The sequence below is a fragment of the Camelina sativa genome, chromosome 16 (genome assembly GCF_030686135.1).
Source record: "Camelina sativa cultivar CO46 ecotype springtype chromosome 16, ASM3068613v1".
NCBI lineage: Eukaryota > Viridiplantae > Streptophyta > Magnoliopsida > Brassicales > Brassicaceae > Camelina > Camelina sativa.
Genome location: NC_141895.1, coordinates 4,413,461 through 4,553,047, shown reverse-complemented (window position 1 = coordinate 4,553,047; position 139,587 = coordinate 4,413,461). Strand labels below are relative to the sequence as shown.

The window sequence follows — 139,587 nt, the reverse complement described above, 5'->3', positions numbered from 1 at the left end:
GCTTACCAACCCCACAAATGAATAAAACGTGTTTCTTTTTGGCCGACATGTTTATGATTCACCTCATTAGTCGGCTAGTAGTCGCCAAATGGCCGACTAAGAGTTGTAGTCGTATGTTAGTAGGTAAATTAACGACTGGCCTCAGTAGTCCCTATGTAGTCGCCAAATTAGCTACTATTAGCTGACGAATTTACTTTCTTGTCTTTCAGTCGTAAAGTTGTCGCTAATTAACGACTATTGAACCAACTACTCATTTCAGTCGGTAAAAACCGACTAATTTACGATTAATAGTCAGCAGTTGTAAAATAGTGGTTAAGTGGTCGTTATATAGTCACTAAATTTGGCGACTACGGGTTTAGTCGCCAATCGTAGTTGTAAATGTCCTGTTTTATTGTAGTGATGGAAATAATGAATAAAGAATCCATGTATACCGACGCCACTCGATCTCATCGATTATATTAGGTTATCTTGTTGTATGATTATGAAATGATTACGATTTAAATTGTAATATGTTCAACACATCTATGTACTACACATTGTAAAACACATAATAATAATAGCTCATTATATATTAGTGGTTATGTGCTCATTATATATCTAAGTTATGTGCAAATGATATATCTTAACTCAAAAAACTTATTGGTATAAATATATCATCTATGAATTATCAACATGGTTAAACTATAAAGGAACACTCAAATGATCGTTTCAAAAAAAAAAAGACTCAAACGAAAGTTGACAAATAGAAAAGTGGAAAATCGTGTACCATGCCGAAGGTTCCGTGTATGAAGATGCAACATGGTCTTTTCAACTTTGTGCAACTCTCTTTCTTTATAATTTCATATCAATAAAAATATTTCACAGTTTGGTGTTTCTTAAAAATAGTTATTCCTTCCTTTGTTTTTCTTGATAATTAAAGCTTTAGTGAACTATAATGGTAGTGTCAACGTGCAATTGATGCTAGAGTAGGAATGTGTAAGACATGCCTAACAACCTTCGTCATGATATATTGGTAAATTTTCCCTTGTCTTCTAAAACATATAGTTTTTTATTGTCTTAGTTTCTAGAATCTCACGAAGTAGAACACAAAGATCAAAAGAAAGAACTCTTTTTATTATTAAGGAAAATAACTCAATTTATTTTTTTGATCAAACAAGGGCTTTCATTCAAATCAAAGCCTCATAAAGAGGTGGGTTCTTACAACATACATCACAATGAGTAAAGGAAAGAAGGATAAAGGTTCCATGAGTTCTGCAAAGAGATTCGTAAAACTTAAAAGTTTTATAATATTTGAAGAATCTATTGGTACCAAAGTGGATTCGACCATGAAGGCATGCTTCGTGAAGTCCTTGGCCAACAAGTGATCATAAGTGGCTCTAGCGGTTGACGCCATCGAGCTTTGAAGCGAGTGCTCCATAGTGGAAACACTAGACGGGTATCTCGCCTACATGAGAGGTAAGGTGGTTGGAGCGAAGTCCTTTGGCATTTTCAGACCGAAACCCATGTCTCTAGTAGGAGCTTTCACCGGGGATTGCAAGAGGTGGATACCAAACCGTAGCAAAACAGGTGAGTCCTCCCTCACATGAAGCTCATGGCCATGGAGGTTAAGGAAATTTACACAAAGCTGGCAGCCAATTTGGTCCTGAGTTAAGATAACAACCCGAGCTTCTTATCAGTTGGCGATGTGTGGCAATTGGGGACAAAGGGTGTAAGCTTCAGAATCAAACAGATTGATGGATCATATTCCAACTTAGAACTCAGCAAAGAAAACATCCGAACACTGCTTATCGGCTGGCCTTGACATGGATATAGCTCAGACCATTCTAAAGAACACAATATACTACTACCAAGGAGCCCTCGACTTGACCAAGTAGATATGATTGGAACTAGAGAACGTGAGATTGATATCAAAATATCATTCACGGGTTTAGCTACTATACTCCAAACCCCTACCAGTACAAACAAATCACAGCACAAGAAGCTTTGACACCCACCTTGACTAGGGTCAGAACAACAATGCTCAACCCTACATAAATTTAGCAATACTCTTGTCAATAAGACCGCTCTATCCTTGATATAACTGATTAACACAGAGATAGACTTGAAGTTCCGGGATACAATAATGGCTGGTTGATAAAGCAGCGGTAACCAACACTCCGTGGAGGTGTGGTCATAATGCTGTAGCCTTTCAACACATTTAGCCTAAACCAACGCAAGAACCCAACAACCCAACCTAGGGGAACCAAGACTCTTCTAGCATATTAATCAATACCAGCTAATCTAGAGTTAATAGGTATTAGGATTGAGGATGATAGAGGGATACAATGAGCGAACCTGGGCAGATGAGATCGATGCCCATCGTCACAACGTCGAAGACGGTTTAATGAGAGTAAGTCTTGACAAAGCTTGAGTAGAGGATAATATGGTACCAAGGTATCAGAGATACACAACCAATGCTCGAACCATGGGTTCAAGCCAAACCTCCGATGGAAACTGTAGCCATCTAACAGAGAGGGTCGGAACACCATGTCGAGTTGGTTCGGCAAAGACAGCACACTGGACCTGAACCATATGTTTCTTGGATTTGGACACAAGTTTCTGTTAATGGGCCAAGGCCTGGGAATAAGGCCCAAATTTGAAAGGAGATCCAACAACCACAAAAACCCTAGAACCGCCTTAGTTGGACATGGGAGGAGGCGCTTTCGACGGCTACGGCGAGACGGTTTAGAGATCGGAGATGAGGCACCCGACGCCGGATAAGACCAGCACCACGTCCCCCTGTCGCTTGCGAAGATTATATATAATAGATCTGCTCTGGCTGCCAATGGTGATTCTGAGGTTGGGGCTTGCTTTATATGTGTTGTGGGCGGAAGAAAAGTAAGAATAGTCGTCGAACGCTTCCTCCCTCTGCTGCCACTAAGTGTTATCCGTCCAAAGCAGGTTGCTAGTTTGGTGGAGGGTTGAAAGGATCGGGCAGTTCCCGGTGATTGAGCAAGAAGCCAAAACGAGAGTGCAAAATCGGGCCTGAGAGCTTCTTCGATTTTTAATTCTCAAATTAATTACCTTCAGTCAGAACTTACTCTAAACCTTAATATCTTAATTCTCATAAGTTGTGTGCTACACTTTAGCACCTCCTTATATGTAAATTATATTTCCAAAACAATTTTGGAAAACTAACTTTACTTAACTCCTAAAGAAAATACAACTAACAATTTTGATATGTATATTTAGATCCTCCCAAATATACTTAGCTTGATCTCCAAGCTACTTCAAGCTTATAACAACATTTTTCCCTTTAACCTTGAAGTCACACTTACTTACATCTTGAACTCCAATATATTTTCTCCTTTCCTTGAACGTGATTCTCCCAAGTGTTTAGTCAATATATCAGCCTTTTGTTCATCTTCTGGAATAAACTCAACCTTCACTTATTCATTACCAACACACTCTCGTATAAAGTGGTATCTCTTGTGTATGTGTTTGCTTCGATCATGGAACATCGGATTTTTGCTTTACTCGATTGCTGAATTGTTATCGATCTGAATAGTGACCTTCTCACTCTCCTTTCCTGTTATCTCGGCAAACAATTCTTGAAGCCAAATAGCTTGTTTTGCTGCTTTAGTGGATGCCATGAACTCAGCCTCACAAGATGACAAAGCGACAAATTCTTGTTTTGTGTACACCAAGTGATTGGACAATCATCAAAATAGAAGATATGTCCTGTTGTACTCCTACCATCATTCGCATCAACATTGTGTGAGCTGTCACTGTATCCCACTAGTTTTGCATCATTCGATCGTGCAAAGACAAGACCATACGAAGATGTTCCTCTCAAATACCTCAGGACCTGTTTTTTAGCGCTACTTCATGTGATTCTTTAGGCTCATGCATATATCTACTCAAGACTCCAACACTATAGGACAAATCTGGTCGTGTGTGAAGCAAATATCGCAGATAACCAATAGTTTTCTGTAGTTTTGTGCATCGATATTTTTTTCTTTTGGAGACTTCAACAGTTGCAGGTTTTGTTCCATCGGGTCATGACAAGGATTACAGTCTTTCATTCCGGTTTCCAGTAATATCTTCTCTGCATATCTCTCTTGCTTTAGAGCAATACCTCCTCCAAACTGATGTACTTCAAGGCCAAGATAAAAGGTCAACTTACCCAAGTCACTCATCCCAAACGTTGCTGCCATCTCCCTTTTGAACTCAAATATCAATTTCATAGACGAACCGGTGATAAGTAGATCATCTACATATATGGCCACGACGAGAAAGTGATCTGCTTCTTCCTTTTGATACAGCGATGACTCCTTAAGGCATCTATGGAACTGTAATTCCGTTAGGATCTTGTGAAGCTTATTCCATGCTCTAGGTGCCTGTTTTAACCCGTAAAGAGCTTTGTTTAACTTGTAGACCTTGTCTTCACTTCCCACACTTACAAATCCTTCGGGTTGGGTGACATAAACTTCTTCTTTCAATTCGCCATGGAGAAATGCGGTTTTTACATCCAGATGATGTATTTCCCAACCCCTCGAAGCTGCTAGAGCAATGATAAAACGGATCGTCTCAAGACGCGCTACAAGGGCAAAAGACTTCATCATAGTCAATATCGTGCCTTTGAACGTATCCCCTTGCCACCAAGCGCGCCTTGTACTTGTTGACGCTTCCATCGGAGTTGTGCTTTATTTTGAAGACCCATTTGAGTCTGATAGGCTTAACTCCAACAGAAAGATCCACCAAGTTCCATGTCTTATTTTTCTTGATAGAATAAAGCTCATCTTCACACGCTTCTATCCAAACTTTTAGCTCTCTAGCTTCATCGAAATTCCATGGTTCCTCATTCATCGTCAAAAGGAGACGTTCACCTTCATATTCCGCAATGTGAACATAATCGTTTAAGTAAGCTGGCTTTATACTGGCTCGTGTGGATCTCCTTAGCTGGGGTTGCGGTTCCTGTTCTGTTTCAGCACCAGTGGTATCTTCATTATCTCGATTTTTGTATCCGAGTTCTCTTCATCCTCCTCATTTTCTTCATCAATCACCACATTCTCACTCATATCTCGAGTGTAAGGATCAGTTTCCTCTGTTTCTCCGATTTCTCTGATTCCTTTATAACCAATTTCTCCCAAATGAATAACAAACATTCCAGAATCTTAACCTGTGTCTTTATGAACCTGGTTCCATCTCCAGCTTCTTCATCAAAAACTACATTGCGACTCACGATTATCCTTTTGGTTGAAGGATCATATAAGCAATATGCCTTGGAACCAGGCTCTGTTCCCATATGTATTAATGCTCTCGACTTGTCATCAAGTTTTCTTCTTCCAACAGCCTTTGTCTTGTATATCCAACACAACCAAACACTCTCAAATGATCGAGGTTTGGTTTCTTCTCTTTAAGCATCTCATAAGGTGTGGACTTGGGCAATGATCTTGTTGATATCTTGTTGATCAAGTAAGTAGTGTGTCGTCCTCTCCCCACAGGTAGTTTGGTACATCCATGTGCTTCAAGATACTCCTGGTCATTTCTAAGAGTGTTATGTTACATCTCTCAACAACTTCGTTTTGTTGAGGAGTGTATGGTGCCGTTAGATGTCTCTTGATTCCGTACTTATCACGATATGCTTGAAACTCATGAGATACAAACTCTCCACCTCTGTCCGTTCGAAACATTTTTATCACAGATCTTGTTTCTTGTTCAACAAGTGTCTTAAAACTTCGAAATATCTCAAAGGCTTCACTTTTCTCTTTTAGTAAAATCGTCCACATATATCTTGAGTAATCATTAATGATTACAAAGACATACCTCTTATTAGCAGGAGTGGCTGGAGTGATTGGACCGCCAAGATCACCATGAACAAGTTCAAGACATTGAGTGGCTCGGTAAGTAGTTACTTGAAGAAAACTTTTCCTTGTTTGTTTCGCAGCTAGACATGACGCACAAATCTCCTTATCCACTGTGATTTTGGAATACCTCTCACTAGCTCATGGTTTATTATCATCTTCATAGTTGATATATCATGGTTTTTGTGGTTTTCAATCATGATATAAGGAGTCTTTTAGAGTCTTTTGATTTGTTTTCTAGGACGTTTTTGAGTCTTTACACGTTTTCTAGGATTTTGGCATGAAAGAAGCAAAATGGAGCAATTAGAAGGGATTTTGGAGCAATTCAGCTATGGAAGAGAACTTGCAGCCGATCAGAAGTGACAGTGTCGGTCGACACCCCTTCTAGCGACAGAAGAGCCCAATTTTGGAAGTTTTACAAATCTGCCCCGAAGTTTTCCATAGATCATTAGTCCCTGGATGTGTTTCAGGAATATAGATATGATTTCTAGGTTATTGTTTAAACCTAAGTTTTGTTTTTCCCTGCAACTTTTGAGAGAGAACCCTGAGATATTTTTAGAGTGCTTTTGGAGAGAAGATTCAAGACCCCTTCAAAGTAGATTCAGAACTCCTTTTTCCTCTTCTTTAATCTCTTAATGCTAACTATTTTATTCATGATTTGTGTTCTTACAATTATGTCTGAGTAGATCTTCTTGTTAGGTTTAGGGTTTCTCATTAGGGATTTCATGGATTATTAGATTAATTGATTATTGGATTCATTATCTTTCTTGTTCTTCACCATAGGTTGTTCTTAATGTTAGATATTTGATTAGTCATCTGAATTTAGATCTTAGGATTATTCATTGATATGAGAATATAATTGATTTCCCTGACAAAAACCTTTGGTGAGCAAAATTCTTTTTGCAAAGAGATTTGAATTAGTGATTTTGTGAACTTATCTAAACTTGATTTTATTGCTGATTTTTAACCTAGAATTTTACAAAGAGATTTGGATATTCTGGTTTTAAATATAGATAATATTTGCAGTGAGAACTGATTTATTTTACAATTGTGTTTATAGTTCAAGAACAATGCTTAATTGTTGAATCCTGCTTGATTAATTAATTGATATGATTTTCCATGATTTTCTGAGAATTTCCCTAGGCCTAGCGTTTAATCCCTCTGAGTTTACAACACTTTTATTTAATATTTTGCATTGTTTTTCTTTATTTAAATCAACTTGTTTAGCGTAATCGTAAAACTTTATAATTTACTGAGTAATCTAGAGTCCTTGTGGAATTCGACCCCTAAGTACTACAGTGACCTCTTAATTTGAGAGAGTAGCTCTAGGGTAAATTTGAGCATATCAAATTTTGGCGCCGTTGTCAGGGACTCTCTGATCTACCATTCGATTTGAGTTTTTCAATTTCGTGTAAATTTTTATTTTTATTTTTTACTTACACGTTTTTGTTTTTTTTCTCTTTGGTGTTTCAGGTGCATGCCTCCTAGACCTCACACAAGGAGCAACAAGACTGATCCTACTGTGAAGCTTTCAAACCAAGAGCTAGGGAAACTTGAGCGTGAGAACCGAAAAGCAGCTAAATCAGCAAAGATGGTCAATCCGGTCATTCTGAGAGTTGCTGAAGATGGTGCTTTGAGAGATCAAGAGGGCCACTTGCGCAATGAGCAGGGTCAAAAGCTTGATGCAGAGGGCAATGTGATTGTTGAACCAATTGTCAATGAACAAGTTGTCGTCAACCAGCAAGTTGTTGCCGATGAGGAGGTTAACCTTGGTGTCAATCGACGCCAACAAGAGGGTGTCGATCGACACCCACCTCCAGCAGACGTACATGGAGCTACCAACCACGTCCATAACCCGGTTCGAAGACAGGATCAAAACCGGGATCTGATCAAGACTACTGCAGAATTCAACAGAGCTGATTTGATTTATGAAAACCGCTCTGAAATTGTTCCACCTCCATTCCCAAGGAATGACTTTGGGCTGAAGCCTTCATACTTCCAGCTAGTTGGACAAATAACCTTCTCTAACCTGCCAAATGAGAAAGCTTTGGACCATATTGAGCACTTTGAAGACTTGGTGACTAGTATCAAGGCCAATGGAGTGACTGAAGACTACATCTACTGCAAGCTCTTCCCATATTCACTTGCAGGAGAAGCATCTCAATGGTTGAAACAGTTGCCAGCCCGATCTTTGACCTCTTCGCAACAAGTAAAGGTGGCTTTCCTCAATTACTTATATGACGATGCATTTTCAGATAAGCTGAGAGTCAAGCTGTCCTCCTTCAAGCAAAGACCAGATGAAGCTTTGAAGGCAGCTTGAGTGAGATTCAAGGCCTATCAGAGGGACTGTCCACAACATGGATTTTCAAGAGTGCAATTGTTGAGTATCTTTTTTAGAGGAATTGACTGGGAATATCAGCTAGCTTTGGATGTTGTAAGCCATGGTAACTTTAAGACAAGATTTTCAGAAGATGCTGAAGCTTTGATTGAGAATTTGGCTTCCAACAATAGCACTAAGAGAGCAGATACTGAAAGGAAGAGATTGCATGGAGGATTTGATTCAAACCAGCTAGCTTCTGTTAATGCTAAGCTGGATTCGGTGCACAATCTTCTAGTGGGTAAGAAGTCAGTCCAATTTGCTGCTGAGGTTGAGACATTTGAGCCAGAGCCAGAGAATACAGAGGAGAATATCAACTATGTGTATGGAGCTGGGTATCAAGGTCAGAGATTCAGTAATATGCATAGCAACAAGCCTTACAGTGGGAACTCTTCAGGCTACACTCCTAAGCCTGAGTTTCAGAAGAAGCAACATGGGAGAAACTTCACAAGAAGCTATGGAAACTCATCTTATCAGTCTCCTCCTCCACAGACTTCTTCTGAGAGTAGAATGGAAGCTATGCTAGAGCAACTTTTGCAAGGTCAGGAATAGTTAACAGTGAAATTCAATGGGAAGATTAATAATGTCTACAATGAGCTTACTGGGAGGATTGATGCATTGAATATTCATGTTAAGAAGCTGGAGAATCAGGTCGCGCAGACTGCTGGGTCTGTTAAAAGGCAAGAGGGTTTTCTTCCTGGAAGAACTAAATCAAACCCCAAGCATGCTTGCAATGCCATATCAGTAAGAGATCAAGATGCTGGTGAAATTGTTTCCGTAGAAAAGAGAGAGAAATCGACAAATCTGTCGGCTTCAGATGATGGTGTCGGTCGACACTCATCTCAGACTGATGCAGAAGTTACAAAATCTCAGGTTCCAGCAGGTGTTGAGAGGGTGTACAAGCCTAAGGTCCCTTTTCCTAAGCCAAGAAGGTCCAAGCAGGAGATTGAAGATGCTATATGCAAAGCTATGATGGATAAGTTGATGATTGAGATGTCTTTGATTGATGCAGTAAAGCTTTCACCACCACTTAAGCGGTATGTAAAGAGAATGGTATCCAATGGTTTGAGCCCTGAGGAAGGAGCACTACTTACAAAAGATGGGAGTGCAATTCTGTTGAACCAGCCTGTTCAAAGGAAGAAATAGAAGAAGCAAGAGGTGGTTGTCTCTGAGAAAGTGAGCGCAATGATCCATTGTAAGACTGCAGAGAAATTACCAGATCCTGGAAGCTTTGTGCTTGATTGCTCTATCTCTACAGAACGGTTTGCTTATTCACTTTGCAATATTGGCTATAGTATCAATCTGATGCCGCATTCTATTGTTGTGAGACTTGGGATGACAGAATTCAAGCCAACTCAGATTTCTCTTATCTTAGCTGATAGATCCAGAAGAATTCCTGAAGGCGTTTTAGAGGATCTTCCAATCAAGGTTGGGAACTTCATGATTCCCACAGACTTTGTGGTGTTAAAGTATGACAAAGAGCCTAGTGATCCTCTCATCTTAGGACGATCTTTCTTGACTACATCTGGTGTCATCATAGATGTGAAGAAGGGTTACATACCACTGAATGTGGAAGATTTGAGTTTGAAATTTGAGATGGATAAATTGAGAAGGGCTCCTACTATTGATGGACAGACTTTTTCTATTGAGGAAGCTTCTGCTACTCGAGTTGCAGGCTTAGCATCAATCGATGCTCCATTAGCATCGGTCGACACTCCCCCACATCCGAGACCGAACTTGTCCAAAACAGTTGCTCCAAGTCAGAAACTTGTTTCCAAACAGAAAGTCCCCCACTCCACACTCCAGAGTCCTTAGTTAACCAAGCCACAAGATTATCGTAGAGCGCTTGTTTCTTCTATTGATGATTTTTCAGGACATAAAAGAAGCAAACCCATCCCAAAGTCCCGTCCTGGTCATGTTCCTCATGTCCTTGGTAGACCTCACTCTTCTACTGCTTATACACCACCATGGATGAAGAGGACATTTTCTTGGAGGCATTCACTACCATGTTCCAATCCACCGGATGCCTGAACTCTGCTGCCAAGTCAAGCTAATGACTGAAAACAAGCGCTTAGTGGGAGGCAACCCACTTCTAGGTTTTTCTTTTCCTTTTGAGTCATTTTTCTTTTTGCATTGAGTCAGTTTTTCTTTGAATTTTGTTTGACATTTTGAACTATCTCTCTATCATGTTGCTTTTAACTTGTGTTTGAGTGTTTCTTAACAGAAAAATTATCCAAGGATTGGCTAAACAACTCAACAACACATCTAACTGCAACTAACAAGGAGTTTCAGCCAACAAAACACCATTCGTGATGAGTGTCGATCGACACTGAAATGGTGTCGGTCGTCACCAGCTGGTAACCCGAAAACAGTTCATCTTTTCATTACAATTTTTGTACTTGAAAACACTGGGGACATTGTCGTTTAAGTCTGAGGGAGGTTAGTACTAACTACTAACAAAGTTTTTGGTTTTTAGTGTGTCAAAACCGATTTTTGTTTTTATTGAGTCAAAATTTTCAAAATTTTGTTGGGTACTATAATTTTTCTTTTTAGGTGTATTGCCTTGGTTGATTAATGCTGCAGATTGAATCCACTAATCTGACTAATGAAAAATCCCAAGGCTGACCAGTAAACCAGAGACATCCAAATTTCCAACATAATCCATAAAAGCCTGAGGTAACTTATGCATTTTTCTTTTTACCTCATCAAGGAGATTAATGTTCATAGGGCTTGACTCCTTCTTTATACCTGACAAGCAAGATTTTCAAAAGAAAATGGTACTCCTGTCCCTTATTTAAGTTGAAAAGATTACTCTTGAGAGCTTTGTTTTTTTTAAAAGAGAGAGAATAAAATATGAGATGATTTTGATCAGTTTAGAGAGGGATGTAAATTACCCGTGACCTCATTATTCTACTCTTGAGTCAAATGATAACACAAAGCTTGGAAGCGAGGGGTAGGTAAATTACCAATGACACCACTATTCGCCTACACCTTTGGTTAAAAAAAAAGAAGTCAGTAAAAAAAAACAGCAAAGCAAAGCTTAAAGGAGGACAAGAATAGAATAAATCTGGGGGAGAGGAAGAATACCACATGTTGTAAAAAGATATATCTTGCTTGTTATGGTATAGTACGAGAATGAATCTAGAAGGTTCTTGACATTGATCAAATTGATGAGATCCACTGATGAAAACTTAATGGAGGAAGTAGTGAAATTTGGTTTGAATTTGGGATGATACGAATGTCAACAGAGAAGTAGATGGTGGTTTGATTTTGATTTGTCTGCTAAGCATATGGATTATGGTTTGAATGATCATGGCATTACCTTAGAGAGAAAATGAGTTTCTGTGTTTTCAAACCTCTTTCACATGTCTAAGTTTCTGTTTTGCTTGAGGGAAAGCAAATGCTAAGTCTGGGGTAGTTGATATATCATGGTTTTTGTGGTTTTTAATCATGATATAAGGAGTCTTTTAGAGTCTTTTGATTTTTTTTCTATAATGTTTTTGAGTCTTTACAGGTTTTATAGGATTTTTGCATGAAAGGAGTAAAATGGAGCAATTAGAAGGGATTTTGGAGTAAATCAGCTAAGGAAGAGAACTTGGAGCCGATCAGAAGTGATGGTGTCGGTCGTTACCACCCTTGGTGTCGGTCGACACCCCTTCTAGCGACAGAAGAGTCAAATTTTGGAAGTTTTACAAATCTGCCCCGAAGTTTTTCATATTTGAATCATTAGTCTTTGGATGTGTTTTAGGAATATAAATAGGAATTCTTTGTCATTGTTTAGACGTAACCTTTATTTTTCCCTGAAACTTTTGATAGAGAACCCTGCGAGATTTTTAGAGAGCTTTTGGAGAGAAGAATCAAGACTCATTCAGAGAAGATTCATAACTCCTTTTTCCTCTTCTTTAATATCTTAATGCTATCTATTTTATTCATGATTTGTGTTCTTACAATTATGTTTGTGTAGATCTGCATGTTAGGTTTAGAGTTTCTCATTAGGGATTTCATGGATTATTAGATTTATTGATTGTTGGATTCATTATCTTTCTTGTTATTCACCATATGTTGTTCTTAATGCTAGATCTTTGATTAGTCATCTGGATTTAGATCTTAAGATTATTGATTGATATGAGAATAAAATTGATTTCCCTGACAAAAACCTTTGGTGAGCAAAATTACTTTTTGCAAAGAGATTTGAATTAATGATTTTGTGAACTTATCTAAACTTGATTTTATTGCTAATTTTTAACCTAGAATTTTACAAAGAAATTTAGATTTTCTGGTTTTAAATTTAGATAATGTTTGCAGTGAGAACTGATTTATTTTACAATTGTGTTTATAGTTCAAGAACGGTGATTATGTCACATTTGTCAGCTGCAACAAACACTTAGTAACATCGACCTCCAAAACAACCTTGTACATGCGGTTTCTAGATCTTGTCATCTTCACCATCGGTTGTCCAAGGTGATCATATAGCATTAATAAGTCATCTTTCATTCTGACACACACTCTACTTCAGTGGCTTGACCGAGGCTTATTATGTTGCTTTTAACTCTATTATATAATATCTTTTTGTGTAAGATCTTTTTGACACCATTATTGAACACGAACCGAATTGAACCTTTTCCTTTAATGTTTGTACGAGAATCATCTCCAAATCTCACCAATCATGTTACACTTTCATCAAGCTCCACAAAAAACATTCGATTTCCACTCATATGGTTGCTCGCACCATTATCAAGATACCACACATTCTCGGTGTCTAAACTTACTTCAAAACCTTTAGGCTTCACCTTTTGCTCGTTTAGATATACCATCTCATGTACCATTAATTTATCAGCTTCGTGTGTGTCTTCTTCCGCTTTTTCAACTACTTCTTGAAGCTTGAGCAGCCTGTCAGGATAATTTGAGGCATAGTGGCCCTGTTTATCACATCGATAACATGTTATCGTTGCTTACCTCTCTTTATCTTGTTCCTGTTGAATGATCCGTTCTGGTTGTAACCGAAGCGGCTACAATCTCTTCCTCGCCAATACGATCGTCCTCCTCTTCCTCTGTTATTCCCAAAGAACTCTTGTCGAGGATTCATCTTTGCATACATGAGCTTGCCATGATCTTCTTGCTGTTCTTCCTCTTCTTCATTGATTCTTTCTTCGTATGCCTTTAATCTTCCAACAATATCTTCAAAAGTTGTTGTATTCAGGTCGAGAACTTTTTCAAGAGATGCAACGATGTGTATAAACTTCTTTCTTGGCAAAGTTTTAAGAAATTTATTGACTAGTTTTGATTCATCAATCGTTTCTCCAAGAGCTGCAGATTTTGAAGAAATTTCAGAGAGTTTACCAGAGAAAGTATCAATCGTCTCTCCTTCCTTCATCTTAAGCTTATCAAACTCAGTCATAAGTGTTTGTAATCTAGCTTCCTTTACTCTTTCATCACCAACATTTCTCGCCTGTATTGCATCCCAAACGCCTTTTGAAGTATCATGCTCCCCAACTTGTAGTATCAATGATTCTGGTATGGATTGAAATAACAGAGCAATTGCCATATTATTTTTCTCCTCATCTTTGTTCCCAGATCTATTGTTTCCTATACCTTGTTAACTTTAAGAGCTATCCTCATTCGCATAGCCCAAACTGTGTATTTTGAAGAGTTTAGCATAGGAAACTTAACAGAGGAAGGTCCGACATCCTTGGTCTTGATCGTCTCGTCTTCCTCGTCGTCACTCATCTCCTTCTTAACGGTTATTGACTCCAACGATGGTGATCAAGCACAAACCTTGCTCTGATACCAAATCTAAAATCTCACGAAGTAGAACACAAAGATCAAAAGAAAGAACTCTTCTTATTATTAAGGAAAATAACTCAAAACCTTAATCTCTCAATTCTTATAAGTTGTGCTACACCTTAGCACCTCCTTATATATATATTATATTTCCAAAACACTTTTGGAAAACTAACTTTAAATAACTCCTAAAGAAAGTAAAACTAACAATATTGATATGTATATTTAGATCCTCCCAAATATACTTAGCTTGATCTCTAAGCTATTTCAAGCTTATAACACCATCGATTACTTAGAAATATGTCTTGTCAAACAAACAAAAAATTACGTCATGAAATGATTTCTTTCCCCCCACAATCATCTCCCTTATTTGTGATTGATGCGTAACACCGAACACTTCAAACGTGGCTTTGCTATCATGGTCCAATCAGTCATATACTCATATTAATAGCACTAATTTCGAGAGAAACAATTCATCTAAGAATATTGGACGTTGTTAACGTATACAAATACTTCTGGAAGACTAGCTCATACGTTTCGAACAATAAACAATCAAAATCCAATATACGAAACAGGAAAATTTAATGGAGGCTTATTACTGGCCAATGCGAACACCTCATAACTAGGAAGACTTTAATTGAATCATGAGATATTGTGCTCCTAGAAAGAAAGGAGGAAATAACGCACGTTTTGCTACAACATAAAAAAACAAAAGGAGTTCAAACACCTAATCTTGGTATTTCGGGTTTTGGTCTTTTCGCTTGGTTTGGTCAATGGTTAATGTCTCATCACACACCATTTCTTCTTCACAGCTTTGCTGCGATTGATGAAGCACGCAAGTTGTTCCTTGGCGGAAACTTTAGATCCTCCAATCCCTCCAATCTCTCAAAGTATTGATCTACCATTCTATCATTGATGTCCTCCAGTCGCCTTGGCTCCCACTATATATTTCAGCAATACATCAACAATATTTTGTACATATAAATATTTAAAAAAAAAAAAAAAATAAAGAAATTTATTAAACCTTTGGGTTCTTATCTTTGTCCACCAGTATGGCTCTACACCCCTATATAAGTAAGACACCTTATAATTACGTCTACAGAAGACAATATGACAATATATATACAGCAGGTCGCGCAGACTGCTGGGTCTGTTAAAAGGCAAGAGGGTTTTCTTCCTGGAAGAACTAAATCAAACTCCAAGCATGCTTGCAACGCCATATCAGTAAGAGATCAAGATGCTGGTGAAATTGTTTCCGTAGAAAAGAGAGAGAAATCGACAAATCTGTCGGCTTCAGATGATGGTGTCGGTCGACACTCATCTCAGACTGATGCAGAAGTTACAAAATCTCAGGTTCCAGCAGGTGTTGAGAGGGTGTACAAGCCTAAGGTCCCTTTTCCTAAGCCAAGAAGGTCCAAGCAGGAGATTGAAGATGCTATATGCAAAGCTATGATGGATAAGTTGATGATTGAGATGTCTTTGATTGATGCAGTAAAGTTTTCACCACCACTTAAGCGGTATGTAAAGAGAATGGTATCCAATGGTTTGAGCCCTGAGGAAGGAGCACTACTTACAAAAGATGGGAGTGCAATTCTGTTGAACCAGCCTGTTCAAAGGAAGAAATAGAAGAAGCAAGAGGTGGTTGTCTCTGAGAAAGTGAGCGCAATGATCCATTGTAAGACTGCAGAGAAATTACCAGATCCTGGAAGCTTTGTGCTTGATTGCTCTATCTCTACAGAACGGTTTGCTTATTCACTTTGCAATATTGGCTATAGTATCAATCTGATGCCGCATTCTATTGTTGTGAGACTTGGGATGACAGAATTCAAGCCAACTCAGATTTCTCTTATCTTAGCTGATAGATCCAGAAGAATTCCTGAAGGCGTTTTAGAGGATCTTCCAATCAAGGTTGGGAACTTCATGATTCCCACAGACTTTGTGGTGTTAAAGTATGACAAAGAGCCTAGTGATCCTCTCATCTTAGGACGATCTTTCTTGACTACATCTGGTGTCATCATAGATGTGAAGAAGGGTTACATACCACTGAATGTGGAAGATTTGAGTTTGAAATTTGAGATGGATAAATTGAGAAGGGCTCCTACTATTGACGGACAGACTTTTTCTATTGAGGAAGCTTCTGCTACTCGAGTTGCAGGCTTAGCATCAATCGATGCTCCATTAGCATCGGTCGACACTCCCCCACATCCGAGACCGAACTTGTCCAAAACAGTTGCTCCAAGTCAGAAACTTGTTTCCAAACAGAAAGTCCCCCACTCCACACTCCAGAGTCCTTAGTTAACCAAGCCACAAGATTATCGTAGAGCGCTTGTTTCTTCTATTGATGATTTTTCAGGACATAAAAGAAGCAAACCCATCCCAAAGTCCCGTCCTGGTCATGTTCCTCATGTCCTTGGTAGACCTCACTCTTCTACTGCTTATACACCACCATGGATGAAGAGGACATTTTCTTGGAGGCATTCACTACCATGTTCCAATCCACCGGATGCCTGAACTCTGCTGCCAAGTCAAGCTAATGACTGAAAACAAGCGCTTAGTGGGAGGCAACCCACTTCTAGGTTTTTCTTTTCCTTTTGAGTCATTTTTCTTTTTGCATTGAGTCAGTTTTTCTTTGAATTTTGTTTGACATTTTGAACTATCTCTCTATCATGTTGCTTTTAACTTGTGTTTGAGTGTTTCTTAACAGAAAAATTATCCAAGGATTGGCTAAACAACTCAACAACACATCTAACTGCAACTAACAAGGAGTTTCAGCCAACAAAACACCATTCGTGATGAGTGTCGATCGACACTGAAATGGTGTCGGTCGTCACCAGCTGGTAACCCGAAAACAGTTCATCTTTTCATTACAATTTTTGTACTTGAAAACACTGGGGACATTGTCGTTTAAGTCTGAGGGAGGTTAGTACTAACTACTAACAAAGTTTTTGGTTTTTAGTGTGTCAAAACCGATTTTTGTTTTTATTGAGTCAAAATTTTCAAAATTGTGTTGGGTACTATAATTTTTCTTTTTAGGTGTATTGCCTTGGTTGATTAATGCTGCAGATTGAATCCACTAATCTGACTAATGAAAAATCCCAAGGCTGACCAGTAAACCAGAGACATCCAAATTTCCAACATAATCCATAAAAGCCTGAGGTAACTTATGCATTTTTCTTTTTACCTCATCAAGGAGATTAATGTTCATAGGGCTTGACTCCTTCTTTATACCTGACAAGCAAGATTTTCAAAAGAAAATGGTACTCCTGTCCCTTATTTAAGTTGAAAAGATTACTCTTGAGAGCTTTGTTTTTTTAAAAAGAGAGAGAATAAAATATGAGATGATTTTGATCAGTTTAGAGAGGGATGTAAATTACCCGTGACCTCATTATTCTACTCTTGAGTCAAATGATAACACAAAGCTTGGAAGCGAGGGGTAGGTAAATTACCAATGACACCACTATTCGCCTACACCTTTGGTTAAAAAAAAAGAAGTCAGTAAAAAAAAACAGCAAAGCAAAGCTTAAAGGAGGACAAGAATAGAATAAATCTGGGGGAGAGGAAGAATACCACATGTTGTAAAAAGATATATCTTGCTTGTTATGGTATAGTACGAGAATGAATCTAGAAGGTTCTTGACATTGATCAAATTGATGAGATCCACTGATGAAAACTTAATGGAGGAAGTAGTGAAATTTGGTTTGAATTTGGGATGATACGAATGTCAACAGAGAAGTAGATGGTGGTTTGATTTTGATTTGTCTGCTAAGCATATGGATTATGGTTTGAATGATCATGGCATTACCTTAGAGAGAAAATGAGTTTCTGTGTTTTCAAACCTCTTTCACATGTCTAAGTTTCTGTTTTGCTTGAGGGAAAGCAAATGCTAAGTCTGGGGTAGTTGATATATCATGGTTTTTGTGGTTTTTAATCATGATATAAGGAGTCTTTTAGAGTCTTTTGATTTTTTTTCTATAATGTTTTTGAGTCTTTACAGGTTTTATAGGATTTTTGCATGAAAGGAGTAAAATGGAGCAATTAGAAGGGATTTTGGAGTAAATCAGCTAAGGAAGAGAACTTGGAGCCGATCAGAAGTGATGGTGTCGGTCGTTACCACCCTTGGTGTCGGTCGACACCCCTTCTAGCGACAGAAGAGTCAAATTTTGGAAGTTTTACAAATCTGCCCCGAAGTTTTTCATATTTGAATCATTAGTCTTTGGATGTGTTTTAGGAATATAAATAGGAATTCTTTGTCATTGTTTAGACGTAACCTTTATTTTTCCCTGAAACTTTTGATAGAGAACCCTGCGAGATTTTTAGAGAGCTTTTGGAGAGAAGAATCAAGACTCATTCAGAGAAGATTCATAACTCCTTTTTCCTCTTCTTTAATATCTTAATGCTATCTATTTTATTCATGATTTGTGTTCTTACAATTATGTTTGTGTAGATCTGCATGTTAGGTTTAGAGTTTCTCATTAGGGATTTCATGGATTATTAGATTTATTGATTGTTGGATTCATTATCTTTCTTGTTATTCACCATATGTTGTTCTTAATGCTAGATCTTTGATTAGTCATCTGGATTTAGATCTTAAGATTATTGATTGATATGAGAATAAAATTGATTTCCCTGACAAAAACCTTTGGTGAGCAAAATTACTTTTTGCAAAGAGATTTGAATTAATGATTTTGTGAACTTATCTAAACTTGATTTTATTGCTAATTTTTAACCTAGAATTTTACAAAGAAATTTAGATTTTCTGGTTTTAAATTTAGATAATGTTTGCAGTGAGAACTGATTTATTTTACAATTGTGTTTATAGTTCAAGAACGGTGATTATGTCACATTTGTCAGCTGCAACAAACACTTAGTAACATCGACCTCCAAAACAACCTTGTACATGCGGTTTCTAGATCTTGTCATCTTCACCATCGGTTGTCCAAGGTGATCATATAGCATTAATAAGTCATCTTTCATTCTGACACACACTCTACTTCAGTGGCTTGACCGAGGCTTATTATGTTGCTTTTAACTCTATTATATAATATCTTTTTGTGTAAGATCTTTTTGACACCATTATTGAACACGAACCGAATTGAACCTTTTCCTTTAATGTTTGTACGAGAATCATCTCCAAATCTCACCAATCATGTTACACTTTCATCAAGCTCCACAAAAAACATTCGATTTCCACTCATATGGTTGCTCGCACCATTATCAAGATACCACACATTCTCGGTGTCTAAACTTACTTCAAAACCTTTAGGCTTCACCTTTTGCTCGTTTAGATATACCACCTCATGTACCATTAATTTATCAGCTTCGTGTGTGTCTTCTTCCGCTTTTTCAACTACTTCTTGAAGCTTGAGCAGCCTGTCAGGATAATTTGAGGCATAGTGGCCCTGTTTATCACATCGATAACATGTTATCGTTGCTTACCTCTCTTTATCTTGTTCCTGTTGAATGATCCGTTCTGGTTGTAACCGAAGCGGCTACAATCTCTTCCTCGCCAATACGATCGTCCTCCTCTTCCTCTGTTATTCCCAAAGAACTCTTGTCGAGGATTCATCTTTGCATACATGAGCTTGCCATGATCTTCTTGCTGTTCTTCCTCTTCTTCATTGATTCTTTCTTCGTATGCCTTTAATCTTCCAACAATATCTTCAAAAGTTGTTGTATTCAGGTCGAGAACTTTTTCAAGAGATGCAACGATGTGTATAAACTTCTTTCTTGGCAAAGTTTTAAGAAATTTATTGACTAGTTTTGATTCATCAATCGTTTCTCCAAGAGCTGCAGATTTTGAAGAAATTTCAGAGAGTTTACCAGAGAAAGTATCAATCGTCTCTCCTTCCTTCATCTTAAGTTTATCAAACTCAGTCATAAGTGTTTGTAATCTAGCTTCCTTTACTCTTTCATCACCAACATTTCTCGCCTGTATTGCATCCCAAACGCCTTTTGAAGTATCATGCTCCCCAACTTGTAGTATCAATGATTCTGGTATGGATTGAAATAACAGAGCAATTGCCATATTATTTTTCTCCTCATCTTTGTTCCCAGATCTATTGTTTCCTATACCTTGTTAACTTTAAGAGCTATCCTCATTCGCATAGCCCAAACTGTGTATTTTGAAGAGTTTAGCATAGGAAACTTAACAGAGGAAGGTCCGACATCCTTGGTCTTGATCGTCTCGTCTTCCTCGTCGTCACTCATCTCCTTCTTAACGGTTATTGACTCCAACGATGGTGATCAAGCACAAACCTTGCTCTGATACCAAATCTAAAATCTCACGAAGTAGAACACAAAGATCAAAAGAAAGAACTCTTCTTATTATTAAGGAAAATAACTCAAAACCTTAATCTCTCAATTCTTATAAGTTGTGCTACACCTTAGCACCTCCTTATATATATATTATATTTCCAAAACACTTTTGGAAAACTAACTTTAAATAACTCCTAAAGAAAGTAAAACTAACAATATTGATATGTATATTTAGATCCTCCCAAATATACTTAGCTTGATCTCTAAGCTATTTCAAGCTTATAACACCATCGATTACTTAGAAATATGTCTTGTCAAACAAACAAAAAATTACGTCATGAAATGATTTCTTTCCCCCCACAATCATCTCCCTTATTTGTGATTGATGCGTAACACCGAACACTTCAAACGTGGCTTTGCTATCATGGTCCAATCAGTCATATACTCATATTAATAGCACTAATTTCGAGAGAAACAATTCATCTAAGAATATTGGACGTTGTTAACGTATACAAATACTTCTGGAAGACTAGCTCATACGTTTCGAACAATAAACAATCAAAATCCAATATACGAAACAGGAAAATTTAATGGAGGCTTATTACTGGCCAATGCGAACACCTCATAACTAGGAAGACTTTAATTGAATCATGAGATATTGTGCTCCTAGAAAGAAAGGAGGAAATAACGCACGTTTTGCTACAACATAAAAAAACAAAAGGAGTTCAAACACCTAATCTTGGTATTTCGGGTTTTGGTCTTTTCGCTTGGTTTGGTCAATGGTTAATGTCTCATCACACAGCTTTGCTGCGATTGATGAAGCACGCAAGTTGTTCCTTGGCGGAAACTTTAGATCCTCCAATCCCTCCAATCTCTCAAAGTATTGATCTACCATTCTATCATTGATGTCCTCCAGTCGCCTTGGCTCCCACTATATATTTCAGCAATACATCAACAATATTTTGTACATATAAATATTTAAAAAAAAAAATAAATAAAGAAATTTATTAAACCTTTGGGTTCTTATCTTTGTCCACCAGTATGGCTCTACACCCCTATATAAGTAAGACACCTTATAATTACGTCTACAGAAGACAATATGACAATATATATACAATCGGAAAAGCCAACAAAACCTCCACTATGTCTTTGCTTAAATCTCCCTTCATCACATGACACACCATTCTATACTCACGAATAAGGCAGTGCCCCACCCCCTGTAGTCTTCCTTCTCTTATCTGAAATATATAAATACACTCAGCTTTTTCTCATTATATTGTATATAGCACATTTTGGGAACTAACCGATCTAAGAGATATTTTAAGGCTTGATGGTGAAGCCTTCTTCAATGCTTGAGTGGTAGAGGAGATCCAGTCATCTGGTATCTGAGTAAACTCTCTCTCCTAACCAATTCATATATGAGGGTAGAGTGCAAATGTGCAATGTTAAAGGTAACTCAGTGAACTCATGATCATCGCAAGCAATCATTTCCTATACCATAATGAAAAACTTACAAGTGCAGATATGATATCCTCCACTGTTCTTCTCGAGAAGCACCTATCAATGATATCTAACCTGCGTAAAGAAACAACTTTTGTATTAAAGATCTATCACATGGATGCTATAAAGGGAGACTGAAAGCTGATACCAATACATGGTTGAAATTAACAAAACATGTAACGTACTCATAACCAATAATCTAGAATATATTTTTGCACATTACTTAGAATTCTTGTGATGATGGCATGAAAAAAGTTCTTAGGAAAAAAAAGATACACTTGCCTGTGGTAAGCACTGTTCTGTTTAACGTTCGGACGCTCAGTATATGCATCAAGAATTTTTGAGGCAAAGCTTGGATCACTTGAACCAACTGTACAAAGATCTGCCTCTAGTGCAGTTAACCTCTGTGGAAAGTAGTACCTTACTAAGTAACGATCCTTGGCAAAGCAAATAGTGTAAAGAAAATATTTTTGACTTTCCATCCATTACACTTATATAAGTGAAAACAGTCAACACAAACCATTAACCTGAACAGATTGTTCCAAAGTGCAAGATACGTTTGAAATACCTCAAATAGTCCTTGGCAAAAAAAATGGCAGTCAAATTATACGATAGATTCGTTACAAAATATTAATTTGTTCAACTAAAACCCCACAAATGTTTTTGCATCACCAGCTGTCATAGTATCCAATAACTAGTTCTAAAAAAAATAAAAATTCTAGAGACCAGATTACAAAAAAAATTATGGTTATTTTTGATTGTTTGGAACAAGTTTCTTAATACTACATATATAATAATATCATGTAGTAATCAAGTCTATAATAATATAAAATAAAAATAAATTATTACATAATGAAAAGGAAGAACTACTAAGAAACTTTGGTTACGTTGAGGCAGAGCCGTGGTTCATTTGTAAAGGCATATTAATCTGCCCTAGCCCCCCCCCCCCCCCCAAAAGTTATCAAATTAAAGGCCACATTAATTAGTTTTGCTCCGTGTTTACTTTAAACTAAATTAAAACCCGCAAATTATTTATAACTGAAACATATAAATTATATAAGTTGTATTTATTGGTTAAATATATTATAATTATATAATAATTGTTAATTTTATTGTTTAAAGCTTAAATCATATAATACTGTAATCTAATTTATTTTTTATATAATATTTATTTGATCAATTTAATTAAATATGTATATTCTCAGATACTAATAGTGTTAACAAAATAATAAAATATTTTTTTATCAGTGTAACAATAAATTAATGATATTGTAAATTTATATAAATATCGACAAAACCCATACTGCTATATTAATCCGTCCCGAGATATTTTAACTCACACTATATCATTTTAATTTTTAATATTTATGTTTTGTAATATAAATATTAGATTGAGTTGATATGTTTTTTATTAAGATTGTAATTATTTACATTTTATAAGATTGACGCTTCTTATAAAGTTTAAATAATTATAATACGTAAAATTATTAAAACGGTTGAGTATTTCTCATATTTGAAGTTTCTTAAAAGTTTAAATATATTATTAATATTTTAAAGGTCTTCTAACTTTTTAAAAATTCAAAATATTTATAATATTTAAACTTGTTATAAAGTTTAAATATTTATAATATTTGAAATTTTATAAACTTTAAATATTATTAAATTTTTTAACATTTTATAAATTTTCACTTTCTAAAAAATATAAATATTTTTATAAAGTATAATTATTTATAATACTTTTACTTATTATGAAATATAAATATTTCTAATATTTAATGTTTAAAAAGTTTTAAATATTTATAATATTTAACTTTTGAAAAATCTTTTAAATAAAGAACCAGAATAAAATAAATAAAAGATTTTTAATTTTGAATGCCTGATAAATCAATCTTTCTTCTCATTTTTATTATAAATTATTTTGGTCTCTTTTGTAGTATGCCTCTGAATCATTGCCCAATTTTTTTAGGCGATGTAGGATATTGTACTTGTATTTTTTTATTCATCTATTGAGTAATATATGTCCGTTTAAAAAAATTTGTATCATATACAAGAAAAAATCACAATTTTTATTAACTAAATGTATTATAGAATAATTCAAAATAATTTAAATATAAATTCAAATAAAAATGAAAGGAAATCATATATTTATGTTTGAATGAGGTTGAAAGATTTACTTTTTTTAAAAAAATCTTACCTATAATTAATTTTGAAATATTTGCTAACTAATATTAAAGTGATACATTGAATGCTAATTGTTTCCATAATATTTTTTTGTCAAAAATTGATGCAAAAATACTAGTATAAATTTTAGCCTAAACATACCTCTACTTTTAGGCTTTTAGCCTTAACATGGGAAATTAAATACTAATGATGTAAGAAAGGGATTTCATACCGTTGAGGGCACAAAATGAGTTGCAAGGCCACAGGCAAGCATTTCGGCTCCATCTAACCTAGCTCCTGTGAGGCCAACATACTCTCCTGGTATAAATTCAAGAACAAGACATGAAAGATGAGAGGGCTAGATATAGGCTCGAGTTTTGTCGACATGCAAAACATATTAATGACTTTCGTTACCAAAAAAGCCAGGGAGCCTGGACAAGAAATAGGAGGCTCCTACATCTGGAAAGATCCCAATAGCTGTCTCAGGCATGGCAAAAACCTAGGAGAATCTCATAAAATATGGAAGTGACATGAGAATATTTGAGAATTGAGATCGATATCTATCTGTCATCCATGCCTGGACATGTTTAAGAAAACTATAACTAAAAGAATACCGTGTTCTCAGTTGCAATCCGAAATCGACCATGGATGGAGACACCAGCTCCAGCTCCCATGACAATACCATTCAAAATTGAAACCTATAAATTAAGGTCGAAACGGTATGGAAAATGAATGAATGAGCTTACACACTCTTGAGTAATTATATTCACAAAAAGGACAGTATGTCTGCTGAGACCTGAGCTTTGCTATACGTGGCCAGAACATAGTTGAGCGTGTATTGGTCTGCAAAAAAAGCGGCACCAAGTCTCCATTTGCCTAGTCCACGTAGCATCGAGAAAGAGTGTGTAGAAATAAGCACAAGAAAACTGGAAACATAAAAATGGTTATGGGATGGTGATATTGACATATACCTTGTATGACGTAACTAAGAAGGGGTCGAAGGTCGCCACCAGCACAAAAGGCTCTTCCCTGACCCTTTAGGATGACAAGTGTCACACTAGGATCCTCCTCATATGCACGGAATAGTTGCAGCAAACGGGAGATCTAGAAAAGATTGGTTCAAACCAATTATGTATATATATATATATATATATATATATAAACTAGCTAGTATACACAAATAATAAACAACAAAAAAAGGATTCAATACCATGTTAGAGGACAGAGCATTCAGCTGCCTGGGTCTGTTTAATGTCAAGATTCTAACACTTGATTTCTCTTCCACCAAAATCTGTGATCAATATTGATTGAGAAAGAGAGAAGAGCTGATCATGGAGCGTAGTTAAGAGGAGAAAACAGACCTGAGAGTGAGAGGCCATCTCGGTGGACATTGTCATTTTCTTGCCTTCTTTCTTGCGGGGAAAATCTATACCAGAACAGCTAGGAGATTCAAGATATATGAAGTTCTTTCTTACTTATGGTTAAGTCAATTTTAAATGTTTTTTTTGTTGATTAATGAAAACTGATTGTTAGCAGGATCGTGAAGTGTACAAATAAGCATATGACCACACATTTAAACTAAATAAATGCATCAGTACCGACACGAATTATTAAATTTGTATTGTGACACATATATAAACACATATATAATGTGACCAACACAATAACCACTAGTTATTATTTTTCGATTTAACCCGATATATCCAATAGATGTTGTGTCATTTGTGAGAGGGATGTGATTTTAACTTAAAGCGCTCTTTTTTCAAGTTCGTTTTCCATTTCCGAAACGTTTCCGAAACGGAAACTCATAGAAACTCGGAAATAAGGCACATAAACACGATTCCTAGAAATTTACGTTTGGAAACACGATGGAAACTTCATTTCCATTTTGGAAACACGACGGAAACCTTTTTTTAGTTTAAAAATTAATAAATAAATAATTTGGAAATATAAAACTTTATAATAGATATAAATATATAATATTATTAGTGTTTTAGTCCAACTATTTAAAATTTATATTTTGAAGCTTTGTTGTTTGAATCTTTTTGATATGATTTTTATGTTTAGTGTTTTATTATATATATATATATCTATATATATATATATATATATATATATATATACATGTATATATCCATACGTTTCCAAAACATTTCCATTTCCTAATTTTAGAAAAAAAATTGTTTCCCATTTCCGAAACGTTTCGCTTCCCCGTATCCGTTTCCGTTTCCATGCAACCTAGCTAATTCCTTTATTTTTAATGTATATTTAAGCTACAAAAATTCATGTGATATATAAGCAATTAGATTCATTGTCTTTTACAATTTTCTCATCGTTTTCGTCTTCTGTATTGATTTTCTCTAACTTAAATTATATATGTGACTATATGTGACCATGTGCTGTGTTATATCACTACAATTTTGGGATGATATAGCTTCAAAATTTGTTACGCAAATAATCTGTAGCAAATATTTGTGATGGTTAATTACTAATTAGTGACAAAAATTAAAATAAACTATCTCGTAGCAAATTTGTAGTTTGTAGGATATAATGACAATTTAGCTACAATATATTTTGTGGTAACAATATTTTTGTAACAAATATAGTCACAAACAATATCACCTAACAAAATTTATAGTAATTAGTTACAAATTATTTTCACAAATTCTAACGTAGAAATACTTTTAATTTAAAATTCTTTTAAGTTTATTACTATTTATTATTGTAACAAATAATACAAATTGTTACATAATAATTGTGATAATTAGATATGTTTAGCATCATTTTATTAAATGATGTGATTATTAAATTTTAGCATCGTTAATTTTTGGATAGTATCATTTGTATTCTCCTAAACATAAAAAGAGTTTCTGATTAAAATCAAAGTGGCAGTACTCTCCAAGGAATATAAAGTAAGTGAGAAACTATTACGCAAGTTGTTTTAAAGATTTTAACAAAAAAACAAAAGTTGTTTTAAAGATGATTGACGAAACTAACAAAAAACAAAGACTTACATGCACAAGTTGATGTCACTTACAACAACTTGTGTATAGGTTAATCTTGCTACTATTAGTTTAAAATACGGCATTTTTTTTTATTTGTTAAACGATCAAGAAGAAGAAGACATATTCAAACAAATGATGTACTTGATGTAAAATGTTTTTTTTTTTTTTTAATTTGGAATAACTTTTACATTTTATTTAAAAAAATAAGAAGAAGATTTATTAGATTGAAGAAGTAAGAAAGATGAAACAAGAAAGTATCATCTTTTAAAATACGACATGATTCTTGTACAAAACGAGTTGATATATATTAATTTTTTTGTTTTGTTACATTTTTATTTAACTGCAAACCAAACGAGTATAATATATTATCGTTTCCTTTAGGTTGACTGTGAATGGTAATTGGCATGCAGAGGGAAGCGGGAGGATGGTATATTTTATTTGACCCAACATTTTTATTCTTATTTGACTGAAGCTTTTCATTAGCTTTTATAATTAATTAGGATGCGAAAATCTTAATCTGCTGCGTATAACCAATAAAAACTAATATTTTAGAGCAAAAGAACGAGTCAATATCAAACAAATTTGGGATGGTATGAGAGGGCTGCGTATAAGGGCTTACGACACATAATTATATCAAAACAAACATTTATGGGGGATGTTTGAAATTGATGACTTTAATTAAGACGACAAGGGAATATGATATGTATAGATATTTGACATAAGGGTTCATGCATGAATACAAGATATATATACTAATAATTAAAATTATTAAACTGATCATGGTATGGGGACCAAGTTTTATAATGAATTCAAAACTCTAAAACTTGTTATGCATCAGCATCATGAAAATAATTCCCGAGATCATAAAGATGATTAATACATTACTGAATATTCATAAAGAAAAAAAACTTTGTATGGCTTTAATAATGGATTGTGGAGTAGATCCATCTATCGCAGCAATGTGCCTGGGAGAGAATTACCAAAGCAAGAAACTTAAAAGATTACGTTAATTTTTATCTTAAGTAAAAGTATATATTTGTGTTGTAAAACTTGACGACTCATTATCATATTATGTCGTTTCGAGTGAGTATTATTGACAATTAGTGGATTGGCCCTAACCATTTATATATTAACGATAGTTTTATCAAACTTCAGATGTGTGAATTGGATTGTATCATAACAATCTCCCTTTCAAACCAAGGACAATATATGAGATATTAACACGTCTCCTTGATAACTGCATCTCAAACCGATCCCACTTGTACCGATAATAAACCCTTTCTTGGGCTCCCATTACTTGAGTTAACAGAATGCATTGTCTTTATCCACTTTTCTAGGTCTGCAAGAACTTGAACTTTAAACTCTGATGCCATGTTAAATTTAGGTTTATCTTGGGCTTCCAACTAAAAACCAATTGCAATTAATGGACTAGCTCTAACCCTTTATATATTAATAATAGTTTTATCAAACTTCAGAATTATATTGATTTAACACGACACACGGTACATGCCGACCATGGAGATTACTAAGTTAAGACGCAAAGGAAGCTCATACCCATTGAAGGCACAAAATGAGTTGCAAGACTACAGCATACTTAGCTCCGGTGAGGCCAACATTCTCTCCTGAATAAGAAGACATGAAGCATGAGAAAAACGTGATGGGCTTGAACTTCTGTGGACACGGAAAAAAAAAGAATATTGTTAAAAAATAAGACTTTTGTTAAAAAATAAGACTTTTGTGGAACTTTGACAAGAAGTAGGAGGCGGCTATATCTCATGCATGAGAAAAACGAGTTAGGCTCGAACTTTTGTGGACCCAGAAAAAAAATTGTTAAAAATTAAGACTTTTGTTACACAAAAAAAAAAATTGACTTTTGTGGAACTTACCCCTTTGATAAGAAGAAGTAGGAGGCGGCTATATCTCATGCATGAAAAACGTATGGAGAAACTCAAAAGATGGAGACACCATAAATTGGATCAGCAACAAGAATTATGTATTTTCTGAACATATCTTCAGTCGAAACAAATGAATACTTATCAATGTGAGAGTAGTAACACCCAAGCAACATGATAAACGAAGAACCAACTTGGTTACGATACCAAGTAATAGAGAAGAGTGACCAATATCGCGTGAATAATTAACATTGAGTCTTACCAATTATTTCAACTAAGCTCTCGTAAATATGTTGAATTTTCAAAAAATGCCAAAGTTATGGGAAACTAAAATTCCTGGGTTTTTTTATTTTTTTGTAAAATGGTATTTTATTGAATTGCAAAGTTTACATCAAGGAACAGACTACAGTAGAACAACAATAATATGAACCAAATCAAGAGTTTCCTCTTTTTGGTTTTTATTAACAATAAAAAAGTAAAGGTGGAAAAAAAAAACATACTAATGACTAAACACCCAAGCTAAACCAAAGTAGGAATCTACTTAGGGATAATCATACAAACATAAAACAAAACCCAACACATAGAGTAAATAGACTCGTACGCTGCATCACCGACATATAGAAGTCTCGACTCAAGCATCTGGCTTGTAGGAGAAACCATTGACAGTGAGACCTCCATCAACACAAATGGTCTGTCCAGTTATATACGACGCTGCAGGTAGACACAGAAAAGCCACAAGTGATGCAACCTCTTTAGGCTCACCAGCGCGACCAAGTGGAGTTCTACTAACTAAACTCTTCTCGTAACCGGCGTCTTCAAAAAACTGTTTTTTTTTCACAAGATTGTAAGTCATAAGAATGAAAAGTGTATGATGTTAATAGGAAATTAAAAAAAAAAAAAAAAAAAAAAAACAGGAGAGTTTTATTACTGATTCAGCCATAGCAGTGTGGATAAAATTAGGAGCAACAGAATTAGTTCTTATCCCATCTCTTGCCCATTCACATGCCAAAGTTTTTGCTAGTTGATTCAAAGCTCCTGTACATACCCACAACGGAAACGAGACATCCATTAGGAATCCCAAAGAAAATTATACCTTAATAGGTATAAGTGTAAGACTTTGATCTATCAAAGAAAAAGCTTAATTAGTTTTGTTTGTGTACGTACGAATCGATACCTCTTTCTAAATTTGACACTGTATGTCTGTATATGAATGAAAACCCTTACATTTGACATGCTAAGATCATATATGTTTGAACTAAAAGTATTTGCGTTTGCTAAGTTATGAACCTCATACACATACCACACTAGTTAAAACTAATTATTAAGATAACAACATTAAATTCATTTTCTACACAACAGCATATTAAAACTATACATATAAAGAACAGGAAATTCCCTTAATCAATTATAAAATCTGTATTAAGTTTCGCGTATATATCAATACTATTGCATCTAGTATAATTGAAAATCTCTCTATTGATTAATAGCCAGTGTATGTACCTTTCGTTAAACTATATATGGATCCACATTCCATTGATACAACCCCTCCAACAGAGGAAATAAAGATGATGCTTCCAAATTTAGAAGCTTTAAGGAGAGGATGTGAAAGTTGGCTAAGATGAAAAGCAGACTCCAAGTTTGTTGACATATGGAAGGAGAAATCGTCTGCCACATATTCGATTGTTGGCTTTGTAAGAACTACGCCAACGTTGTTTACCTATGTTGAACAAAACTGAGTTACAAATATCCTACTAAATATGTCACTATTTAATTAGTAGGTATTTTTCCTATATTAGACTATGCTTAGTTTGAATGTTTCCCAAAAAAAATAGATTAACTCACAAGAATGTTCAGCTTGCCATCAAACAATTTTGTGACGGTTTGCATAAGTGTTTCCCTCTTGGAATGAGAGGATACATCACAGATTGAACAGCTCACTTGAAACCCTTTCTTTTCCCATTCTCTTAAACTTTGTTTGAGGGGTTTTTCAGATATATCACATACATAGATTCTAGCTCCAAGTGCAGCTAGCTCCTCTACTATAGCATGCCTACATCAGTCCAAAAAAAAAAATGCTATACATATAAAAACGTCTTAAAATAAATGCATAAAACAATGGGTCAAAATTATGATATATATAGCTAGAGAGTAGACAGACGAACCCAATTCCGCTGCCTCCACCAGTTACAAGAGCGTTCATACCTTGAAGACTCCATCTTTGATCCATTTTTGTTTGCTGTGAGTATCAATGACTAGAGATACCACATAATATATATAGAGACAAATTAGCTAAAAATACTAGTAGCAAATGACCTTTCGGAGAGTGAAGACATGATGCAGCAACTAAAGAAAAATACAAGTGACTTAATTAAATTGAAAGTAGTTAAAACACAATTTGCTACGAAAAAATATCAAGCAAATAGAATTTTTTAAATAGTTATTTCAATATTCTAATTTTTCTTTTCAATTAAATGTTTCAGAATAGATGAATTTATTTCCTGTGTTGTATTATTAGTTAGTAAATGTCAAATTTTATTTCTATTTCCACTTTCTCGACTTTGAACTCACAAACTCTAATTTCCATTCAGCTAGTTAATCAGATGTCTATATAACAATTCTATGTGAAGATGAGAGGAGATAAAATATTTAATGACGACTTAAACATAGATAAGTAACAACCATGCATGCATGGTCAAGAAAAGAATAAAGGAGATTCAAATAATCGAAAAAAGAAAAGAAAAAAAAGACTTAAATGGAAGTTGACAAATAGAAACGTGTAACATCTTGAAACGTGTAACATTAAAGAGGGTGTCGATACCACTGGTGGTTGTTCGGTTATTTCAAAATTGTCGGTTTGATTTAGTTTGGTTTGAGAAACCCTAAGATTCGAGTATATAAGTTATAATTGGTTTTCGAAACCCTTGTGAAAGGGGGTCTATTATGGTCTAGTATAGACGGTTTTGTGGTAATGTTAGGGTATTAAGTGACATCAAGGTGGTGTCCGTCGATACCAACATATTGTTGTGTGTTTGGTCCTAGGAGGACAGCTGATTCTTAGTGACTTTTTTTTTCTTTGGTAGAACTGAGGGGAGTGTTTACTATTAAATAGTAAATTTAAATACAAACATTATGTGGTATTGCATAACCAGATTTAGTGTTTGGGTGATTAAATTTCTTTTCTTTTTTTGAAATACATAAATCTAATCCATAAATATTGAATCTGAAAAAACTCATAAACCACAAAGCCTATACAAGTAGAGCTTCAAATTGATATTTTCATACTAGAATCTCAAAAGAAAAAGAGCGAAATGAAAGCTAAAAGGATTATGCACTTTTTTAAAAAAGGGATATTTTTGAAAAAATGTATCCCCAAAAATTTATTTTAACAAATTATTTTATTTTTAATTAATAATTAATTGATTTTTTCTAGGCATTTTTTGATTTAATTTAATTTTTGGAGCAAAAAAGACAAACTAGGTTCAGACCCGCATGTACGTGTGGAGTTATTTTTGCATATTTTTTTTAAACATATTTTTCTAATATGTTTGATAGCAACGTTTATTTTTTTGACCCGAAAAAACCTCATTCCTCATAATTCATATGAGTAAATAGTATGTGCGCATATGTTCTGCTTGAATTCTTCTTCAATTCTATTCCCCAATTAATAGTATAGAAAGACGAACCCAATACCGCTGCCTCCACCAGTTACAAGAGCGTTCATACCTTGAAGACTCCATCTTTGATCCATTTTTGTTTGTTGTGAGTATCAATGGCTAGAGATACCACATAATATATATAGAGACAAATTACCTAAAATACTAGTAGCAAATGACCTTTGGGAGAGTGAAGACATGATGCAGCAACTAAACAAAAAATGCAAGTGACTTAATTAAATTGAAAGTAGTTAAAACACAATTTACTACCAAAATATCAAGCAAATATTTTTTTAAAAAATAGATATTTTAATATTCTGCTTTTTCTTTTCAATTAAATGTTTCAGAATAGATGAATTTCTTTTCTATGTTGTATTATTAGTTAGTAAATGTCAAATTTTATTTCTATTTCCACTTTCTCGACTTTGAAATCACAAACTCTAATTTCCATTCAGCTAGTTAATCAGATGTCTATATAACAGTTCTATGTGAAGATGAGAGGAGATAAAATATTTAATGACGACTTAAACATAGATAAGTAACAACCATGCATGGATGGTCAAGAAAAGTATAAAGGAGACTCAAATGATCGAAAAAATAAAAGAAAAAAAAGACTTAAATGGAAGTTGACAAATAGAAACGTGTAACATCCCGAAACCAACTTTTAGTGGGTGTCGATTGACACCAATGAGTGTATTGATCGACACCATTAAACTGGTGTTTGTTCGGTTATTTCAAAATCTTTGGTTTGATTTGGTTTAATTTGAGAAACTTTAGAGCTCGAATATATAAGTTATATTTCGATGCCCTTGTGAAAGGGGGCCGACGGTGGTTATAGAGGAGAAAAGGAGAGAGAGAGTTGTGGTGCTATCACTTGGAAGGGAGGAGAAATGTATAAAACAGAACAACCTTTGGAAAATAAAATGGAGTCCGATTTAGATGACATTTGGTTGGGACCTTTGTGGTGCTATAGGCGTCGTATAACGGTTGGTTTGTGTTTTAGTCAAGTGTCTGTATTATGGTTTGGTATAAACGGTTTTGTGGTAAGGTTAGGATGTCGAGCGACACCAAAGTGGTATCCATCTACACCAGCATGTTGTTGTGTGTTTGGGTCCTAGAAGGACAGCTGGATTTTAGTGACCTTTTTTTTTTCTTTGGTAGAGCTGAGGGAGTAAACACTCCCCTGATTTATTAATAAATAGTGAATTTATATACAAACATTCTGTGGTATTGCATAACCAGCTTTAGTGTTTGGGTGATTGAATTTCTTTTTTTTTTTAAATACATAAATCTAATCCATAAATATTGAACCTGAAAAACCTCATAAACCACAAAGCCTATACAGTCAGAGCTTCAAATTGATATTTTCATACTAGAATCTCAAAAGAAAAAGAGCGAATTGAAAGCTAAAAAGAGCGATTTTTTAAGGTTTTTTGATTTAATTTAAATTTTGGAGCAGTAAAACAAACTAGGTTTGGACCCGCACGTACGTGCGGAGTTATTTTTGCATAATGTTTTGGAAAATATAATTGTCCAGCGATCTAACCCGTCTAATATGTTTGATTGCAACGTTTAAATTTTTTTGACCCGAAAAAACCCCATTCCTCGTAATTCATATGAGTAAATAGTATGTCCGCATATGTTCTGCTTGGATTTTTCTTCAATTGAATTTCCAAACTAATAGTATAGATTTCCTTCAATTATTGAATGAAATATTTCTTAGTTATGCTAATTACAATTTAATGTAAATAATATAGTAAGAGAAGGGCAAATAATAAAATGGGATACAAAGCGTGAATATTTTATATAGGAGTTACGAGAAAGTATTTTATTAAGGAGAATTCTATTAATTTGGATACTATTAGTTTTTTTTAAGTAATATATGTGTTCGTAACTGATGGAGAAATAAAATTACAAAATTGTTTCGTGAGGGGGAAGACTATAATTGGTCATTAGATCCCTTATTTAATTGGTCTTGGTTATGGTATTATATCACTGGATTTTATAAATTTTAATTCATTAGATCCCTATATATCTCAGCTATTGGTATAATATTATTACTTTTTCATTTTTATTGGACTAGATTTTCAAGATCTTAAGATTTCTGTAAAAACACTATAACTACATATTTATATAATGTATAATGTTTAACTATATAGTTATCAAAATTAAAGTATATATTCATGTCATTGTAATTGGTGATCATATGTTTTTTTGGGTTAATATAGTTATTGCGAGTTTCAAATGATCTTTGATTCTTTCACCCATATAATTTTATAAAATTATTAGAAAGGTAACATTATTTATATTTCTGAAGATATAATTTTAAATATATATTTTCTTACATCTCATAATGTAGTTATATTATTATATTATAATACATAGTGAAATTAATTTAATTTTAAAAATATGTAGGGGATAATATTTATCAATTTTTGAGTAATATTTACCAATTTTAGAATCTATACGACCAAATATTGTGTATATAAATAAATTAAACAGCAGTGGCAGTTGACAAAAAAAAATATATAAATATATAAATGACAATTTTATGGAATATTAAGGGTGAACAATAAATTAGGTATGAAGCTCTCCGCCGAAGACATGTGAGCTTTTTTTCGAGAATGGTTCTTATATAGGCAATTAAGTTTCAGTTTTATAATTTTACTCACACCAACTTGGAATTCTCGATGTTCCATCCACTACGATAGGGATAGTTTGATATTCTGGTTATTACCGAAATATATGATGAACGATTGGCGCTTTTGATCAAAAGCAATGAATATAATTGATTAGAACAAGGGCCTCCATTCAAAACGTATAAGAACAAGAGCACAAATTATTTCCTTTATTTCTGTTTTCTTTTCATTAAATAGAAAATTTAGAAGTACAAGTCCCTACATACATGAAAGAAAGTTGCATATAACAAAGGAAGAAACAACACACGTCTATTTTTTCTTTGCTAACCTAAGCCATCAAGAACTAAAAAGAACAACAATTGTTCAGACACATAATCTTAATATTTCGGTTGGTCATTGAAGTGGAAAAGAACATCAATCTGCTTTTCCACTTCACAGCTTTGCTGCAATTGCTGACGCAGGTAAGTTGTTCCTTGGTGGAAACTTAAGATCCTTCCATTCCTCCTCTTCATCCATTCTCTCAAAATACTGATCTACCATGCTATCCTTCATGTCCTCTAGTCGCCTTGGCTCCCACTATAATTTCAGCAATACGACCTTATATTAACTGTCATTAGTATGATATGATAGATATATACTTATGTATATATATAGAAGAAAACAAAAATGAAGAGATTTGTTATACCTTTGGTTTCCTATCTTTGTCTATCAATATGGCTCTACACCCCTGCATAAGTAAGAAATGCTGTTGTAGTAATGTCGACAACAAGGACAATTTATGAGGAATATACAATCGAAAGAAAGCTAAATAAACCTCCAAAAAGTCTTTACTGATTCTCCCTTGAACACATGACATGCCATTCTATACTCACGGATAAGACACTGCCCCACCCCTTGCAATCTTCCTTCTCTTATCTGAAATAATTTATACACACAGTCAGCACTTTCCCATCATTGCATGTGACGCATTCTAGAACTAACCAATCTAAGAGATATTTTAAGGCTTGATGGTGAAGCCTCTTTCAATGCTCGAATGGTGGTTGAGATCCAATCATTTGGTTCGTGAGTAGCCTCTCTTTCCTAACCAACACATACGATAGTAGAGTGCATTGTCAGTTGTTACTTAGGTTCGTATAAACTCGTAGGTCCAATCTATTAATGTAAAAAATTTATACAAGTGCAGATATATAACGTCTTCGACTGTTCTTCTCGAGAAGCACTTATTGATAACATCTAACCTGTTAAAAAAAACGAACGGAAAGATAAGCAACAGCGGACACAAAGGTACAAGAAAGAGTAAAAGAGATTAAATCATATACACTTAACATGTGGTAAGCACTGCACTCTGCTGTTTCAGGTGGGGATGCTGAGTGTATGAATCAATAATTGTTGAGACGACGTTTGGATCACTTGAACCAACTTTGCAAAGATCTGCTTCTAATGCACTCAACCTCTGTGAAAAGGACTAACCTTACTCAGTAACAATCCTTGGCGATGAAAACATTGGGGTTAATATTAGTAGCTAGCTATATGAAAAATTTATAGTAAATAGTAAAAGACACGCAGAGAAACCATAAACCAAACGTTTTGCATTACCAGTTGTAGAGGTGATCAGTGTACGGTTTCATTTTTTTTTCGCTCTGGTTTCGGTTTCAATTTTACAAAAATTGAAACCATATGAATATCATATGTATCTCGGTTTTATATGGTTTCGGTTTGGTTCAAGTTTTTAAAAATTATTTTATATTTATTTATTTATATATATGTATATGTATATTTGCTGCGTAAATAAAAGTAGACTTAAAATAGAAATAATAGATCAATCAATATGTTTAACATATATAATTCAAAGAATATAATCTAAATCTACTTTTATGAACCCAAGTAATATAAACCCAAAAAAAACTAAAAGAATAGAATCCACAAGATATATTCAAATCTATATTAATAGAAAGTATAAGCTATTAGCTCATAAAAGCGTCCACCTAGGATTTTAAACCACCAATAGGGATTAGACACTTCACTAATTAACTTTTTAAAATTTTCCAGAATTTTCTATATTAAGAATTATTTAAAACAACCTATCAGGATTTGACATGTCATTCGTTAACATTTTCTAAATTTCCAGAATTTTTTAGAAAAAGGAAAATTTTAAATTTATGGAAATAAAAGAACTATGTACAATATATCCCACATCGGCTAGAAAAATTTTAAACAATGATTCAGAACTAGTATAAATAAGATTAATATGCTTTCAACAATGAATAAGCAGGAAAGCTTGATTTATCAAGCGTCCAAGTTTAAAGGTATATTCGGTTTGATCCAGTTTTTTATTTAATCAAATTAAAACTTTAAAAAGTTTCAAAAAAATATATTCTAATATTTAAAAATTTTAAAAGTTATAATATTATAAATATTGAAACTTTTAAAAGTTCTTAGCTTTTAAAAAGTTTTTAAATATTATAATTTTTAAATTTTAAAAGTTTAAAATATTATAAATATTGAAACTTTTTAAAAGGTTCAAAATTTATATTTCGAAACCTTTTTAAAAGTTTAAAATATTATAAGTATTTATGTAAAACATAAATTATCTTATTTATCTACGTTTGTGCTTTTTATTTCTTATGAGTTGTAAAATATATTTTTGTGTATGATTTTATAGATGAGTTGGTATTCTTTCATTTATTTTTTTAGTTTTTATCTTATTTTTTTTTATAAGAAATGAAATAATTTTGTTCTTGGAGTTTGATGGATTAACAAGTTGTGTGGTAGTCTAAAAAAGGTTTTTTAGTGGAAGAAAGTGAAGAAATTGATGAGGATGAAGAAGAAAAAGAGTATAGCGAAGAACCAGACGGTAAAAGTAATGATGACGATTACCACAAAATTTGACAATAGAAATGACAAGAAAGAATATGAAGAATAAGAAAACATTGAATAAAAAAACACGAAAACATAGATGGTAACGATCAATTAAATATGAAAACGAGTTAAATTCATGATGATAAAATTGTTTTATTTTTCTGGTGGTCAAAGAAATGGTTTAGGATATGTGAGGTCATCAGTTTAATTCGTCTCGCCTAGATGTCGAGTTAAATTCATGATTTTTTTATCAGATTTGATTTTATAACACAACTGATTTTTATATTTCAAAATATTGTGTATCTGAAATTTAACTTTTTCCTTAATACTAATTTAAAATTTTTATAAGATAATATTTTTACTACCGTCATCAATCATATATAGTTTTCATCAAAATATATCAAATATACTCATGCGTAGCGTGGGTTCAAAACCTAGTATTTGTAAGACAAGAAAGAAAAATTTGAAGAACATTATTAAACACAATATAAACTAAACAAATATAATTATTCCAAATTTTTAGAAAACACAAAAAAAACTTTTTAATACCTAAACCAAAAAACTAATGAAATGACAACTAAATGGGGGTTTAGGCTAATTAAACAAACCATAACCAAACTAACTTATTTCTTATTGAGTTTGTTTGCATATTAGTACATTTTATAAACTTAATTGGCAAACTAATACATTTACTATTCAAAATTGCACAAATAGGTGAGTTGTGTAATATAGAATGTGTGAGATAGGAGAGATTGTGGGACATAGGCTTGGGTAAGAAAATTACCAAAAGGGGTCTGTGTGTGTGGGTGAGAAATAGAGTTTTTTTTGTTCTTCAATCATAATTATTCAAATAATTGTTAATATATCTTTTAAAGAAATTTTCTTGAATACAAAAAAATATATATATCTGTTCTTTAAAATTTGATATAAATTTTATTTAATAATTTTTAAATATATTATATACATTTTTTGTATCCGTACACCTTATTTAGTGTACAAATGTCTATACACCTTATTAAGTATACATACACACATTATTAAGTGTACAGATGTAATTTGTACAAAACCATTGCGATACAGATATCTAAAATCCTAAGAATTAAAAAAATTACACAAATTACATATGTACACTTAATAATGTGTACAGACATCTGTATACTAAATAATGTGTACAGACATCTGTACACTAAATAATGTGTATGAATACAAAATTTATAAAGCATATTTAACATTATTGAATAAAATCATGAAACAAAATGCATATCAAATTATAAATAAAAAAAATAGATTTTTATACATGTGTTGTAAATATAATATATTGATGAGGGTTAGAAGGTCTTGTGAACAGTAGAAAACAGTAAAAAATGTAGAATTTGCTAATTGTAAATAGAGATTGTGCTACTTTTACAATTATGTTTTAAAATCTGTCTATTTTGCCAATTATCTCTTAAATGTTTAGTTTGGTTCGGTTTTTGGGTTATGGTTTTTTACTTTTTTTTTTCACCCCTAACCAGCTCTCACAGACCACTAGTTCCAAAAATAAAATAAAAAAGTCATTTTTGTTTTAGCATCTTGTTAAGTTGGGGAGTGGGGACACTTAATACGTAAGCCAACGAATTTCTTACCATTGAAGGCACAAAATGAGTAGCATGCCCACAAGTAAACATTTCCGCGCCATCTAACCTAGCTCCTGTGAGGCCAACATACTCTCCTAAACAAGAAGACCAAGACGACAAGAACGATGAGTGAGAGGGAGATAGGAACTTTTGTGGACATGCTAAAACTAGGGCTAGCCCTGAAGATAAAGATTCCTAGCTAATGCATTAAAAAAAAAAAAAAAAAAAAAAAAAAAAAAAAAAAAAAAACTTCAGAAACTCAGTAAGAAACAAAGTCAAACAAAAAAACATTTTATAAAAATCTATGACATAATATTAGTTTATGTTTTAAGAAGTACTAAAAATTTGACAAGTGTTACACTTAAATTGAGGAATGCATTAAAAAAACTGTAAAACAATGTATCCAAACATGGTTTTTGCGAGCTGCCGGCAACGGCCAGCCTTTTCCCAGCTTTAGGCAACCGCCAGCCCTACAAATTATATAAAGACAAATGGTTTAATATTGTTACCAAAAAATCCAGGAAGTCTTGACAAAAAGTAGGAGGCGCCTACATCTGGAAAGAGCCCCAAAGCTGTCTCAGGCATTGCAAAAACCATGGGGAAACTCAAAAGATATATAAGCATATATATTTAAAAGCTATCTCTATTTTTCACCATGGACATGTATAAGAAAAGAAAACCGTGTTCTCAGTTGCAATACGAAATCTACCATGGATGGAGACACCAGCTCCACCTCCCATGACAATACCATTCAAAACTGATACCTATAATTTCAAAACGAATTAATTAACAAACTAACTAACAAAATTGATACACTTTGAGTATATATAATGAGACCTGAGCTTTGCTATACATTGCCATAACAAAGTTGAGAGTGTACTGATATAACATGAAATCAGCAGCGAGTATCCATTTGCCTAATACACGCAAAGATACAAAGTTGAGAGTGTACTGATATTGATATACCTTGGACGATATCACGAACAAGAGGTAGAACGTCGCCACCAGCACAAAAGGCTCTTCCCTGGCCCTTGAGGATGACAAGTTTCACACTAGGGTCTTCCTCATATGCAAGGAACAGTTGCAGCAACCGAGAGATCTAAAGATGGTTGGTTCAAGCCAATTATGTAATTACTAGCTAGTACACAAAATGGATGAATAAACAAACAAGGGGAAGGATCGGATTCAATACCATGTTACAGGAGAGAGCATTCAGCTGCTTGGGTCTGTTTAATGTTAAGATTCTAACACTTGCTTTTTCTTCCACCAAAACCTGTAATAAAATCCATTGAGAGAGAGAGAGAGAGAGAGAGAGAGAGAGAGATAAGTGATGGTGGCAAGAAAGAAGACAAAACAGACCTGTGGGTGAGAGGCCATCTCAACTGCTCTCGTCTCCTTCTTCTCTTTTTCTTCGCCTTTTAATCCTCCCGGGCATACATATAGACCTTAGACTGTGAGAGCATCGACAAGATTTAAAAAAATTTCTCTTCTCCTTAGTAAATTATTTTTTAGAATCAAAATAAATACATAAGAATAGTATAAGATAAGCACATATGTAAGCATTAAACAATGGAAAAATGTCATTAAAATCTTCAAATCTATGTTTTCGTTGATTTTAATCACGAAGTCTGTGTTTGAAGGAATAAAACACTAACTATCTGTTGACTTCAAAATAAATCCCAAACTTTCGTTGACTCAGCCATTTGAGATACCACGTTAAGTGGTCAAACGGGGCAATAAAACGGGGTTAATTATCCGTTAACGGTTTCCGTTTACAACAAAAACGACGCCGGTTTATTTATCTCTAAAATCCGACAAACCCTAATCGATTTCTCATTTCCCCCAATTGACAAACCCTAATCGATTTCAATTATCTCAAATCAGAAACCCTAATCGATTCATCAATGATTCCGAGAAAGAAGATTGCTACTCGTCGTTCTAAACGGAAGAAGCCTGATAATGCTGGCGAATCCTCTGCTCACAAGTCTACTGCTCACGGTTCAATTGCTCTCGAGTCGACTGCTTCTAGTTTGAACGCTCCCGATTCGACTGTTCCCGAATTGGCCGGCGGGGTAAGTACTGCAATTATTCCGTATAATTCTATTCCCTTAAGTGAGTCTATTCCTTTAGAAGAGTATGATTGTTGTCCCTTTGAAGAATTTGATGCCGTTAGTGGAGATGATTGTGAGGTTGGTGGCGACGAAGATGGTGATGATATTGGGTACGAAGCTGGTGTCGAAGAAGACTTCAACGGAGAGGAAGATGCTAATCAGGGGAATGGAAATGGAAATCAAGTAGTTGTAGAGGAAGATGGTAACCGTGTTGGTGTAGAAGAAGAATTCTGCGAGGACTTCGAAGCAGAGTTTGGAGAGGCTGCGAGAGAAGAGAAATATGAGACTGATAACGACAGTGGAGATGATATCTTCGATGACGAGAAGATTCCAGATCCTTTGTCAGAAAGTGAAGACGAAGATAATGGCCAAAATGATAAACATGTGGAATCTGAAGATCCAGAAGTGTTACTCGAATTGGGGAAAACTTTTAGCTCACCAGAGGAATTCAAGATAGCTGTTTTGAGGTATTCTCTGAAGACTAGATACGACATTAAGTTGTATAGATCGCAGGCTTTGAAGATTGGTGCAAAATGTGCTAATACCGATCCTAAGGTGAAGTGTTTGTGGAGATGTTACTCCTCATACAATAAGAAGAAACACAAGATACAAATCAACGTATATGAGAATAAGCATGTATGTGTGAGATCAGGTTTTAGTCATATGTTAAAGCGAGGAACGATAGCTTGGTTATTTGCGGATAAGTTGAGACAGAATCCAAAGATCCGACCGAGAGAGATGACTGCAGAGATTAAGAGATAATTCAATCTAGAAGTTAGTGAAGAACAATGTTCTAAGGCTAAGTCAAGAGTGAGGTAAGAAGCAAAGGTTGGTCATCAAGAGCATTTCTCACGGATATGGGATTACCAAGCAGAGATTTTGCGATCAAATCCAGGATCAATTTTTGAGATAGAGACTATTCCTGGTCCTACAGTTGGGAGCTTACAAAGGTTCTATAGGTTATTTGTGTGTTTTCAATCACAAAGGAGTTCTTGGAAGCGGACATGTAGACCCATCATAGGAGTAGATGGTGCATTTCTGAAATGGGACATCAAGGGACATCTATTGGCTGCTATTGGAAGAGATGGAGACAATAGGATAGTTCCAGTTGCTTGGGAAGTGGTTGAGATAGAGAATGATGACAATTGGGATTGGTTTATGAAGTTACTCTCTACTTCATTGGGTCCTGAGGAGGGAAGACAAATAGCTATCATTTCTGACAAACAATCGGTTAGTTAAATGCATACTTTAATTTATTATGTTATCATCACATCAATCATATTAATTTATTGTGTTTCATTGATTTGCAGGGTCTTGTTAAAGCCATCAAGAAAGTTCTCCCACAAGCTGAGCATCGTCTTTGTGCTAAACATATTATGGAGAATTTGGAAGAGAGACAGTCATGATTTAGAACTACAACGTCTGTTCTGGAAGATTGCTCGAAGCTACACCACAGGACAGTATCGTAAACATATGGAGGCATTAGAGAACTATAACCCAAGTGCATTTAATTCTCTACTACAAACCAATCCGATGACATGGTCTAGAGCCTTCTTCAGGTTAGGTTCCCATTGCAATGATAACTTGAACAACCTTAGTGGGTCTTTTAATAGAACCATACGCCAAGCTAGGAGGAAGTCGTTACTAGAGATGCTTGAGGATATTAGGAGGCAATGTATGGTGCGGAATGAGAAGAGGTACATAATTGTTCGAAGGTTGCAGACAAGGTTCACAAAGAGAGCTCATTTAGAGATAGAGAATATGATAGCAGGGTCTCAGTTTTGCCTCAGAAGCATGGCTAGGCACAATCAACATGAGGTCCAGTTGGGAGATGAAACTTATTCTGTGGACATGAATGCGCTTACATGTGGATGCGTAAAGTGGCAGATGACAGGTATTCCTTGTGTCCATGCTGCTTCTATGATCATAGGTAGGAGACAGAAAGTTGAAGATTATGTTGTTGACTGGTACACAACAAGATTGTGGCGTGAAACATATAGAGATGGTATTCACCCTGTCCAAGGTCAGAACGAATGGCCTAAAATGAATAGATTAGGAGTCTTGCCACCACCTTGGAGAAAAGGAAATCCGGGTAGACCAAATAACCATGCGAGGAGGAAAGGTAGGTATGAAACTGCCTCTTCATCAAGCAACACAAGACTGCCATGCAATGGAAGAGTCATGACTTGTAGTAACTGCAAACAAGAAGGACACAATAGGCTATCTTGTACAAATCCGACAGTTGAAGCTCCAGCTGCAAGACCAAGAGGTTGACCAAGGAAGAATCAGGTTTGATGCTTTTGTTTATCTTTATTATGAGACTTAACACCATGGAAGAAACCGTTAAACATAAACATAGTTTTGAAACTGGAACCAAGGAACACATTGTTTGGCCAAGGGGGATCACAACCATCTACACACGGTTCATCACAGCCAGTTTCTCAAGGAGTCTCCATGCCACCTACACACGGTTCATCACAGCCAGCTACACAAGGAGGATCACTACCAGCTTCACAAGGAGGATCACTACCAGCTTCCAAAAGAGGACCACAACCATCCTCACAAAGGAAAAGGAGACAAAGGAAGCAATCAACACAGGAGAGGAGGGCATCAACATCAACACAGTGGGAACCTCCTCAAGCTCCACAGCGTGAACATGGACTAGGAGGCTTGAGATCATGGTTTGAATGCTCAAGCTAGAATGTATGACATGACATGGTGTAGTTTTTTTTGTTGTTGTGTTTGGTCAATGACCTTTCATGTTTGTTGCGGTCTAACATGGATTTGTACTCTTTTGTTGTCAAAACGATTAGTTCTCTTTTGTTCTATGCCTACTTTAATATTTAAGACTTAAGACTTCCATTCACAAATCAACACCAACATACGCACAAGAGCATTTGTCATCAACACCAACAAGAGCATTTGTCATTAACGAACAAGAGGAAGATGCATTACACACACTAATAACCAAGAGCAAACGAACCAAAGTTTGTTTGCTTTGCTTTAACAACCACTAGGTAAGCAATGCCAACTGATACAAAACAAAGATAAACGAAACACACTTTCAACCACTTTGTAAACTTGCGGATTTCCATTTTGCTCCATAATGCTTCTTCCTTCAAGTCTTGTAAAGCACCAATCAAATCATTAACCTCCGTTTTTGTTTTCACAATCTCATTGGCCATAATTCCTAGTTTTGGTAATGCATCTTGAACTTCCTCATACACAGCATCCTCCACCCACTTAAACAAGTGACGCTGTTGCAAAAACAAACACCATTACTTACCATTGCATAGATAATCAACATTGAATTTTTTAGTGACTGCTTACATCTCTTTTATTTGTCCACGAGCTAGGATCCCTTTTTGTTATACACCTGAAGAACGGTCGACCAGGATTCTCTTCAGTTCTTGATGTAAAGATCATTACACCGGCTCCACAAACACTCTTCGATGGCACTCCACGGTCGAACCCAGCTACCACCGATGTCTCTGAGCTAGATTTCATCTCTTCAACTCGAAGAAGAAGAGAGAAATCGAAGAAAAGAGATAAATCGAATAAGAGAGATAAATTGAACAATCGGGATAATTGAAGTTGGGGGAAATGAGAAATTAGGGTTTGTCAATTGGGGGAAATGAGAAATCGATTCTCAATTTAGGGGTTTTAAAGATAAATAAACCGGCGTCGTTTTGTTGTAAACGGAAACCGTTAACGGATAATTAACCCCGTTTAATTGCTCTGTTTGACCACTTAACGTGGTGCCTCGAATGGCTGAGTCAATGAAAGTTTGAGATTTATTTTGAAGTCAACAGCTAGTTAGTGTTTTATTCCTCTAAACATAGACTTCGTGATTAAAATCAACGAAAACATAGACTTGAAGATTTTAATGTCAGTTTTCCCATTAAACAATTACTTTAATCCTCTAGAAAATATTTATTTTTTACTTTTTCTTGACATCATTCAGTGTTTTTTTGGTTTGTCTCTTTTAAATAAATAAGTTAACTCTTGTACTAGTAAACAATGAACTAACTGTTTTGCTCTTGACTATTAATTTAATTCTTGGGAAAAGATAACAGTAAAGTTAAATGTCTTTTAGTAGACCGACAAGTCAACCTTCATTTCTCCTCCACCTCCGTCGCTAACAGTGGTAAAATCAATGAAGGCACCGTTGGCGTTGGATACATCTCTCCTTAAAGAGTGAACAATACTATTTCTAATAAATGAATTCAGGTAAATAATGTTATCTAATCATATTGTTGCACGTTATCTCCATGTAGAAAATAAATTCTTTGAATATTTCTAGTTTAATCCTATTTTTGTTATGAATATAGAGTTTAGGGATAAAGCTCTTGTATATTCTTATTGATTAAACTCGAGGTTACATGCTTATATAGTAGAGTACAAAGGCCTAAGCTAAACCGACATAGGATTAGGGCGTTGTCGAGAAGGCTTCGGCCGATGGGCTGATGGGCCGATGGTACATGGGCCGAAGGACCAAGGACATAAGGACTGTATATGGGCCGGTCTGTACGAAGTCCACTAAGTGTTTTACAACACTCCCCCTTGGACGAGATGACCGTGCCTAGATTGGATGGGATCGACGCAATGTGCTTAGGGGATGCTGCCTCATTAAAACCTTACCAGGAAAACCCAGTGGGACAAAACCTTGGTGAAGGAAAAAGAGTACATCACACATTGCTCCCCCTGTTCCAAACATCACACCAAATCCCTAAGCCTCCGCATTCCAATCTGATGCGTGAGCTTCTTGAACGTTGTAGTCGGTAGCGATTTGGTGAAGAGATCGGCGGAGTTGTCGCATGACTGAACTTGCACTACTTGAACTTCTCCGGCCTTTTGCAGTTCATGTGTGAAGGAGAACTTCGGCAGTATGTGCTTCGTCCGATCTCCCTTGATGTAACCTTCCTTGAGCTGTGCAATGCAGGCCGTATTGTCCTCATAGATTATGGTTGCTTCCTTGTTGGCTTCCAATCCACTATCTGTCCGAATATGCTGAGTCATGGACCGCAACCAAACACACTCACGGCTGGCTTCATGTATGGCTAGGATCTCCGCGTGATTTGACGATGTGGCCACAAGAGTTTGTTTCATGGAACGCCAAGAGATCGCAGTACCACCGTGCGTGAACACATAACCTGTTTGTGACTTGCCATTGTGTGGATCGGATAGATAACCTGCATCAGCAAAACCAACTAAACCATCTTTGTTATGGTTAGTATAAAATAAACCAAAATCTGTCGTTCCTTGTAGGTAACGCAGAACATGTTTAATACCATTCCAGTGCCTTATAGTCGGACAAGAACTATATCTTGCTAGGAGGTTCATGGGAAAACATATGTCTGGTCTAGTGTGGCTAGCCAAGAACATTAACGCTCCTATAGCACTGAGGAAAGGCATTTCAGGTCCAAGAACTTCTTCATTGGCCTTCTTTGGACCAAATGGATCTTTATCCAAGTCTAAGCTTCTAACAACCATTGGGCTAGTCAATGGGTGAGCTTGGTCCATTTTAAACCTCTTGAGTACTTTTTCTGTATATGCCTTTTGATGCACAAGGATACCATTGTTTCTGTACTCAAGCTGCAATCCCAAACAGAATCTTGTCTTGCCTAGGTCTTTCATCTCAAATTCTTTCTTGAGGTATTCTACAGTTTGGGTGATTTCCCCAGAGGTCCCAAGGATGTTTAAATCATCCACATAGACTGCTATTATCACAAATCCTTTGTTTGCAAACTTCTGTATAAATATACATGGACTGATTGGGTCGTTCTTATAGCCTCTCTTAGCTAAATAATCACTTAGGCGGTTATACCACATTCGAGTACTCTGTTTCAGTCCATAAAGTGATTTGTCTAGCCTTATGTAGTACTATTCTCGAGAACCACTCCTATCTTTGAGTTCAATACCCTCTGGTAATCTCATATAGATTTCATTATCCAGTGGACCGTATAAGTATGCAGTTACAACATCCATTAACCGCAAATCAAGTTTTTCTCTGATGGCCAAACTTATTAAGTACCGAAATGTTGTTGCATCCATCACAGGGGAGTATGTCTCCTCATAATCTATGCCAGGTCTTTGAGAGAATCCTTGTGCTACAATCCGTGCTTTATATCTCACAATTTCATTCTTCTCATTTCTCTTTTTTACAAAGACCCACTTATGTCCAACTGGTTTAATTTCAGGTGTTGTCCTTAAGATCGGACCAAACACACTTCTCTTCTTCAAAGAGTTTAACTCCACATCAATAGCTTCTTTCCATTTAAGCCAATCTTTGCTTTGAGTGCACTCTAATATAGATGTGGGTTCTAGATCCTCATTTATCTCAAGTGCTACCTTGTATGCAAATATATCATCGATGTCGACATCTTTACGGTTCCATTTAATTCCAGACATTATATAATTGATTGATATCTCATTATTATCAACACCTATAGGACCTTGAGGTTCAGCGTCCTGAACCCCATTCGGCTCCTTAGGATTTGCCGCGGCAATGTCTGCATTTTCTGTAATTCCCTGAACCTCGGTCTGTTTTGCACCTTTAGACTTCCGAGGGTTCTTATCTTTGGAACCTAATGGTCTACCTCGTTTCAAACGGGCTTTAGACTCTGTAGCAACTTGATTATTGTGTTCCTTCTGAACATCAATACGTACTGGTGCATTGCAAGCTGGTATGTACGATTTTGTTACTCTATTTGGGTCAGCAAAGGAATCTGGCAATTGATTAGCTAGCTTTTGTAGATGTATAATCTTTTGAACCTCTGCATCACATGCTAGAGTTCGAGGCTCTTGCCAATTTAAGGATGTTTGATTCCATGTTAATTCCTTGACCAGCTTGCTAGTCTCACCACCCAATACAGGGAATTCGGACTCAACGAATTGACAGTCCGCGTATCTGGCCTTAAATAAATCTCCTGTGGTTGGCTCAAGATACTTTATGATGGTGGGAGACTCATATCCAACATATATTCCCATCCTCCTTTGAGGTCCCATCTTAGTTCTCTGTGGTGGAGCAATCAGTACATAAACGGCACAACCGAATGTTTTGAGATGGGATATGTTTGGCTCATGACCCGTTAATAGTTGGGATGGTGAATATTTGTGTTCACTAGATGGCCTGATGCGTATGAGTTCTGCCGCATATAATACTGCTTGTCCCCAAGCCGACACAGGAAGCTTCGATCTCATTAACAATGGTCGAGCTATCAATTGTATTCGTTTAATGAAGGATTCAGCTAATCCATTTTGTGTATGGACATATGCCACATGATGTTCCACACTCACCCCCATGGACATACAGAAATCATTAAACGCTTGGGATGTGTAATTCACCAGCATTATCTGGATGTATAGTCTTAAGTGGAAAATCTGGAAAATGTGCTCTTAGCCTTATAATTTGAGCCAACAGTCTAGCAAATGCTAGGTTTCTTGTGGATAACAAGCAAACGTGTGACCATCTGGTTGATGCATCTATCATCACTATAAAATATCGAAATGTCCCACATGCTGGGTGTATTGGTCCACATATATCACCTTGTATCCTTTCCAGAAAATTTAAAGTCTCTTTATGGACTTTGGCGTATTATAAGTTTCCCTTGTGCACATGCTACACACGTGAGATTTTTTGGGATAACTTTCCTTTTTATAAGGTTGTGCCCATTCGAACTCTTAATTAGTTTACGCATCATGTTCGAACCCGGATGGCCTAGCCGGTCATGCCATAGAGTGAACTGTTCATTGAACATTCTGTGCTTTGCTAAGTTAGCCTCTATCATGTTAATCCTAGCATGGTATAAACCAATGGCTAGTGCAGGTATAGTCTCTAGGACTTTCTTTTGTCCATTTACAATTTCTGTAATGTATAGGAATTCTTTAGTTCCTTCACCCTTGGTTTCAACATGATAACCATTTAGTCTTATATCTTTAAAGCTCAATAAGTTTCTCTTAGAGCTGGGTGAGTATAGGGCATCACTTAGTTCAATATATGTGCCTTTAGGCAACAAAATGTGAGCCTGGCCGTAGCCATCTATCATGTTTGCTATACCCGCAATTGTACTAACATTGACATTTTTCATGGTGAAGTTTATAAAATATCTTTTATCTTTTAGTATAGTGTGGCTCGATCCACTGTCCACCACTAGCTCACTAATATCCTCATCCATTTCTATATAAAACAACATTTTGTGTTGTAATTTTATAAGGCAATAAAATAAAATTCTTAAATTTAAATCAAATCAATTATCCAATACATAGAAATAAATTAAAGCATAGAATTAAACCAAAATAAAACCAAAAATTTATTCATCATCTTTGAAACAATCGGAAGTCTCTAGTAAGTCATTATTCTCATGATCGAAGTCTCCTTCATCATCGAGATGCACATGGTTGGCTTCTGGATTTTTCTTCAAGATCTCTTGATATGCATCAATAAGATGTTTGGGAGTCCTGCAGTTCTTTGCCCAGTGGTTTGACATACCACATCGGTGACAAACCGATTTTGCCTTGGTTTGTGGCTTGAAAGGCCCGTGGCCCTTGTTACCACGTCCACGGTCGGCTTGGCCTCCTCGACCGCTACGTCCTCTGCCACCACGGCCATGGTCGTAGTGTCTTTCTCTGTGGACGTAGTTGGTCTCTCTAGGCTCTCTAAGCTCCTTAGGCTCTGCAGCACTTTTCTTTCCCAAATCAACTTTGTGTGCTTCCGGTAATGGGGCTGTACCGGGAGGTCTCATAGCACTATTCATCAGCAACAGTTCATTGTTCTGCTCAGCTAGTAGTAAACACTCATTGAGTTCCCCATAGTCCGCAAATTTCGTTTGCCGGTATTGTTGCTGAAGGACAATATTATTAGGGCTAAAGGTAGACAATGTCTTATCCAATAGCTCCTTTTCTGTCACTACAGTACCACACAACCTAAGGACTGAGATAATCCTAAAAAGCTCAGAGTTATACTCATCCACGGATTTGTAATCCTGGATCCTTAGGTGTTTCCAATCATATTAGGCCTTTGGTAGGAGCACCGTCTTTTGGGGTCCGTATCTGCGTTTAAGCGCTGTCCAAAGGACGAGAGGATCCTCTATGAATAGGTACTGATTTTTGAGACTCTCAGCAATATGATGATGCATGTGCTGGATACACTTATTCTTTTGCTTGTCCGTGCATGCGGAACCTTCTTCGATGCATTCGAACAAGTCCTTTGACTTCAGGTTGATCTTGGTATTCATTGCCCATAGCAAGTAGTTGTCACCAGAAGCATTCAGTATAGGATAGTCTAGGCTCTTAAGGCTTGCCATCTGCATAAAACAGAAGTAGACATCCGAATGTTAGCATGCGATATTTAAGATCGAACCATGCACTGAATCAATAGGTCATGCGGTATTTGAGACCAAACCATGCCTTGGGTCATGCGGTATTTGAGACCAAAACATGCCTTGCCACTTATGGTTTTATGGTTTAAATTCATGCATGCAAAACAACAAAAGCAATTAGGCTAATGCATGCAACAATTTCTAGATAGGATTTCCTTTTTCTTAAGTTTTCCTATTTAGTCTAGGATTTTAGTAAATACTGAGTTAATTCTTTTAGATAACCACTAAATTAATTTAGAAGTTTTATCTTAATTATGTTTTAATTCCAATTTCATTGTTTTAGTTTTATAGAATTTTAACATAACTTTTAATATTAATCAGATTTAGTCCTAGAACACAAAATTAAATCATGCAGCCGATTATACAACCTTAAGCTATTTCGATTATGATCATGATGCATGAACAGTCCAAGTTTTAAATCTCCTAGAACAGCTTGATCAATTTCTATCTTATGATTCTAACAAAACAGTTCTAGGTTCTTATGCAACATAACAATTCAAGCAATTCTAAACAATCAATTCAGATTTTAAGCTTGATAAGGTTTTGGTGCAATTCTCAAACAATCTAACAACCTAACAACCGATTTTAAGTTTTAGGATTTAAGGAATTTAAACCTTGTTAGATTGTGTACTTGGATGTTTTAGGGTTCATTAGTTTTAAGGTTCAAATTCGATTATAGGGTTTTAAGGAGGTTTCGAATTTTGTTTACCTTAAAACCAATAGGTTCTGACCGGTTTTGATCTGGGAGCTAAAGACCTCAGATATCTCACGAATCTCGAACCCTGAACAGCTTCCATGAACCTCGAACTGCTTCCCACGAACAACTCCTTGTACCGCTCGTACTTGAACTCACCCCCGATCCGCAAACCACGAACCTCGATCAGGTTTTGTATGTAACTTGATCACGAGCTTAAAGGATGCTCGTGAATCACCAAAAGAACTTTGAGATAAAGAGGTAAATCTCGGAGGAGAAGAAGAACAAGAGGCGGTTTAGGGTTTTGGAAGAGAAGGATGAAAGCGGCGGCTGCCTTAGGGTTTTAGGGTTTTAGGTGGCTGGAGTCTATCGTGCTGATAACGTGTTATGAATATAGAGTTTAGGGATAAAGCTCTTGTATATTCTTATTGATTAAACTCGAGGTTACATGCTTATATAGTAGAGTACAAAGGCCTAAGCTAAACCGACATAGGATTAGGGCGTTGCCGAGAAGGCTTCGGCCGATGGGCTGATGGGCCGATGGTACACGGGCCGAAGGACCAAGGACATAAGGACTATATATGGGCCGGTTTGTACGAAGTCCACTAAGTGTTTTACAACAGTTTTTCCTTTTTCTTCCATTGAAATATAATATTATTCAGAAAAATATATGTTTTCGTCTCTTCAACTACTTCATTTTACATTTTTTAAAAAATTATTATTTGAATAATTAAGAAGTATTTGCCCACGTTCAATTAAGAAGTATTTGCCCACGTTCATACATTTTTTTTTGGAAAAAGAGCCATTTCGGACCTATACAATATCGAAAGTGCCAATTTCTACTTGTACAAACTATCGGTGCTAATTTATATATGTACTCAAATAAAATTCAAATTTCATACCCAATTTAAACAATAGTGCCGATTTTAAAGTCAACATCAGCAAATATTAGTCAAACGCTGACTCAAATGACACATGTCTATTGAGGTTGTATTGTATATCAAAACGACGTTGTTTTGGTGTTATAATTTATTTTTAAAAACAAATGTACTACCACGGATTGAACCCTGGTCCATCAAGGGTTTTAAACTAACCTTTTACCATTTGATCCCACAAACTTATTCGAAAAGAAGGGGAACTTTAATGTTTATAACTATGAACCTTACTAGAGAAATTCATTGTGCTCACCGTTCTTCCATTCTCGTTGCTTCTTCCGGTGGTTTGCTCTGTTTCAGGTGCTAACCTCCACGAATCATCAACTTAAAGAAATTATTTTACTGAAATTTTTTTTGTAAAATAACATGAAAGACCACCATGGAAAGATCTGGGAGAGGAGGAGCCAACGAAGCTGGATCTGGATGGAGAAGAAACCACAGCGGAGCACGACCAAGAGCAGCCATCGACGATACCAAAGAAAAAAGGAAGAGGAGCGAGAAGGATGAAGATTCTCGCCCAGTGAGTATAGTTATATACATAAAAATTACATAATATTTCGAATAAGGCTTTTGGATAATTTGGTAAAAGGTTTGCTTTAAAAGCTTCTTGGACCAGGGTTCGAGTCTAGGGTCTTACTTTTAATTTTGAAACGAAATCACATCGTCAAAAAGACGTCGTTTTTGATATATGATGCCACCTCACTAGCCATGTGTCATCTGAGTTAGCGTTTGACTAATATTTGTTGATGTTGACTTTGAAATCAGCACTATTTTTTAAATTGGGTATGAAATTTGAATTTTATTTGAGTACATGTATAAATTAGCACCGATAGTTTGTTCAAGTAGAAATTGGCACTTTCGATATTGTACAGGTCCGAAATGGCTCTTTTTCCCCATTTTTTTAGGCCTGAACCATCTCAAGTACCAACTCGATCCAGTGATCTATAATGGATTAGTAACTTAATCTCAAGTATACTTTATTAGATGAGTAACTTAATCTTACATAAAAAATGGAGACATTGGACCAGCCTTGATATCATCATAATAATTTCCTTGCATTTCGAGACATCTTTTACTCTTATAATTGATATGAGAGAAAAACAAAAGCAGGTACAACTAGTTATGGATTGTTAAGAATCCTTAACCCCAAATGCGTCGACTTTCCTTGGGAGAAGACTAAAACAAACCAAGAAAAGAGAAAGCTTGCTCTGTTTCTGCGGAACTTCAAAACAGAGGAGCTAAAGATTTGATGCAGAAAAGAAGAAGGAAGAAGGTGAGTTGCAGAGAAGTAAAGGAAGAGAGAACACAAGCAAGTTTGGTAACCCAGTTCACTCCCAAAAGGTTAGCTACGTCTGGGCCGAGTCTCAGCTCGGAATCCACTAAAGTTTGAGATTGTTCACAAGATAGAGTTTACAAGTGACCGTCTAATACCCTTCACTAGTACTTAGACTCAGTCTGTAGAACTCTCTCTCACCTAGAAAACAAAGAATCAAAAGCTCAAAGCTAATACAAAGTTTTCTCTCCTTCTTACAATCTCAGAGAAAGTTCTCTCACACACCAACCCTCTCACATCTCATAAGCACCTTTTATAACCATAAGAATTAGGGCTTCCTTATGTCTAAGGCAGGTCGCTTTCTTGCAATCTGTATTGCCGGTTGCAGACTTGTAACACGCCTTGTCGAGGTCAAAGCCAAGATGTCCAAATCACTTCTGAGCACAAACAGACAAAACGTCCTTATGGCTGAGATGCGGCAAACTTCCTTTTTCCGGTTCCCCATGAATGTGGTCCCAAAAATAAACTTAACTTGAGTTTGATTTACTTCACCACGGTTAGCTTCCAACGGACATATTTCATTGACATTCAAACTTAGCTTGTTGCTCAAGTCTTCATCTTCACAAATCTTCGATTACCTCACGGATGTAGTGACCCCTTATGTCAATGTGCTTCGTTCTTTCATGATGCACATTGTTCTTCGAGAGTGAAATCGCACTCGGCGAATCACAGAATATCTCCACACTATTCTGTTCATAACCGAAATCTTTCAGTAACCCTCTTAGCCAAACAGCTTCCTTTACAGCTTCTATTAATGCCATGTACTCAAATTCGGTTGTAGATAGAGACACAACTCTCTGCTTACCAGACTTCCAACTTATGGTGGTACCTCCTAAAGTAAACACCAGGCCTGTATAGATCTTCTTCTGTCAGGATCAGAACCATAGTCAACATCGTAATATCCTTCAACAATGAACTCAAAATCCTTCTTCTTGTAGCACAGCTTTGTGTTCAGAGTTCCCTTGATGTATTTTGGTACCCACTTGACTCCAAGCCAATGATCCTTTATAGGTTGGCTCATGTATCTGCTCACAATGCCTATTGGGTAGGCTAAGTCAAGACGAGTACTGATCATAGCATACATGATGCTTCCCACGGCGCTGGAGTAAGGAACTGACTTCATATACTCTTCATCTCGGTCCAGTTTCTCTTTTGTAGCAGAACGAAACTTCAATTGGGCTCCCAGTGGAGTATCTGCAGGTTTTGCTTCAGACATGTTGAATGTCTTGAGAATCTTGCTCAAATACCTTTCTTAAGACAGCCATAGAGTACCAGCACTGCGATCTCTGATGATATCAATACCCAAGATCTTTTTAGCAGCTCCCAGATCCTTCATATCGAACTTCTTGCTAAGCTCTTCCTTTAAGGTGGTTATTGTTTCCTTGTTCTTTGCCGCAACCAGCATGTCATCGACATACAACAGTAGATACATCATAGAGCCATCAAGCAATGTCTTGGTGTAAGCACAACTATCGTAGTGACTTCTTTCAAAACCAATCTCGCTCATGTAGTTGTCAAACTTCTCGTTCCATTGCCTTGGTGACTGTTTCAGTCCATACAATGATTTGTTCATAAGGCACACCTCATCCTCTTTGAACATAGATTCAAAAACTTCTGGTGGTGTCATGTAGATCTTTTCTTTGAGTTCCCCATGGAGGAATGTCGTTTTAACCTCCAGCTGCTCCAGCTCAAGATCTTCAATTACCTCACGGATGTAGTGATACCTTATGTCAATGTCCTTCGTTCTTTCATGATGCACATTGTTCTTCGAGAATGAAATGGCACTCTGCGAATCACAGAATATCTCCACACTATTCTGTTCATAACCGAAATATTTCAGTAACCATCTTAGCCAAACAGCTTCCTTTACAGCTTCTGTTAATGCCATGTACTCAGATTCAGTTGTAGATAGAGACACAACTCTCTGCTGACCAGACTTCCAACTTATGGTGGTACCTCCTAAAGTAAACACCAGGCCTGTGATAGATCTTCTTCTGTCAGGATTGGAACCATAGTCAGCATCGTAATATCCTTCAATAATGAACTCAAAATCCTTCTTCTTGTAGCACAGCTTTGTGTTCAGAGTTCCCTTGATGTATTTTAGTACCCACTTGACTCCAAGCCAATGATCCTTTATAGGTTGGCTCATCTATCTGCTCACAATGCCTATTGGGTAGGCTAAGTCAAGACGAGTACCGATCATAGCATACATGATGCTTCCCACGGGGCTGGAGTAAGGAACTGACTTCATATACTCTTCATCTCGGTCCAGTTTCTCTTTTGTAGCAGAACGAAACTTCAACTGGGCTCCCAGTGGAGTATCTGCAGGTTTTGCTTCAGACATGTTGAATGTCTTGAGAATCTTGCTCAAATACCTTTCTTAAGACAGCCATAGAGTACCAGCACTGCGATCTCTGATGATATCAATACCCAGGATGTTTTTAGCAGCTCCCAGATCCTTCATATCGAACTTCTTGCTAAGCTCTTCCTTTAAGGCGGTTATGTTTCCTTGTTCTTTGCCGCCACCAGCATGTCATCGACATACAACAGTAGATACATCATAGATCCATCAAGCAATGTCTTGGTGTGAGCACAACTATCGTAGTGACTTCTTTCAAAACTGATCTCGCTCATGTAGTTGTCAAACTTCTCGTTCCATTGCCTTGGTGACTGTTTCAGTCCATACAACGATTTGTTCATAAGGCACACCTCATCCTCTTTGAACATAGATTCAAAACCTTCTGGTGGTGTCATGTAGATCTTTTCTTTGAGTTCCCCATGGAGTAATGTCGTTTTAACGTACAGACATGCGGTCTCCACCTGAGTTGATATCACTATCTGCTTCGAGATCCAAATCAAGGTAAGATTCAGGTTGCTGATCTTCCTCACCATATTATTGTTCCTTTCTCTGTAACAGATCCTTGTACACTGTATTTTCTTGAAAGATAACGTTTCTGCTAACCACACACTTGCTCTCATCCATAAGCCAAACTTTGTAAACTTTTACTCCACTAGGATAACCAATAAGAACTTCCTTCATGGCTTCAGGTGAGAAAAGAGTTTGAATTTGGACAAGTTGATTTGTTTGGTTTCTTGCGTAACAAGCAACTGAATCTGTCTGTTTTCATATTTTTCTAGGAAAATGATTTGTTTTCCAAAAACGGGTTTCCAAAATCAGCGTTCCCAAATGCATGGAAAGGGGAATCAAGACTTTACGCGGCTGGGTTCACGAGGAAAGGATTGGCTGGAGCATCAGCAGACGCCGTTGACATCGCTCAAGACATTGGCAACGTGTGGAGAGAAGACTCCAAACTACAGAAGATGAGATCACGATGGTTTATCGTAGATGCATCTCACTTGCTTAGGCCTCAAGTTACGGATGGGGTAAAAATGAAAGTGTTTATTTATTCTTTCATCTTTTAGGTCGAAATTTTATTATTTCATTTCATATATTATTTAAATTAACATTAAAAAAATGTGTAAACTACAGTGGCTTTTCTCTTCGTTTATTTATTTATTTGTAATTAGTGGATTTATATAATGTATTAATATATTGGTTTTTTTGCTCCTACCAATTTTTTTTTTTTTAAATATAGATATGCCATATATTAACTTGCCTTTTGAAACAAAGTATGTATACTATATGTATGATACACTAATACAATGTATAAAGTATAAACTATGATGAGGACATCACTTCAACATTCGGAGCTTCAGTGGTTGATTTGGGCGATGGCATCCATATTGGCAACGGACACTCAATGTCAGAGTTTCGAGATGGATTGTGTTGACTGAGTGGCGATGGTGCAGTTCCTTGATGATTGGCCTGCTTTTTCTAATCTGTTGGATGAGTTTAGCTCACTTCGCTCATCATTTCCATCATTTTTGCTTTTGAGGATTCCGCGTACGTCTAATGTACGGGCTGATTGTCTTGCCCGCTCTTCGAGATTGTTAGTTTCTGCATCTACCTTTGTAAACTCTTTCCCTCCAGTTTGGGCAACCAATCTTGGAGTTATCTTCTAATTTAATATTCGGTTGACAAAAAAAAAACTATGATCAATATGGTACCTTGCCATATCGATCGTAAAAATATGGCACGCAACTAGCTAGTGGTCATAATTATATTTCTAACTTATAAATATTTTTACGATCAAAACTATATGTAAAATTACTAAGATCAAAAATAGTATATGTAAAATCGTCAACTACTGTATATGTGAATATTGTAACTCCAAAGTGTAAATCCCTACATAAGTAAAAGAGAAGTTGATGAGGACATCAATAGTAAACTTTTGGAAGAACCCGTTCTGCCATTTTCCGAAGAACCCGTTCTACCAATTCCTAAAGAACCCGTTCTACCATTTCCTGAAAACCCCGTTTTTCCAACAATGATACACAAACCTATGACAAGGTTGGGAGCAAGAACCTTAAGGAAACAATTCAACAAGTCCATTCAAAGTCTTATTACTCTCATTGAGCTAGAAGATTCAAAAGAGAAGACTCCAAAAGAATCATTTTTGCCGGTTTTACAAGGAATTAAATAACCCGTTCTTTTCATCATTTCCGAAGCCATCAATGAAGGACTGGAGCGTGCATGAGAGATATAACCAAGATAAGTGTTTGAATTCAAATAATAAAGAATGGTTCTTTTCTTGTTTTACAGGAATCGACCGTTGGGTATTTATGAGTCTTTTATTTATTTAGGTCCTAAAATCGAGTATGTTGTTTTAGCAAGTTAAGTCATTTTATTTGTAATAATTTCGACCCTAGAAGGTCCCCCGCTGCTGGATCGTTATATAAGATCCCTTCTCAGCATTGTAACCTTTCAAGATTTTATAAAATAAAATAAGAGTTTTCTTAGGTTTTCTTCTGAGATAGAAGCAACCACCCTTTCTCCTTCTTCTTGTGAGTGAATCCCTGAAGACTGAGATTTGACTTATCATAGATCCTTTCACAGATCTGTGTGGCGTCTTTCAATCCACCCATCTATCTCTTCATTTTCCACTGCTACCAAATAGACAGAACAGTGTTTTCAACTATTTGTCTATTTACCATCTCTTCGCTGCATTCCATCTATCATCCATCGAATAGGCAGAACAGTGTTATCAACCATTTGCCTATTTCCATCTACCCACATAGGTTCCCTCTTCTGGGTTCCTATATCATCTGGTATCAGAGCTAAATGCTCCAAATCAGGTATTATTTATCCCTTTTGTTTCAGTTTGTTTCCCTTTGTTTGCTTCAGTTTGTGTCTGTTTCAGTTCGTTTTGTTTCATTTCGTTTCTTCCCTTTAGATCTGCTATTTTCGTTTGTTGTTGCTCTATTTTGATTGTTCATCTTCTAAAATGAAAACCCTAAAAAAAAGTTCGTTCAGATCTGTTTATTTGTTTGCCCAAAACCTCTCAAATCCTAGATCTGTCAGTTTTTGGCAGTTTTCCATATTTAGACCTTTCGACTTCATGTGCACTTGATCTCTTTTTCCTAATTTTACAGAAACGTTGTTTTTCTTTTACCATGGGAGAACAAGGATGAGAGGTGAACATGGCTGAGATGCTTACAGCTATTCAAGCCCAACTCCAAACGCTTGGTGATCGCATGACACGAATTGAACAACCCCCACCTGCACCAAGAGCACCAGTTCGTAACTTGCCAAGAGGAAACCATGAGGTTGATAATGGAGATCAGTCTGATTCAGAGGAAGAATATCAAGATCTTAATCAACACCAAAGGCCAAGGAGACACTATCAACAAGGTAGAGGACGAGATGAAGGCAACATAAGAGAAGGAGGCTATGATCTTATGCTCAATCCGCCAACATTTGCTGGAAATGTTAATCCTGAAGCTTACATTGATTAGGAAAGACGTATGGAGCACATCTTTGGCTACTACAACTATTCTGAATAGAGAAAGGTATCCCTAGCTGCTGCTCAACTTACCGACAATGCCGTAGCTTGGTGGGATAGAGATGTATCTAAAAGGAGAAGGCATAGACATATACCAATCACCACATGTGATGATATGAGGTTTCAGCTAAGAAAGAGATATATCCCAGCTTATTACTGATATGTTACGGTTTTGACTCACTTTGACCCCTTTTATTTGATAGTTTTGTAGTTGTTTTAGTCCTTTTCAGGTTATAATAAGAGGCTAGGAAGCTAAAAGCAAGGATTGGAACAGCAGGAGCAATCGGAGCAGAAAGGAGTTGAATTGGAGCAGAAAAGCTGAATTTAGACCCAGGAGCACACGCTCCCGATTTCCGAGCACATGCTCCCAACTATACGGTTTCATGACGACACGTGGCAAGCATCTAGGCGCCGATTCCCTGCCTAATTCCCCTTATTTTAGGCGATCCTTTGTGAGAGAAAGAGTGCTGAGATCGCTTTTTAATAGGGAGATTTGAATTTGGAATCTTTCCTTATTTTTCTCTACTTGTATGCTATTTAACCTAGGGTTTTTAGGAGAGATAATGGACCTTTTTCATTTGTTTTTGAGCGACGCTTTTGTGAGAGGGAGAAGAGCGGCTACCTTGTGAAGCATTCTCTGAACCCTTTTTATTTTTATGTCATTGAATTTCTCATCTTTTGCTATGATTCATTTCTCTATGTCTGAGTAGTTTTCTTTGCTAGATTAGGGGTTTCAAAAGGGGTTTCATGGGTTAGCAACAGAACACAAATAGGGCTTTATATAATCGATTGTCTTCACTATTGTTAGACTTAATGCTTAGGTTGATTTGATCACCCAATCTATGATTCTAGGTTTATCTATTCATCAAAAGTGTAATAGGTTGCTAGAAAAGACATTAGTGGCAAATTATCCTAGACCTGCGAAAGTTGATGTGTAGGTGATTTGTGAACTTATCATTCCTGTTCTTTAATGCTTGTCTGCGATTCTGGGCTCAAACGACAGTTTAGGGTTTATGGACCGCCGAGCATGTGCTCCGGATGTCTGAGCATGTGCTCTGCGTTTCCGCACAGAATCGATCCGATAGAGTTATTGATACCACGACAGTGGATCAGTTTATATTTATGTTTGAGTTCTAGACTGGTACTTAATCTATGCCCTGAATAGTTGTTTAGTTGCTATCTCTGAAATTCCCGAGAATTATCCCTGATCTAGTGTTATGCTTATTGCCTTTTTATACCGTTTTAATCGCGTTACTGTTACCAAACAAACCCAACTTCGAATTGTCTTAGCTTGAAATTGAACCAATAGAACCATAGAGTAAAACTTGGTCTTCGTGGGATTCGACCCCTAAGTACTACTTCTTTGCTGTGCACTTGCAGTAGGATAATAGGGTTTAAAACTCTGTGTATCAAGTTTTTGGGGCCGTTGCCGGGGACCAAATTTTTACCTTTGGTTTTCGGCAAAATTACTAGACCAAGACCTTACTGATTTGTCTTTTTGCTTCTTCTTTGCGTGTGTTTCAGGTGCATGTCAAGAAGATCTACAAGAAGAAACAACACCGAAGAACTAGTTGCTTTGTCAGCCGCAGAGCTCTCTTTGGCAGAAAGAACAAACCGCAAGAACAGAAAGTTTCAATCCGTCAACATGGGTGACAACAGAAACAATGAGGATATGGCTGCCGAGTTGCAGCAACTTCGACAACAGTTGGGGCAGTTGCTCCATGCTCAACACGAAAGAGCCGCGCCGCCACAACCGTCCATTGGGGACAAGGACAACCCGCATGTGTTCTACACTAACCGAGCGGCGATTGTTCCTCCCACCATCCCGAGACAAGATTTTGAGATCAAGCCATAGATGATCTCTCTAGTGAAGCAGCACCTATTTCACGGTCTCCCAGCTGAGATTCCGATGGACCACATCGAGAATTTTGAGGAGATATGTAGCACCACTGGTTCAAATGGGATACCGCCAGACTTTCTGAAGTGCAAGCTCTTTCCCTTCTCTCTTGCGGATAGAGCTTCACGTTGGCTGAAGTCATTGCCACCTGGGTCTCTGACATCATGGGAACAGTGTAGATCTGCGTTTCTGGACCATTTCTACACCAAGGCTAAGACCGCTGCCGTGAGGAACAAGATTTCATCGTTCCAACAGCACACTGGAGAAGCCTTCTGCGAGGCTTGGGAGAGGTACAAAGAGTACCGTAGAGAGTGTCCGCACCATGGATTCAGTGATGAACAGATTCTGGGCATTTTCTATGATGGAGTTAACTGGGACTACAGAAACGCTCTCAACTCGGCCAGCAATGGGGATTTTATGACAAAGTCTAAGGAAGGAGCATATCAGTTGATTGAGAACCTAGCTGCAAGCTCCAGCAACAAGGCTCCTGAGTATGACAGGTCCGTGAAGGTCAACAGTGTCGATACGCAAAAGATCGACGAGTTGACAACCAAGGTGAACCTTCTTCTGAAGGGAAGCCAGAAAACTGTCCATTTTGTCGATGAGACCGGAGACATGCCGCTAGCTCAGGAGATTTGTGATGGAGAGGATGAAACGATGGAGGTTAATTATGTGAGTGGGCAAGGTTTTGTGCAGAACAGGGGTTTCAACCCGAACTACAAAAGCCATCCGAATTTTTCCTATAGAAGCACCAACGTGGAGAATCCTCAGGATCAGGTGTATCCGCAGCAAGGAGCTCAGAATCAGATGGGTTATCAGAAAACCTTCTCAAACAACTTCCAAGGCAAACAGTTTGTGCCCACACAAAACCGTTTCCAAGGGGGGAACCAGCAGGCATATACAAGCGCTCAGCAAGCACCGCCTTTCACCAACCAGCAGTTGGGATCTTCACCTGCTAGCAGCTCTCAAGATGAGCTGAAAAACATGATGCAACAACTCTTGGTGAACCAACAAAAAGCTTCAGTGGAAATCAACGCTAAGGTAGATACCATGTACAATGACCTTAATGGGAAGTATGAGGCAGTAATGTCACATGTGAAGAAGCTTGATGTTCAGGTTGCACAGACTGCTGAAGCCGTGAAAAGAACTCCTGGGACTCTGCCCGGAAAAGGGGAAGCAAACCCGCGGAACGAGTATGTCAATGCGATTGAGCTAAGGGGAGGAAAGAAGTTACCCCCTAGAGAAGCACCATCCGCTAGGCTTGACAAGGGCAAGGGTATTGCTGAAGAATACCTTCCTCAACATGCTGCTGAGACTCCACCGTTGAGTCAAAAAGAAGCCGAAGCATCCGGCAAGCATGTGCTCCCACCCAGCGAGCACGTGCTCCCGACTCCCGATCAGACCGTTCCTACTGAGGTACCTCCTGCACGCGTGTACACCCCTAGGGTTCCTTACCCTGTTCCTCCTAAGAAATCTCGCAAGGATTTGGAGGATGCAAAGTGCAAGGAGATGTTGAGAGAATTGACGGTAAAACTACCCCTAGCTGATGTTGTTCAGATGATACCTGCTTTGAAGAGATATGTGAAAGGGTTAGTTTCTGGGAGAGTGTCAGAGGAAGAGAACGTGATGATGGTTTCAAGAGAGTGCAGTGTTGTGCTGCAAAACAAAGTGCTAAAGAAGAGAGATGATCCATGGCGATTTGTCTTATCCGTGAGAATCGGTAAAACAATTTTTGCAAACTCCCTCTGTGATCTAGGTTCCAGTGTGAACCTTATGCCATATTCAGTGGCTAAAAGGCTGGGATACACGAAGTTCAAGTCTACACGGATTTCGTTAGTATTCGCGGATAGATCCACCAAGCGCCCCATAGGAGTGTTGGAGGATTTACATGTCCAGATAGGGGACACGCTTATACCAGCAGACTTTGTGGTTCTGGAACTTGAAGAAGAACCACGTGACCCCCTGATCTTAGGTAGATCATTCTTATGCACAGCTGGTGCGATTATAGATGTGCAAGGGGGAGCGATCGATCTCCAGCTGGGGGATATGATCGCAAGGTTTGAGATGAATAAGCTGCTCAAGAAACCTATGATAGATGGTCAGACTTTTGTGGTTGATGATGGTTCAGAGGTTGCACATGAGGTTACCGATGAAGTTCTCACTCTCGACCCGTTGGAGGTTGCCTGGACAAAGGCAGAGGGTAAGTATGGATTCTTGAATGAGGAATCTGACGGTTTTACACGCATTTTGGATGCAGGCACACGGTTCCAGCAACTGGTAGCTTACGCCAGCCTAGACGATGAGAACCAATCAGGGGAGGAATCCGCCAAGGGAGCACCTGCTCCGGATTCCGGAGCACATGCTCCGGTAAAGTCAGCGGACGGTCCTTGGAGCGAGTTAAGAGCTCCAAAGGTAGAGCTAAAAGCACTTCCAGCCGGGCTAAGGTACGCGTTCCTAGGTCCTAACTCTACATACCCCGTGATAGTGAACTCTGAACTAAACAATGTAGAGACCGCTTTGCTCCTTTGTGAACTTAGGAAGTATAGAAATGCTCTAGGGTATTCACTAGATGACATCCCAGAAATCTCACCAGATCTTTGTATGCATAGGATACATCTAGAAGATGAATCAATGACTTCGGTAGAACATCAGAGGAGGTTGAACCCGAATCTAAAGGATGTTGTTAAGAAAGAGATAATGAAACTTCTAGATGCGGGTGTAATTTATGCTATTTCTGATAGTTCCTGGATTAGTCCAGTTCATGTAGTCCCTAAGAAAGGTGGAATTACAGTGGTTAAGAATGATAAGGATGACTTGATTCCTACTAGGACAGTTACGGGACATCGCATGTGCATAGACTATAGAAAACTTAATGCTGCGACCCGTAAGGATCATTTTCCTTTGCCGTTTATTGATCAAATGCTTGAGAGATTGGCTAACCATCCTTACTACTGTTTCTTAGATGGCTATTCAGGTTTCTTTCAGATCCCAATCCATCCCGACGATCAAGAGAAGACCACATTCACATGTCCTTACGGCACCTTTGCTTACCGCAGAATGCCGTTTGGCTTGTGCAATGCACCAGCGAACTTCCAACGATGCATGATGTCCATTTTCACTGACATGATTGAGGATATGATGGAAGTTTTCATGGACGATTTCTCCGTCTATGGGAGCTCCTTTTCCGTTTGTTTGTCTAATTTGTGCAGGGTGTTGCAGCGGTGTGAAGACAAACATCTGGTGCTGAATTGGGAGAAATGCCACTTCATGGTCAGAGATGAGATAGTGCTGGGACACAAGATTTCTGAAAAGGGGATTGAGGTTGACAAAGCCAAGGTTGAGGTGATGATGAGTTTACAACCGCCTAATTCGGTAAAAGGGATCCGCAGTTTCCTTGGCCACGCCGGTTTCTACAGACGGTTCATTAAGGATTTCTCCAAGATAGCAAGACCACTTACCCAGCTGTTGTGTAAGGAAGTGAAGTTTGATTTCGATTCTGCTTGCTTGGAAGCGTTTCACACGATCAAGGGAGCCTTGGTTAGCGCTCCGATTGTACAACCGCCAGATTGGGACCTTCCCTTTGAGGTCATGACTGATGCGAGTGACTATGCCGTGGGAGCAGTTCTGGGACAGAGAAAAGACAAGAAGCTGCAAGTGATATACTATGCCAGCCGCACCTTGGATGAGGCTCAGTGCAAGTACGCTACAACCGAGAAAGAACTTTTAGCGGTTGTGTTTGCTTTTGAGAAGTTCCGATCATACCTTGTTGGTTCCAAAGTGGTTGTTCACACTGATCATGCAGCGTTGAGGTATCTACTGACCAAGAAGGATGCAAAACCAAGGCTACTCCGTTGAATTTTGTTGCTTCAAGAGTTTGACTTAGAGATTAAAGACAAGAAGGGTATTGAGAACGGAGTTGCAGATCACTTATCAAGAATGAAGATAGAAGAAGAGCTACCTTTGGATGATAGCCTTCCTGAAGAACATGTTTACTCGATCGGCATCTTTGATCCCGCCGAGCACATGCTCCGCCTGGGAGCACATGCTCCGAAAACACCGTGCAAGGTAATCGATACCAACAAATAGCCGAGTTTTCCCTGGTTTGGAGAGTATGCAAACTACCTAGCAGCAGAGAAAGAACCTACTGAGTTTGTGGGGAACAAGAAGAAGAAGTTCCTAAAAGACATAAGGCGGTATTTTTGGGATGAGTCTTACCTCTATAGGCATTACTCGGATGGTGTTTTCAGGAGGTGTGTGACTGAGGAGGAGGTTCCTGGAGTCTTGTTTCATTGCCATAGCTCACCCTGTGCTGGACACTTTGCTACTTTCAAAACCGTGTCCAAAGCTCTTCAAGCGGGTTATTGGTGGCCTACCATGTTCAGAGATGCGCAGCGGTTCGTGTATACTTGTGACACATGTCAGAGACAAGGGAACATCAGCAGGAGGAATGAAATGCCTCAGAATTTCATCTTGGAGGTTGAGGTATTTGATGTTTGGGGAATTGACTTCATGGGATCTTTCTCGAACTCATTCGGCAATGAGTACATATTGGTGGCTGTCGATTACGTGTCCAAGTGGGTAGAAGCTTTGGCCGGCCCCAATAATGATGCAAAGACCGTGCTCAAGATGTTCAAGTCGGTTATTTTCCCACGGTTTAGTGTCCCACGGGTAGTCATTAGCGATGGTGGATCGCATTTCATTAACAAGGTCTTTGAGAGTCTTCTCAAGAAGAATGGAGTGAGGCACAAGGTCGCCACCCCCTACCACCCACAAACAAGCGACCAAGTTGAGATCTCTAACCGGGAGATTAAGAGCATTTTGCAAAAAACAGTGAACACAACAAGGAAGGATTGGTCTCAGAAGCTAGATGAGGCTCTATGGGCTTATAGAACCGTCTACAAAACACCCCTGGGGACTACACCGTTTCACTTGGTGTATGGTAAGGCGTGTCACCTTCCTGTTGAGCTAGAGTACAAGGCTGCTTGGGCAGTGAAAATGCTGAACTTTGACACTAAGAGCGCCCATGAAAGGAGGAAGATGCAACTGCATGAGCTAGAGGAGATTAGGCACCTCGCCTATGAAAACTCAAAACTCTACAAGGAGCGTACCAAAGCCTACCATGACAAGCGGATCCTCACTAGGACCTTTGCTCCTAATGATCAAGTCTTGTTGTTCAACTCTAGGCTGAAACTGTTTCCCGGAAAGCTAAGATCACGATGGTCCGGACCCTTCACCATCAAGGAGATTAGACCATACGGGGCTGTTGTGTTGCTGGACACAAAAGGAGGAGAATATGTGGTGAATGGACAGAGGCTGAAGCCGTATCTTGCTGTCTCTGAGCATGCAAGGGGTGAGACCATCGCCCTAGGCGATCCTCCTACTGCCTAAGGAGCTTTCGAGTCAAGCTAATGACTTAAAACAAGCGCTGGGTGGGAGGCAACCCACCAGGTATATATTGCTGAGTTTTTTTTCTTTTTCTTTTTAGGATTTGTTTCTTCTCTTTTCGGTTTCAGGAATGTTGGAAGAAGACGCAGAGCACATGCTCGCAGGACGCGAGCAACCCGATGCACATGCTCGGCGAACTGAGAACCAAAGAAAAAGAGAAGAGCGATTGGGCCAGGAGATGGATGGTCGAGTCGCAACAGAAGAACAACAGCTTGATGCATAGGATCCTGACGGCACTATCTCGTGGTTGCTGACACCACACCACCACCGCCGCTGACCCAATCCCACCGGTGAGACCACCACGTCGGAGGCACCGCCTTGCCCGTTCGGAGAGCGAGAGCCCAGACAATTCCGACGCCTGATCGCGGTTACACACACCATCATTGTCCTATCCGCCTTATTTTCTTTTTATTTTTATTGTTATCTTTATTTTTCTTCTTGTCTAGGTCTCTCTTTGGCTTATTTTCACACCGGAGACGGTGTGAAGTAAGTCCGGGGAGGGTCACCTATGACATTTGTTTTCTTTATCTTTCTTTTTATTGAGTCAGTTTGTCATGTGAGTCGAACCAAAACTTGTGGGAATTAGGACCGAAATCTGTGATGTTTTTAACCATTTGTGAGTTTGACCGTTTTTCCTAGTGACCATTGTTGCAGAACTAAGAGTACAGAGACGAGCTAATACCTCTTCACATTCGGACCCTTCTCCTGGCCAGAAAAGCTTCATCCCATTAAGGTTTCACCGGAAAGACTTAGACTCTACTTTATTGGAACCTAACCGGATTTAAATTCTTCTCGTTTTGGGCATTAGGATAGGGAACGTGTCACATATTCAGGACTTCTTATTCATTTTGCCAATCTTGATGATCCTGAATAGCTAGCTCATTTTAAGTTAGTACCCACCCCGAGCCTAACCTCCTTTCAAACCACTTGCACTTGTATTTTTGTTTTCTCATTCGCTGCAGCTATGTGCAAAACGGTCGGGGAGAGCAGGACTGACACAATCTCTAACTTGCTCTTGCTGGAGAACCAAAGAGGAAAAAGCCGGACGGACAGAGCACGTGCTCCAACCCAGCTAGCACCTGCTCCGAAATTATATACATCCGAGTCCGCGAGTTGTTTTGAGCAGAGAGAGAGCCTAGGATACGGTCCGCATGCTCCTAGGGCAATATCAGAAGAAGATCCCCCATCATCCTTCATATGTTCAAAAAAAAAAAAAAAAATAAATAAAACGTTTAAGGATGATGGAAAGGGACCAGAGCTAGTGTTACACACCCCCGAGCATGCGTTGTACCCTGAGGAGAAAAGAGAGGCTGAGTTTGAGAAGATAAGAAGAGGAGAGTGATTAGAGGTTGTGGACATCAATGAGTCCACTCTCCCTTACCATTTTGTGCGATATCCTGCATCTCTTTCGAAGTAATGGTAACTCCTAAACACTCTATAGCTCCACCATTAAAACAGCCTTTTATCTACCAAGCCTCGATTTCACTAGCTTAATGCCCTTAATGAGAAGCTCACGCCAATTTTAATTGAATGTAAAGAGTCTTTGTCTGGAAAGTGATCTTTTTCTGGGTTTGATTGCCAATTATGGTTCTGGTTTTGGAGATGTTTGCTGGAGAATTTTATCGGTATAGCTTGTTCTAACACATGTGGTCTGCAGGTCATGGTCTACTCACGGTTTCTGAGATTTTTGCGAGTTCCCACCTTGGCTCTCTTGGCGCTTGGTTTGAGTTTGTTTGAGGACAAACAAAGATCTAAGTCCGGGGGAGTTGATATGTTATGGTTTTGACTCACTTTGAACCCGTTTATTTGATAGTTTTGTAGTTGTTTGAGTCCTTTTCAGGTTATAATAAGAGGCTAGGAAGCTAAAAGTAAGGATTGGAACAGCAGGAGCAATCGGAGCAGAAAGGAGTTGAATTGGAGCAGAAAAGCTGATTTTAGACCCAGGAGCACACACTCCCAATTTCCGAGCACATGCTCCCAACTCTACGGTTTCATGACGACACGTGGCAAGCATCTAGGCGTCGATTCCCTGCCTAATTTCCCTTATTTTAGGCGATCCTTTGTGAGAGAAAGAGGGCTGAAATCGCTTTTTAATAGGGAGATTTGAATTTGGAATCTTTCCTTATTTTTCTCTACTTGTATGCTATTTAACCTAGGGTTTTTAGGAGAGATAATGGACCTTTTTCTTTTGTTTTTGAGCGACGCTTTTGTGAGAGGGAGAAGAGCGGCTACCTTGTGAAGCATTCTCTGAACCCTTTTAATTTTTATGTCATTGAATTTCTCATCTTTTGCTATGATTCATTTCTCTATGTCTGAGTAGTTTTCTTTGCTAGATTAGGGGTTTCAAAAGGGGTTTCATGGGTTAGCAACAGAACACAAATAGGGCTTTATATAATCGATTGTCTTCACTATTGTTAGACTTAATGCTTAGGTTGATTTGATCACCCAATCTATGATTCTAGGTTTATCTATTCATCAAAAGTGTAATAGGTTGCTAGAAAAGACATTAGTGGGCAAATTATCCTAGACCTGCGAAAGTTGATGTGTAGGTGATTTGTGAACTTATCATTCCTGTTCTTTAATGCTTGTCTGCGATTCTGGGCTCAAACGACAGTTTAGGGTTTATGGACCGCCGAGCATGTGCTCCGGATGTCTGAGCATGTGCTCCGCGTTTCCGCACAGAATCGATCAGATAGATTTATTGATACCACGACAGTGGATCAGTTTATATTTATGTTTGAGTTCTAGATTGGTACTTAATCTATGCCCTGAATAGTTGTTTAGTTTAAAACTCTGTGTATCAATTACCACCGAGAGCTACAAAAGAAGTTCTGCAAGCTCTCACAAGGAAGCAAATCTGTTGAGGAACACTTTGAAGAATTTGAATCTCTTAAAAACAGATTGGAGGTAGAAGAGTCTGAGGAAAACTGGATGGCACAGTTCCTAGATGGTCTTCATGATCGAATTGCTAGAAAGGTGGAAAGACAAACCTATCATGATCTTGAAGAATTGTTGCACCTAGCAGTCCAAGCTGAACAACACATCAAAAGGAAGACAGCTTCTACTAACCGCAGTAAGACTCCATGGACACCACCACCTCAGAAAACTTTAGACAAGGGAAAATCTATTGATGTGGACCAGAGATTTAAAAGAGCTGCACCTGAGGCATCAAAAGTAACCAAACCAGATCAAGGTAAGCCTACTAACCAAAGAGCTCGTGATATTACTTGTTTCAAATGTCAGGGAAAAGGACACTATGCAAGGGAGTGCCCAAACCAGCAAGTAATGATCCTTAAAGCCAATTGAGAGTATGAATCACAAGATGAGGAAGAAGAACATGTTGAATCTGAGGAGGATATTGTGGACTATCCAGAGATGGGAGAGCTTCTAGTCATAAGGAGGGCTCTTAGCACTCTTTTTGATCCTAAAGCAATTCGAAGAGAAAATATCTTCCACTCTCGCTGCTCCATAAACTCTAAGGTATGTAGCTTAATCATTGATGGTGGTTCATGTACTAATGTAGCCAGCAATTATTTGGTTGATAAGCTAGGTCTCCAAAAGACAAAACATCCCCATCCATATCGTCTTAAGTTGCTCAATGATGAGGCTGAACTAAGGATCTCCGAGCAAGTCACCATACCATTCACCATAGGCAAATATTCAGACCAAGTTGTGTGTGATGTGGTTCCTATGCAAGCTGGACACCTTCTTCTAGGACGACCATGGCAATTTGATAAGGAGACTTTACACAATGGTCGAACCAACTACTACACTTTCTCGCACAACAACAAGAAACATACTCTAATCTTATCAAACAAAACTAATCTTTACATCACACCTTCTACTGTTTTGAAATCAATTAATTCACAGGACAAGGTGCTACTAATGATCTTTAAGAAAGTTTTGTTTTCAGGTCAGGAAGAGAAAGACTTACCACCAGAAGTGCTTGAACTATTAGGAAGGTTTAAAGAGGTCTTCCCTGAGGAGATACCACCTGGACTACCGCCTATAAGAGGAATCGAAAATCAAATTGATTTAGTTCCGGGAGCACCATTACCTAATAGACCAGCCTATCGAGTAAACCCTGAAGAAGCAAAAGAGCTGGAAAAGCAAGTTCGTGATCTAATGTTAAAGGGTTACATTCGTGAAAGCCTAAGCCCTTGTGTTGTACCGGTTCTTCTAGTACCTAAGAAAGATGGAACTTGGAGAATGTACATAGACTGCAGAGCAATCAACAACATCACTGTCAAATATAGACATCCCATTCAAAGGCTTGATGACATGCTAGATGAGCTTAATAGCTACTGTCTTTTCTAAAATTGATCTAAGGAGTGGTTACCATCAGGTGAGAATAAAAGAAGGTGATGAATGGAAAACGGCTTTCAAGACAAAGCAAGGACTACATGAGTGGTTAGGTATGCCATTTGGACTCACCAACGCCCCAAACACCTTCATGAGGTTAATGAATCAGGTCCTAAGGGAGTACATCTGTAAGTTTGTGGTTGTTTATTTTGATGATATCTTGATATATAGCACAAGTCATGCAGATTACGTAAAGCATCTTGAAATGGTGATAAAAGCGCTTAAGGCTGAACATCTCTATGCTAATCTTAAGAAATGCACGTTTTGCACTGATCAAGTTGTGTTTTTAGGATTTGTTGTGAGTTCGCAGGGACTAAAGGTCGATGAGGAAAAGATCAAGGCTATACAAGACTGGCCAACTCCAACAACCATTGGACATGTTAGGAGCTTCCATGGGCTGGCTAGCTTCTATAGGAGATTTGTGAAGGATTATAGTACCATTGCTGCACCCTTGACATCAGTGATTAAAAAGAATGTGGAATTCAAATGGGGTCAAGCACAAGAGGATGCATTCAATCTACTCAAAAACAGCCTCACACATGCACCCGTTTTGGTACTTCCTAACTTTGATAAAATGTTTGATTTTGAATGTGATACTTCTGGTACAGGAATAGGTGTTGTTCTAACTCAAGGAGGAAAACCAGTAGCATACTTCAGTGAGAAACTTAGTGGAGCTGCACTTAATTATCCAACCTATGATAAAGAGCTCTACGCTTTGGTAAGATCTCTAGAAAATTGGCAACATTATTTGTTATCCAAAGAGTTTGTTATTCAGACAGATCATGAGACACTCAAGCACCTAAGAAGGACAAACTACACTTAAGAAGAGACATGCAAGGTGGCTTGAATTTGTGGAGACATTTCCATATGTAATTAAGTACAAGAAGGGCAAAGATAACATTATAGCTGATGCTTTATCAAGGAGACATGCTTTGATCACTACAATGGAGGCTAAAGTCATGGGATTTGATCATATCAAAGGTCTATATGTGGAGGATCCAGATTTCAAAGAAGCCTTTAAGGAAACAAGCAAAGCCGCTTATGGGTCATACTACCAACATGATGGATTTCTCTTTAAGGACAAAAGGTTGTGCATTCCACAAGGATCCATGAGAGAGCTGCTAATAGGAGAGGCACATGGAGGAGGACTTATGGGACATTTTGGGCGTGATAAAACTCTAAGTGTTCTTATGGAACATTTCTTTTGACCGCATTTGAAAAGAGATGTGGAAAAGTTCTGCACAAAGTGCATCACTTGCTTGAAAGCAAAATCCAGGTCACATCCTTATGGTTTATATATGCCTTTGCCTATTCCTAACCTACCATGGGTAGATACTTCTATGGATTTTGTTTTAGAACTGCCTAAGATCAACAACCGAGATTCTATCTTTGTTGTGGTGGACCGGTTCTCTAAAATGGCGCATTTCATTCCATGTAACAAGACAAATGATGCTACTCAAACTGCTGAACTCTTTTTCAAAGAAGTTGTGCGTTTACATGGAATCCCAAGGACCATTGTTTCAGTTCGAGACACCAAAGCCACTTTTGGAAGACTTTGTGGAAAAAGCTAGGAACTAAGCTACTCTTCTCCACCACTTCTCATCCTCAAAATGATGGCCAAACAGAGGTAGTTAATCGTACTCTCGCTACAAGAAAACACTGATTTTCCGAATACGATCGGCGACTATATTTGTAGTCATTAAATTTTGCGACTAATTACCCACTAATTCGTGATTGCTTTATGACTATTCTCACATAGTTACTCTTTAGTCGCTAATTAGCGACAAAATATTTTTGTCACTAAATGGCGACAAAAACGCGACGAAATAAGAATTAACGACTATTTTGCGACAATTTCGGCGGGTCGCAAAATAGTCGCTAAATTAACGACTAAATGGTAGTTGCTTATGTAGTTGGTAATTTGGCAACTATTTTGCGACATTTTTGGTGGGTCACAAAATTTTGTCGCAAAATAGTCGCTAAAAGTTGGTTTAAAACACGTTTTTAGCATTCCGAAGTAGGTGTACTTGTATTTGGTGACTACGTAATATAGTTACTTTTTAGTCGCTAAATATGTCTATATAAACTGAGCTCACCAATTGTTTTTCTCACTCGCAGAAACACAAAGCAACACAAAAAAAACGAGATCATAGAGATTTATAATAATGTCAGGAAGTTACAATTATAGTAATTTTCGAGAGTGGATGTACAAGAGGATCGATGAGGTGATGGGAAATTTTACAGAAGAGTTCAGAGCCGGGATGGAGCAGTTCATGCAATTTGCAAATAGCCAGCCTTTTGCACAAGAAAACGGGGTAAGTTTTTTTGCCCTTGTAGTAGGTGCAAAAACGGGAAGCGTTTTCTAGGGACTAAAATTTGGAATCATCTTTTTAGTTATGGGTTTATGCCATATTATTATGTTTGGTATAAGCATGGGGAAGAAATTAATATGGATATAGGAACGAGTACTGTTGATCCGACATTTATTAGTGGGAGTGAGGAAGTGGGTAATGTAGTAGAAGATAGATATGTGGATATGGTGAATGATGCATTTCCTTCTAATGTGGGTTTTGATGATAATTATCAATGGGATGGGGGTTATAAGAGTGTAGAAGAACCAGTACTTAACCATTCAAAAAAATTCTATGACTTGTTAGAAGGTGCAAAAAATCCAATATATGATGGTTGTCGTGAAGGTCATTCACAATTATCTTTAGCTGCTAGAGTTATGCAAAATAAGGCAGATTATAATATGAGTGAAAAGTTAGTGGATTCAGTATGTGAAATGTTGAGTGATTATTTACCAGAAGGAAACCAGGCTACGGGTTCTCATTACGAGACAGAGAAATTGATGCGCAATTTAGGACTCCCATATCATACAATTGATGTTTGTATAAACAATTGTATGTTATTCTGGAAAGATGACAAAAAAGAAGAAAAATGTTTGTTTTGTGATGCACCAAGATGGAAGCCTAAGAATGACCGACGCAGAACCAAAGTACCATATAGTCGTATGTGGTACTTACCTATTGGTGATAGACTGAAGAGAATGTATCAGAGTCACAAAACTGCAGCAGCAATGCGATGGCATGCCGAACACCAAGCAAAGGTGGGAGAAATGAGTCATTCGTCTGATGCAGCGGAGTGGAAGTATTTTCAAGAACAAAATCCTCAATTTTCTCACGAACCTTGTAACGTGTATTTGGGATTGTGTACTGATGGGTTCAATCCATTTTGGATGTCTCGTCACCATTCGTTATGGCCAGTGATATTGACGCCATATAATTTACCCCCTCGTATGTGCATGTATGTTGAGTACTTGTTTCTTACAGTTCTGAATTCTGGTCCAAACCATCCGCAAGCTAGTCTTGATGTCTTTCTCCAACTTCTTATTGATGAGTTAAAAGAGTTGTGGTCTACTGGAGTCGATGCATACGATGTGTCCTTGAGCCAAATTTTTAACCTAAAAGCAGTGCTGATGTGGACGATAAGTGACTTTCTTGCGTATGGCATGTTATCTGGATGGACAACACATGGTAAATTGTCTTGTCCAGTTTGCATGGACGATATAAAGTCTTTTTATCTACCAAATGGAAGGAAGACATGTTGGTTTGATTGTCATCGGAGATTTCTTCCTCCTGATCATCCTCTGAGGAGTAATAAAAAAGACTTCTTGAAGGGAAAAGGCGCTACAAGAGAGTATCCACCAGAGTCCTTGACCGGTGAGCAAGTTTATTCTGAGCGGTTGATATCTGTAAATCCTCCAAGAACCAAGGATGTCGGTGGAAATGGTCATGAAAGGAAGATGCATGGATATGGAAAGCACCATAACTGACACAAAGAAAGCATTTTATGGTCACTACCGTACTGGAAGGACCTTAATCTCCGACATAATATTGATGTGATGCATACAGAGAAGAATTTTTTGGACAACATCATGTACACTCTTATGCGTGTGAAAGGTAAATCAAAAGATTATGTCATGTCAAGGTTGGATATAGCAAAGTTTTGTTCTCGGCCACACTTACATCTTGATAGTAGGGGTAAAGCACCTTTCCCGCCTTATACATTGACAGACGAAGCGAGGACAAGCTTATTGGAATGTGTGAAATACTCGGTTAAATTCCCAGATGGCTAATCAGCAGACTTAGCTAGTTGTGTTGATATGGAAAATGGAAAGTTTTCGGGCATGAAGAGCCATGACTGCCATGTTGTCATGGAGCGGTTACTTCCATTTATCTTTGCTGAACTCCTTGACCGGAATTTCCACCTGACGTTATCAGGTATATTAATTAATTATTTAAAGTTCTATATATATATATGAAGTGAGTAATTGTATTTCCGTAATTAATGTGATGAAGTTTGAATAAATATAATATTGTAGGGGTTGGAGCATTTTTCCGGGACTTATGCTCGAGAATTTTGCAAACAAGTCGACGTCAAATTCGAAAACAGAACATTGTTTTAATCCTCTGCAATTTGGAAAAGATATTTCCACCATCATTTTTTGATGTGATGGAGCACATGCCTATACATCTTCCCTACGAAGCTGAATTGGGAGGCCCTGTCCAACATAGGTGGATGTATCCTTTTGAAAGGTTTTTCACAAAATTGAAAGGAAAAGCAAAGAACAAAAGATATACGGCTGGATCAATTGTTGAATCATATATCAATGAAGAGATTGCTTATTTCTCTGAGCACTACTTTGCTGAGAACATACGAACAAAATCAAGGTGAGCAATTAAGAGTAAATATTTTTAATGTGATATTTAATTTAATAGTCATAATATTACTTTTTAATCATTTGGTCAGATTAACAAGATTTGATGAAGGTGAAGCGTTTGAATATCATGTCCCTGGAGTACCCTCTATATTTACTCAAGTTGGCTGTCCAAGTGGAGAAATGAATGAAATATGGCTTTCACGTGATGACAATCGTTGCGCACACGCATATGTTTTACGGAATTGTGACTATTTTCAGCCAATTGAGAGGTATATAATTAGTTACATATCACAAATTAGTTACATTTTAAGATATCTAATTCCAATATATTTTCTCATATGCAGTTGTGATCTTATCTTTCTATATATTATGTTCGAGGATTATATTTCGGCAAAATATCCAGGACTTACCGAGAAAGAACTCTCCGCGAAAAGAGCTGACGAATATCATTCTTGGCTTAAAGAATTTGTATGTTTAACCATTTTTCGTTATATACATATTGTACTTATTGTTGTTATTTAACATAACAAGACTTATATATATGCAGGTTAGTTATTGGAACGCCTCAAATCCATTTCCTACTTGGGTTCAAGAGATTGTGCATGGACCTTTGAACAAGGCTAAAACATGGCCGATGTATTTTACAAGAGGTTATTTGTTTCATACAGAGAACCATGGTGCTGGACGAAAGACATGTAATTATGAGGTCTCTGTTAAAGGTGAAAATTATGCGGATGCATATGACGCTGCATATTTCTACGGAACAATAACTGATATTATAGAACTTGAGTATGAGGGGATGCTTGGTTTGAAGATCACACTATTTAAGTGCAAGTGGTATGACCCTGTAATTGGTAGAGGCACTTGGAGAAGTAATGGTGGCGTTGTAGACGTTCTTTCATCCAGACGAACCATTTATTATAGGTATGCATATAAATGCCCCAATAATTATTTATTGTCATTATCACATTTATATATAATATGTGTAACTTTTAGACGTTGATTGCAAAACAGCATCTCAAGCCTCACATGTTTGTTATATTCCGTACTCATACATAAAGAAACCAAAGCATTTATGGCTCAATGTTCTAAAAGTGAATCCGAGGGAAAACATTGTAACGCCCGCGAACCAATTTCTAGAATTTTGGTTAGGGTGTCGATCGACACCACTTGTGGTGTCGGTGGACACCGTTTGTTGACGATTGGTTCGATTTTAATTCGCGGTTTTGGGTTGGTTTGGGTTAATTGGTTTGTCTAAACCGAGTATATAATGGGAGAGGCGACCCAGGTCGAGGGTTTTAGTGTTTCTCTTGGCCGTTTAAGAGAGAAAAAGGAGAGAAAACGTTTGTGGGTGTTTTTGAGAGATTTTGGCTTGTTCTTGGTGGTTTTTGGTGAGATCTGTTGCTGTGGAAGGGAGTGTGGTTGCTGGGAGCGAAGGGGAAGCTTCTTGTGGTGTTGTTTCCACCGTTTCTCAATCAAATCTTCCTGCAGAAGAGGTGAGTACTTGACAATGGCTGATCTAAGCCTGAGTCTCTTGTGTTTGGTTGTTCCTTGTCTATTGTGTTGGTTGCTTGCTTGGGTTTGTTGTTTTAGTGTTTCCCAAAGGTTTTTGAGGCGATTGGGAAAGTTTGAGAAGGTTTCGTGATGATTCAAAACGGACGATCGACGTTCAGATTCGTGCAGTTCGCGTCTGCAGAGGCAGTGTCGGTTGACACCTTGTTTTGTTAGCGTCGATCGACACCAGTGTGGTGTCAGTCGACACCACTCCTAACCGATTGTGAGTTTGTTTGTTTGATGTGTTGATTGTCTTTATTGGCTCAACTTAACAATAGAATCTCAGTTGCTTGTGTGTATAGCCCAGTAGATGGGAGGATGGTCTCACTGAGTGTTTATTAAATACTCATGCATCTCAAATTGTGTTTGCGGTGCACGTAAAGGCAAGTGTGAACGTGGAATCAAGGCGATGAGGAGGAGGATGATCTAGGGTCTCATTTGTGTGTTGTGGGTTATTTATGGTGATGTGTTGGAACCTTGGTTAGAGTTATGTTAGGTTGTTGGATAGAATGGTTAGGGATGTTATTGTATTAGTGATATGTTGGTTTGGTATTGTTTGTACGTTTCCGCTGTGTAATATGGTTATGGCTGGTTTAAATGATAATTTGTGGTTTGGGTTGATTTAATTAAGTAGTATGGGATGCTTAATTATATATATTGTATTTTCTTTTTTAAACGGGTTGTTTCAAACATTGATGGAGAACCGAGTCTTTTGCAAACAGAAAATGATGATGTTGTATTGATGACCACAATTGAAGATGTCATAGTAGACAATTTGGAAAGGGGAGATCCAATAAACATTGACTACGATGTTGCAGACGCGGAACCTGAAGATGAATTTATGTGTAACTTATCGTCTTCGGAAGATGATGAAGAAAACGACGAAGAACCCTAAAGATTATAATGGTGCTTTAAGATATGTTCATTAAATTATGTATTTTAATAACCGGAGGTATTCGAACCCGGGTCTAGAGGTCGTTAGTAACCATACATAACCATCTGATCCATCTTTTCTTTTGTGATTATAATCAAAACGTGTTGTTTATAATGTGTAAATCATTTGTTATATTTTGGACAACGAAATTTGGGCCAAAAATCAACTCGGGCCCAAAAACAATTCGATCCATCGCATTTTCTTCTTCTCTTCGATACTCAAACAAACCCTAAATCATTTTTTTCTTCGATCAATCCGCAGCCAACCTTTCTTCTCTTCGATCAATCTTCCTTTATTCTCTTCGATCAATCTGTCTTTCTTCTCTTCGATCCTTCTTTCTTCGTCTTTGATCCTTCTTTCTTCGTCTTCGATCCACCTTCCTAAACAAAAGTTCTTCTTCTTTCTTCGTCTTCGATCCATCTTCCTCGATCGTCGAATCCTGTCTCATGGCGTCGAATGCTGCAATTAAAACCAAAAAGAGAAAGGTTGCACCCAACCTTTCTCAGAGAGCCGGACCCTCTAACCCACCCGCAGCCGCCGGACGAAGAAACAACCCTCTTCCACCTCAGTACACTTTCACGCCGACGGCTCGAATTCCTCCGCCGTTCCCGCCCCAAGAGCTACAGCGAGTTATCCCCCAACATTTCTGGAACTTCCCACCGCCACAGACGCTTTTCTAGGACTCCGTCAATCGCCTTCCTGATCCGCCTTTTTCAACAAAGGAGGTTCAGAACAATACTCCGAATGAACCGGAGAATCATCCGCTGTCTCCACCGCAGCACTCCCATGGTCAATCTCGACAACCATCTTCTCAAGGTAACAATTACGATGCTGAGCCTCAACTCCAGGATGACACTATGCAATCTCTTACTGCTCTGCTGACGATGCCTGGCCGTGAGAATTTTACGACTGTTCTCTCTCCCATACCGTTGCCGAAAACAACTTGGTAATGTTTGTGGCTTTGGTTTGTTTTAATTCTCGTCTGTAGCAATTGGTTTGACAACTTGGTAATATTTGTAGCAAATTGGTAATGTTTGTCTTTGGTTCGACAATATGTTTGTCTTAGGTAGAAGATAACTTGGTAATGTTTGTCCTTGGTTCGACAATATGTTTGGTACTTGTTTGTCTTTGATTCTCGTTGCTTCTATTGGTTGGTCAATCTCGTTTATTTAATTCGACTGTGCATGAAAGTATTGCATAGTTATAGAATCTCTACGGCATTGTTTACATGTGTATGTGAAACCATTGATGCAAAATGTGTATGTGAAACCATTGAATCTCTTTGGCATTGTTAACTGATTTTATTTTTTTGTTTGCTTTCTAACTGATCAAACTAACTATCATTGTTTACATGTGTGTGTGAAGGTTTGATCGGGACAAAAAAGGCCAACTTGTTCGGAAGATTACAGATTTTTACAAACAAATTCGATGGTCCATATTATACTTGGACTTGTGTGCCTCCCAATAGAAAAGAGAGATGCTTCATGGAGTTTGCGGTAAGTTCTGTTCTCTATAACCTGTTTTCTACTTTTGTTTATTGCTTGTTTTCACTAACATAATTCTTTCTCTCTTTGTTATGTAGAAAACTCACACCTGGAATCCATTGATAACAGGTGTCGTTCAAGAACATTTCAACAGCATCTATAACCGTCGGATGAAGGGCATGGTTAGCGATGCAAGGACGGCTCGAATAAAACCTTCATGGATTGAAGGTGAACTCTGGAAAGAAATGGTTGCTAATTGGGATACTGAAGAACAACAGCAAAGGAGTACCACCTATTCCAAGTGTCGTATGTCTGACCGTAATGGTCTCAGTCCTCACATCCACTTATCAGGCCCTAAGTCATATAGGGAAATCCAATATGATCTGGTACTATCGCATTTCTACTTTGTTAGTTACATTTATCAACATTTCTATTTTATCTGGTACTAACCATTCTTTAATTTCTAACATCGCAGGAAGAGGAGTTGGGAAGAGAGGTCAGTATGGGTGAAGTTTTTTTCAAAACACATACAAAGTCGGATGGTTCTTATATTGATGGCAAGGCAGAGAAAATCCATCAAGCTTATCAGCATAAATTGCAAGAGAAGATGGTTGAGCTCGAGGCAGATTCAACTATTTCAGATGGTACCTCCCACCGTAGGGATCTCACCAACGATGAATGTACTGCCATCTTTCTTGAGGTAAAGTAGCATTTCTACTCGATCATGCATTTTTTTTGCTCTTTACTTACTGTTTTTCTTTTTCTAAAAACAGTACACTGAGAAGGATTCACGAGGAACTCCTTATGGTGTTGGAAGCCTCAAAGATACTCTTGGCAAGGGAAAGGGCAATCAACCATCACAAACCGAAGCCTTTCTTACATTGCAAGAGCAACTGAAGGAAGCCCAAAGTCAGATTGAAGTTCAGGCTGAAATTCAGGCGACCCTCAAAGCTGAAGCTGCTGCTCGAGAAAAAGAGACTGCTCTCCTTGTGGCTGAGCAAAAGCACGAGATCAAAGAGTTGACAATGATGGCAAAGTTTTTGCGCCACACGAATCCAGCCTACCTCGAGTTTATAGCCTCTCAATCAGGTGAGGAGGACAATCTTCCATCAACAACTCCATAATCAACTCTATTGTTTCTTAACTCATGAACTAAGTTCACTTCTTCAGTTTGTATGTGTCATAAACTTTTTCTTTCTTTGCTTTTGGTTAGATTTCTACTTTGGAATTGTGTATGTTCTGCTTTCACAATTATGGTTATGTTTATAATGATTTTTCATTAGATTTTTCCTTTAATAAATCAGTATTAAAATCAGGATTAAATTCAGGATTACAAAACAATAAAAACCAGTAAATTTCAACATTTTGTAAAACATTGTAGTCGCCATATCGTCATTTTGACGGCAAATTGTCGTTAAATAGATGGTAAATATTTGTTAAATAAGACGACTGATTTCAGACTAAAGTTAACAAGTTTTTTATTCATGTAAAAAGTCGCAACTTTGTCGCAGATTAGTCGCTAAATTTAGTGACTAATCAACGACTCATGTTAATATAGTCGTTAAATTGTTGGCAAATTGTCGCCACATGTGGTTACTATATGACGAAAATGTGACGACCAATTGACGACAACGTTATACCGTCGTTAAATAGTCGCTAAATAACGACTATTTAACGACTATATGTATTAGCAACAAAATTTTAACTACAATAGTAATTAGTTGCTAAATAGTCGTATAATGTTTTTTAACGAATATTACCACAGTGGCCGTTGGCCTATTTTCTTGTAGTGTCTCTCCAATCTTTTGAGAGCTACGGTGGGTAAGAATCTCTGAAACTAGTTATCTTGTTTACCCTATATTGAATTTGCTTATAATCATGCTAAGCACTCTGGTACCAAATTCTCTCCATTTGAAGTTTTCTATGGTTTTAATCCTCTAACTTCATTAGACATCACACCACTGCCCCAAGCTGTTTATTATAGTGCAGAAGGAGTCACCAAAGCTGATTTTGTGAAGAAACTCCACCAAAAGGTTAAAGAGAATCTTGAGAAGAAAAGCGCAAAGAACAAAGAGCATGCTGATAAGCACCGCAAGGAGCTGACGTTTGAACCTGGAGATTGGGTCTGGTTACACATGAGAAAAGAGAGATTTCCCAAGGAGAGGAAGTCCAAGGTGAGTTGAACATTTCTCCTACCTTTAATGTTGCTGATTTATCTCCTTTCCATGCAGATGAAATAGTTCTGCAGACATAACTTTCTCAAGAGGGAGGGAATGATGAGGACATCAGTAGTAAACTTCCGGAAGAACCCGTTCTGCCATTTTCTGAAGAACCCGTTTTACCAATTCCTGAAGGACCCGTTCTACAATTTCCTGAAGAACCCGTTCTTCCAACAATGATACACAAACCTATGACAAGGTTGGGAGCAAAAACCTTAAGGGAACAATTCAACAAGTCCATTCAAAGTCTTATTACTCTCATTGAGCTAGAAGATTCAAAAGAGAAGACTCCAAAAGCATCATTTTCGCCGGTTTTATAAGGATTTAAAAAACTCGTTCTTTTCATCATTTCTGCAGCCATCAATGAAGGACTGGAGCGTGCATGAGAGCTATTACCAAAGTAAGTGTTTGAATTCAAATAATAAAGAATGGTTCTTTTCTTTTTTTGCAGGAATCGACCGTTGGGTCTTTATGAGTCTTTTATTTATTTAGGTCCTAAAATCGAGTCTGTTGTTTTAGCAAGTTTAGTCCTTTTATTTGTAATAATTTCGATCCTAGAAAGTCCCCCGCTGCTGGATCGTTATATAAGGTCTCTTCTCAGCATTGTAACCTTTCAAGTTTTTATGAAATAAAATGAGAGTTTTCTTAGGTTTTCTTCTGAGATAGAAGCAACCACCATTTCTCCTTCTTCTTGTGTGTGAATCCCTGAAGACTGAGATTTGACTTATCATAGATCCTTTCACAGATCTGTATGGCATCTTTCAATCCACCCATCTATCTCTTTATCTTCCACTGCTACCAAATAGACAGACCAGAGTTTTCAACCATTTGTCTATTTACCATCTCTTCGCTGCATTCAATCTATCATCCATCGAATAGGCATAACAGTGTTATCAACCATTTGCCTATTTCCATCTATCTACATAGGTTCCCTCTTCTGGGTTCCTATATCAGAAGTACAAAAGTGCTTTCGGGTCGGGTCAATTTCACAAAAATAACCCAAAATTAAGAGAGTCAGATTCAGGTGAAAAATACCCGCAATGTTATAAATGGGTTATCGGGGTTTCCAAAAAATAAAAGGTATCTTTGAGTTTTAGTACGTTTACAAAACATCATTGGAAAAGTAATCACATTACTATTCAAAATTAGAAAAATAGTTTTTCATCACTGTGTGTAATAGAACATATGTCTAATAGAAACAAAGGAGAATTGATGTAGTTACCATTATGTCCTTATCTCTTATAATCACATATTGTTCAACCCTCCTCTCTCTCCAATTTCTTTTTTTTCTCAACTCTCTCTCAAAAATATCTCTCCAACTCTCGTCTCTCTCAATCAGCCAAAATTCTTTTTTTTTTTAAGATTTTGTTTATTTTTTATTATATGCCCCTTCAATCTAAAAACTAAAATACTAGTCAATAAAAATTTGTTTTCGAAATTTTTTCAGCTTAATAATGTGTACGGATACAAAAATATGTAAAAAGTATTTAACATTATCAAATATAATAATCAAACAAAATGCATATCAAATTATAAAGAAAAAAATATAGATTTTTATCTATCTTGTACAGATGTATGTACACATTATTAAGTGTAGAGATGTAATTTATTTAATTCTTAGGCTTTCAATATGTTGGATGGTTTAAACCGTACACAAATATTGTTCGACGGTTTGAATCTATCCAATATGCTGGATGGCTTAAACCACACACAAATATTGCTGGACGGTTTGAATCTATCCAACATGCTGAATGATTTAAACCGTACACAAATATTGCTGAACGGTTTGAATCTATCCAATATGCTAAATGATATAAACTGTACACAAAAATTGTTGAACGGTTTGAATCTATCCAGGATGGAGAATGATTTAAACCGTACACAAGTATTATTGGACAGAAGATAAAATATATATGAAAAATATTTGAAATTATTAAAACAAAATGCATATCAAATTATAAAGAAAAAAACATAAATTTTTTTATGTGTAAAAAATTTGGAAACAAAAACATATTAATAAATATTTGAATAATTAGGAAAAGAAGTATGTGATGAAAATAAAAAGAAACAAAAATAATAATATATATAGAAAGAGAAGGAGAGAGAAAAACAAATCCAAGAAGCAAAAAAAACAAATCAAAAAATAATGAATACATATACACAAATATATATATATATAAAGAGAAGGAGAGTCATTAAAGTTTTGTTTTTAATATCCATGGCACTGTCTGTAAATACAATATTTGGTTGAGGGCTGGTGAGTCATTCAAATAGTATCCTACAGTATAAACCGTTTATTTTACTAATTGTGAATAGAAACTCTACTAGTTTTCTAATAAAGTTTGAAAAACTGTCTATTTTACCAAATATCTCAAAAATAAATCATAAATAAGTTTTTCCAAAAAATAAATCATAAATGAGAACGTCAATAAATTCCCCTAAAAATAAACCATAATAGTTACTATAAATAATATTGTTTCTACAATTTTGGAAACTAACAAATATAAAAATCCTACATGAATTCCTAAAAAGAATTCAACTCAATAACAAGATAATTTATTTCACAGATCAGTAAGATCTCAATCTTTAGTAAATATTCTCTTTATCCTATCAAACCAAAACTTTTGCGTGATTGATTGAAAACAATTAGAAAATCAAATAAAATATTTTCCTTAACTTAAACAAAAAAAGATACGGTAAATATTTAATTGCTTGTGCCATCCCGTAGTGCTATAAATATGAGGTCTACATCGGCTGGATTATAATATCTTCCTCTTCATTTTTTTTACGGTGCTAACGATCATGGTTGTTCCTCCTACAATAACCGATTTAAAATCCATCTAAAACAAGCTGAATGATTAAGTTACGATCATTCATTCTTAGAGGCAATACATCTATTTTCTAAATCAATACGTGTTATTGTAGATGTCATTGGTTAGGTGGTTAACATAAGTGAAATGAAAACACATGTCGTGGAGAACAAAATCAAAAAGAAAATCAAGATCAACAAGATCAAGGTACTAATGAGTTTTTGGTTTACTTTATCAAGTTATTATTTTTATTTCTTTGTTTATAATTACAACAGGTTACAGAAAATTGTATGCTTGAGGCAACAAGCAAAAAGCAATGGAGCAAAAGAATAGAGTCTGGATTATGAGAAGTAAGGGGGATTGGCTACACAACAACAACAAAAGAACTAAGTAACTAGAATTAATATTATCTTAAAGAAAATTATATTTAGACTATACTATATATATATATATATATATGGTCAAATACTATGTGTGAATATGAAACTACCTATCCTTTTTTTTATATATATATACTAATTTACTAGTGGTCTCATACTCACTAACAACCTAGCAACAATCACAACAGCGGATAACAAAACAATTCCATTAACCAATAATGTCATAACCAAGTTCCAACGACCTACAACGTTCTATCAACTCAACACTAGCAACCTAACAATAGCTAGACCATAATTAATCAAGCCTCTAGAACACATATTGAGATGCATGAGTATTATTATAAACACTCAGTGAGGTCGTCCTCCCATCTACTGGGCTATACACACAAGCAACTGAGATTCTATTGCTAAGTTGAGCCAATAAACACAATCAACACATCAAACAACAAACTCACAATCGGTTAAGAGAGGTGTCGACCGACACCAGATTGGTGTCGATCGACGCTGACACAACAAGGTGTCGACCGACACCAGATTGGTGTCGATCGACGCTAGCACAAAATGGGTGTCGACTGACACCACACTGGTGTCGATTGACACTGACTCTGCAGACGCGATCTGCACGAATCCGAACGTCGAACCTCCGTTTCAAATCACCACGAAGCCGTCTCAAACTCTCCCAATCGCCATAGGAACCTATGGGAATCACTAAAACAACAAACCCAAGCAAGCAAACACCACAAATAGACAAGGAACAACCAAACAAAAGAGATCTCAGGCTTAGATCAGCCATGGTCAAGCACTCACCTCTTTTACAGGAAGATTTGAATGAGAAACGGTGGAACCAACACCTTAGGAAGCTTCTCCTTCGTTCCCAAACACATCCATGATGTCGATCGACACACATCCCCAAAAACCACTTTTTGGTTCGCGGATGTTACAGAATACTATGTGACACACAAGTTTTGTTTTAGTGGGTGTTATGGTTTTTGTAAATGAAAATTTTGTAATTCTCATCCTCAGTTCTATTGTTATATGTCTCTTATTCAAGTACAAAAACTAATAATACTAAGATTAAAATATTAACGAAATTCAACAATTAGTTTTTGTACAAGAATAATGGGTCATTTTTATTAGTTTTTGTATTTGAAGTATTAGTTTTTCTAAATCATATTGTCTTACAAACTTCTAATTTAATTTCTTATATTAAATAGAATTGATATTCTCAATTGACACTAAATATATTATTGTAATATTACATTTTCAAGTGTGACAACAAATATTACTCATTTTGCTGTCATATTTATTTTAAATATACACGGGTTAACTTTCAATACTCAAAATCACATAATAGAGCGGATTTTATTGATATATTTGCGAATACAGTTTTTTGTTGGGTTAGTTCTTCATAATTGTTTCTTACTTTTTTTCCCTTTTGTTATAAAATTCATCATTTACTTTTTTCCTTCTATTAGTTTATCTAATCTCAATACATGTATACAATTTACTATAATAATAAAAAAATATAGCATATATATTAGTAAATATTTCCCCGCGTTGTAGCGCGAATCCGATCCTAGTTAGCTTTTTATTCTTAAAATAAGTATCAAATTTATTCTTAACATTTGATGAACAAAACCATTAATCTAAGTGAAGACATATTTGGAGGCACTTGCTTTAATTCATTTCTTCTTGTGTTTATATATTATCTAGCTAGCACCGTATGTTATTTACATTTTTGTTTGCTTATATCGTTCTTAGTGGTCTTCAAGCATAAATGGGGAACCATCCATCTACTCTCTACTCCAAACCTCTTCAAATAGTCATTTCATCTTAATCAGTTGTGCATATTGGTTTCTTGGTGGCCTTGCCTATGATAATGGTTATTTGCGTTGAGAAGGGATTCCCTAGAGCATTGATTGATAGTACTGATGGAAAGCTATTGGTCGTGGCTTTCGTCAGAAATTATTTGTTGCATGTTAGATATTTCATAAGAAATTGGCAAGCTTCGTAGAATTTGGACAATAATTCCCTACCATATTTCCAACTACAAACTTTTCAATTTCCTACATATATTATACAATTATTGTTTAATATGTAATTTGAAGAAACTTTTCCCACCAGATTTTTTCCATATTATTTCCTTTTATTTACTTATGTTTTTCTAAGTATTTTCCTATAATTTTTATACTATTTTTATATGTTATTAATTCCTATTTCCTATGAACACTATTTTTTGTCAAAATTAAGTAGGTTTTGGTAGGCAAATTTTCCTACCAAATCTTTCGTTTGACAATACATAGGAAAACATGATGTTTTAGGAGCGTCAATCTCATTGTATTCCTTGTAGTTTTTGCAAGTCTCCTCATCATGACAGTTTTGAATGTACTGACTTTGAACACATCTTCATTTGCGTGAGGGCATTCATTTCAACTGGATAGGGAATCTACTTGTAAGTCCTCTAGTTCCATCTCTTCTATACTTTTGAGAGTTTTATAGTATCTTGTTAAAACCTATAATACATATGTCTCTTATTCCTTGTAGATTGCACAAGTATGTAAGTGATTAAGTCAATGACTAGGGCTCTGGTCATTAATTAGGACTATTGTTTGCTTTGGTAGCTTTATTGGCATGGTTCTTGTTCATGTCCGAAATCTAAAAAAGGATACTCTTTAACCAAAACTTTAGCAGAGGTCTACAAATTTCTGACATCTTTGGTGGCCATACCCATAGCAGAGTGTGAAAACTGATTCACCACTTTTATTCATTTTGTTTATGTGTTTGTTTGATATATCGACAATTGCAAGCTATATATGTGATACAACGGTTATTATCATATTAATTTATTGCTTACATACTATTATTGTTTTAATATTGTTACCTAAGGTTTGATAAAAGACTAATTATTAATTTGCGGTATCCCTTCAAACAAGTTATTTGTAACTAAATTATAAAAAGATAATTTGTATTTGTTTATTAATTTTGTTTGCTTTGTTTAGTGTTTAAAATTGTATAATTGTATTTTGATTGTTAAATATATGAGTAAGTTCACAATGTACTGTAGAAAAATTTGTTTTTTTTGACATAATATTAATTTAATCAATTAATTAGATATATTTGTTACTCTAATATTGATACTACCCTGCAATAAAGAGACTACCTGAGGTTATTTCTAGAGACTTTAAGTTTGCTCTATTTCTTTGGGTGTGAATTTCTCCTTTGTTTATATAATTTAAGTCTAAAGTGAACAAATATTTGTATAATTTTGCAGTTACAAGCTGCTGTGACAGCACTAGCTGCACAAGGATGGTGAAACAGGTTGATAACCCCAGCCCAGCCCGAAACACCGCAGAAAGTCCAAGCTTGATGTACTAAAAACATAAGACCTCGGTTATGTTTCTTCAGTACTATGTTTTCTGCTGTTTTTTTTTTTTTTTTTGAGCATATCGGTTGTAATTTTAGTTGTATAATTCTACGCTTAATTTTGACGAGATTAAAAAGGTGTCGTTTAACGACTATGTAAACCTTTTGTATGACTACAATTCAACGTCTCATATTATTTCAATAGGAAAACAGATTTAAGGGCCATCCAAAAACAGAGCATCAAGAAATTTAGAAGGACTCGCTCTCTGCCTATTCAGCTCCAGTGCATTCCCTTACAATCCCACAATGAGATGCATAAGTCATGCACGAAGAGTTAAAACTCACATATGTTACAAATATGAGACTGCTATGTAACGTAACAAATAGGAGATCCCTATGAGACTCCTGCAATGCACTAAGATTGAAACTGAGGTGTTGGTAAATAGTAGTAGAACAATATAAAAATATATGAAAACTAAACATTTTAAGAAAAACATGTGGGCTTGAAAGCAACAATGACTTTTTTTATTTTTTTATTCAGCTGAATAAAAGAAAGAAAGCAACAATGACTCTTTGATTAGAGGATTAGTTACAGTTCCATAATAATTTGTTTGTATGTGAGGTAATTAATCAAGAAATATTTGAGTCTTTAAATCAATTGATGAAGTATGATAAAATCTTGACCTATAAAATAATACATCTAAAGTTTATGGTAATTCCATAAAATCCTCCTATGAAATATGAAAAAGAAAAAAAAACGTGGAGAAAGGTAACAATTATTTAGGCAAACTCAAAACAAATCGTTGAACACTAATTTAGGCAAACTCAAAAACAAATCGTTGAACAAGTTTTGGTTGATGTTACCGTGGAACAAGGAAGAGTCTTCATTTTCCCAGATTCATCCTCCTCTCTTCTCTCTTTTGACCAAACCTCCATTTCCCAGGTAAAACTTCTCTCAAGTTTTATGATCCCTTCACGTTTTTGCTTCCATGCAAATCTCAGACGCAAGATTCTGAGTTTTGCCCACATTTGCTCCTTTTTTTTTAGATGAGATTTTGAGATGAGTTTCAATGTGTTTCAGGATTCATCATCATCACCAGTTTGAAGATGGATTCATATGTTATATTTGATCAAAAGGTCACAAACGGGTTCACGCCTGTGTTAACGTACGCAGCATGCGAATGGTTTCTCATATTCCTCATGTTCATCGATGCTCTTCTCTCCTATCTTCTCGTCTGGTTCGCTCGGTACTGCAGATTGCAGATGCCATGTTTCCTCTGTTCCAAGCTTCTTCACCCTCTACATTGGAGATTCTTGCTCTGCAGAAACCACAGATCAGAGGTTTCATCTTACATGTCCTGTCAAAATCACGGTAACAACCTTGCTGATTGTCGAGGCATGTGCGATGATTGTCTCTTGTCGTTCACCAAAATGACTGGTCCGAATCCAGACATGAACAGATTGCTTCTTGGTAAATTAGGGTATGATCTGCTCTCTAAAAGCCATTTTGCTCACCCTAGATCATGTTCTTGTTGCAATAAACCATGGAGGACGAGGCACCATACACAGAGACTGATCCGGTTAGGCTCTCGGGGAAGAAACTCCTCTGGTAAACCAAACATTCCTGCTCCAAGGCATCTTAGTCGCCGAGGAAGCAGTGGAAGCTTGAAGAAGATGAGAGATCATAAGGCAACAAGTGGTGCTGAGTATGTTGATGTTGGAAGCCGCAGCGATGGCATGGCTCATGTGGGTTACTCAGAGCTGAAGATTAACTCGGATTCTGATTCCGAGTTTCTGTTTTCAGATGATGATGCATTCCTCCAAATAGCAGATTTCAATGCTGAGCCATCTGAGAAACGTGTTCACAGCTCTCGATCTCGGAAACCGTTTGCAGACAAGAAGATGTCGTATCACAAACAGCCTGATATGCGAGAAGACAACCAGGATAAGCACATAAGGAAGACATCTTCAATGCTTGAGCATAATCTGGTAAACAAGACTCGGCAGGAACGACCTGTTAAAGCAAAGAGGCATGATGATGCCCTCTCTGAGCTTATAAGTATGAGTGAAGCTCGTCCGTTTTTACTTGGTTCGCCTAAAAAATTGTATGCTGTAGGAGCAGCACCACGATATGGTATGCTTATTATTTTGGCTTTGCACGAACGCTTATGTCTGACTATATGCAACGTTTTATATTGGTCTTTAATTTGATGTTGTTACTTGCAGAAAATGAAGCTGAGGTAAGTGGCAAGTCATCTCCTGCTGGTGGAGAATTCTTGAGTCCTTCTGGAGATAACGGTACCTATCGTGAAATCCATAATCAAGAGCACGATGATTCGGCAGATTTTACTCAAAACATCCCCAGTTCAGCCGTGGAGACAGAAGAATTTGAGGCAGCTATGGATGTGTCTGGTTTTGTTGAAAATGAACCTTCTAGTGAAGAGGAGAATGGAGTTGAAGGAGACTCCAAGACTTTGGCGTCGAATGACATGTCAGATTCTTTGGAACAGGAACAGTCAAGTGAGGAAGAAAAGGAGGTTAAGGAAAACAATGTTGCAGAAGAATACTTCAGTAATGAAGGAGAGGATGAGGTCAGTGGGCATTTCGAGCCATTGACATCAAAAAATGTGTCTGTTTCATCTGTTGAAGAACAATCCAGTGAGGAAGAAGGAGCAAGTGATGGCTATTCGAATGCAAAAGACCATTCCAGTATTGAAGAGGAGGTGGATAATGAAGAATCTGAGCTAGTGACGTCAAACAATGTGACTGGTTCTCTCACAGACCAATCCAGTGAGGAAGAAGAAACAAGTGATGGCTATTCGAACGCAAAAGACCATTCCAGTAAAGAGGACGTGGATAATGAAGAATCTGAGCTAGTGACATCAGACAATGTGACTGGTTCTGTCACAGAGCGCTCGGCTGAAGAAGAGCATGGAGATCATAAAGAGACTGAACCTTTGACGTCACCAAAAATATCCAAAGAAGAATCTGAGCTAGTGACATCAAACAATGTGACTGGTTCTGTCACAGAACGCTCGGCTGAAGAAGAGCATGGAGATCATAGAGAGACTGAACCTTTGACGTCACCAAAAATATCCAAAGAAGAATCTGAGCTAGTGACATCAAACAATGTGACTGGTTCTGTCACAGAACGCTCGGCTGAAGAAGAACATGGAGATCAGAAAGAGACTGAACCTTTGACGTCACCAAAAATATCCAAAGAAGAATCTGAGCTAGTGACATCAAACAATGTGACTAGTACTGTCACAGAACGCTCGGCTGAAGAAGAGCATGGATATCATACAGAGACTGAGCCTTTGACGTCACCAAAAATATCCAAAGAAGAATCTTCATTAGAGCACAGTGATAAAGATTCCTCGAAGGTAACAGAGACTCGTAATACTTCAAATGAATCACCGGAACTAAAGCACTCTGCCTCTGTAGAATCTTTTGTAAGCATCAGCAGTGACATCGAAGGCGAAAACCGTGTTGATTTGTTAAAGCTACAACTAGAACATGACAGGAAATGCCTAAGGGAAGTGACTAAAGAATTAGAGGAGGAGAGAAGTGCCTCAGCTATTGCTACAAACCAAGCAATGGCAATGATCACACGGTTGCAAGAGGAGAAAGCAGCTCTTCATATGGAAGCTTTACAGTACCTGAGAATGATGGATGAGCAAGCAGAGCACGACGTTGATGCACTTGAGAGGGCAAACGATGTCTTGGCTGATAAGGAAAAGGAGATACAAGATCTTGAGATGGAGTTAGAATATTATAGAGCAAAGTATCCAGATGAGCCAAGAGACGAAATTCTCGCTAGCATGGGAATTCTCGGTAATATAGAAGAAACAAGTGGCGCCTCAACTGATGAGACCAGCAATAAAGCTTCAGCAAACACCAAACTTACCGGTTCTCCCACGGCAGGAAATTAAGAAAGAATACACAATTCAGAAGCTACATCAACTTGCTGGAAAAAGGATACCCAAAAGTGCTGAAAATGGATTTCTCAGGCTTGAGAGGCCTTTAGCAGTTGATGGTCACAGGAGACCCAACAAAATAATCTGCAGAGGCACAAAGATGATTTCCAGCATTACTGCGGAAACATATGGTGAAGAAAGCAATTCCCAACATGGAAAGTGATTCTTTTGAGCATAGTACTCACAGGAAGGGCAAGAAAGAGGGGATTACCTTAGCGAACGAGGTTTCAACGGTAAAGAAACATTTAGGAACACAAAAGACAGAGCTTGTGTTTGTAAGAATAGGAAAATGAAAAGGGGTAGAGTTAGTTGAAAAGATGGCTTGGGGGGCTGCAGGAGTCACACAATCGTGGGATAGTAAGAAGATGATTGATTGCCTGATATGCTGTTACCATGGAGTGCAGGTGCGGTTTTGGAAAAGTCTATCGTCTATGCAAGAAGAGAACTAAACATGATCCATGTTAGGAAGTGTAACCGAATCATTCATTTATTGTTTGTCTTTTTAGTTATATCATTTGTGTGGTTACCTTATTTTTTTGGAGAACCCACCAATCATATCATCAAAACTACAAGATTTTAGTAACAAGATATAACTGAAGTTTCAAACTTTTATTACCAGAAGCTTAATCCAAATGTGATTATCCTTTCCTACTCGACAAGAAATCTAACTGTTACCGGAGAAGGTAAAAAGACAAATCACAATGATAAGTACCTTAAGAATCAACGCTTTCTTCAACTCACTTCTTGAAGCTTTATTATAGCATCGAAGCTGAAACTCTCACCAGGTTCAAATGTTTCTTCAAGATCTTCATAGCTTTGCTCAACAGTCAACTCTTTGCCAACCTTCAGGTCTTCCTACGAAAGCATCAGCAACCAAAATCAAACCATTTTAAACTCTAGCCCAAAAGTTGGTTTACTCGTTGATTTCGACTGGGTTTACGCAATCAACCTAAGGCTGTTGACGATGATTCCAATTCTAGTAGTTATATCTGATTGTGAGGGTGATCATTCCATATATTTACATTCCAAGGAATGTGGACTAAACTAAGACCTTACTTAACAGGCTGGCTTCAGATCAATCCTCATTCCTCAAAAAGCAATAGATCTAGTGTTTAAGTATGAAAAGTTCTTTAGGTTCACATTTCACTGAAAGCAAGCTCCAGTATTAAGCACATATCCAACAATATCTAGACGAGGATTCTATTTATTGAATTTACAATGCTACCATCTGAAATATAATCTACTGAGAAGCTTGAGCTTATGAAATACCTGTTTAACATAGTCTTCAATAGCAGAATTGATTAATCTCTTTATCACCTGCCTATAGACTTTAGAATATCCAAGGATCTCTAGCAAAATATCTCTGGGTATCTGCAAATATAAGGAAAGGGGGAACTTAAGCACAGGCCAAAGAACAACTCAATGATTGTAATTAAAGTGAGTTTGCCAGCATATAATATCAATGCAAGAACGCTGAATCTAAAGAGTATCACTACGGTGCATCGCATGATGTTTGGCAGATAATTCTAATCCCATAGGATAAAAATACAGGCTCCATCGCCAAAACCACTTGATGGTTAAATTATTTTACCTTAATGCTAAACTAATGGGTTCTCTAAAATACACTGAAGCAAGAACTTACATTTGGGGTCTTTCCTGGAGTTCCAAGGTTGATAAGCACATGCAGAAGAGAATAGAAAAAAGAAATGAGTTAGCATTAGAATCAGCTACTAGTCATCAGTAACAAATCATATTAACTACAAACAAAAAAAAAAAGAGAGAGAGACTTTCCAAAAATTTGTGTTATATCTATGAGCATTGTATAACTTGTATGTCCACCCTGTTTATTCAAATTTTTCTAAAGCCAATAACGAAATAACAAAGTGCAGAGAGTTGAAAGAAACATGCAATCTAACTCTATATCAAACAATTTGCACCCTCAGAGTAAGCTGAAAAGACATTAAAACATGTTTCTAAGCCCATAATTTATCCACAGTAAATGAAGTTTGGATTGAGAGCCCCAAATTAAACAATCAAGTTTATCGACAGTAAAAGTTTTTCACGGTCGCCCTTCACTAATAATATCTTCCCGTAGCTAATACGGCATTTGTGATGTCGTACATACCTCCTTTGACTCTTCGGAACCCTGGAATTGGCTGAGCTGCAGCAACCATTCTCTCAAATACATTATTGAATACAGTTTGAGTCTTCTCTCCTGATACTTGTACATGCACCTACACTCAGCCAACAAAGGAAACATAAAGTGGAAAGCAAAAAAGCCTCAAACACACAGATTACATCACGTTGTTGTTCCCCACTAATCAATGCTTCTTTAGCGCAGAAACAACAAAAGCATACCTTAACTTCATTGCTGTTTGTAGTCTCCACTTTCGTAATCAAAACTGATTCATCCTTAGAAGAAGTCTCTACATCTACGAAAGTGAAACCACATTTTGATGTCACAGAAGCTAAAAAAAAAAAAAAAAAAAAAAAGAGTAGAGAATCATATAAATAATTATAAAGTTATTGAACCTGATGGTGCTGCACAAACTGCGATAAACTGGTTATTCGTCGTAGCTCTGTAAAAATAATAGTTTTGATTACAAAAAACACACATCAAGAATTGAATATTGTATTAATCTCAATTAGCTCTGGAGTACTGTATAGTTCTTGAAAGGTTTTACCTTGTACAGAGTTTGTGTTGCACTGAATAAGTTGAAGGAGGAAGAGTAACAAAAGAAGAAACTTGAAATCTTGGCTTTGGATCAGTCATCTGCAAAAAAAAAATAAACAAAAATGTTGGCACAAAATTGCATAATTCGAATTAAATAAATAAACAAAGGAAGAAGAAAGGAGGGCTTAACGGTGGAGTTAAATCTGCAGAACGAGAAATTGTGGATGATGATTGTCTGCATTATCGATTTTGCTTGTTTGTTGCCTTCTATCTAGCGTTCTTTTGTACTCTAATAAGATTGAAGAAGAAGAACCATCACGAAAGATTTGGTGGAGTTCGCCGGAAGTTTATACAGAATAGACATTGCATATAGTACAAATCGATAGGAGATTGAGAGAGAGAGAGAGAGAGAGAGAGAGAGAGAGAGAGAGAGGTCACCTTTGTGTTGAGTGGAAAGAGAAACGCACAGTTCGTTCTTCTGAGAGACCCCTCGGGAGATGAAGAAGGAAGAAGAAGATAATAAATTCACACTCAGGGAACATATATGAACCAAATATACATATCTTTTTCTTCGTAAGCCCCTTTTGAATTGAATTGTTTACGACTTTTTCACTCTACTAGCCAAAAAAAAAAAAAAAAAAAAAACATATATGAACCAAATATACATATATATTTTTAAACTGTATATTACTCAAAATTCTCTAATTTTTAATTGTATTTGGCTTTGTATGCTTGATTACAATTTCCAGTTTGATGTTTGATTAGATTTTTATTTTTCTTTTATCCTTTTTAATTCTGAATAAGGTTTAAAACTTAAAATTCTCATTTGAGAAATAGACATATAGGCGACCGTCAAAAAAAAAAATAGACATATAGGCTTTGGTTAGATTGGAAGATTCAGTGTTTTACTTTGCTAGGTTTTTTTCTCACAGGACAAAGCGTTTTAGGCTTCGGATATTAATCTTAATTCCACAATTAAAGATCGATGCCGATAGATTCTGAATCTGATCTTCAATTCCAAAAATGCAAATGAATAACCAAACGCCAATTAAAAAAAAAAACAAACAAGAACCTTGGAGAAACAGAAGCAGAGAAATAAAAACTGCTACTACTACTACTATACATGAGACTGAGAGAAAGATATTACTACTACATTACCCTTGCCCTATTAAGATTACATATACAGAAGAAAATTGAGCATGCCATTGTTTTTTTATCCAAAGTTTCCTCACTGACTACCAAAAACAAAAAAAAACCCTCCTCCTAAAATCTCAATTTTAATGTCTCACAACAACATACAGTAGAAATACCAAACTAATGAGTCGCAACGCTCCAAACTCACCATCGCGAGACCCTGCAAATTACGAGTTGAACAAATGCAGATCTTAAAAATTGTCCATGTACTTTTACTTAAGACTAGAGATTACACTGCCAAGGAAACTACACATACCGTGATTTTTAAGAGTCTGGGATGTTGGCAAGGCAGGTAATGACATCTCTGCATATTTCAAAGCAATCTAATTTTTTTAGTTTTCTGGTAGTTCCAACAATTGAGCAAGAAGAGAACAGGTAGAGAGAAATGATTACCAGGAGCACAAAGAGACAAAGATGACATTGACGATGAAGATGGCCATGGAGCTGCAATGTTGTCTGTCAAATCACATGTAAAACTGTAGCCTGTTGTGTTGTCAAATATCAAGTCTGCAGGATAGCTTCTGAGAAGACAACCTATATTCACATTGTTACCCAAAAATATCGTTAACACTTTTGCTTCATCTGGGGAATGACTATTAAAACACCTTTGGAATATAAGATGAATCAAAGCAAACCTTGTTGCATTCCATATGCTGCTTATTGCCCACAAGCATACCCAGAAACAGGAAAAGAGGGCAAATGTAAGGAAGTAATTCAATAGAAGGTAGAGGATTAGACGATACAAAAACGTGGGAGTCTAAAACAAAAGTTACCTTGGACACTGAAATCTTTGAGATCGACATCACAAAGCTCATAGATATTTGTCATAACACCCCCTTTCCGCAACATGGAACCAATGACTGTTGCACAGACTATGGCCTGCTTGTTTGTTATTAGCATTTGGTTCTGTATCCCAGAAATGTATGCATTCAACGAGCTACAGCAAGAAGGGCTTGGAGCAGCCACATTACGGCAAGCCTTGATTACTTCGGTTGGCTCCTTAAATTCCAACGGGCAAGCTGTAACCACAATGTACAGTCAGAGTAATTTCCACGACTATCCAAGGAAGATCAATGTGATAAGATAATAGGATACAGTTCAGAAAGTACCTTTGTTAACTTTGCAGGACGATAAAATTCTAAATGCAGCGTTTGCTTTGTCTGCCGGAAGCTTCCTGGAAAGATATGAATAGACCACATTTTTGCAGTCATTAATTGCGTTGAGGTTACTTGATCCTCCTAATGGGAGCTTATCGCCAACTGTCATTTGGTGTCCCGAAATAAGAAGCGCTGCTTCCATAATTGCAGGTTGGCAAATTGGCCTACAACACTCCTTAAGAGGATCAACAGTGCGACATGCATCCAGTAATTTGCTACTGTTAACAACTTTCTCCAACGTTGTGACATCTGTTACTGGACAGGAACCTCCAGTTAGATTTGACGATGTTACAGAGCAAAGTGCAGGTATTGTCATGTTGGCTCTTCTGCTGACCAGGATACTAACGATATCTGATAAACAATCTGTAGCAACTGCATCAGGGAGAACCAACTTATCTGACTTCACGTTGTGCTGTCCTTGGAAAATATGAAGTAAGCTTATAAACTGTGGACAACAGATCACGTTGCCAACAAGTGCAGCGAAAGGTTGGGAACAATCAGAAGCTGCTGTATCGATAACACTTGAAATTGCTTGAAAGTCTGTAGGACAATTCCCGGTTAACTTGGGTTCATATGTATCAGGAAAAGTAGGGTACATTGGTGGTGTCCAAGGGAGAGCAGGTGACGCATATTTGGGGATGACTGACGGCGATACTTGAATGGGACCAGATACTCCAATACCAGGTGGATTTGCCAACTCAGAGGTTGTCGATCTACTACTATGCTCATTAATCTTATGATGCGCAGCTACATCTTGGAAGCTTGATAACCAGATAATAAATAACAAGAACCCATAAACCAAATAGCCTGATAAGAGAAGCAAGTAACCCATTAACAAACAGCTTAATACAGCATATTTACATACAATACTCCAGGAACTCATTTACAAAAGCACATTATTGCGATCACAGAGTTAAAACAAGTTAAGAGAAACGTTCTCCCAAGCAACAAGAAATGTGTAATGCTGTTGCTTGGGGAAACATTGCCAACTCAAACTATCAAATTCATTCCAACAAGTCTAAAAAAAATAAGCAATCATTGCAGTGAACTATGGAAACCCAAAAAGACAGTTGGTGAACCTCCTAGTAACCTACCCTCATGATCATGATTCTTGTTAGCCACAGAAAACATAAACTTTGTCTCACGACACAAACAAGAATCAAGACTCAACATGAAAGAAAATGAGAACTAACTTACCCCCCCCCCCCCCCCCTTAAGCCAACAAACAGTTTCTAAAGAGTCCATAGCTAACTTGCCCCGCGGCATTATTTAGTATCATCAAAGGCATAATAAAGTTAGTGACTTTCAATGAACCCATTCGAGACAATGAAACTAATGGACATCTACAAGCATGGTAGCTGCAGAAAAAGGAAAAGTTAGATTGTTTAGTGAATGATCTAAGCTATTTAAAAGCTCTATTTTCTAGCCAACCACATCACTCTATACCTCTCTTCTTATTCATGATACCAACGAACATTTGGGGTCTTATAAAGTATTCCTCCAACTAGTAAAGAACATAAAAGAATCCAAACCCTCCCAACATATAAAAATAACATAAAAGAATCTATAAATCTAGTGTTCTTCCACCAACTATTTTTTTTTTTTTGGCATCTAACAAACCATTTGCTCTTTTTGTATTCAAGATCCTAAGTTATTCCGATCCACCAAAAAAAAAAAATTAAAAATTTCTGTTCTACCCAGAAACAAAAAAACACAAGATTCAATACCCAATCCTTCAACACTCTAGATTCTCCGAAAAAGAAAAAGAAAAACTTAACACGCTCCAAATTGAAAACACAGAGACTACGAATTAGACCATTTCATGTAACGAAACAATAAAATTACTCGAATTGGCACTGATTTCTACACTTTCAAATCCCTAATAGAAGAAAGAGATGGCTAAAAGGAAGAAGAAACTATACCTGCAAATTTCACCATCTCTGGAAAAAAAAATCAAACCATTTTTCTCCGAGCAAAAAGGCAGAGGAACTAAGTGGCTAAAAGGAGCTTTTTCCCCCCAGTAGAAACACTTCCTCGAGAAAACCGAAACGATGGCGAAGAGCGTTATAGAAGAAGAAGAAGAAGAAGAAGAAGGAGAAAGACTGAGAGATGATAAACCACACAAAAGGGAAAGCAAAAGAAAAAAAAAACAAAACTTGAGAGTTCTTTCTTTACTTTACCTCTCTCTCTCTCTCTCTCTCTCTCTCTCTCTCTCTCTCTCTCTCACTGTGTTTTCTTTTATGTTTTTTTCTTATTTCCTTAAAACTCCTTTTTTCCATTTTACCGTAATTAGGCATGGGCTTATAAAAAGTGATGACTCATCATCACAATATTTTTACGATTTTATTTCTGTGAATAGAATACTTTTACTATAAATAGTGACACAATGCTCAAGTTTATATAATGTAACATAACTTTAAATTTTACTAGAAATAAAGTATTCTATATACATTTTTTATTTTCTTTTTGGGTGTGTTTTATTGTTTGTTAGAAAATTATATTCCTTATCAAATGTCTAAAGACAATCATACCACAAAGGTTAATAATAAAAAAGATGCAAATAATCGACCAAAATTTGATTGATGTTGACTTTAAAAAATATATATTATTATGCTTAGGAATCCAAGACAAAAGACATCATCTTTTTTTTAAGTAGATTTGTTGACAACGTTGCTCATTGTCCACATTCTATGTTGAATTCTTAGCTTAATTAATCATTAATCTTGTATTTATCTCCTACATAAATAAACAAATGCAAATTGCACACAATATAATTGGGTCGGGCGGGTTGATTCGGATTCGCATGGATTGATACAGCAATGAGTTTTTTATCCGTTTCAGGTAAAGACTAATTTGAGACAGGCAAATAAATGAGTAAGAAAGCTACAGAAAAATATTACAAACTGATGACAGATTCAACAAGTGCGGCGTGAAAACCATACATAAACTAATAACAATTAACAAGACAAGAATGTTAGCATTTACCATGAAACAACACAAAAACACCAAAAGCTGATTTCGACAAGAAGAAGAAAAAGATAATATAACCAAGGAAAAAAACAGCATCGTCATGATGGAGGAAAAAGTCATTTCAGCTAGCCAAATGGTTTGGGGAATTATTGAACATACTATGCCACATGTAAGCTCTTGACAATACCATTTCCAGCTCTTGGTCTGACCAGTTATGTGTCGGAAGGTGTTGCAGGAACATTACCATCTCTTGAAAATCAAGCTTCTTCAGCTCATCAGACCACTGCAAAATGTTCACCAACACAACTTGCATTTGATTCTCACGGTGGAAAGAAGAAAACAATTACAAAAATAACGAAACCTGTATTTGATTCAGTGTTTCTTACCGTCAAGAGAAAGCTAGCATATATATACACTAGGAAGTCTGGCAACGCATCTCCTTCGGCAAGATAAGTGTCCCATAGGCGGTTGATGAGGTTGAAAGGGATCTAGAAGGTTCAAAGTTTTGTCAGTTACCCATAAACAAAATTAAAACTCTACAAAGAGTTAACCGGGATTTACGAATCTAGTGTTTAACCTCACGAATCAGAAGACAGTTATACCACCGGAAAGCAAATTGAAGAAACTCCAGCCCATGCTCTTCCATGTGTCTTGAAACAGGTTCTAGTACATAACAAAGGCCAGGGAAAAATGAGACAGTGTTAACTCTATTTCATAAAACAATAACCAGTACTAAACTGGAAAATAGGCGGTTGGTTTATTATGAATTCATAAACTAGAAAATGAAGTACAATCGCATCAAGCATCCCTAGATCTTACTCTATGACATCAACTCATCAAAAGATTGGATATAAGCCAAAGCGTGATTACACTAAGCCAAACTCAACAAAACACTGTTAAAGACACTAACTTCAAATTTAAATGCAGAAGATGTAAATTCAGAACTTAATGGTAAAAAAGATGGTAAACGAACGGACTCAATGCAGGTAAAAATGATTTTGTTAAGTGGAGTCGTGTATGTCATAAGTTGTTCTCCTCAAACAATCACCAAAGACACTAGCAATTACAAGAGCAAGCTTAGCAGGAACCTACCATCAATACGCCTGACCAGTTCCTTGAGCTTAAACACAAGTCTCTGGATTCCAGGTTGAGCAAACGTGTAATGATCTTGCATACCATCAAGTAGCTTTGTTAAGCACCAGTAGCAATCAGCTTCTACATCTGTGACTTTTTCAGCAGATAAATCAGACATTGTCCAACTTTCTACACCACCATCTAGATATTCTGACAAGAAAATAACTAGAAAGGGGGTGACCAGGTCATTTATTCCTTGAACGTATCCACTCGCTGGGTGCCTAATGGCCCTGCAAACTCAGCAAATTAAATTTTCAGATTTAGCTTTCAACTTAGTTTTCCCAACTGGTTGAAAGTTGACCAAAGAACAACTGCAATTATGGCCTGTACTCTCTAACTCACCACGTGTAAAGAATACGCTCCAGTGATTTCTGCACCTGTTCTTGCTGAAAGAAACTTACATCTGGTACAGTCCTTGGACAGTCAACAGCAATCTGAGAAAGATTACAGTTTCTAAGAGATTTGTTACCAACTTTTGTACGTTCTGTTAGAGAATCAGTGAAGGTACGAGGAAAAACCTGGCGAAGCATATTGATCTCATCATCAGAACGTTCAGAATCTGGAAGGTCATAAAATTGGCCAACAGATTCAAGATATTCAAGACGTTTTCTTCTCAGAACAGCCTCCCTTCTATCTGAATTAGGTGGTGCATATCCCTGATGTCAGTTTATATTTAAATTCAAATAGACAAAACAAACCAAAAACAAAAATCGTTGCTACAGAGAATGCTGATGGGAAGAGCAAACAACATAAATTATTTGACTAGTGCAAGCGTGCCCTCTTTCTGAACTTATATAAGCGAAGATACTGTAATGTTACATAATAAGACAAACGGATTACAAGTCAAAATGTTCAGAAGTTTTAACACTGGCTATGCTTATAAATGAAGAAGTCCTAAAACATACCAAAAGAAGCCGCCAGACATCAGGTCGCATATAGTGTGGGACACCATTCCACGCTAGCTCCCGCAGTTTCTCTGCAGGTACCAAGAGGAGATTTAAAAATCCATATCATAGTAAAACAGAGTCTTTCAAAGAGCTAAGTGAAAAGTAAGAGTACCTAAAATGACAGTTGTTTCAGAAAGAACTTTGTTGAACTTCATAACTCTAGCAGAGTCACTTGATCTAACACCAATCTTCAAGTTTTGGACTTCTTTCACACTCCTTTCAGCACTAGAGTTTGATCGTAGCTTACCAGCATATGTGTTATCATGCTTCTTGCTTGAATTATGATCTTCCACCTACAAATAAGCTCTCTTCAATTTTTCGATTTCATTTTCATTCAGTAAGTCATTTCCACAAACAAGTCGTATTATTACCTCGAATCGCTCGTTTCTCCCGGCGTCATTCTCAGATAAGCTCCGTTGATATGTTGGAGAGATTGGGTAAGGAGGAGGATCTGATCTCCTAGTCAGCAATACCTTACCAGGAATACTCCTGCCTTTAAGAAACCTATACCAAAAACAACAAATTAAGCAAAAAAAGAAAAATCCTAAGAAAGTTACAGATCTAATAAGACATTGAAATCGGAAAGAAGTGATGCAAGATCCGAGGAGGAGGAGGAGGAGGAGGAGATTGATTTTTGTTTACCCTTGGACGTTCTTGAGAGTTTGATTGAATCTGGAATCGTCGCGCTTTTGTTGCTCGTCTTCTCTCTTCTCCATGGTTTCCGATGTTCAACAACAAGACAGCTTCGTGCCCAGAGAAGTGAACAAAGATACTTTCTTCTTCGATTGAGAATTTTTTTGTATTTTATTGCTTTCCATCGATTTCAATGTCTAAAGGCAAAAAGCGATTGCTGCTGATTAAAAACCATTTCTTAGCAAAATTATTTATAATCGCAAATGATGGATTTAGGCGTTAATTTAATTTACTGCATTCAATTCGGTAATAAAAAGCAATTTCAAGGTGACTTTTCTCATATGATTTGGGTTGGTCATACAAACACTAGTCAACACAATACCGTATGATGTGGTATTATAGTGCAGGTTAGTTAGGACTTAGGAGCATTCGAAAACATTTATCTCTTTGGTTGACAAAAAAAAATTATTAGAAGGTTCAACAAATGATTAGAAGTTTTATTCTGTCGTATTAATTAATCCTTTCTTATTCATAATTTTAGTTAGACTGGGGTTTTTCTCTTGGTTCTAATGAGATGGGTCTCTCTGCGTCCATACGCTCGATCACTCTTCTAGCTTCTTCTTCTGTTGCTGGTACCACATTTCTTATTCTCAATCCATCTTTCATGGCCTCAGGTCTTACACTGAAGGTGAAGTAGAACCTGTTGGATACCTACCACCCCAAAAATCACATCACCATAAACCCCCCCCCCCCCCCCCCCTTTCACAACCTGAAAATGATATGTGCATAGTTCGAAATATATTTGTGTATGCTTACTTCGCTGGACCTGAGCTCTGGACTTGTAACATGAGCTACAACCTCGGTGTTTATCAATGGTTCAGCTGAATTGTTAGCTTCTGTGTACAATACGCGTGACTTGAAACGAAGGAAGTTGCCAACATCCACCTGCATCATAATGCCCACTCAGTCGATTTCTTCTATGGCTACCATAATATATTTCACTGTTTTTCTTTTCAACAGTTCACATTAATCAAATAAAAAAAAATGAGGATGGACTCACTGGTTTGATAAAATCGACACGATCAACTTCAAGAAAACGTGGTGAAACTCCAGCAAAGGTGTAAGCATTGGAGAAGGCCAGCTCAAAAGCTTTGCGCATCAAGAAGCCACCAAAAATTCTACCATGAATATTTCGTTGCTGTGGCTGGCATATCAATGAGTATTCATGGGAAGTATCTTTGATCAGGATGCTGTTCCGATCTGCAAGAGCTGGCATGTCCATGAAAACTCGTCCTTCTGCTAATAACTCGTCTAGCCTCTCTAAGTCCTTCAACTTCTCATGCTCTTCTTTAATTTCTGCTCTCTTTTGTTTTCGTAGCTTGTTCCTTTCTTCTGCTTCTTTCCATAGCAATTTTTCATGTTCAGTCTCTGGCGAGACGGGGTTAGTTGGAGTTGACTTACCTGTCTTTGCATCCCGAGCCACAAATGTAAAGTTTGCTTCAAGGGCAACTGACTCTGAGGAGTCGTTGGCATCTGCAAAACCAATGTTAGAAGAAAGTTTCAGCACAGCACAAGGTCGTTACAGAAGTTTGAGATGGAACAAAACCCATAACTCAACAAGAGATATCAATTTCAGTGAATGAAACAGAGATATAAAGAGTAAAAAGGTATCATGAAAGTAATATTTTGTTCGAATGATGGCAGAACGTCAACGAGCTGTCTACCATACAAGATATGTGTAGTTCAAATTCAAATACATCTCACTTCACAACTATATGTCTTTGTTTGCCACCTCATTTAACAGTTAAAGGATGACCTTTCAATATTTTGAAACACTGAAGCAACCCTCCCAACCTAACATGAATCAGATTTTCATTCTTTCTTCCTAGCAAAACGAAGCGCCAACTACTCGAATGTAGTTTACAGGGGGAAAAATGATACCTTGACTTTGAATTACTTGTAATTGCATCTCCATGGATGATCTTCCAACCCATGTAACAGCACCAACAATACTAAGGTCAACATCCACACGAATTGATTTTTTCATGATAATCCTATCCACTGAAGCAGTCACCAAAATCATTGATCTTGCACTGCTGTCACCACCGCAATGCTGTTCAGTAAACGCATACAAAGCCCACTCACGATTACAAACACATGTATGTAAAGATCAATGATACTAGAATAAGAGTCTCATCACTATCTTTATCATCAAGGTTAAATCTTTTCATAGCCCATAAAATTTCTAATAAGAACCTTGAAGGAGATGGTTCCAGCAAGAGCATCAAGATCTTCAACCAATTTACCAGTACGAATCTCATTCCAAGGATTCCCATACTGTTCTCTAAGCACAAAATCAGAAGAGAACTTGTAAAGAATCCAAGTCCGGCTCCGAGACGGAGACTTAGCCGTCAATTTAAAATGAGACGACTCATCTCCGTTAGGGTTTTCGAACATATGACGTCGAGCTTCCCAAAGCGCATTAGTCACCGGAGAATGATACATCCCTGGCCACAAACTAACTGGTTTCCGCATTGAAGATCCTGCGTCGATCGAGTTTTTATCGGAAATTTCGTCTTACGACGGTGGTATTACTGTTGTAGAGCTCCACATCTTCTGAGAATCGCACGACGACAACGACCTCGTGGCCGGAATCCGAAACCCATCGCCACCTCCGGGAACAAATTTCCCGCGGTTTCTTAAACGCGAGAGAAGGAGAAGCTTTCCGGTTGAAGATCTCATGGATCTACGACGACGGTGGATTCAAAGAATTCGGCTTTTTTAACGGATCGAATTACCCATTTGGTTTCTCCTTTTTTTTTGGCTTTTCAGTGTATGTGATCTTCTTCTTCTCTCAGCGAGCTTTAGCTTATTTAGTGCTAATCACGCTACAGTGTTTTTTTTTTTTTAAGCCAAGTCGGAATAGTAGTTAGTAAGTAAGTACAATGGTATGGAAACACATTAGTAAAATAAAGAGAAAATTGGAAATAAAGATTATATAATTATGTTTGGTCAAGTGGTCATACAAGTTTTAATATCATTTAAACTCAATTATATCTTCATATTTTAAAAAATCTTGTGAAATTATTAAAATTTAAATAAAAAAGTTCATTTATTTTGGAAAACATTTTGGACAATATATAGGCCGTAAAAATATATACACTTTAGTAAAACTTCTATAAATAATAATGTTGGAACCATGGTATTTTTTTAATTTATTTTGATATTAATCTATCTTTTTTTTGTTCAAAAGATATTAATATTAATTTATAAAAGTATTTTTTAATTTTTTTAATTCTTGAAATATATGAAATTGAAAAAAAAATTTAAACAATAAGATATGTATTTGTATGTTCTAAATTTTTTTTGTTTTGGAATTGAAATTTTGTTATTTAAATAGATAAATTCACTTATATATCATTCTTCAAAAATATTTGTTTTATATTCTTCTCTCATAACTGTTATATAATTTTAAATTACATAGAATTTGTTTTCTGTTCTGTAGAATATATTGAAAATTAAAAGAAAATGCTTTTTAACAATTTTAGAACATGAGTAAATGTTAAAAAAATATATTCTAATTTTTATAGATAAAGAACCAACTATAAAATAGGTATATTAAATTTCGTAGAAATTAGTATTCTAATATCCGTAGAACATAAATAATTTCTAAATTTCGTTGAACATGTAAAGTGTGTAAAATACTTTATCTTAATTGTCTAGAACTTGTACAATGTATAGAATACACATTCTAAATTTAGAATGAGTATTCTAAACTTTATAGTCATATTTTCTCCATTCAACACAGCAACAAAAACAACATATTTTCGACAATTTCCTCAAAGAATTCTATTTAAAAAAAAAATTGGATAAATCAATTGCAAAGGGTAATTTAGGAATAGTTGACATATAGATATAGAATGCATAAATGGACAATAACTCAATTATTTATCTTTTATCTCCAATTTTCCCTAAAATAAATGTAAACTATTCAATATTTCAAAAAAAAATTGAAGAATTCAAAATCATTTATCAAGAGAGAAATTTTAATTTAGAATGTTGAATTATTTATACAATTTCAAGCAATGAATAAATATGACTTTTGGTATCAATAACTTATGATAAAGTTTTGAATAATAGTGAGTTATAGTTGTTTGCACATGGTGGAATCAAATCTGTGTCTTTTTTATGAATTTAGCTTTTTCTTGATTGTTATTTAATTTTTTCAGATCTGATTTTTCTTCAAAAGTATTTTAAAGTAGATAAAATTTTAATCTTTTTCTTCTAAATCTATATATACATTTTTTAAGTACATTTTTGTTTTTACCCTTTTATTGTTGCTTATTTACAATATTGGTCCCTAAACATTCAATGCACTATCTTACTTAAAATGGAGAATCGACCATCACATATAAATTATATTTTACTCCCTTGGTCCCTAAACATTCAATGCATTAAATTACTAAAATTTGAGAAAGGGACGAATGCACTAAATTACTATAATTTGAGAAATCGACCAATACATTTATATTTTAATGCCATAATCTCTCACATTTGATTCCTATAATCTCTACAAATCTCAATAGTACAATCATTTAACATCCTATATTCCTAAAACGTGTAATCGAATGCATAAATATCATCCCACTTAATTCAAATTCCCAAACAAATACAAAACTTTACAACCAAGCCAAACTTTTAATTCTCTATATAGATTATTTGGAAACTAATGTTGAAGGGCAAAATCACTGTCTTAATAACACAAAGATTATTGTAATCTCACTTTGAATTAATACAACGATTACAATAGCCTTGGTCATCAAGCATATTGGAATTTATAAATACTATATTCACGAACAATAACATACCAACACTCACAGCTAAAACCTACATCCTGCATATCCAACCACTAATCGAGAGAAATGGCCTGCATCATTTGCATTCCTGCGAGATATCCGTCCGTACAAGACAGCATGGAGAGTTCAAGTTAAGGTCCTGCATAAGTGGCGTACTGGAGAACCCCTAGAATTAATTATGGCTGATGAAACTATAAGTAATTTATGTAGTATACATTTTATGTATGGCATGCATCTTATGATTCTCTATTTTAATCATTTCAGGGAATGAAAATCCATGTCTCAGTCAAAAAAGGCTTGGTTACACGTCGTGAACCACCTAGCTGTTGGTGAGCGGAAATTCATAGAGACTTTTTCTTTAACACATGCCAATGGACAATTTTGTCCCACAAATCATCTTTACAAGTTGAGTTTTGTAAACGGGACTATGGTTACGAGAAGTGATCCAAAATCAGATTCCAACTTCTTAAGCTTGGCCAAGTTTCAGAAGATTCTCACTGGTGAACTGAATCCCAACATGTTGATTGGTTAGTACTATATACATGACTTATCACTTTTTATTACATTGTGTTTCAAGCGACACAGTTGCAAAAAAAATTTTAGAATTTAGCAATTTTTGTTTATCAGGTTCACCAAGTAAAATAACTATGGGTTAAATGTATATTCGGTTAGCAAAATGCAAGATGAAAACAAAACAAAATAATGGAATATTTGAGTCTAAGATTAGGATAAATATCTAATCTACTCACCACAATCTTCAACCTTGATTGACCCTCTAAATTATATTTGACGGACTTGAACAGACTCATAGCGAGAAATACTGTTACAGACAAGAAGATTAATCGATTAAGTAAAACTGAGACTTACTCCTTAAAAATGTAACAGTCATCGTTGAAATTATAACTAGACGTGTTTAGAAACACAAAATTGCAGGATTGATTGTGACACAGACGCGAGTTTATAAACACGAAATTGCAGATGAAAAATATGGCAATCAAAATCGAAAATCCCATTGAGGTAGAATATCAAAATATATGTAAATGGCAAATTTGAATAAAGAATACCTTCTCGCTTTCATCGTTACATCTGATTGTAAATCGGAGATCACCATTATGTAAGTTCTTGTAAATCGCCCATGAAGAGTATCACATAGATCTAGAACACGAGAAGACACCAAAAAGAATTTTTTTTTTGTTTTCTACTTGACTTCTCATAATATCAGATAATTATGGGCTTCACAATCCAAAATGGGCCTCGACATATCTAATTCTCATATCCAAAAACGTTATTGGGTAAGAATCCAAAAACAAATTCAAAATAAATTATAGTATATATATATTATTAGATGTTTATGTGTTATGATATTATATATACTTTCTCGTTACAACCAAATTAAGTGAAAATTTTAATTATAAACCAAGTAATAGATTTCCTAAACAGTATCAACATGTTCATATCATAACATATGAACTATATAGTTTAATGTAACAATTTCAAATTTTAAGTAGTCTAAAACTATTTTCTAAATGTAAAATATATGACAATCTAACTTAGATTACAATTCACACTATTATATTATACTTTAATATATTTAGGAGACCATCTATTTATTAAGAATACCATCTATTTATTAAGAACATACTTTCAAATTATTATGTACTTTTAGATAGTCAATAGATTTATACCAACGATATCCCAAAAACACAAAATGAGAAGACATGGTCAAAAACACTACAACATACAATATAACTTTCTGTTAATTTAAATTTTTTTTAAAAAAATTGGTCTGCGGTGTACCGCGGGTTAAATCCTAGTTGGTATAAAAATGGCTACAGTTGGTTCATTAATCAATAAAGACATTATACTTTAGATAAATTTAAGATGGATAAGTATACTTTAAAATATGATAATATTTGTAATCTATTAATATGATGAAATAAATCCTTGCACACGGTGGAATCAAATCTGTCTTTTTTATTGATTGTTATTAAAAAAAAATTTCAGATCTGATTTTTCTAATTATTTTAAAGTAGATAAAATTTTCTTCTAAATTGGTATAAAAATGGTTATAGCTAGTTCAATATATGAATGGCATTAATCAATAAAGACATTATACTTAAAATATGATAATATTGTAATCTATTAATATGATGAAATAAATCCTTGTAAAAGCTGAAAGATTAATTTCAACTGTTGAGATTTGCCATAAGAAATCTATAGTTTTCACGATAATAGAAGAAGGATGCGGAAGTGGATTTGTTGTGCACCTAAACCAGAAGTCTCGGATTCGTCAATGCTGGGTTACATCTGAAAAGTCCAAACCATGGTATGTTGTAGACAAGAAATCACCTAACTTACTGGACAGTTCCTGTCAATGTATGGTTATTTTGATGATCTATTTTGGGTTGTATTGTTTGTGTAGTACTTAATATAGGCTTAAGCTTTCAGGCTTTGTATTATTTGATTTGTATCATAATAAGCGGACTTAAGGATCGGATTAGGAGTAGAGACTGTTTTGAAAGAGGGAACTTGAATGATTTTTTTGTATGTTTCTAATAAGAAAACGTTTTGTTTTTTACATGACCATAATTAGCTATTGCGAAGCCTGAGGAGTCACAAAGGGAGCCTCTTCCCATTCAAGTTCCTCTCTTGTCAATAAATGAGGTTAAAGAAAAAACTGATAATTTTGGATCAAAATCACTTATTGGTGAGGGATCTTATGGAAGGGTATATTATGCAACTTTAAATGATGGCATGTCAGTTGCTTTAAAGAAACTCGATGTTGAGCCGGAAGCTGAGACAAACGCCAAGTTCTTGAGTCAGGTTATAATTTTTGCTTCAACCCTTCTTCCCTCCTTTGTCATTCAAGAAACATGCATGTCTTTACATATATCCTTTTTTTCTTAGGTTTCCATGGTTTCAAGACTGAAGCATGAGAATTTCATTAAACTGGTTGGTTATTGTCTTGGTGGAAACCTTCGTGTCCTTGCTTATGAGTTTGCAGTAATGGGATCACTACACGACATTTTGCATGGTATATAGAATATAATTATATAATGACTTCCCTAATAAAACTTTATTTTGTTAGAATTGATATATCTCCATGGTTGTGTAATGTGCTAATATTACAGGCAGGAAGGGAGTCCAAGGTGCACAGCCAGGTCCAACACTAGACTGGATAACGAGGGTGAAGATAGCGGTTGAGGCAGCTAGGGGTTTAGCTTACCTTCATGAGAAGGTTCAGCCTCCAGTAATACATCGAGACATAAGATCTAGCAATGTTCTTCTATTTGAAAACTATCAAGCAAAAATTGCTGATTTTAATCTCTCAAATCAAGATCCTGATAATGCTGCTCGTCTTCAATCTACAAGAATCTTGGGCACCTTTGGTTATCACGCTCCAGAGTAAATCTTCTATAGTTCCATAAACCTTTTTTTTTGTTGTTGTATCAAGATGATATATAGTATGAAGGAGCTAGGCAGCTAAAATATGTCATCCCATTTGTAGATATGCTATGACTGGACAATTGACACAGAAGAGTGATGTGTATAGCTTTGGGGTTGTTCTTCTAGAGATTTTGACAGGGAGGAAACCTGTAGATCGTACAATGCCACGAGGCCAACAAAGTCTTGTAACTTGGGTATGTGTTTTTTTTATCTGTGCCTTGTCCAAATACTGTATGTATCTTGCTTTGTTTTTAACGTTTATTTATTTAGGCAACACCGAGACTCAGCCAAGATGAAATGATGCAGTGTGTTGATCCAAAGCTAAAAGGAGAATATCCTCGTAAATCAGTAGCTAAGTTAAACTCTATATGTTACATCTCACGAGTATCTTTAATTATTTGAACATTGAGATAATATAACTTAATTATAAAACTACATGTTTTTGGACTTTGTTAATCGGAAAAGATGATCTGAAATGTATGAATCTGTAATGTGATCAACGCAGCTAGCAACAGTGGCAGCATTGTGTGTGCAATACGAATATGAGTGTAGACCAACGATGAGTACAGTTGTAAAAGCTTTGCAGCCCCTTCTTAAACCTCGAGTACCATAACAGCATTTAGATTTGACATATCTGATAGTGGGTAGAAGAATAAAAAAAAATAAAAAAAAAAAAGGTGGAGAAATCAAATCTCAGCCCAAAACAATTAAGACACAACCTGTACAGTTGTCATCATATTGGTTGGCTGAGCAAACTAAAAAATAATTAAATACTTAAATTAAATTAAAAGTATTATTATTAATTCTTTTGACATCCAAATGGCTACTATAACCAATGGAGATGCCCTAACAGTGTTGGATTCTTTGTTTATATAGAGTGAGATATACTCTAATTTGGGAGAAAAAAAAAAAAGAGTAGTGTATAAGATCAAATCTATGATGATCTTTTTGATATATGCAATTAGGAATATAATATACTATATTACATAATATGTCATTAGTTGATAGTTAAACTAACTAAATTAAGAAATAACATCATTGTCTTCCAAATTAGTTGATGATTTATTCTTTGTCTGTCCATTTTACCAATATTCTACCATAAAATATATTTTTATATAATTTATTTAAATTTTAACAATGATTTTTGAGCTATGCATCATCATCAAAAATTAGGTTACATATATATATATATATATAGATTTAAAATTTTCAATATTGCATTCCACCAAAAAAAAAAAGTTTCAATATGCAAGTGATTGAAGTTCAATTATAAGGAGAAAAAAAGGTTTCACTTTTGGTAGTTTTATAATCTCTTCCCCGCGTTTTGCCCATCTGTCTGCTCTTTCTCTCTCTCTCTCTCTCTCCGTCTTCATCATCAAGCAAAGCCCTCTTCTTTCTCCCACTCACATACTCTCATCATAAGCAACGAACCCTAGAGAGAAAGATCCAGACAAGTAAAAAAAAAAGCTGAAGTATTTTTTTGGAAAGCCTAGATTTTTTTTTACTGGTATCAATTCTCTCGATTTCTTACCTTTTTTTATTTTATTTAGGGCCTTCTTCTTTGATTCGTTCCCACTTTTGACCCATCTCTTTGCTTTCTTTACTTCTTGATTTCGATTTCGATTCCTGTATCCTTGTTTTTGACGATCTTCCTTTTCCAACGCGATTCTCAGTGTATGATTTTTTTTTACAAAACCCAAACCAAATAAAAGATATTGAATTCGAGTACTTTTTCTCAAATTCTGATTTGAAATTTTGAATCTTTTTTATTTTTTATTTTTTTCAGTTTCGGTAGTAGTTGACTATTGCGCCGACCTTATCTGTGGGCACAAGTTTGTCCCTTTCTGATTTTTTTGTAATCTTGCAGTAATGGAATTGTGGAGTTGTTGATTGAGAATTGTATTTCGAGAGTTTACCAACTCATAAATCATTGCTAGGGGACATTTATAGTGAGCTGTGAAAGCAATAATAGCTTGAGAATGGAATATTGCATAGGGTAGCTGCAATTCTTTAAACTCTGTTTTACCTACTCTTGGATTGGTCTAGATTTGGAGTTGGGAATCTACAGTGTCACACGAGCTTATAGAAGATAGATAGTTTCTTTTATGCATTATGCATATTCATTTGCTTTGATTGGTTTCAGGAACTAAAAAGCTGTGAGGATCTAGCAAAAGGATGAGGAGGTGGATCTGTTGTGGGGATAAAAATGGAGAATCAGATTTAGCTAATGAGGAGGTACATCTGAAAACTCCATGGCAGCAATCTGACGGTATGTTGCAGACATGAATTCACTCAAACTAAACTGAAGTTTCTTGTCTTTTTATGGTTCTGACTGCTGAGAGTGGATCTGGTAGTCTATTTCCTTACTTACTAAACAGAGGTTTCAACTTTGTGGTTTTTCTTTATGAATAGGAGTTGACTGTTTATTAGGAGTGAACTTGAAATATTTGATGTAATTCTTTTTATATATGTAGCAAATCAGAAGAATCAAAAACCGCAAGCTGTTGCAAACCCTGAGACTCAGAAGGAAGCTCTTCCCATTGAAGTTCCTCCTTTGTCTGTGGATGAGGTTAAAGAAAAGACAGACAATTTTGGATCAAAGTCATTGATTGGTGAGGGATCTTATGGAAGGGTATACTATGCAACTCTGAATGATGGGAAAGCAGTTGCTTTGAAGAAACTCGATGTTGCCGCTGAAGCTGAAACTAACGCTGAGTTCTTGAGTCAGGTCATAAATTCTTTGCTCCAATTTTGCTTCCCTTCCATTCCCTCCTTTGGTCTTCAAGAAAATGGTTTTTACATTTTCTTGCTTCCTTCTCTTTAGGTTTCCATGGTTTCAAGACTGAAGCATGAGAATCTCATTCAACTGGTCGGTTATTGTGTTGATGAAAACCTCCGTGTTCTTGCTTATGAGTTTGCAACCATGGGATCACTGCATGACATTCTACATGGTATGTTGAACTTCCTCGACCATCCTTCTTGCTTGGAAATATATAGAAAACAGAATAGATGTAATGTGTTATTTATTACAGGTAGGAAGGGAGTTCAAGGTGCACAGCCAGGTCCAACTCTTGACTGGTTAACGAGGGTGAAGATAGCTGTTGAGGCAGCTAGGGGTTTAGAATACCTTCATGAGAAGGTTCAGCCTCCTGTAATACATAGAGACATAAGATCTAGCAATGTGCTTCTTTTTGAAGACTATCAAGCAAAGGTTGCTGATTTTAACCTCTCCAATCAAGCTCCTGATAACGCTGCTCGTCTTCACTCTACGAGAGTCTTGGGCACCTTTGGTTATCATGCTCCAGAGTAAGCTTCCTTAAAACCTTAAAGTTTTTTTTGGTATCCAGATGAAAGCATGAACGAGCTAGGCAGCTAAAAATGTGTCTTCCCGTTTGTAGATATGCTATGACTGGACAGTTGACACAAAAGAGTGATGTGTATAGTTTTGGGGTTGTACTTTTAGAGCTTTTGACAGGGAGGAAACCTGTAGATCATACAATGCCACGTGGCCAACAAAGTCTTGTAACCTGGGTATGCTTATTATATGTGCTCTGTCCAAATCTGTATCCTTCTCTGTTTCTATTCTTCTGTCTTACGAGTTGAAGTTTGCTGTTTATTATTCAGGCTACACCGAGACTCAGTGAAGATAAAGTGAAGCAGTGTGTCGATCCAAAGCTAAAAGGAGAATATCCTCCTAAATCAGTTGCTAAGGTACACTAACTTCATCCCTCGAGTATCTAAATATTTGAAGATTGAGATAATAATTTACGTTGCATAGACACGTTACATGTCTTTGTTTTTTTTTTCTAAATCACAAACATCATCTGAATGTTTTTAATGTGTAATGTGGGAACGCAGCTAGCAGCGGTGGCAGCATTGTGTGTGCAATACGAATCTGAGTTTAGACCAAATATGAGTATAGTTGTAAAAGCTCTGCAGCCACTTCTCAAACCTCCAGCACCAGTCCCAGTACCTGAATCCTGAGTATATGCGCCTTTTAAATACCCTCCGGTGTCTTCTTCGTGTAACAGAGTTAGATTCTTTGTTCATACAAAGTGAGAATTTTACTCTGATTTGGGAAAGAACAGAAAAGTATAATAAGATCATAACTATGTTTTTTTTTTTTTTTTTTTTTGAGGGGATGAAGTTATTAGTCGGCATTTTGGTTTGAAACAAGAGTGTATTCTTATTTTACATTTTGCTTATGTGCTGTATTGGAAACAGGCTTTGCTTGATTGGCGTGGAGAACAAAAGATGTATTGCAATTTGTGTTCTTTCTTGTTCCTTTCTAGATAAGTACAGCCATTTGAGTTTTGGTCAATTTACAGTCAACAGAGTGCCTAACAAGTTGTGCATAATATTCAAGTTGTGCATAACAAGTCTTTTTTTTTTCGGTGCTGGGTTAAGTTTATATGGATCAATGATCTAGCGGTGACAACGTGATCTAGGACAAAAACAAAAAAAATCTTGCTAGGTTCTCTGTTGACTGAGTCAAGGGACAAAAAAAATCTTGCTAGGTTCTCTGTTGACTGAGTAAAGGGACAAAAAAAAAGTACCTTTCAAAAGGTATTCTCAGGTCAACTAAAAGAAAAATATATTCTTAAGGAGTTTGGTAATGTACTTTTAGGACCTTGGAATCGACTTAACATTTTTGATTGTGTCCTCTCAAAACTACTCCCAACGCTTAAGACTACATCATATATTTGCCTACGTATCTATTTGGAATTTGATATATTTTTTTGTTCAACTAAAAGAACTTTGTTTCTAAAAATACACAGATAATATCTCTTTGTTGAGACACGTAAAAAAACACATGTTTATTAATTGTAGAATATATATATTTTTGGTTCCCAAAAGGAAAGAGTTATTTATTTCTTACAAACTCTTCAAAAATATTAATCAATTGCACAAGGCAAAAGAGAAGGCATATTAAATAACAGAGGATGGAAACGCAATGAGAGGGAACTTGCGGCAAATATCAAGACCATGGGATTCAGCTAGATCAGGTTGATCCCCATTTGGACCAGCCTCAACCTTCCAGTCAAAGCGGCCTACAAGGTTGGCCACTGTCACTTCTACCAAACCCAAAGCAAGTCCTATTCCTGGACATATCCTTCTCCCTGATCCGAATGGAATGAAGTTCAAATCTTTTCCATGATAATCCAAATCTGAGTTTAAGTGTCTCTCTGGTTTAAACTCTTCTGCATCTGGTCCCCATACCGCAGTGTCTCTTTGGATTGCCCAAGCATTGATGATCACCTAGACGCCAAACATGATTTTTTTCTTTTTTCAGTTTAATTATAACCATGACTTGAGAGTTGAGACGTATTATATATAAAGTTATGTGTGCACAAGTTGATAACCATATTTTCTTTTGCAAATGATAACCATGCATGATAAAAACTATATAAATATTTATTTTTCAAACAAGAAGTTGATTTTGTAGAAATTAACTAGTGTACCTCTGTCCCTGCGGCAATGTCATATCCCTTTACTTTGACATCTTCACTTAATAGTCTGGGAAGTATAAGAGGAAGAGGAGGATGCACCCTGAGCACCTCTTTAACCACGGCGTTTAGGTATTTCATATGCGCAACTTCTTTTTCTTTTACGTATGTAGTGTTTGGCGTCATGGTTGACCGAATCTCGTCTTGGAGTTTCTTCATACAGTCTGGATTTCTGATCAGCTCCGTCATTATCCATTCTAGTAGAGTTGAACTTGTTGACGTCCCTCCAATAAACATATCCTGATATAATGTAATGAAACGTTACTTGTCAATACCCAAAATATATAAAAATGTGACGCTATAGTTGTTAATGAAGTGGATTATATTAAATGACCTACCAAGATCATAAATTTTATGTCGTCTCTTTGAGCTTTTAATCCAATACTCTTCTCGCTTTCGATTGATAGAAGTATATCGACGAAATCCTCTTTATGATTACCTGCCTCTACATGTTCTTGTATCACTTTGTCCATAAGATCGCTAAAACCTTGACTCACTTCCTTGATTCTATTATTGAAACCGTTGATCCTATCTATCCATGCCAATTCCGGGATATAGTCCCCGATCGGGAACTCGCCTAAAAGCTCCATGATCTGCCTCACTCGCTTTTTGAGAGCCCTTGCAGTTTCGTCCGCGCTATGTTTCCTTCCCAAGGCTACTCTACTTGTAACATCGCTTGTTATAGCAATAAATATTTCACTCAGATTTTCTGATGAAGAAGACGCACTTGCTTTCTCCAACTTCTTCAACATCTCCTTTAACTCCTCTTCTCGTACCGTCTCAAAGGACGCAACCATTTTGTTGGTGAGCAGATTCAGAATGCATACACTCTTTATCCAAAACAAGATTCAAAATTAACCATCATTAGTTGATTTTAAAAATATACATTTTAAAAATATAAATATTATATACTAAAATTTGTTAGTACATGAGTTGGTGCAACTTATAGATTAAAAAAATATAAAGAGGATTTAAAAGTAGTAGTATTGAAGTACCTTCATCTGTCTCCAATATTCTCCATAGGGACCAAACACCACATCACGACCACCGTTAAAAAGCCCATGAACGGCTTTTGACTTAGGTCGGTTGGCAAACTTAAGATCGTGTGTTTTCAATATCTCATGGGCTGCTTCGCTGGAGGAGACTACGAGTATGGGGGCACGACCAAAATGAAGGAGCATGAGTGGTCCATACCGGAGGCTGAGGGATTTGAGGGCACGGTGAGGGTGGAGGCTGAGCTGGTGGAGGTTACCAATCAACGGTAGTCGCCATGGAGATGGTGGTCGGTTCACTTTGGTGGCGGTTCGTTTGAGGAATTTTCTAAGCAAGAGAAGGGTTAAGAGGGTCGTTAAGCACAAAGAGATCATCAGTATCATTTCCATTTCTTGAATATTACTCATGTAGGAAAGTGTTGGATCGGTGATTTCCAACTCATCCGCTCCTTGTTATTTATAGGAGGAACTCATCGTCTTTTGTTGACAAGTATGAACCATTATTTTAGTTGACATATAATTATTCTGATTTGATACTTGCGTCCCGTAATAATATTAGTTTATAAATGGTGGAAGTCTATACCTCTTTGTCTTTTTTGACAACTTGTCTTTGCAATTCGGTCGTATTATTTTTATTTGCAAGAACACAATTAAAACTTTTTGTTTATTAAAACAGTTCCATTATGATGATGAGCATCATTTTTAGTTATATCTTTTTTTTTTTATTTTTTATTTTTCACATTTCTGTTTATATAGAAAAGAAAAGAAAAAAGACTAAAATTTAGTTTTTGGAATTACAAGTAGTTTTTCTTACAACTAGTATTCAAATAAAAATCTAATAACTGCAGATAGATATATAATACAAATTATAAAAATTGAGAATAACAATTTGTGTATATCATTAAAATCTTTTAGTTACAAATTATAATGTAATAATATTGGATTGGATTATAGTTTTGCTTACATAGAATATATATATATATATATATATATATAATGAAGCTAGTTTTATAAACTTGATCATGATAGAATACAACATAAATCGTGAGACTAATGAATTTATTTATTTATAAATTTTATTATCAACGTATCATTAAAATCAATTTACAAGTTAATTCATCGATGCAGTTAATAATATATATTATATTATAGTTGTGTTTAACATTTTGAGAAAAATCCAAAGTTACGTATAACTCATGGCTTTTAATTTATAATATTATTTTAAATCGGAAATAACCAAAATATCATAAATAAAGTCAAACATATACGATGGTCAGATAAGGATTTTGACTCGGGATGTTAAAAAATCGGATGGTGACATATTGATAGATATATTTTTCCTACTTTCTTGTAAATTTCTAATCTCTCTCGTCTCAATAATTCTAACTTTGATATAATTTGATATATGAGAGTAGTGCTCGGACTTCGGTTATTTCGGTGAATTCGATTCGGTTAATTCGGTTTATTAGTTTTTTGAGTTTTGAAAATTTTATCGAATTGAACCGAGATATATTTCAGTTCGGTTATTTCGGTTTCTCGGTTAATTTGGTTTTAAATTTTCAAAACCGAAATTAACCAAAATTTGATTAAAAACATGAAAAATCGGTTTTTTCGGCTATTTAGAAATAATCTCGGTTTTTTAAGTTTTATTTCAAATATTTCGGTTTTTTTGGGTTTGATTTTTCTGGGTGATTCAGTTATTTTAGATATAAATTTCGGTTTTGTTAGACTTTTTCTAAAAAATTAAAAAAATAATTTGATTAACCGAAAACCGAACCGAAATAACCAAAATATTTTAGTTTTTTTGAAAAAAAATTGTGCCGATCAGTTCAGCCGCCATAACCGAAACCGAACCGAACACCAAAAATATCGGTTCAATTCGGTTATTTCAGTTTGGTTTTGTGTCAAAATACCAGGGCTATATGAGATGTCACAATAATTTTGTGTCAAAATATCCTGCAAAAGGTATAATTTCGACGATTTTCACCTTTTTAAATTATTTAATTCGGTTTTGAGTCAATAAAGTAAGAAAATCAGAAATGGCAAATGGTCATATAAGTTTTATTTTTAATTCGGTTCTCAGTCAAATAAAGGATGGATTGTCAAATCAAAATGAGTTTGCTTGAAAGAAATACTCAGAAAATAATTAAGGGTGTATAAAAGACTATATCGATGAACTTAGACGGTTTTCAAAACTAGTATCGATGAACTTAGACGGTTTTGTTCTAAAATATACAGTATATCTTATTTCAGATTTTTTTAATGTTGTAATTATATTTCCGTTATTTTATAAAGGTAATTTTTTTTGACAATACAAGTTAATATTCGTACTTATTTGTTATATTATTTCATATAATATTTGAAAACTGAGTATTTGTTATACATAAATTTTTTTCGTCCGCGACTTCTCTATTATTATTTTTTCTTCCGTGACTTTGCTATTTATACCAACCAATAATGCTGTCAATTTTGCCGTCATTTTGGTTCACATGCAACGAATGTACCTTTGCAAGAGCAAGACTATTACCTTTGCAAGAGCAAGACTATTGACTATTCATTAAATCATGTGTGCATCACTGCATGTGCAGCAATTACCTTTGCAAGAGCAAGACTACTGACTTCAGGTTCAATAGAAAAGGTTTTAGACTATTTCAGTATATGATGTGGATATTCGTTAATTACAAAAAAGAAAAGATATAGAATATTTCTGTCATTATAAAGTATAAACACATCATATATGTTATGTATTTATTTGAGAAGTGTTTTCTTATATGTTTTGATGTGTTACTCTCTCAAGTTTTCTACAAAATAAATAAAAGAATTTTTAAAAATACCACTTTTTCTATGTCACTTTTCAAAAATATATTTCAGTATAATGTCCATTTTCAAAAAATATCATTTTTTAATATATAAAATGACTAAATTCTAGTTTTTTTTTGGTTTGTAAATACTAGGAAACAACCTTCCTAGATGCTGGCTATATTTCTAGTAACTAGCCAAAATAATATTTGTGTGCCCTAATGTGTTTAGGAAAATGTATATATGAAATAATATATATTTGCCTAACAACATAAACGTGGAATATGATTATATAAATTTAGAAGAGTATATATGTTCTTAAAATATATAAATTCATTACTAGAATAATCATATGTTATTAAATCTCTGATTTTAGAAAGTCTTATCAAAATATATATTATTCATTTACTAAAATATTACTTAACATCTTGTGTTTTTGTTTAATAATTGATTGTTGGATTTTAAATGGATTTGAAGTGAAAGATAGAAAACAATATTATGTCAAAACTCATGTTTAATTTTTAAATTAATGAGAATTTTTAAATCCATATGAAATAATATTTAAACGACATGACAAAAATTAATCATCTATTATATAATAATCTTCTATTTATTAGGTTTAAATATTTTGATTTTAAGAAATATGTTTATGTTTTAATGTTTTTTTTCTTATAAGTAAGAAAATTGGAGGTTATAAATATTGTTGTTTGATTGTTGTATATTTCTTTTAAAATCCTATATCACCACGAAGCTCCCCACCAAATTTCAGCCGAATCGGACTTTGTTTCATCTTCCAAAGGTTTCTCCGAAATAGCTATCTTGAACCAGTCGGCACAGTCCATCTGCAGGTGTTGGTGTCGACTGACACCACAATGGTGTCGAACCACACCAACTCAGAAATCACGACCCGATCCTCCATTCAAGCTTCTTCTCGCTTCAAAACCCTAACTCTCCATAATACTAGATTCTCATACGAATAATCACAAACAACACAACCCCACAAGGCAACAACCAAGGTAAACAACCTATGGGTTCCTTCCAATTCATCTCACTCATCACAAATTCATCACAATCATCCCAAGACCCTAGACAAACCTTAGATCAACCTCTTACCTTGAATTAGGGACGAAATATGAGCAAGAAGCAACACCATCCACTAGCAGTGCTTCCTTCTCCTCTCCACGCCATAGCAACACAACTCCCCTTCATTCTCATCCCTATAACCATCTCCTCTCCTCCCTAACATATAGAGATATCAAATCTCTCTTCTGTTCTCTTTTCTAGGGAAGGAAAACAGCTGAGAAGGGAACCCATAAAACAAAGAGGGCATTCTCTTTTTATAGGAAATGTTTAGGGTTTCTCCAAAACAGCTAAACCGCAAAAAACCGGAGAAAAAAACTGAACCATCTAACCCGAAAAGTTGCTAATGTCGACCAAGCACACTAAATGTTTCCGGGTTACGGGCGTTACACTACTAATTCATATTTGAAATCATTTTAGCTTTATATGCATGTCTTTGAATTTAGCCAATATGGTATTTCGAAACATCATCCAAAGTATTTAGCCAATATGGAATGTTCATTTCATTGACTGAGTATATTATGTTTGCTTAAAAAAATTTTGTGTCAAAACATGTGAAAAATAAATCTACATATTTACTTATTATATGAATTATGTAAAATATAAAAATGTTTCCAAAATAGGACGGAGCAAGGTTGAGAGGATAATTTTTGAGAAAGTTTCAGAAATATCTTCAAAATAAATTTAAGGAAATAATTTGTTTGAGAAAATAAAAAAAATATTAATTTTACAAGTTAGTCAGTTAGCCCTTCGAATATTAATTAAACGATTTCTACACATAAATTTTAGTGACAGTAAATAAGTAATTGATTTTGGAAATAATCAAAATGCAATCCACTCTTAATAATATTAAGATTTATTAATCAACAAACCAATAAAACTCGTAAGTTATATATTAACTGATTAATCAAAATGTTGACTACTTAGGTTGAAGTAACGTAACTTACAGTCTTACACGATGGTAACGTAATTGTCGAATGGGTCAGTCAATATTGTAAGTCCAAGTCCTCCTCAGATTTTTCATATATATTGAAAACTAGTAATGAAAAGCATAATTTTTAACTGTAAATAACACTTTGGTTATTCGCTTTTCGAAGACTATCAAGCCAAAGTTGTTCATTTTGAAATATAGCATTGTGCATTCGCTTTTCGAAGACTATCAAGCAAAAGTTGTAGACTTAAATGTTTAAAATCAAGAATTTGGGCACCGGACTATTGCATATGTTAGTTTTTTTTTTTTTTTTTTTTTTTTTTTTTTTTTTTTTTTTTTTTTTTATCATTTGAATATTTGGTCTTAACACTTACGGGAGAAATCTACTCTGAAACACTTCGGTGTGTTTCTGGCAAAGCTGACCAGATCAGCCGATAGAGTTTATCAAAAAAAAAAAAATTGTTTTAACTATATGGAACAATTCTTTTAAGTTATTTGATTTTACCATATTCTTACTTTTTTTCTTTTACAAAGTTGGCAATAACAGTGTTGAAGCTTGATTTGGATCTATTGGGGGATCAAATCATTAAAATTTACACCAATATATATATATATATATATATATTATTTTTTTCTTTATATATATATATATATATTATATAACATAAGAAAAAACCTAACTTGATTAAAATTTTTGTATTGTTAAGAAACAATCCCTTTTTAAATCGTTCAGCTAAATTATTAACAAAAAAACCATCTCAACTAAACAAATAATGGAAAAACTCCTCAATTAAAAGTTGTTAAACAAACAAAAGATTTTTTTTTCTATATTACTTTCAAAATCTCAAACGACTATCGTGAAGTCGATACTTTACATTTTGGTTTGTTAAATGTGACGCTTATCGTTTACAACAACAAGGACGTGATGTATTCGATTGAGAAATTTGAAATATGATCAATCAATATACTGTACCTAAGAAATTGTCTTATAGATCGTTTAAAATTTTGAAAAATTCATGTCAAATTACATATACGACATACTTTTTTTTTTTTTTTTTTTTGTCAAACACATATACAAAATACTGTATCTCAAATAAAAGTAAGGAAAGTATGATGTCGGATGATTATGTACACTTTACACGGGTTTGAAATTTTGAAATCAACATTCAAGATTGTTGAAATCTATGTTGTTTTGGAAAAATTATCATGTCGTTATCTGTCTAAGAAAATACTAGTATATGACTTTTAGAAAAACAAAATTGCAAAATACCAATTTAATGATATATGTTTAAACTAAATCAAATTTTAACTATACGTAGATTCAAATTTATAAGGTTTTACTTTATATACATGGTTATAAGCGTTCATACATTATTTGATACGAGTGAAATATTTTATTTTACTAACTTTGTTTTTTTTCTTTTTTTTTTTTATAATAATATAATTTATATTTATAATACTATATTGATAATTTTTTCTCTTGTAAATGTGTATACAGTGTAAATTGTGTAAACCTCAATTAAACGGTTTAAGCTGATCCAAAACTGTTTATCGCTTACCAATTTCTTAAATAGTACTACTCCCTCTGTTCTAATATATAAGATCTTTGAGGCTTTTCTTGTTTCATTTAATAAAAGTTTTTCAAGTTTCAATGCACTTTTTATATTAATTTAATAATCATTGACTAATTAAATTCTGCAGTGCTTGTTTATATTGGTTGAATTTGCTAAGTGATATAATATCTATTGTTTCTTAATCTTTGTGCCTTTAGGTAAAGACTCTTATTGGACGGCTATATTGATTGCCTCTGCTCCTTTTTGGTTATGGTTTTTGTGTTATGTCAAGGTTTCAGTTTTATGCTTGTAATCCTTGAAACTGTACCTATTATAATATAAATCAATTCAGTGAAAAAAAAAGAAAGGGTAAAGACTCTTATGTTTTGGAATAGGAGTATAATTTTCAAAAGAGTTTAGTTTTGCTCCAACCAACTTAGCATTTATGAAGCCCACTCTATAAAAAGCTTCCGGTCCAATTGAATCAAATCGAGCCCAAAATTAGTGAGATAGTAAACCGGAGTCAAACCTTAAAGTAATAGTTTAAGTTTAAGTTGGTGTGCCTCAGCATATAACTAAATTAACGTTGACTCAATTCTCCCATAAGATATTATTCGAATTATAGTAGCCAACATAGTAGAAAGACTAAGACACGAGCTTTAGGGTTTTATGCTTTAAAAAGTATCCCCAAAAGATATAAAGTAGAAATGAGGTCATTATTCACACACACATATAAAGAACTACTTATGCAGATGTCGTAAGATAGACAGATAGCAAGAAGGCGCATGGCGAGGCAACGTGAGAGTGTGCATGAACTGTTCCCACCACGTGTAAAACGTTAGCTGCGACTAACTTCCATGAGGTTGGCTCACGTGCGGGCCATGACGTGCCACGTTGTCCAAACTTGTGGTCATCACCGTGGCCAGGTCACTTTGCACTGTCTTAGCATTTCACAAAGGGCAAAGAAACCAAAAGATGTCGTCGTAGATAGAGAGAAACAAAAGGAATATGAATTTTTTTCTTTTTGGTATTTCATTTGTCGTTTTGTGTCTAAACAGCCTAAGCATGTTGATAATCAATTCAATGTGGTGGCTTGCTTATGTATAAATTATGTGTCTTTTTTTTTGTGTGAGTAAATTAAACATGTGTGCCTATGACTAGATATATATGTCCATTGACTCATATCAAGAATTAAGTCAGTGTAATTAGCAACAAATATAATTGAGTCAATGTTAGTTCAACTTTAATGACACAATGGTTTTGATCTCTTTACGTTTATCTTCTTATAGAATTATCAGCTCAAAAATTCTTAAACTGTGAAAATTTACACGTTTTCATTAGATAGCTAAATATTTTGCTCTAAACTTGTCCTATCTATATAAATAATCTAGACAATAAGCTAATACTTTTTTCTAATAATTTGTGATCAACACCTACTTTTTCCATATAACGATTCCTAATAATAATTAGATTGGACACTACTGATAGCTTCATGATCACGTGACTAGATATTAACCTTAGAAAAACGCGTGTGCTGTTGATAATTATTCTTGGAGAATCTAGGTATACCTGAAATTGCTATAAATTGAGAGGCAGTATCATGAGCTCTATAACGCCAACCAACACTAAATCAGAAACAAACACACAAAGCTCCCGGATAGATTAACAATGGCAGTGTTGATAGTGAGTCGCAACAACAACGGAGAAGGCAGGCTGTACGAGTCAACTCGGACTCAGCCGATTCCTTACTTACAAAATGGTGGCCAAGAGAACGGAGGAGACGACGACGACGACGATTGTGACGTTGCACCGGCGGCTTGATCATGTGCATATTGTCGTATGCTACTATAAACTTAATTAACAGTCAATTAATTAAGTAGTAATATTGTGCTTCTTGTCATAGAACCACACATAGATATATATATATCTATATAGCTGAAGTAGTAGACTAAATATGCCTGTATTTTATCCATGTCGTAAGCAGCTTTTATTATTTACTAGATAAACAACATTTTTGCCTCTGGAGTGTTGAGAGACTTAGCAATAAGCCTATAAGTAACAACATAATGTATCGTGTGTTTATTAATGATGATTGATATTACATTATGGACACAAAATTTGTGGTTATAGTATGGATATATATAAATATATAGCCGTATATATTTCTTACTTTCATTTAAAAATTTTCAAGAAATGGTTTGTTCTCATCTTCCTTTGCTCAGCTTTTAGTGGCCTTTACCTCTTAGGACCACTTAATACAAATTTTAGCAAATCAACATATATGACTAGCTAAAATGTGAGGTACTGTACGTATATTGAGAAATGAGTTTATTAAAAATTACTTGGACTTGTATAGTTTGAATATGAGAAATAAATACAGTTAATGTTGTATTAACCTTAAAAGTGCAGAACATTGTTAATTTCTTGAACAGCTGTTAATTAGCAACATCGAAGAGGCGACCGCACACGGCTTGGCTCATTATCAGTTGATCTCTTGAAGAAGTACTTTATCAACTTGCTAGTCGAGCACGAGATGATCATAAGCATTCAGCACCAGCTGCGATGCACCATTATCTTGTTATCCCAATTTGTAAGTACACACACACACACATACACGGTAAATACGTACATACGTACTTATGTGTACATATATACATTAGAAAAAGCTATCAACTTTTCTAGTCATTTATGCTATTATATTAGACAATTAGTATTCGTAAATCGTCATTATAAATACTGCTTTTCATTTTTTATATGATCACCTAATGCCTAGCTAGCTAGCTAGGTGCAAAGCATAGCTACCGAATAGGCTAATACACAGTCGTCAAGTCCAAATAAAAGGAGAAAGTAACGTCACTTGGGTTTGAGCTCACTTCGAAGTTAGAATTAATTTCATTAGATTCTAGCCCTTCTTTACTAGTTCCCATCAAGCACAAAATATGGAAACCATAGGGCATCACATTTATGGTTGCTGATAATCTACTATCGTAGATAAGCTTGTATGCTTTCATTTTTTTTTTCTTGTCTAAATAATTAGGGAACTGGGGGTCTATTCAATCCAACATTTGAAGGGATTTGTTAAAATATAAAAAAAACTTTTGTTATTCACAACATTTGAAGGAACTTTAAATTTCACAAAACACTACAAGAAAACAATTAATTTGCTAGGAACATTTGCGAGGGAAATTATCCCTCGCAAATTTGCGATAGAATTGCGAGACATATGCTACAAATATAAAAATCCTAGCAAATTCCTCGCAAATTTGCGAGAGAGTGGGTCCTCGGAAGTCCACCGCAAATTTGCGAGGGATTTACGAGATAAATTAACATTCCTCGCAAATCCATTGCAATTTTGCGACAATTTTGCGATGACAACATCCATAGCAAATTTGTAAGGGATAGGCGATGGAATTGCGAGAGTCATCGCAAATCTATTGCAAATCAAGAAAAAAATTCTCAAAAAGTAATTGGAAAATTTAATCGAATATGATTCAAATAATTTTGAGTGTTCATAAGATTAATCAGATAAATATCTAAATTTTTCAAAAAAAAAATTAACTTTTACATTTTTATATGTTTTGTTAGTTTAATAATACTAATTTCACATCCCAAACATAAACCCCAAATCCTATACCCCAAACCCTTACCCTAACTCAAAATCTTAAATCATAAACTCTAAAATTTAAAGTTTAAACTTTAAAATCCTAATCAAAGAAATTAAATTATAAATCCTAGAACCAAAAATTAACTATTATATATACATAAAACCAATATTTAAAACAATATACATATACAAAAAATCCAATACGCACAAGGAAAAAAATAAAACTTTGCAAAATTTTAAAACTTCTCTAAAGCTAGTAAAATAAAATAAAAATGTAACCATTTTTGTAAATATGTTTAACACAAAAGCTATGCAAATTAATAAATTTACAAATATGTCTAAGATATTTTGTCTACCTATAATATACCAAATAATACTCCAAATTACAAAATTAATAAACTAAAAGATACTGAGTTCCCATTGGTTAGTTCAGAGAGACATGGATTGGTTTTTAACTCATCATGCACCGTCGATTAAGTTAGATTTGACGGACACCATTGTTTTCCCTTTTTATTTTCTTTCTCCTCTTCCTCACCTCTTCTCGACTTCTCCTCATCCATCCCTAATATTACTTTGTATATTAGTAATTGACCTGTAATTAATATTTTAGTGTTAAAAATATTGATTTCCAGATATTTTCGGATCATACGGTGGTCAAGGCTGCTAATTCGTCAAAATTGTATTTTATTTTCTCAGTAGCTTTCGTAGTTTTTTTTCGTTTCATGATTGGGAATTGACTCCTCTCACTGTGGTTGTTGTTGTTGTTGTTGTTGATGATGATGACTTCTCATCAGTTTTCTCAGCAGGTTGCTAAGCCTACGACGCCGTTTCATATGCTTCTGGTTTCTCCATGTCTATCCGCTCCTCCGGTTATTCATCTCCGATCTCAGATTGCAGACAGAGGATATTTGACCACCACCACAAACCAAGACAGAGCAAGATCTAGATATGTTGCCCGAAGATCCCTAAATCCGAACTCCTCTTCTAGCCACCACTATAATTGAAGATGGAAAAAGAAATCTGGAGTGCCGGTTCTAAAGGAGACGGTGGTGAAGCAAAAGGCTTGTGTCGCGAGTGGGCTCGTCGGAAAATGGGATTTGCGGCTGCGTGATTAGGGTTTTTTGGTTTGTTGATTTTAGCATCCGGTTCAACCGACATTTTGTAACCAATTCAATTATGTAATTCTTAACCAACTCCCGGTTTGGTTGGTTTATAAATATCAATATATATAATTAAAAAACCTGTGAGGCTGTCGCTAAATCTATAAATATACATAATATATATATATATATATATGTATATATAATGAAAAAGTTTAAATACATTAAATTATTAAGAAAATAACTTTTTTCTTTATAGTTTTTTTTTTAAATGTTTCCTCGCAAATCTGTAGCGAATTCTGCGAGGGATGTACTAGAAACAATATTGCAAAAAATTTGCTACCATTTTTGTTTGCGAGGGATTTAATTTCCTAGCAAATATTGCGACGGATTTGCGATGTTGACCAATTTGCGAGAAGCGAATTGCGAGGGATTGACTTTCCTCGCAAATCCCTTGCTATAATCGTTTTGCGAAGGATTAGCTATGTATCTTTCCCTCGCAAATCGATTGTTTTCTTGTAGTGAAAGAACTTTAAAAAGTGTTCCACAAATCACAATCTAGTGTTATTGACTAGTGATTCAGAAAAGAACTTTAAAATCTACTATCTTTGGGAAGATTTTAATTAGTATTGGAATTTTAATGACTTTGAGAAACTTTAGAGAATTATTTATTTAAAAATACAAAAATCTAATAAGTGTCATGGTTTTAGTGTTAGAAGTAACTGACAGTACACATCCTACTAACATAAAACTATGGGAACAAAATTCTGATTCTGAACTAGTGCTCAAACCATCATCCTAACACTAAAAGCAAAAACAAAATGAAACAAAAAAAAATTAACTGAGTCTTTGCAGACTCCTCCAAGTATGTGTGAAAGAGAAGGCCAGTCTATTCATGCTTTATCATACATTAGTATTTCCAAATCCGTGTGCAAAATGAAAAGACTGTTGCGAAGGTTCCTAGCTCCAATAATAGATAACCTCACTGTTAAGTACAAACCCAGTTAAACCTGAAAAATATTAGTCTCTTTCTATGCCGCATAAATAGAACATATATGAGTAGCCATGAAAACTTCAGTTCTTATATAATAGTAGAACGTTGTTCAACGTTTTCCATTGTCTACTTTTGTACTTGTAGATTTTTCCACACTGTTGCTCACTCTCCGCAATATTAACATTTTTGTACTTATCACTATGTGCTTTTTACATCTTAAATTAGAAAGTAAAAATGAGAAAGTATATTTATTTTATTAAAAATACATGTGATTTATTATATAGTGTGAGAGGAATTTATATATAGTAGGTATTAATCACGAAGAATTATTTTTCAAATAAAAACAAATAGTTAGTACAATAAAATTTATATTTGCAGATGAAAATAAACATATAAAAAATAAAGAGTTACTATCTCTTACAACTCATCTTAATTATTAATATATTGCATAACAAGGAATATATTTGCCTACGTATCTATTTGGAATTTGATATATTTTTTTGTTCAACTAAAAGAACTTTGTTTCTAAAAATACACAGATAATATCTCTTTGTTGAGACACGTAAAAAAACACATGTTTATTAATTGTAGAATATATATATTTTTGGTTCCCAAAAGGAAAGAGTTATTTATTTCTTACAAACTCTTCAAAAATATTAATCAATTGCACAAGGCAAAAGAGAAGGCATATTAAATAACAGAGGATGGAAACGCAATGAGAGGGAACTTGCGGCAAATATCAAGACCATGGGATTCAGCTAGATCAGGTTGATCCCCATTTGGACCAGCCTCAACCTTCCAGTCAAAGCGGCCTACAAGGTTGGCCACTGTCACTTCTACCAAACCCAAAGCAAGTCCTATTCCTGGACATATCCTTCTCCCTGATCCGAATGGAATGAAGTTCAAATCTTTTCCATGATAATCCAAATCTGAGTTTAAGTGTCTCTCTGGTTTAAACTCTTCTGCATCTGGTCCCCATACCGCAGTGTCTCTTTGGATTGCCCAAGCATTGATGATCACCTAGACGCCAAACATGATTTTTTTCTTTTTTCAGTTTAATTATAACCATGACTTGAGAGTTGAGACGTATTATATATAAAGTTATGTGTGCACAAGTTGATAACCATATTTTCTTTTGCAAATGATAACCATGCATGATAAAAACTATATAAATATTTATTTTTCAAACAAGAAGTTGATTTTGTAGAAATTAACTAGTGTACCTCTGTCCCTGCGGCAATGTCATATCCCTTTACTTTGACATCTTCACTTAATAGTCTGGGAAGTATAAGAGGAAGAGGAGGATGCACCCTGAGCACCTCTTTAACCACGGCGTTTAGGTATTTCATATGCGCAACTTCTTTTTCTTTTACGTATGTAGTGTTTGGCGTCATGGTTGACCGAATCTCGTCTTGGAGTTTCTTCATACAGTCTGGATTTCTGATCAGCTCCGTCATTATCCATTCTAGTAGAGTTGAACTTGTTGACGTCCCTCCAATAAACATATCCTGATATAATGTAATGAAACGTTACTTGTCAATACCCAAAATATATAAAAATGTGACGCTATAGTTGTTAATGAAGTGGATTATATTAAATGACCTACCAAGATCATAAATTTTATGTCGTCTCTTTGAGCTTTTAATCCAATACTCTTCTCGCTTTCGATTGATAGAAGTATATCGACGAAATCCTCTTTATGATTACCTGCCTCTACATGTTCTTGTATCACTTTGTCCATAAGATCGCTAAAACCTTGACTCACTTCCTTGATTCTATTATTGAAACCGTTGATCCTATCTATCCATGCCAATTCCGGGATATAGTCCCCGATCGGGAACTCGCCTAAAAGCTCCATGATCTGCCTCACTCGCTTTTTGAGAGCCCTTGCAGTTTCGTCCGCGCTATGTTTCCTTCCCAAGGCTACTCTACTTGTAACATCGCTTGTTATAGCAATAAATATTTCACTCAGATTTTCTGATGAAGAAGACGCACTTGCTTTCTCCAACTTCTTCAACATCTCCTTTAACTCCTCTTCTCGTACCGTCTCAAAGGACGCAACCATTTTGTTGGTGAGCAGATTCAGAATGCATACACTCTTTATCCAAAACAAGATTCAAAATTAACCATCATTAGTTGATTTTAAAAATATACATTTTAAAAATATAAATATTATATACTAAAATTTGTTAGTACATGAGTTGGTGCAACTTATAGATTAAAAAAATATAAAGAGGATTTAAAAGTAGTAGTATTGAAGTACCTTCATCTGTCTCCAATATTCTCCATAGGGACCAAACACCACATCACGACCACCGTTAAAAAGCCCATGAACGGCTTTTGACTTAGGTCGGTTGGCAAACTTAAGATCGTGTGTTTTCAATATCTCATGGGCTGCTTCACTGGAGGAGACTACGAGTATGGGGGCACGACCAAAATGAAGGAGCATGAGTGGTCCATACCGGAGGCTGAGGGATTTGAGGGCACGGTGAGGGTGGAGGCTGAGCTGGTGGAGGTTACCAATCAACGGTAGTCGCCATGGAGATGGTGGTCGGTTCACTTTGGTGGCGGTTCGTTTGAGGAATTTTCTAAGCAAGAGAAGGGTTAAGAGGGTCGTTAAGCACAAAGAGATCATCAGTATCATTTCCATTTCTTGAATATTACTCATGTAGGAAAGTGTTGGATCGGTGATTTCCAACTCATCCGCTCCTTGTTATTTATAGGCTTTATTGTCAACATGTACGAACTCAATGACACAAATATGCAATTAAATTTTAGTTTACGTATATTAATTTGTTTCGTTGAAATATAATAGAGAATACAATATCTAGTCTTTCTTAACAACTAGTCTCTGCATTTTGGTCGTATATTATATATTGATTTTTAATTATCATGGAAAATAACCTTTTCTTTTTCATCAGACAGTTCCATTATGATCATGAGCATCATTTTAGCCGACCTATGATAATTAATAGATAATAATTATTATTGTATTTTTCACTTAAAAAAATAATATACAGAATCCAATTTTCGGAGTTAGACGTAAACATTCTTTTTAACTAGCTAAGTTATATATATTTGATCATGTCATAAAAATAAAGCGTATAGTTGATAGATATATATTCAATTTTTATTACTGGAATCACTTTGTAAGTTAATTGTTCTGTTGCTATATATTGCTAACGTCGATCCTATTGTAATGACATTATAGTATATTGTAGTTGTATAATAATTAACATTTTGAGAAATTTCGTGAAGATACTCCAAAGTATTGAAAAACTAACTCAAGTTTTAAAATTTATATATATATATATATAGAGTTTTGTTAAACAAGGATTTGACTACGATGGTGACACATACTGTATATGATTTAATTTTTATTTTATTTTTGTCAAACATTGACTATTCTTCCACGACTTTCATGTCCAGTTATATCTTCGCCAATTTCTCATCATACATGCCATCATTGATTTTCTTCCATGAGTCAGTCAAAATTTTAAGTCTAAATCAAAGTCATCGTGTATTTTCATATATGCTGAAACTAAAATGCTCTTCAACTGTAAATACCATTTTGGTCATCATCAGCTTCAAGGAAGGTTCGGTCTTTTCTTTTCAAGACTATCAAGCCAAAGTTGTTGATTTTAATCTCTCAAATCAATGCGCCTTGTCTTCACTTTCAAGAGTCTAGGGGACCTTTGGCTATGTCACGCTTTAGAGTATGCAAATCTTAATTTTATAACATCGAGGTCAAAATATAAACGAGGAAAATATTAATAGTGGGATTTTGTAACATCCAAACTAAAATCACAGTTTAAGGGTTGCATCGGTCGATGTATGAGGTGTCTCGGTCGAACTAAAATCACAGTTTAAGGGTTGCATCGGTCGATGCATGAGGTGCCTCGGTCGATGCATGTCCGGTTTTGCGCGTTTCAACTTAAGTGAAACGCTGCATTTTGGGCAAAGGGAAAATAAAAACCCTTAAATCGATTTTTTTGTCTCATTAGTCGACTTTGGCCTCTTTTGAAAGAAACAAAAGAGAGAAAAAGTGTTCTTGGTGATTTCTGTGGATTGGTGGCATTCTCTGGTGAGATCTGAGACTTAGAACGTTGTAGGAGGCTTCTAGAAGTGTTTTCTTGCTTGATTGAGGTTCAGAATCTTCTTGGCAAAAGTAAGTGCAGGACCATCACTTATATAAGCTAGAGATCTCTCTGAGTTGCTTGTTTTGTGTTGTTAGGCTTGTTAGATTGGTATTTGGGACGATTGGAAGCTTTCTTGTGGCTTGGGATTGTGTTATGTGGTTACAGGAACAAAAATCCGGCGAGAAGCTTCGGAGAAAAACGATGTTCGGCATATGCATCGGTCGATGCACTTTGTGCGTCGGTCGATGCAAGTGTGCGAGGACGGCGCAATAAACTTTAGGGTTTTCGTGCTATGTCGAGCATGCAGATGGGATTTCTATAGATCCGGAGAAGATTCAGGCTATCAGAGATTGGCCTAGACCACAAAATGTCACAAAGATCAGGAGTTTCCTTGGGTGGGCAGGTTACTACAGGAGGTTTGTGCAGGGGTTTGCGAGCAGAGCACGTCTGATGACTAAGTTGACAGGAAAGGATGTTCCTTTTATCTGGTCATAGGAGTGTGAGGAAGACTTTGCAAGCCTGAAGGAGATGTTGACTACCGCTCTAGTGTTGGCTATGCCTGAGCAGGGAGAATCCTATGTGGTTTATACAGATGCATCCAGAGTTGGCTTGTGGTGTGTGTTGATGCAGCATAGGAAGGTTTCCTATGCTTCGCGGCAGTTGCAGAAGCATGAGGACAACTATCCTACTCATGACTTGGAGATGGGTGATGTAGTTTTTGCCCTGAAGATTTGGAGATCTTATCTTTATGGTGCAATTGTACATGTGTTTACAGATCATAAGAGCCTGAAGTAATTATTCACTTAGCCCGAGCTGAATTTGAGGCAGAGGTTGTGGATGGAGCTGGTGGCGGATTATGATTTGGAGATAACTTATCACCCTGGTAAGGCTAACTTGGTTGCAGATGCCTTGAGTCAGAAGCGGGCTGCTTCAGCTCAAGAGCAGGATATGGAGTCTCTGGTAGGAGAGATCCGTGTGTGCGGTTTCTCAGGAGCCGTTGGGTTTGGTTGCAGCTGATAAAGGAGATCTGTTGAGCAGAGTGCGGTTGGCTCAGGAGAAAGATTTGGGGCTGGTGAATGCCTCAAGGGATGTGGATTCAGAGTATCAGGTTTCGGCTAATGGTACTATTTTGGTGCATTGGCAGATTTGTGTGCCTAAGGATGAGGAGTTGAGGCAGGAGATCCTGAGAGAGGCTCATGCGAGCATGTTCTCTATTCATCTAGGAGCGACTAAGATGTACCGTGACCTCAAGAGGTACTATCACTAGGTCGGGATGAAGAAGGATGTGGCTAGTTGGGTTGCGAGGTGCGACGTGTGTCAGCTAGTGAAGACTGCGCATCAGGTACCAGGTGGGTTGCTGAAGAGTCTTCCCATTCCAGATTGGAAGTGGGATATGATTACTATGAACTTTGTGGTAGGTTTTCCAGTGTCTAGGACATTTGATGCTATATGGGTCATTGTGGACCGGTTGACTAAGTCGGCACATTTTCTGGCCATTAAGAAGACAGATGGAGCAGCGGTCTTGGCTAGGAAATATGTGAAGGAGATAGTCAGGTTGCATGGGGTGCCAGCGAGCATTGTATCTGATAGGGATTCCAAGTTCACTTCGGTGTTCTGGAGGGAATTTCAGGCAGAGATGGGCACTAAGGTGCATATGAGTACAACTTATCATCCCCAGACAGATGGACAGTCAAAAAGGACGATCCAGACGTTGGAGGATTTTCTGAGGATGTGTGTGTTGGACTGGGGTAGCCATTGGGCAGATCACCTGTGCTTGGTAGAGTTTGCTTACAACAACAATTACCAGGCGAGTATTGGCATGGCTCCTTATGAGGCTTTGTATGGGAGGCCGTGTCGTACACCGTTATGCTGGACTCAGGTGGGAGAGAGGAGCATGTACGGGGCGGATTTTGTTTAGGAGACCTCGGAGAAGATTCAGCTTCTCAAGCTGAACATGAAGGAAGCTCAGGATCGGCAGAGGAGTTATGCCGATAGGAGGAGGAGAGATCTTGAGTTTCAGGTTGGAGATAGAGTGTACCTCAAGATGGTCATGTTGTGGGGTCTGAACAAGTCATTGACGGAGACTAAGTTAAGTCTGAAGTATATGGGTCCGTTCCGAGTGATTGAGCGAGTTTGACCAGTGGCATATAGACTGGAGTTACGTAAGGTTATGCGAGCATTCCATAAGGTTTTCCATGTGTCTGTGTTGCAGAAGTGTCTCCGTGAGGATGATCAGTTGTTGGCTAAGATTCCTGAGGATCTTCAGCCTAACATGACTTTGGAGGCGAGACCAGTGAGGGTTCTCGAGAGGAGAATCAAGGAACTTCGGAAGAAGAAGATTCCTTTGATGAGAGTCCTTTGAGATTGTGATGGTGTTGAGGAGCAGACTTGGGAGCCAGAGCCGAGGATGAATGCAAGGTTCAAAAAGTGGTTCGAGAAGCAGGTCGCGACTTGAACTTGTCTAGCCTAGTCCCAGTTGTAGTTCGTTGCTGGAGCGAGAATGGAGTATTCCAGCCCATCTATCTTGTTTACTTGGTCGCTTGGGATGGTTGGTTGTGCGATTAAGTAACAAGATGAGGTGGTGCTCGGGGTACGGAATTTCCGTGAGGCAGTGGTTTGAGGGAAAGTTTCCTGAATTAGAAGTTTCTATAAGTGGAAAGTTTCCTCAAGTGGAAAGTTTCCAGAAGTGGAAAGTCTAAAAATGAAATGTTTTATCTGAGTTAGAATTTGTCCTTTTTTTACTGATTGTGAGCCTTGGAGGGGCTTGTGAGGCCTTCGTGGCGGACTTTTGAGTCATTGTGCCCGTGTGTGGCGGTCTTTTGTGACATTGAGTTGCCTTTGTGGCGGGCTGTTTAGCCGTGTGTGTCCTTTGTGGCGGGCTGTTTAGCCATTGTGTAGACTTTATGGCGGGCTGTTTAGACAATTGTGTGGCCTTTGTTGCGGTTTGTTTAGCCAGAGTGCCTGTTTAGGCGGTCCTTCGGGACAGATGGTCTTTGTGACGGTCCTTCGGGACAGATGGCCTTTGTGGCGGTCCTGTTTAGGAAAATTGTTTGGCCTTTGTGGCGGTCCTGTTTAGGACATTTATTTAGCCTTGGTGGCGGTCCTGTTTAGGATATTTGTTTGGCCTTTGTGGTGGCCCGTGGGGCAGTAAGATGATCCTTGTGTGGTCATGAGGTATTCCAGTGATTGGATATGTGGTTGGTAGGACATAATGTTGTCTTACACGAGTCACGAAAAGGAAACCTGGATAGGGATAGGACTCAAACATGATCAGAATTGTTTGCTCGTGACTCTTGGGGGACTTTGGTTCTTCTAGTACTGCCATATTATGAGACTTTGTGGCTTGGGAGTATGGTTGGTATATCGACTTCGGATGACGATCCGGGGGCGCGCTGTAGGGTGGCAACCCGAGAGACGAGTATTGGATTTCCTTTATATATTATGGCATGCGGGCTTAGGCCCGATGAGGAGCCAATATCATGGCATGCAGACCTCGGCTGATGAGGAGCCAATAAAAACTCAAGGTTTAAACCTGTGAGTAAAGGAAAGTCCAAAAATCGGGAGCAAATAATGCCTGGAGCGTGAGTCTATCGCCCAGAGGTGACCTTGGCTGATGTTTTGTTCGAGATTCGAGGACGAATTTAAATTGGTGGGGGAGAATTATAACATCCGCGAACCAAAATTCCGGTTTAGGGGTTGCATCGATCGATGCATGAGGTGCATTGGTCGATGCATGTCCGGTTTTGCGCGTTTCAACTTAAGTGAAACTCTGCGGTTTGGGTAAAGGGTAAAGGAAAACTCTTAAATCAATTCTTTTGTCTTATTAATCGACTTTGGCCGCTTTTGAGAGAAACAAAAGAGAGAAATAGTGTTCTTGGTGTTCTTGGTGAATTTTGTGGATTGGTAGCATTTTCTGGTGAGATCTGAGGCTTAGGACGTTGTAGGAGGCTTATAGAAGTGTTTTCTTGCTTGATTGAGGTTCATAATCTTCTTGGAAAAGGTAAGTGCAAGACCATGACTTATTTAAGCTAGAGATCTCTCTGATTTGCTTGTTTTGTATTGTTGGGCTTGTTAGATTGGTATTTGGGACAATTAGAAGCTTTCTTGTGGCTTGGGATTGTGTTATGTGGTTACAGGAACGAAAATCAGGCGAGAAGCTTTGGGGAAAAACGATGTTCGGCATATGCATCGGTCGATGCACTTTTTGCGTCGGTCGATGCAAGTGTGCGAGGACAGCGCGATAAACTTGAGGGTTTTCGTGCTATGTCGAGCATGCGTCGGTCGATGCAATCCCCAACTGGTGTCGGTCGATGCATGTTGGTGTCGGTCGATGCAGAGTCCTGGTTTGTTATTGTTGATTGTTGATTGTTGGTTGATGGTTAGAGATGTCTCTATTGCTTGTGTGTATAGCCCAGTAGATGAGAGGATTGCCTTACTGAGTGTTTATAAACTACTCATGCATTGCAATTTGTGTTTGTGATGCAGGTAAAGGTAATGTGTGATCGTGGAATCAAGGCAATGAAGAGGAGGATGTTCTAGGGTCTCGATTGGATATTGTCTGATTATGCTACGTTGCTAGAGATGGTTCTGTAGAACATTGCTAGGTTGCCTTTTTTTATTTGATTGTGTATTATTTGAATATCTGGAATAATGGTTATTGGATGATTGGGTATTTATTGATATTGTTATTTCCGCTGTTGATTGTGTTTGTGGTTATGTGGCTAGTGAGTATAAGACCACTAGCTGTAGTTATTTATTTTTATTATTATTATATTATTTATTTATTATT

General features: G+C 36.3%; 13 protein-coding genes, 3 long non-coding RNA genes, 1 other non-coding gene and 4 pseudogenes across 31 annotated transcripts; 6 read left to right on the top strand and 15 right to left on the bottom strand.

Moving 5' to 3' along the window:
• Positions 1–1,135: 1,135 nt before the first annotated feature.
• On the bottom strand, positions 1,136–3,107 carry LOC104749819 (uncharacterized). Its single transcript, XR_015583705.1, has 2 exons — positions 2,335–3,107; positions 1,136–1,642 (listed from the first exon to the last, which is right to left on the bottom strand). It is a non-coding gene; the product is annotated as an uncharacterized LOC104749819 (long non-coding RNA).
• Positions 3,108–4,937: 1,830 nt separating this feature from the next.
• On the bottom strand, positions 4,938–13,950 carry LOC147925119 (uncharacterized). The gene is made up of 6 exons (XM_087492491.1): positions 13,816–13,950; positions 13,180–13,672; positions 5,809–5,959; positions 5,499–5,658; positions 5,178–5,341; positions 4,938–5,103 (listed from the first exon to the last, which is right to left on the bottom strand). Exons 1-6 carry the CDS (start codon positions 13,948–13,950, stop codon positions 4,938–4,940), a joined length of 1,269 nt encoding a protein of 422 aa, XP_087348617.1.
• Positions 13,951–14,604: 654 nt separating this feature from the next.
• Positions 14,605–15,119, bottom strand: LOC147925118 (uncharacterized). The gene is made up of 2 exons (XR_015583701.1): positions 15,029–15,119; positions 14,605–14,945 (listed from the first exon to the last, which is right to left on the bottom strand). It is a non-coding gene; the product is annotated as an uncharacterized LOC147925118 (long non-coding RNA).
• A 5,708-nt stretch (positions 15,120–20,827) lies between these two features.
• On the bottom strand, positions 20,828–25,523 carry LOC104749817 (putative 3-hydroxyisobutyryl-CoA hydrolase 3). Its single transcript, XM_010471513.2, has 13 exons — positions 25,281–25,523; positions 25,130–25,210; positions 24,891–25,023; positions 24,716–24,795; positions 24,534–24,617; positions 24,334–24,418; positions 24,152–24,237; positions 22,042–22,163; positions 21,774–21,834; positions 21,564–21,662; positions 21,396–21,497; positions 21,273–21,314; positions 20,828–21,190 (listed from the first exon to the last, which is right to left on the bottom strand). The coding sequence occupies exons 1-13, from the start codon at positions 25,314–25,316 to the stop codon at positions 20,993–20,995; spliced, it is 1,209 nt and encodes a 402-aa protein (XP_010469815.2). The 5' UTR covers positions 25,317–25,523; the 3' UTR covers positions 20,828–20,992.
• A 3,634-nt stretch (positions 25,524–29,157) lies between these two features.
• LOC104749816 (tropinone reductase homolog At2g30670-like) lies at positions 29,158–31,382 on the bottom strand. The gene is made up of 5 exons (XM_010471512.2): positions 30,979–31,382; positions 30,659–30,866; positions 30,317–30,533; positions 29,745–29,851; positions 29,158–29,639 (listed from the first exon to the last, which is right to left on the bottom strand). Exons 1-5 carry the CDS (start codon positions 31,041–31,043, stop codon positions 29,448–29,450), a joined length of 789 nt encoding a protein of 262 aa, XP_010469814.2. The 5' UTR covers positions 31,044–31,382; the 3' UTR covers positions 29,158–29,447.
• Positions 31,383–35,449: 4,067 nt separating this feature from the next.
• Positions 35,450–41,005, bottom strand: LOC104749815 (putative 3-hydroxyisobutyryl-CoA hydrolase 3; annotated as a pseudogene). Its single transcript, XR_015585193.1, has 13 exons — positions 40,943–41,005; positions 40,776–40,856; positions 40,550–40,682; positions 40,421–40,500; positions 40,265–40,347; positions 40,093–40,178; positions 39,593–39,678; positions 36,444–36,561; positions 36,284–36,350; positions 36,090–36,188; positions 35,923–36,023; positions 35,794–35,835; positions 35,450–35,684 (listed from the first exon to the last, which is right to left on the bottom strand). The product of XR_015585193.1 is annotated as a putative 3-hydroxyisobutyryl-CoA hydrolase 3 (transcript).
• Positions 41,006–41,487: 482 nt separating this feature from the next.
• LOC147925117 (uncharacterized) lies at positions 41,488–43,100 on the top strand (annotated as a pseudogene).
• Positions 43,101–44,654: 1,554 nt separating this feature from the next.
• LOC147925116 (uncharacterized protein At1g43920, Chloroplastic pseudogene) lies at positions 44,655–45,201 on the bottom strand (annotated as a pseudogene).
• A 16,857-nt stretch (positions 45,202–62,058) lies between these two features.
• On the bottom strand, positions 62,059–62,165 carry LOC147925115 (small nucleolar RNA R71). Its single transcript, XR_015585564.1, has one exon. It is a non-coding gene; the product is annotated as a small nucleolar RNA R71 (small nucleolar RNA).
• Positions 62,166–73,808: 11,643 nt separating this feature from the next.
• LOC147925114 (uncharacterized) lies at positions 73,809–74,778 on the top strand (annotated as a pseudogene).
• Positions 74,779–89,902: 15,124 nt separating this feature from the next.
• Positions 89,903–93,699, top strand: LOC104749813 (putative myosin-binding protein 4). Of its 2 annotated transcripts, XM_087493283.1 has the most exons (3): positions 89,903–90,053; positions 90,192–91,244; positions 91,337–93,699. In XM_087493283.1, the coding sequence occupies exons 2-3, from the start codon at positions 90,218–90,220 to the stop codon at positions 93,040–93,042; spliced, it is 2,733 nt and encodes a 910-aa protein (XP_087349409.1). In that variant the 5' UTR covers positions 89,903–90,053; positions 90,192–90,217; the 3' UTR covers positions 93,043–93,699. The 2 variants fall into 2 exon arrangements, with proteins under 2 accessions (XP_087349409.1, XP_010469812.2); XM_010471510.3 differs by having other exon boundaries at positions 89,967–91,244.
• LOC104749814 (uncharacterized) lies at positions 93,678–96,406 on the bottom strand. 2 transcript variants are annotated; one of them, XM_010471511.3, is made up of 9 exons: positions 96,200–96,406; positions 95,952–96,050; positions 95,772–95,860; positions 95,620–95,666; positions 95,446–95,519; positions 95,213–95,321; positions 94,730–94,743; positions 94,357–94,458; positions 93,678–93,942 (listed from the first exon to the last, which is right to left on the bottom strand). In XM_010471511.3, exons 2-9 carry the CDS (start codon positions 96,000–96,002, stop codon positions 93,820–93,822), a joined length of 609 nt encoding a protein of 202 aa, XP_010469813.1. In that variant the 5' UTR covers positions 96,003–96,050; positions 96,200–96,406; the 3' UTR covers positions 93,678–93,819. The 2 variants fall into 2 exon arrangements, with proteins under 2 accessions (XP_010469813.1, XP_087349410.1); XM_087493284.1 differs by lacking the exon at positions 94,730–94,743 and having other exon boundaries at positions 95,190–95,321.
• A 449-nt stretch (positions 96,407–96,855) lies between these two features.
• LOC104749812 (putative GPI-anchored protein At1g61900) lies at positions 96,856–100,389 on the bottom strand. The gene is made up of 7 exons (XM_010471509.3): positions 100,035–100,389; positions 98,065–98,919; positions 97,729–97,974; positions 97,591–97,608; positions 97,349–97,489; positions 97,212–97,259; positions 96,856–97,115 (listed from the first exon to the last, which is right to left on the bottom strand). The coding sequence occupies exons 1-7, from the start codon at positions 100,048–100,050 to the stop codon at positions 97,039–97,041; spliced, it is 1,401 nt and encodes a 466-aa protein (XP_010469811.2). The 5' UTR covers positions 100,051–100,389; the 3' UTR covers positions 96,856–97,038.
• A 590-nt stretch (positions 100,390–100,979) lies between these two features.
• Positions 100,980–104,077, bottom strand: LOC104749811 (GTPase-activating protein gyp1). Of its 2 annotated transcripts, XM_010471506.2 has the most exons (10): positions 103,806–104,077; positions 103,535–103,667; positions 103,276–103,456; positions 103,122–103,192; positions 102,735–102,872; positions 102,559–102,650; positions 102,175–102,446; positions 101,660–101,745; positions 101,469–101,570; positions 100,980–101,365 (listed from the first exon to the last, which is right to left on the bottom strand). In XM_010471506.2, exons 1-10 carry the CDS (start codon positions 103,877–103,879, stop codon positions 101,204–101,206), a joined length of 1,311 nt encoding a protein of 436 aa, XP_010469808.2. In that variant the 5' UTR covers positions 103,880–104,077; the 3' UTR covers positions 100,980–101,203. The 2 variants fall into 2 exon arrangements, with proteins under 2 accessions (XP_010469808.2, XP_087346969.1); XM_087490843.1 differs by lacking the exons at positions 103,276–103,456; positions 103,535–103,667; positions 103,806–104,077 and having other exon boundaries at positions 102,735–102,850.
• Positions 104,078–104,224: 147 nt separating this feature from the next.
• LOC104749809 (acyl-coenzyme A thioesterase 4, mitochondrial) lies at positions 104,225–109,968 on the bottom strand. Of its 8 annotated transcripts, none has more exons than XM_087490844.1 (5): positions 109,717–109,881; positions 105,738–105,909; positions 104,857–105,329; positions 104,613–104,741; positions 104,225–104,507 (listed from the first exon to the last, which is right to left on the bottom strand). In XM_087490844.1, exons 2-5 carry the CDS (start codon positions 105,877–105,879, stop codon positions 104,334–104,336), a joined length of 918 nt encoding a protein of 305 aa, XP_087346970.1. In that variant the 5' UTR covers positions 105,880–105,909; positions 109,717–109,881; the 3' UTR covers positions 104,225–104,333. The 8 variants fall into 8 exon arrangements, 2 of the variants coding, with proteins under 2 accessions (XP_087346970.1, XP_010469807.2); XM_010471505.3 differs by lacking the exon at positions 109,717–109,881 and adding an exon at positions 106,053–106,688; XR_761483.3 differs by lacking the exons at positions 104,225–104,507; positions 104,613–104,741; positions 104,857–105,329; positions 105,738–105,909 and adding exons at positions 108,426–109,157; positions 109,402–109,472 and having other exon boundaries at positions 109,717–109,858.
• An 858-nt stretch (positions 109,969–110,826) lies between these two features.
• On the top strand, positions 110,827–112,776 carry LOC104753378 (protein CYTOSOLIC ABA RECEPTOR KINASE 8-like). The gene is made up of 7 exons (XM_087490845.1): positions 110,827–110,978; positions 111,246–111,475; positions 111,560–111,686; positions 111,784–112,057; positions 112,161–112,293; positions 112,370–112,455; positions 112,605–112,776. The coding sequence occupies exons 2-7, from the start codon at positions 111,407–111,409 to the stop codon at positions 112,606–112,608; spliced, it is 693 nt and encodes a 230-aa protein (XP_087346971.1). The 5' UTR covers positions 110,827–110,978; positions 111,246–111,406; the 3' UTR covers positions 112,609–112,776.
• Positions 112,777–113,258: 482 nt separating this feature from the next.
• On the bottom strand, positions 113,259–113,836 carry LOC147925113 (uncharacterized). Its single transcript, XR_015584851.1, has 2 exons — positions 113,631–113,836; positions 113,259–113,531 (listed from the first exon to the last, which is right to left on the bottom strand). It is a non-coding gene; the product is annotated as an uncharacterized LOC147925113 (long non-coding RNA).
• On the top strand, positions 113,434–116,373 carry LOC104749807 (protein CYTOSOLIC ABA RECEPTOR KINASE 8). Of its 4 annotated transcripts, XM_087492073.1 has the most exons (9): positions 113,689–113,773; positions 113,967–114,095; positions 114,243–114,368; positions 114,574–114,827; positions 114,924–115,050; positions 115,132–115,405; positions 115,498–115,630; positions 115,724–115,810; positions 115,958–116,373. In XM_087492073.1, the coding sequence occupies exons 3-9, from the start codon at positions 114,275–114,277 to the stop codon at positions 116,081–116,083; spliced, it is 1,095 nt and encodes a 364-aa protein (XP_087348199.1). In that variant the 5' UTR covers positions 113,689–113,773; positions 113,967–114,095; positions 114,243–114,274; the 3' UTR covers positions 116,084–116,373. The 4 variants fall into 4 exon arrangements, with proteins under 4 accessions (XP_010469804.1, XP_010469806.1, XP_087348199.1 ...); XM_010471502.3 differs by lacking the exons at positions 113,689–113,773; positions 113,967–114,095 and adding an exon at positions 113,434–113,606; XM_010471504.3 differs by lacking the exon at positions 113,967–114,095 and having other exon boundaries at positions 113,684–113,773.
• Positions 116,374–116,887: 514 nt separating this feature from the next.
• On the bottom strand, positions 116,888–119,118 carry LOC104749806 (cytochrome P450 71A12). Its single transcript, XM_010471501.2, has 4 exons — positions 118,602–119,118; positions 117,945–118,436; positions 117,562–117,846; positions 116,888–117,358 (listed from the first exon to the last, which is right to left on the bottom strand). Exons 1-4 carry the CDS (start codon positions 119,004–119,006, stop codon positions 117,029–117,031), a joined length of 1,512 nt encoding a protein of 503 aa, XP_010469803.2. The 5' UTR covers positions 119,007–119,118; the 3' UTR covers positions 116,888–117,028.
• Positions 119,119–126,560: 7,442 nt separating this feature from the next.
• Positions 126,561–129,758, top strand: LOC104749805 (uncharacterized). The gene is made up of 2 exons (XM_010471500.3): positions 126,561–126,798; positions 127,394–129,758. The coding sequence occupies exon 1, from the start codon at positions 126,630–126,632 to the stop codon at positions 126,780–126,782; it is 153 nt and encodes a 50-aa protein (XP_010469802.1). The 5' UTR covers positions 126,561–126,629; the 3' UTR covers positions 126,783–126,798; positions 127,394–129,758.
• Positions 129,759–131,208: 1,450 nt separating this feature from the next.
• LOC104749804 (cytochrome P450 71A12) lies at positions 131,209–133,394 on the bottom strand. The gene is made up of 4 exons (XM_010471499.3): positions 132,923–133,394; positions 132,266–132,757; positions 131,883–132,167; positions 131,209–131,679 (listed from the first exon to the last, which is right to left on the bottom strand). The coding sequence occupies exons 1-4, from the start codon at positions 133,325–133,327 to the stop codon at positions 131,350–131,352; spliced, it is 1,512 nt and encodes a 503-aa protein (XP_010469801.1). The 5' UTR covers positions 133,328–133,394; the 3' UTR covers positions 131,209–131,349.
• Between the last annotated feature and the right edge of the window lie 6,193 nt (positions 133,395–139,587).

Bases quoted from the DNA above. Each gene is read 5' to 3' on its own strand.
- LOC104749806 (XM_010471501.2), bottom strand. From the start codon at position 119,006: ATGAGTAATATTCAAGAAATGGAAATGATACTGATGATCTCTTTGTGC. The intron at 117,847-117,944 runs GTAGGTCATTTA...ACATTATATCAG, and splicing joins ACATAAAATTTATGATCTTG to GATATGTTTATTGGAGGGAC. The intron at 117,359-117,561 runs GTACACTAGTTA...TTTGGCGTCTAG, and splicing joins ACATTGCCGCAGGGACAGAG to GTGATCATCAATGCTTGGGC.
- LOC147925119 (XM_087492491.1), bottom strand. From the start codon at position 13,950: ATGAGTGACGACGAGGAAGACGAGACGATCAAGACCAAGGATGTCGGA. The intron at 5,960-13,179 runs GTAAGCAACGAT...CCAAAATCACAG, and splicing joins CAGGAACAAGATAAAGAGAG to TGGATAAGGAGATTTGTGCG. The intron at 5,342-5,498 runs GTACCAAACTAC...TGGATATACAAG, and splicing joins GTATCTTGAAGCACATGGAT to ACAAAGGCTGTTGGAAGAAG.
- LOC104749812 (XM_010471509.3), bottom strand. The intron at 97,975-98,064 runs GTACTTTCTGAA...TTGTGGTTACAG, and splicing joins GTCCTGCAAAGTTAACAAAG to CTTGCCCGTTGGAATTTAAG. The intron at 97,260-97,348 runs GTAATCATTTCT...TGAAATATGCAG, and splicing joins TTTGTCTCTTTGTGCTCCTG to AGATGTCATTACCTGCCTTG.
- LOC104749811 (XM_010471506.2), bottom strand. From the start codon at position 103,879: ATGGAGAAGAGAGAAGACGAGCAACAAAAGCGCGACGATTCCAGATTC. The intron at 103,457-103,534 runs GTAATAATACGA...GCTTATTTGTAG, and splicing joins GGAGAAACGAGCGATTCGAG to GTGGAAGATCATAATTCAAG. The intron at 101,366-101,468 runs GTAAGAAACACT...AACATTTTGCAG, and splicing joins ATGCTAGCTTTCTCTTGACG to TGGTCTGATGAGCTGAAGAA.
- LOC104753378 (XM_087490845.1), top strand. From the start codon at position 111,407: ATGTCAGTTGCTTTAAAGAAACTCGATGTTGAGCCGGAAGCTGAGACA. The intron at 111,687-111,783 runs GTATATAGAATA...CTAATATTACAG, and splicing joins ACTACACGACATTTTGCATG to GCAGGAAGGGAGTCCAAGGT. The intron at 112,294-112,369 runs GTATGTGTTTTT...TTATTTATTTAG, and splicing joins AACAAAGTCTTGTAACTTGG to GCAACACCGAGACTCAGCCA.
- LOC104749804 (XM_010471499.3), bottom strand. From the start codon at position 133,327: ATGAGTAATATTCAAGAAATGGAAATGATACTGATGATCTCTTTGTGC. The intron at 132,758-132,922 runs GTACTTCAATAC...TTTTGGATAAAG, and splicing joins AATATTGGAGACAGATGAAG to AGTGTATGCATTCTGAATCT. The intron at 132,168-132,265 runs GTAGGTCATTTA...ACATTATATCAG, and splicing joins ACATAAAATTTATGATCTTG to GATATGTTTATTGGAGGGAC.
- LOC104749807 (XM_010471502.3), top strand. From the start codon at position 114,275: ATGAGGAGGTGGATCTGTTGTGGGGATAAAAATGGAGAATCAGATTTA. The intron at 114,369-114,573 runs GTATGTTGCAGA...TTATATATGTAG, and splicing joins TCCATGGCAGCAATCTGACG to CAAATCAGAAGAATCAAAAA. The intron at 115,051-115,131 runs GTATGTTGAACT...TATTTATTACAG, and splicing joins ACTGCATGACATTCTACATG to GTAGGAAGGGAGTTCAAGGT.
- LOC104749816 (XM_010471512.2), bottom strand. From the start codon at position 31,043: ATGGATCAAAGATGGAGTCTTCAAGGTATGAACGCTCTTGTAACTGGT. The intron at 30,867-30,978 runs GTTCGTCTGTCT...GGACTGATGTAG, and splicing joins GGTGGAGGCAGCGGAATTGG to GCATGCTATAGTAGAGGAGC. The intron at 29,852-30,316 runs GTACATACACTG...GGGTATGTACAG, and splicing joins CATATATAGTTTAACGAAAG to GAGCTTTGAATCAACTAGCA.
- LOC104749809 (XM_010471505.3), bottom strand. From the start codon at position 106,331: ATGCGGAAACCAGTTAGTTTGTGGCCAGGGATGTATCATTCTCCGGTG. The intron at 104,742-104,856 runs GTGAGTCCATCC...ATTATGATGCAG, and splicing joins GTGTCGATTTTATCAAACCA to GTGGATGTTGGCAACTTCCT. The intron at 104,508-104,612 runs GTAAGCATACAC...TTGGGGTGGTAG, and splicing joins CAGAGCTCAGGTCCAGCGAA to GTATCCAACAGGTTCTACTT.
- LOC104749814 (XM_087493284.1), bottom strand. From the start codon at position 96,002: ATGCAGACAATCATCATCCACAATTTCTCGTTCTGCAGATTTAACTCC. The intron at 95,520-95,619 runs GTTCAATAACTT...TCACTTTCGTAG, and splicing joins AGTTTGTGCAGCACCATCAG to ATGTAGAGACTTCTTCTAAG. The intron at 94,459-95,189 runs GTATTAGCTACG...TTATATTTGCAG, and splicing joins TGTACGACATCACAAATGCC to ATACCCAGAGATATTTTGCT.
- LOC104749817 (XM_010471513.2), bottom strand. From the start codon at position 25,316: ATGACAATGTCCACCGAGATGGCCTCTCACTCTCAG. The intron at 25,024-25,129 runs GTATTGAATCCT...AATCTTTTCTAG, and splicing joins ATGCTCTGTCCTCTAACATG to ATCTCCCGTTTGCTGCAACT. The intron at 24,618-24,715 runs GTCTCAGCAGAC...CTTAATTTATAG, and splicing joins CCACGTATAGCAAAGCTCAG to GTTTCAATTTTGAATGGTAT.
- LOC104749805 (XM_010471500.3), top strand. From the start codon at position 126,630: ATGGCAGTGTTGATAGTGAGTCGCAACAACAACGGAGAAGGCAGGCTG.
- LOC104749813 (XM_087493283.1), top strand. From the start codon at position 90,218: ATGGATTCATATGTTATATTTGATCAAAAGGTCACAAACGGGTTCACG. The intron at 91,245-91,336 runs GTATGCTTATTA...TGTTACTTGCAG, and splicing joins AGGAGCAGCACCACGATATG to AAAATGAAGCTGAGGTAAGT.